At 39.3% G+C, this 144179-nt stretch overlaps 2 protein-coding genes across 5 annotated transcripts; one reads left to right on the forward strand and one right to left on the reverse strand.

Annotated features, from left to right (window-relative positions):
- Positions 1-29527: 29527 nt before the first annotated feature.
- On the forward strand, positions 29528-33691 carry ghrh (growth hormone releasing hormone). The gene is made up of 5 exons (XM_079858305.1): positions 29528-29618; positions 30129-30213; positions 32385-32489; positions 33006-33110; positions 33438-33691. The coding sequence occupies exons 1-5, from the start codon at positions 29612-29614 to the stop codon at positions 33565-33567; spliced, it is 432 nt and encodes a 143-aa protein (XP_079714431.1). The 5' UTR covers positions 29528-29611; the 3' UTR covers positions 33568-33691.
- Positions 33692-35864: 2173 nt separating this feature from the next.
- On the reverse strand, positions 35865-116935 carry rpn2 (ribophorin II). Of its 4 annotated transcripts, none has more exons than XM_079857514.1 (18): positions 116842-116935; positions 114453-114640; positions 114130-114225; positions 111901-112076; positions 111722-111797; positions 111071-111205; positions 100086-100262; positions 97501-97619; positions 95669-95774; positions 95073-95164; positions 94871-94985; positions 44427-44621; positions 44178-44264; positions 43101-43196; positions 42857-42932; positions 42292-42421; positions 37899-37995; positions 35865-35944 (listed from the first exon to the last, which is right to left on the reverse strand). In XM_079857514.1, the coding sequence occupies exons 1-17, from the start codon at positions 116852-116854 to the stop codon at positions 37944-37946; spliced, it is 1929 nt and encodes a 642-aa protein (XP_079713640.1). In that variant the 5' UTR covers positions 116855-116935; the 3' UTR covers positions 35865-35944; positions 37899-37943. The 4 variants fall into 4 exon arrangements, with proteins under 4 accessions (XP_079713640.1, XP_079713638.1, XP_079713641.1 ...); XM_079857512.1 differs by lacking the exon at positions 116842-116935 and adding an exon at positions 116672-116804; XM_079857515.1 differs by lacking the exon at positions 37899-37995.
- Between the last annotated feature and the right edge of the window lie 27244 nt (positions 116936-144179).

A 144179-nucleotide genomic window follows, 5' to 3' on the forward strand; every position in this document is an offset into this window, starting at 1 on the left:
TTACAGCAAATTCCTATTTAATTGCAGCAATAGCATGCTTTAGCACTTAGCTAAGTGTTTGCTAGCATGTTTTAGCATGTTTCTAGTATGTTGTTAGCATGTTTAGCACTTGCTGGCACTTTTTTTATATGTTTTTATATGTCCACAACAGTGTTTAACATGTCACTTCCTGTTGCCAGCAGGTGGCACTATGACTGTAACTGAATATGAGCATGGTCATGTGTTCAGGACAGAACGTTTATTAAAAGTGTGAAGTTTGGCGCATATTGGACATTGCCTTCTTGAGTAACAACAACATCCTGTTTCATTGAATTAGCATGCTTTAGCACTTAGCTAAGTATTGCTAGCATGTTTTAACATGTTTCTAGCATGTTTAGACCTCAATGGCATTTTTAACATGTTGCTAGAATGGCATCAACGTGTTAAACATGACACTTCCTGTTGCCAGTAGGTGGCGCTATTACTATAACTGAATATTATCATGTAGATGTGTTCAGGACAGAACGCTTATCAAAAGTGTGAAGTTTGGGGCAGATTGGACATTCCATGCCTGAGTTACAGCAAATTCCTATTTAATTGCAATAATAGCATGCTTTAGCACTTAGCTAAGAGTTTGCTAGCATGTTTTAGCATGCTTCTAGTATGTTGTTAGCATGTTTCGCACTTGCTGGCACTTTTTTATATGTTATTAGGAGTCCATAACAGTGTTAAACATGTCACTTCCTGTTGCCAGCAGGTGGCGCTATGACTATAACTGAATATGAGCATGGCCATGTGTTCAGGACAGAACTCTTATCAAACGTGTGAAGTTTGGGGGAGATTGGACATTCCATGCCTGAGTTACAGCAACTTCCTGTTTCATGGCGAAACATCGAAATTTGTAAGGCCGCCGAGGACCCGCCCTTCGACGAAAACTCAAGATCTTCGCAATTTAACGTCGCAAAGGCCTTAAGATTACACTCACCAAATTTGAAGATGATCAGATTAAAACTGTAGGAGGAGTTCGTTAAAGTACGAGGCCTGAAAATGGCAAAAACTGCACAAAAATCTGAGAGGAAGTTCAAAATGGCTGACTTCCTGTTGTGTTTAGGGCTATGCTCCAAGAGACTTTTTTGTAGGTATTAGGTCATTACATGTATGTACCGAATTTCGTGCACGTACGTGGAACGTTGCAGGAGGCGCACTCCGTTGAACTTTTATAGGTGGCGCTATCGAGCCATTTTGCCCCGTCCAATTCTGAAACCTATATCAGATGTAAATTTTCGCCAGTTCTGACGCGTGTGCAAAGTTTCGTGAGTTTTCGCGCATGTTTAGGCCCTCAAAAATGCAATTCAATGCGGAGAAGAATAATAATAATAATTAAAGCTGCAAGCAGCGATGAAAGGGCCCTCGCACCCGTGCCATCAACACTCGGTGGCTTTAGGAAGGCAGAGCATGGTTGGGAAATGTACATTTAAGGAGGTATATATAGTAAGAGTATGTCAAAGTCAGTTACAAAATGTTTTGTATAATGGTGATAATAGCATGCTTCATGACTCAGCTAAGTGTTGCTAGCATGTTCAGTCTGTTTCTAGCATGCTTAGTACACAATAATTATGTGGTTAGTACTGCATTACGGTGTTAACCATGTCAGTTTCTGTTGCCAGTAGGTGGCGTTATGACTATAACTGAATATGAGCATGGATGTGTGTTCAGGACAGAACTCTTATCAAACATGTGAAGTTTGGTGCAAATTGGACATTGCCTTCTTGAGTAACAACAAAGTCATGTTTCATTGAATTAGCATTCTTTAGAACTTAGCTAAGCATTGTTAGCATGTTTTAACATGTTGCTAGAACGGCATCAACGTGTTAAACATGTCACTTCCTGTTGCCAGTTGGTGGCGCTATTACTATAACTGAACATTCTCATGTAGATGTGTTCAGGCCATGACTCTTATCAAAAGTGTGAAGTTTGGGGCAGATTGGACATTCCATGCCTGAGTTACAGCAAATTCCTATTTAATTGCAATAATAGCATGCTTTAGCACTTGGCTAAGAGTTTGCTAGCATGTTTTAGCATGTTTCTAGTATGTTGTTAGCATGTTTAACACTTGCTGGCACTTTTTTATATGTTATTAGGAGTCCACAACAGTGTTAAACATGTCACTTCCTGTTGCCAGCAGGTGGCGCTATGACTGTAACTGAATATAAGCATGGTCATGTGTTCAGGACAGAACGCTTATCAAAAGTGTGAAGTTTGGGGCAGATTGGACATTCCATGCCTGAGTTACAGCAAATTCATATTTAATTGCAGTAATATCATTCTTTAGCACTTAGCTAAGTGTTTGCTATTATGTTTTAGCATGTCTCTAGTATGTTGGTAGGATGTTTAGCACCTACTGGCATTTTTTTATATGTTATTAGGAGTCAAGAACAGTGTTAAACGTCACTTCCTGTTGCCAGCAGGTGGCGCTATGACTATAACTAAATATGAGCATGGACATGTGTTCAAGAGATAACTCTTATCAAACGTGTGACGTTTGGGGTAGATTGTACATTGCCTTCTTGAGTAACAACAAAGTCCTTTTTCATTGAATTAGCATGCTTTAGCACTTAGCTAAGTATTGCTAGCATGTTTTAATATGTTTCTAGCATGTTTAGAACTCAATGGCATTTTTAACATGTTGCTAGAACGGCATCAACGTGTTAAACATGTCACTTCCTGTTGCCAGTAGGTGGCGCTATTACTATAACTGAATTTGAGCATAGGCATGCGTTCAGGCCATGATTCTTATCAAACATGTGAAGTTTGGGGCAGATTGGACGTTCCATGCCTGAGTTACAGCAAATTCCTATTTAATTGCAGTAATAGCATGCTTTATCACTTAGCTAAGTGTTTGCTAGCATGTTTCTAGTATGTTGCTAACCTGTTTAGCACTTGCTGGCTCTTTTATATATGTTATTAGGAGACCACAACAGTGTTAAACATGTCACTTCCTGTTGACAGCAGGTGGCGCTATTACTATAACTGAATATTCTCATGTAGATGTGTTCAGGCCATGACTCTTATCAAACGTGTGAAGTTTGGGGCAGATTGGACATTCCATGCCTGTGTTACAGCAAATTCCTATTTAATTGCAGCAATAGCATGCTTTAGCACTTAGCTAAGTGTTTGTTAGCATGTTTTAGCATGTTTCTAGTATGTTGTTAGCATGTTTAGCACTTGCTGGCACTTTTTTTATATGTTTTTATATGTCCACAACAGTGTTTAACATGTCACTTCCTGTTGCCAGCAGGTGGCACTATGACTGTAACTGAATATGAGCATGGTCATGTGTTCAGGACAGAACGTTTATTAAAAGTGTGAAGTTTGGCGCATATTGGACATTGCCTTCTTGAGTAACAACAACATCCTGTTTCATTGAATTAGCATGCTTTACCACTTAGCTAAGTATTGCTAGCATGTTTTAACATTAGCTAGCATGTTTTAACATGTTTCTAGCATGTTTAGACCTCAATGGCATTTTTAACATGTTGCTAGAATGGCATCAACGTGTTAAACATGACACTTCCTGTTGCCAGTAGGTGGCGCTATTACTATAACTGAATATTCTCATGTAGATGTGTTCAGGACAGAACGCTTATCAAAAGTGTGAAGTTTGGGGCAGATTGGACATTCCATGCCTGAGTTACAGCAAATTCCTATTTAATTGCAATAATAGCATGCTTTAGCACTTAGCTAAGAGTTTGCTAGCATGTTTTAGCATGCTTCTAGTATGTTGTTAGCATGTTTAGCACTTGCTGGCACTTTTTTATATGTTATTAGGAGTCCATAACAGTGTTAAACATGTCACTTCCTGTTGCCAGCAGGTGGCGCTATGACTATAACTGAATATGAGCATGGCCATGTGTTCAGGACAGAACTCTTATCAAACGTGTGAAGTTTGGGGCAGATTGGACATTCCATGCCTGAGTTACAGCAACTTCCTGTTTCATGGCGAAACATCGAAATTTGTAAGGCCGCCGAGGACCCGCCCTTCGACGAAAACTCAAGATCTTCGCAATTTAACGTCGCAAAGGCCTTAAGATTACACTCACCAAATTTGAAGATGATCAGATTAAAACTGTAGGAGGAGTTCGTTAAAGTACGAGGCCTGAAAATGGCAAAAACTGCACAAAAATCTGAGAGGAAGTTCAAAATGGCTGACTTCCTGTTGTGTTTAGGGCTATGCTCCAAGAGACTTTTTTGTAGGTATTAGGTCATTACACGTATGTACCGAATTTCGTGCACGTACGTTGAACGTTGCGGGAGGCGCACTCCGTTGAACTTTTATAGGTGGCGCTATCGAGCCATTTTGCCCCGTCCAATTCTGAAACCTATATCAGATGTAAATTTTCGCCAGTTCTGACGCGTGTGCAAAGTTTCGTGAGTTTTCGCGCATGTTTAGGCCCTCAAAAATGCAATTCAATGCGGAGAAGAATAATAATAATTAAAGCTGCAAGCAGCGATGAAAGGGCCCTCGCACCCGTGCCATCAACACTCGGTGGCTTTAGGAAGGCAGAGCATGGTTGGGAAATGTACATTTAAGGAGGTATATATAGTAAGAGTATGTCAAAGTCAGTTACAAAATGTTTTGTATAATGGTGATAATAGCATGCTTCATGACTCAGCTAAGTGTTGCTAGCATGTTCAGTCTGTTTCTAGCATGCTTAGTACACAATAATTATGTGGTTAGTACTGCATTACTGTGTTAACCATGTCAGTTTCTGTTGCCAGTAGGTGGCGTTATGACTATAACTGAATATGAGCATGGATGTGTGTTCAGGACAGAACTCTTATCAAACATGTGAAGTTTGGTGCAAATTGGACATTGCCTTCTTGAGTAACAACAAAGTCATGTTTCATTGAATTAGCATTCTTTAGAACTTAGCTAAGCATTGTTAGCATGTTTTAACATGTTGCTAGAACGGCATCAACGTGTTAAACATGTCACTTCCTGTTGCCAGTTGGTGGCGCTATTACTATAACTGAACATTCTCATGTAGATGTGTTCAGGCCATGACTCTTATCAAAAGTGTGAAGTTTGGGGCAGATTGGACATTCCATGCCTGAGTTACAGCAAATTCCTATTTAATTGCAATAATAGCATGCTTTAGCACTTGGCTAAGAGTTTGCTAGCATGTTTTAGCATGTTTCTAGTATGTTGTTAGCATGTTTAACACTTGCTGGCACTTTTTTATATGTTATTAGGAGTCCACAACAGTGTTAAACATGTCACTTCCTGTTGCCAGCAGGTGGCGCTATGACTGTAACTGAATATAAGCATGGTCATGTGTTCAGGACAGAACGCTTATCAAAAGTGTGAAGTTTGGGGCAGATTGGACATTCCATGCCTGAGTTACAGCAAATTCATATTTAATTGCAGTAATATCATTCTTTAGCACTTAGCTAAGTGTTTGCTATTATGTTTTAGCATGTCTCTAGTATGTTGGTAGGATGTTTAGCACCTACTGGCATTTTTTTATATGTTATTAGGAGTCAAGAACAGTGTTAAACGTCACTTCCTGTTGCCAGCAGGTGGCGCTATGACTATAACTAAATATGAGCATGGACATGTGTTCAAGAGATAACTCTTATCAAACGTGTGACGTTTGGGGTAGATTGTACATTGCCTTCTTGAGTAACAACAAAGTCCTGTTTCATTGAATTAGCATGCTTTAGCACTTAGCTAAGTATTGCTAGCATGTTTTAATATGTTTCTAGCATGTTTAGAACTCAATGGCATTTTTAACATGTTGCTAGAACGGCATCAACGTGTTAAACATGTCACTTCCTGTTGCCAGTAGGTGGCGCTATTACTATAACTGAATTTGAGCATAGGCATGCGTTCAGGCCATGATTCTTATCAAACATGTGAAGTTTGGGGCAGATTGGACGTTCCATGCCTGAGTTACAGCAAATTCCTATTTAATTGCAGTAATAGCATGCTTTATCACTTAGCTAAGTGTTTGCTAGCATGTTTCTAGTATGTTGCTAACCTGTTTAGCACTTGCTGGCTCTTTTATATATGTTATTAGGAGACCACAACAGTGTTAAACATGTCACTTCCTGTTGACAGCAGGTGGCGCTATTACTATAACTGAATATTCTCATGTAGATGTGTTCAGGCCATGACTCTTATCAAACGTGTGAAGTTTGGGGCAGATTGGACATTCCATGCCTGTGTTACAGCAAATTCCTATTTAATTGCAGCAATAGCATGCTTTAGCACTTAGCTAAGTGTTTGCTAGCATGTTTTAGCATGTTTCTAGTATGTTGTTAGCATGTTTAGCACTTGCTGGCACTTTTTTTATATGTTTTTATATGTCCACAACAGTGTTTAACATGTCACTTCCTGTTGCCAGCAGGTGGCACTATGACTGTAACTGAATATGAGCATGGTCATGTGTTCAGGACAGAACGTTTATTAAAAGTGTGAAGTTTGGCGCATATTGGACATTGCCTTCTTGAGTAACAACAACATCCTGTTTCATTGAATTAGCATGCTTTAGCACTTAGCTAAGTATTGCTAGCATGTTTTAACATGTTTCTAGCATGTTTAGACCTCAATGGCATTTTTAACATGTTGCTAGAATGGCATCAACGTGTTAAACATGACACTTCCTGTTGCCAGTAGGTGGCGCTATTACTATAACTGAATATTATCATGTAGATGTGTTCAGGACAGAACGCTTATCAAAAGTGTGAAGTTTGGGGCAGATTGGACATTCCATGCCTGAGTTACAGCAAATTCCTATTTAATTGCAATAATAGCATGCTTTAGCACTTAGCTAAGAGTTTGCTAGCATGTTTTAGCATGCTTCTAGTATGTTGTTAGCATGTTTCGCACTTGCTGGCACTTTTTTATATGTTATTAGGAGTCCATAACAGTGTTAAACATGTCACTTCCTGTTGCCAGCAGGTGGCGCTATGACTATAACTGAATATGAGCATGGCCATGTGTTCAGGACAGAACTCTTATCAAACGTGTGAAGTTTGGGGGAGATTGGACATTCCATGCCTGAGTTACAGCAACTTCCTGTTTCATGGCGAAACATCGAAATTTGTAAGGCCGCCGAGGACCCGCCCTTCGACGAAAACTCAAGATCTTCGCAATTTAACGTCGCAAAGGCCTTAAGATTACACTCACCAAATTTGAAGATGATCAGATTAAAACTGTAGGAGGAGTTCGTTAAAGTACGAGGCCTGAAAATGGCAAAAACTGCACAAAAATCTGAGAGGAAGTTCAAAATGGCTGACTTCCTGTTGTGTTTAGGGCTATGCTCCAAGAGACTTTTTTGTAGGTATTAGGTCATTACACGTATGTACCGAATTTCGTGCACGTACGTGGAACGTTGCAGGAGGCGCACTCCGTTGAACTTTTATAGGTGGCGCTATCGAGCCATTTTGCCCCGTCCAATTCTGAAACCTATATCAGATGTAAATTTTCGCCAGTTCTGACGCGTGTGCAAAGTTTCGTGAGTTTTCGCGCATGTTTAGGCCCTCAAAAATGCAATTCAATGCGGAGAAGAATAATAATAATAATAATAAACAGAGCAATTCCAAGAGGGTCCTCACACCATCGGTGCTCGGGCCCTAATAATTAAAGCTGCAAGCAGCGATGAAAGGGCCCTCGCACCCGTGCCATCAACACTCGGTGGCTTTAGGAAGGCAGAGCATGGTTGGGAAATGTACATTTAAGGAGGTATATATAGTAAGAGTATGTCAAAGTCAGTTACAAAATGTTTTGTATAATGGTGATAATAGCATGCTTCATGACTCAGCTAAGTGTTGCTAGCATGTTCAGTCTGTTTCTAGCATGCTTAGTACACAATAATTATGTGGTTAGTACTGCATTACTGTGTTAACCATGTCAGTTTCTGTTGCCAGTAGGTGGCGTTATGACTATAACTGAATATGAGCATGGATGTGTGTTCAGGACAGAACTCTTATCAAACATGTGAAGTTTGGTGCAAATTGGACATTGCCTTCTTGAGTAACAACAAAGTCATGTTTCATTGAATTAGCATTCTTTAGAACTTAGCTAAGCATTGTTAGCATGTTTTAACATGTTGCTAGAACGGCATCAACGTGTTAAACATGTCACTTCCTGTTGCCAGTTGGTGGCGCTATTACTATAACTGAACATTCTCATGTAGATGTGTTCAGGCCATGACTCTTATCAAAAGTGTGAAGTTTGGGGCAGATTGGACATTCCATGCCTGAGTTACAGCAAATTCCTATTTAATTGCAATAATAGCATGCTTTAGCACTTGGCTAAGAGTTTGCTAGCATGTTTTAGCATGTTTCTAGTATGTTGTTAGCATGTTTAACACTTGCTGGCACTTTTTTATATGTTATTAGGAGTCCACAACAGTGTTAAACATGTCACTTCCTGTTGCCAGCAGGTGGCGCTATGACTGTAACTGAATATAAGCATGGTCATGTGTTCAGGACAGAACGCTTATCAAAAGTGTGAAGTTTGGGGCAGATTGGACATTCCATGCCTGAGTTACAGCAAATTCATATTTAATTGCAGTAATATCATTCTTTAGCACTTAGCTAAGTGTTTGCTATTATGTTTTAGCATGTCTCTAGTATGTTGGTAGGATGTTTAGCACCTACTGGCATTTTTTTATATGTTATTAGGAGTCAAGAACAGTGTTAAACGTCACTTCCTGTTGCCAGCAGGTGGCGCTATGACTATAACTAAATATGAGCATGGACATGTGTTCAAGAGATAACTCTTATCAAACGTGTGACGTTTGGGGTAGATTGTACATTGCCTTCTTGAGTAACAACAAAGTCCTGTTTCATTGAATTAGCATGCTTTAGCACTTAGCTAAGTATTGCTAGCATGTTTTAATATGTTTCTAGCATGTTTAGAACTCAATGGCATTTTTAACATGTTGCTAGAACGGCATCAACGTGTTAAACATGTCACTTCCTGTTGCCAGTAGGTGGCGCTATTACTATAACTGAATTTGAGCATAGGCATGCGTTCAGGCCATGATTCTTATCAAACATGTGAAGTTTGGGGCAGATTGGACGTTCCATGCCTGAGTTACAGCAAATTCCTATTTAATTGCAGTAATAGCATGCTTTATCACTTAGCTAAGTGTTTGCTAGCATGTTTCTAGTATGTTGCTAACCTGTTTAGCACTTGCTGGCTCTTTTATATATGTTATTAGGAGACCACAACAGTGTTAAACATGTCACTTCCTGTTGACAGCAGGTGGCGCTATTACTATAACTGAATATTCTCATGTAGATGTGTTCAGGCCATGACTCTTATCAAACGTGTGAAGTTTGGGGCAGATTGGACATTCCATGCCTGTGTTACAGCAAATTCCTATTTAATTGCAGCAATAGCATGCTTTAGCACTTAGCTAAGTGTTTGCTAGCATGTTTTAGCATGTTTCTAGTATGTTGTTAGCATGTTTAGCACTTGCTGGCACTTTTTTTATATGTTTTTATATGTCCACAACAGTGTTTAACATGTCACTTCCTGTTGCCAGCAGGTGGCACTATGACTGTAACTGAATATGAGCATGGTCATGTGTTCAGGACAGAACGTTTATTAAAAGTGTGAAGTTTGGCGCATATTGGACATTGCCTTCTTGAGTAACAACAACATCCTGTTTCATTGAATTAGCATGCTTTAGCACTTAGCTAAGTATTGCTAGCATGTTTTAACATGTTTCTAGCATGTTTAGACCTCAATGGCATTTTTAACATGTTGCTAGAATGGCATCAACGTGTTAAACATGACACTTCCTGTTGCCAGTAGGTGGCGCTATTACTATAACTGAATATTATCATGTAGATGTGTTCAGGACAGAACGCTTATCAAAAGTGTGAAGTTTGGGGCAGATTGGACATTCCATGCCTGAGTTACAGCAAATTCCTATTTAATTGCAATAATAGCATGCTTTAGCACTTAGCTAAGAGTTTGCTAGCATGTTTTAGCATGCTTCTAGTATGTTGTTAGCATGTTTCGCACTTGCTGGCACTTTTTTATATGTTATTAGGAGTCCATAACAGTGTTAAACATGTCACTTCCTGTTGCCAGCAGGTGGCGCTATGACTATAACTGAATATGAGCATGGCCATGTGTTCAGGACAGAACTCTTATCAAACGTGTGAAGTTTGGGGGAGATTGGACATTCCATGCCTGAGTTACAGCAACTTCCTGTTTCATGGCGAAACATCGAAATTTGTAAGGCCGCCGAGGACCCGCCCTTCGACGAAAACTCAAGATCTTCGCAATTTGACGTCGCAAAGGCCTTAAGATTACACTCACCAAATTTGAAGATGATCAGATTAAAACTGTAGGAGGAGTTCGTTAAAGTACGAGGCCTGAAAATGGCAAAAACTGCACAAAAATCTGAGAGGAAGTTCAAAATGGCTGACTTCCTGTTGTGTTTAGGGCTATGCTCCAAGAGACTTTTTTGTAGGTATTAGGTCATTACACGTATGTACCGAATTTCGTGCACGTACGTGGAACGTTGCAGGAGGCGCACTCCGTTGAACTTTTATAGGTGGCGCTATCGAGCCATTTTGCCCCGTCCAATTCTGAAACCTATATCAGATGTAAATTTTCGCCAGTTCTGACGCGTGTGCAAAGTTTCGTGAGTTTTCGCGCATGTTTAGGCCCTCAAAAATGCAATTCAATGCGGAGAAGAATAATAATAATAATAATAAACAGAGCAATTCCAAGAGGGTCCTCACACCATCGGTGCTCGGGCCCTAATAATAAACAGAGCAATTCCAAGAGGGTCCTCACACCATCGGTGCTCGGGCCCTAATAATAAACAGAGCAATTCCAAGAGGGTCCTCACACCATCGGTGCTCGGGCCCTAATAAACAGAGCAATTCCAAGAGGGTCCTCACACCATCGGTGCTCGGGCCCTAATAAACAGAGCAATTCCAAGAGGGTCCTCACACCATCGGTGCTCGGGCCCTAATAATAAACAGAGCAATTCCAAGAGGGTCCTCACACCATCGGTGCTCGGGCCCTAATAAACAGAGCAATTCCAAGAGGGTCCTCACACCATCGGTGCTCGGGCCCTAATAAACAGAGCAATTCCAAGAGGGTCCTCACACCATCGGTGCTCGGGCCATAATAAACAGAGCAATTCCAAGAGGGTCCTCACACCATCGGTGCTCGGGCCCTAATAAACAGAGCAATTCCAAGAGGGTCCTCACACCATCGGTGCTCGGGCCCTAAATATAGCTGCGAGCAGCGATTACGGGCCCAAGCCGGTGGCACCGCAACCCCGGTGCCTTTAGGGTGGCGGTGCCGCCGGCTTTGGCCCTTCATCGCTGCTCGCAGCTATATATATATATACATATATATATATATATACATATATATATATATATATATATATTTATTTATTTATTCATTCATTCATTCTTTTTTTTTTTTTTTTTTTTTTTTTTTATTCAGATTTTATGATACACTCAAAATATTCCACAACAAATCCTTTAAATTTAATGTAAAAGTAAAAATGAAAGTAAGCAGTGTTGGGCTCACGTAACCCTCTCATCAGAATCAAAATGTTTCAACATTTGCGATGTATTTGGATGCTAAACTATTCTTTATTATAGGCTTTGTTCTTCACTCGTGTTCCAATATTGATGGAAAAAATCATCCTCTTCACATGCGCAAAAATTTGCTTGGAAACATCACAGTGGAGCGAGCGGTGCTTACTGTGAATGTACGAATTGTACTACTGACTATTTAGAGCAGTGTAATTTTTATATGTTAGGTTGACTATTTTATTATTATATTTTATTAAGGCTATAATGAACAGGCTGCGATGTCAAGATTGTAATGCTGGAGTGTGTGTGTGTGTGTGTGTGTGTGTGTGTGTGTGTGTGTGTGTGTGTGTGTGTGTGTTCATGTTTTTCTATCCCGGTGGGGACTTTAACCTGAATGCACACAGAATCATGGGGACTCGTGTCACAGTGGGGACCTAAATAGAGGTCCCCATGGGTAAACAAGATTATAAATCATACAGAATGAGTTTTTTTGGAAATGTAAAAATGCAGAAAGTTTTATGGGATAGGTAGGTTTAGGGGTAGGGTTAGTGTGAGGAGATAGAATATACAGTTTGTACAGTATAAAAACCATTAAGTCCATGGAGAGTACCCACAAAGATAGTAAACCGTGTGTGTGTGTGTGTGTGTGTGTGTGTGTGTGTGTGTGTGTGTGTGTGTGTGTGTGTGTGTGTGTGTGTGTGTGTGGCGTGGGCGCGATTGAATAGTAGACACATAAAAACATACTCCGTCATTATACAGGACGACATTCAAACTGCAAAGTGTTAACTTATATTAGTGTACAGTTGCAATAAAACACAAAATTGTGCTTTTGTAAAATAATTTCAAGCAATCCACCCCCCGAAAGGCGCTAATTTTAAAATGAAACTAAAATGCTCATGGCTGCACGGGCATTCATAACGGTGCGCGTCCACGGCGAGGAACGAGCAGAACAGAGTGAACGTTTTTCAGTTAATTCCTACTTCCATAGGAATTCATTTGAAACGCTCGCTCAACCAATATAAATGTCAGTGCGGACGAACATATTTTACTTTCGTTTTTAAGTTAGCGATTAAAAAGCCCCCAGCGGTGTCACACGTCAGTTAGCCGGTGGTAAAATATTCTCACCGTCACATACCTAGTATATTTTTATATAGATATAATAGGCCTACCTGATTTTGAACACAAGAGGGCAGTATAGCACTATGTTTGACCTTATTTATGTATTGTTTAGACTAAACAACCATTCTGGCAGTTTTTAAACTTAAAATTCATTCTTAAATTGAAAAAAAAGAATAAAATGTTTAGTTGTGATGTTTGTATACTTGTATATAGAAATAAATGGTATATAATTACATTTTTAGAAAATTTGAGGCTTTTAGTTTTTCCTTTTTGGACATTACTTTAATCCCTTGCCATAGCAAAACCGTTTGAGATATTTATTATCCGTTCACAATTTAGCATATTTAATGTATTTTCATCATGTTGAAAAAGTTTGGTGGGAATAAAATAAATAGTTTAAGAGGAGTGGCTAAAAATTCATAGGCTGATTTTGCAAAAAAATCCACATTCAGACCAAAATATCTGACTTCCTTTTGCTCTGAGCTAATGAATGTAAATTAGAAAGTTGTCCGGGTTGATGAGAACAATATAAAAACATTTTTTTTTTTACTGTATTTAAAACTACCCCCCCCCCCACTTTTGTCAAAAGCATGTTGAAAGTGACACACTTCCTGCTGCCAGTTGGTGGCGCTATAACTTTGACTCACAATAGTCACATCCATCTGATCGGCCTCTTACCACGAACACACTGCTGAAGTTTCATCAAGATCAGTTGATGTATGCAGAAGTTATAACACTTCGTGTCTCTCTTTTCTCGCCATAAATTCGTTTCCTCACCACGGCCAAACCGTTCAAGATATCAAAAATCCGTCCGCAATTTAGTATCCTCAATGTCTTTACTTCATGCTGACTGAGTTTGGAGGTGATTGAATGAATTCTCTAGGAGGAGTACATCACATTCCACAGCAAGCGTTTTCCAAACAACCCATAATAGCTGACTTCCTGTTGGGCTGGCGTGAAACTTGACAGAGGGAAAGTTGTTCGGCCCGACGAGATCTATATGTGTACCGAGTTTCATATTAATTCATGCAAGCGTGTTTGATAGATGGACCAAGTTTTCAGACCCTGTTCAAGAGGGCGCTGTTGAGCCCCCCTGCCACGCCCGTTTCTGAAACTTTTCACATGTCTACTGGCTAATAAGTGTTATGTGTCTGTCGAGTTTCATCCAATTTCAAGCATGTTAAGAGTCTCAAATGCATCCGAAAAGAATATTAAAACTTGATGCGTTGCCACGGCAACAGTATCTAAGATATCAATAATCCTTTCACAGGTCTACATCTGCCCTGTGTTTACATTATACACATAAAGTTTGAAGCAAATCGGGTAAAATTAAGAGGGTGACTTCAAAGCATTTTGAAAGTGACACACTTCCTGCTGCCAGTTGGTGGCGCTATAACTTTGACTCACAATAGTCACATCCATGTGATCGGCCTCTTACAACGAACACACTGCTGAAGTTTCATCAAGATCAGTTAATGTATGCAGAAGTTATAACACACTTCCTGTGTTCCATTATTCGCCATAAATTCGTTTCCTCGCCACGGCCAAACCGTTCGAGATATCAAAAATCCGTTCGCAAGAATTCATCCTCAATGTCTTGACTTTATTCTCACCGAGTTTGGTGGCGATCGGATGAAATCCCTAGGAGGAGTATTTCACATTCCATTGTATGCGTTTTCCAAACAACGTATAATAACCGACTTCCTGTTGGGCTTTTGTAAAACTTAGAGCACGAAAGTTGTTCGGCCCGATGAGATCTATATGTGTACTGAGTTTCATATTATTACATGCAAGCGTGTTTGATTTATGGACCAAGTTTTCGGACCCCATTCCAGGGGGCGCTGTCGAGCCCCCCTGCCACGCCCCAGTACCAGCTTCAGCCCGGCCCTGATGGCCGCAGGTTCTGACGTGTGTGCAAAATTTCAAGAGTTTTTGAGCATGTTAAGGGCCCCAAAAGTGGCAAAAAAAAAAAAAAAAAAAAAAAAAAAAAAAATCCTTACGGAAACAATAGGGCCTTCGCCCTTTCAGGGCTTGGGCCCTAATTAAAGCTGCAAGCAGCGATGAAAGGGCCCTCGCACCCGTGCCATCAACACTTTGTGGCTTTAGGAAGACAGAGCATGGTTGGGAAATGTACATTTAAGGAGGTATATATAGTAAGAGTATGTCAAAGTCAGTTACAAAATGTTTTGTATAATGGTGATAATAGCATTCTTCATGACTCAGCTAAGTGTTGCTAGCATGTTTAGTCTGTTTCTAGCATGCTTAGTACACAATAATTATGTGGTTAGTACTGCATTACTGTGTTAACCATGTCAGTTTCTGTTGCCAGTAGGTGGCGTTATGACTATAGCTGAATATGAGCATGGATGTGTGTTCAGGACAGAACTCTTATCAAACGTGTGAAGTTTGGTGCAAATTGGAAATTGCCTTCTTGAGTAACAAAAAAGTCATGTTTCATTGAATTAGCATTCTTTAGCACTTAGCTAAGCATTGTTAGCATGTTTTAACATGTTTCTAGCATGTTTAAGACTCAATGGCATTTTTAATATGTTGCTAGAACGGCATCAATGTGTTAAACATGTCACTTCCTGTTGCCAGTAGGTGGCGCTATTACTATAACTGAACATTCTCATGTAGATGTATTCAGGCCATGACTCTTATCAAAAGTGTGAAGTTTGGGGCAGATTGGACATTCCATGTCTGAGTTACAGCAAATTCCTATTTAATTGCAATAATAGCATGCTTTAGCACTTAGCTAAGAGTTTGCTAGCATGTTTTAGCATTTTTCTAGTATGTTGTTAGCATGTTTAACACTTGCTGGCACTTTTTTATATGTTATTAGGAGTCCATAACAGTGTTAAACATGTCACTTCCTGTTGCCAGCAGGTGGCGCTATGACTGTAACTGAATATGAGCATGGTCATGTGTTCAGGACAGAACGCTTATCAAAAGTGTGAAGTTTGGGGCAGATTGGACATTGCCTTCTTGAGTAACAACAACATCCTGTTTCATTGAATTAGCATGCTTTACCACTTAGCTAAGTATTGCTAGCATGTTTTAACATTAGCTAGCATGTTTTAACATGTTTCTAGCATGTTTAGACCTCAATGGCATTTTTAACATGTTGCTAGAATGGCATCAACGTGTTAAACATGACACTTCCTGTTGCCAGTAGGTGGCGCTGTTACTATAACTGAATATTCTCATGTAGATGTGTTCAGGACAGAACGCTTATCAAAAGTGTGAAGTTTGGGGCAGATTGGACATTCCATGCCTGAGTTACAGCAAATTCCTATTTAATTGCAATAATAGCATGCTTTAGCACTTAGCTAAGAGTTTGCTAGCATGTTTTAGCATGCTTCTAGTATGTTGTTTGCATGTTTAGCACTTGCTGGCACTTTTTTATATGTTATTAGGAGTCCATAACAGTGTTAAACATGTCACTTCCTGTTGCCAGCAGGTGGCGCTATGACTATAACTGAATATGAGCATGGCCATGTGTTCAGGACAGAACTCTTATCAAACGTGTGAAGTTTGGGGCAGATTGGACATTCCATGCCTGAGTTACAGCAACTTCCTGTTTCATGGCGAAACATCGAAATTTGTAAGGCCGCCGAGGACCCGCCCTTCGACGAAAACTCAAGATCTTCGCAATTTAACGTCGCAAAGGCCTTAAGATTACACTCACCAAATTTGAAGATGATCAGATTAAAACTGTAGGAGGAGTTCGTTAAAGTACGAGGCCTGAAAATGGCAAAAACTGCACAAAAATCTGAGAGGAAGTTCAAAATGGCTGACTTCCGGTTGTGTTTAGGGCTATGCTCCAAGAGACTTTTTTGTAGGTATTAGGTCATTACACGTATGTACCGAATTTCGTGCACGTACGTGGAACGTTGCGGGAGGCGCACTCTGTTGAACTTTTATAGGTGGCGCTATCGAGCCATTTTGCCCCGTCCAATTCTGAAACCTATATCAGATGTAAATTTTCGCCAGTTCTGACGCGTGTGCAAAGTTTCGTGAGTTTTCGCGCATGTTTAGGCCCTCAAAAATGCAATTCAATGCGGAGAATAATAATAATAATTAAAGCTGCAAGCAGCGATGAAAGGGCCCTCGCACCCGTGCCATCAACACTCGGTGGCTTTAGGAAGGCAGAGCATGGTTGGGAAATGTACATTTAAGGAGGTATATATAGTAAGAGTATGTCAAAGTCAGTTACAAAATGTTTTGTATAATGGTGATAATAGCATGCTTCATGACTCAGCTAAGTGTTGCTAGCATGTTCAGTCTGTTTCTAGCATGCTTAGTACACAATAATTATGTGGTTAGTACTGCATTACTGTGTTAACCATGTCAGTTTCTGTTGCCAGTAGGTGGCGTTATGACTATAACTGAATATGAGCATGGATGTGTGTTCAGGACAGAACTCTTATCAAACATGTGAAGTTTGGTGCAAATTGGACATTGCCTTCTTGAGTAACAACAAAGTCATGTTTCATTGAATTAGCATTCTTTAGAACTTAGCTAAGCATTGTTAGCATGTTTTAACATGTTGCTAGAACGGCATCAACGTGTTAAACATGTCACTTCCTGTTGCCAGTTGGTGGCGCTATTACTATAACTGAACATTCTCATGTAGATGTGTTCAGGCCATGACTCTTATCAAAAGTGTGAAGTTTGGGGCAGATTGGACATTCCATGCCTGAGTTACAGCAAATTCCTATTTAATTGCAATAATAGCATGCTTTAGCACTTGGCTAAGAGTTTGCTAGCATGTTTTAGCATGTTTCTAGTATGTTGTTAGCATGTTTAACACTTGCTGGCACTTTTTTATATGTTATTAGGAGTCCACAACAGTGTTAAACATGTCACTTCCTGTTGCCAGCAGGTGGCGCTATGACTGTAACTGAATATAAGCATGGTCATGTGTTCAGGACAGAACGCTTATCAAAAGTGTGAAGTTTGGGGCAGATTGGACATTCCATGCCTGAGTTACAGCAAATTCATATTTAATTGCAGTAATATCATTCTTTAGCACTTAGCTAAGTGTTTGCTATTATGTTTTAGCATGTCTCTAGTATGTTGGTAGGATGTTTAGCACCTACTGGCATTTTTTTATATGTTATTAGGAGTCAAGAACAGTGTTAAACGTCACTTCCTGTTGCCAGCAGGTGGCGCTATGACTATAACTAAATATGAGCATGGACATGTGTTCAAGAGATAACTCTTATCAAACGTGTGACGTTTGGGGTAGATTGTACATTGCCTTCTTGAGTAACAACAAAGTCCTGTTTCATTGAATTAGCATGCTTTAGCACTTAGCTAAGTATTGCTAGCATGTTTTAATATGTTTCTAGCATGTTTAGAACTCAATGGCATTTTTAACGTGTTGCTAGAACGGCATCAACGTGTTAAACATGTCACTTCCTGTTGCCAGTAGGTGGCGCTATTACTATAACTGAATTTGAGCATAGGCATGCGTTCAGGCCATGATTCTTATCAAACATGTGAAGTTTGGGGCAGATTGGACGTTCCATGCCTGAGTTACAGCAAATTCCTATTTAATTGCAGTAATAGCATGCTTTATCACTTAGCTAAGTGTTTGCTAGCATGTTTCTAGTATGTTGCTAACCTGTTTAGCACTTGCTGGCTCTTTTATATATGTTATTAGGAGACCACAACAGTGTTAAACATGTCACTTCCTGTTGACAGCAGGTGGCGCTATTACTATAACTGAATATTCTCATGTAGATGTGTTCAGGCCATGACTCTTATCAAACGTGTGAAGTTTGGGGCAGATTGGACATTCCATGCCTGTGTTACAGCAAATTCCTATTTAATTGCAGCAATAGCATGCTTTAGCACTTAGCTAAGTGTTTGCTAGCATGTTTTAGCATGTTTCTAGTATGTTGTTAGCATGTTTAGCACTTGCTGGCACTTTTTTTATATGTTTTTATATGTCCACAACAGTGTTTAACATGTCACTTCCTGTTGCCAGCAGGTGGCACTATGACTGTAACTGAATATGAGCATGGTCATGTGTTCAGGACAGAACGTTTATTAAAAGTGTGAAGTTTGGCGCATATTGGACTTTGCCTTCTTGAGTAACAACAACATCCTGTTTCATTGAATTAGCATGCTTTAGCACTTAGCTAAGTATTGCTAGCATGTTTTAACATGTTTCTAGCATGTTTAGACCTCAATGGCATTTTTAACATGTTGCTAGAATGGCATCAACGTGTTAAACATGACACTTCCTGTTGCCAGTAGGTGGCGCTATTACTATAACTGAATATTATCATGTAGATGTGTTCAGGACAGAACGCTTATCAAAAGTGTGAAGTTTGGGGCAGATTGGACATTCCATGCCTGAGTTACAGCAAATTCCTATTTAATTGCAATAATAGCATGCTTTAGCACTTAGCTAAGAGTTTGCTAGCATGTTTTAGCATGCTTCTAGTATGTTGTTAGCATGTTTCGCACTTGCTGGCACTTTTTTATATGTTATTAGGAGTCCATAACAGTGTTAAACATGTCACTTCCTGTTGCCAGCAGGTGGCGCTATGACTATAACTGAATATGAGCATGGCCATGTGTTCAGGACAGAACTCTTATCAAACGTGTGAAGTTTGGGGGAGATTGGACATTCCATGCCTGAGTTACAGCAACTTCCTGTTTCATGGCGAAACATCGAAATTTGTAAGGCCGCCGAGGACCCGCCCTTCGACGAAAACTCAAGATCTTCGCAATTTAACGTCGCAAAGGCCTTAAGATTACACTCACCAAATTTGAAGATGATCAGATTAAAACTGTAGGAGGAGTTCGTTAAAGTACGAGGCCTGAAAATGGCAAAAACTGCACAAAAATCTGAGAGGAAGTTCAAAATGGCTGACTTCCTGTTGTGTTTAGGGCTATGCTCCAAGAGACTTTTTTGTAGGTATTAGGTCATTACACGTATGTACCGAATTTCGTGCACGTACGTGGAACGTTGCAGGAGGCGCACTCCGTTGAACTTTTATAGGTGGCGCTATCGAGCCATTTTGCCCCGTCCAATTCTGAAACCTATATCAGATGTAAATTTTCGCCAGTTCTGACGCGTGTGCAAAGTTTCGTGAGTTTTCGCGCATGTTTAGGCCCTCAAAAATGCAATTCAATGCGGAGAAGAATAATAATAATAATAATAAACAGAGCAATTCCAAGAGGGTCCTCACACCATCGGTGCTCGGGCCCTAATAATAATAATAATCCTACCGAAAACAATAGGGCCTTCGCCCTTTCAGGGCTTGGGCCCTAATAATAAATAATCCTACCGGAAACAATAGGGCCTTCGCCCTTTCAGGGCTTGGGCCCTAAATATAGCTGCGAGCAGCGATTACGGGCCCAAGCCGGTGGCACCGCAATCCTGGTGCCAGGGTGGCGGTGCCGGTGGCTTTGGCCCTCCATCGCTGCTCGCAGCTATATTTATATTTATATATATATATATATATATATACACACACACACACACATATATATATATATATATATAAATAAATTTAAGGGACAAGACACAGATAATTTTACTTGCCTGACCTAATTAGAACAAAGAAAAAAATAAAATAAAATAATAAGTAGGGGATCACTAAATCGAGAGAATTATTCTGATTTTATGATACACTCAAAATATTCCACAACAAATCCTTTAAATGTAATGATATTCAGAACGGAACAAGAATAAAAAATTAAAAATAAACTATAAACAAAGCCAAAACGAAAAAATAAATATAATAAAAAAAATTAATTTCAAGCAATCCATGGCATGATTTATTTATTTTTTGGACTAAAACATTCTGGCTTTTTTTAAACTCAAACATAATTCTTAAATTGAATAATAATAATAAAAGAATAAAATGGGTTTAGTTCTGATTTCGTTGAAATCGCTCGCTCTCCGTACCTAACTTTTCCTGAATACAATCACTATTGAAACTGTGACATTGATTTCATACAACAGGTTATTAACAGTTAAAATGAAGTCATTTACATTTTAGATGCAATATTGACTGTTTTTGTTCTGTTTCAGCAGCGGAAATAGTTAAACAAAGATCACAGAAGAACGCATCTCACAGGAACGTGTTTTCTCATAACTGAATGATTCAGCATTTTGAACGAATTGGTTGACTCAAAGATTGAATGATCAATCCATAAACATCTGTTTATGTTTATGGATTGGATGTTTATGGATCCATGTTTATGGATCTGTTTGTTATGGATTACGAATCATTTGAACTAATGAATCAATGACTCGCTCATTAAGACGGTCACTTGGCGAAATCTAATGGCGGTTTAGTGTTGTTTAAAAGCATAATTCTTTCCAACGTGTGTGTGATTTGTGTGTGCACCATTATAAATGTCCGTGCGGACGTCCGTATTTTTCTTTCACTTTTATATTAGCGATACAAAAGCACCCGCTCGTGTCACACACGTCGATTAACCGGTGGGAAAATATCCTCAGACACATACCTAATAAATGTATATTTAAATACATTATTGGCCTAGCTGGTAAAAAGTTTTATATATTATTTTGATGTCCTTTTGGACACAAGAGGGCAGTATAGCCCTATGTATGACTTGAATTTTTTTTTTACTTTACTGTTTTAAAATTTAGAATAAAATTAGAATAAAATTCTTTTTAAAAACAGAATAAAATGGGTTTAGTTGTGATATTTGTATACTTTTATATAGAAATAAATGGTATAAAATTACATTTTTAGAAGATTTGAGGCTTTTAGTGCCTTTTGGAGGCTGATTTTGCAAAAAATCCACATTCAAACCAAAATATCTGACTTCCTGATGGTCGGAGCTAATGACTTTAAATTAGAAAGTTGTCCGGGTCGATGAGATCAACATACGTACTGAGTTGTGCTACTGTAGGTAAAACAACCCCCCCAACTTTTGTCAAAAGCATTTTGAAAGTGACACATTTCCTGCTGCCAGTTGGTGGCGCTATAACTTTGACACACAATAGTTACATCCATCTGATCGGCCTCTTACCATGAACAAACTGCTGAAGTTTCATCAAGATCAGTTAATGTATGCATTAGTTATAACACTTCGTTTTTCTCTTTTCTCGCCATTAATTCGTTTCCTCGCCACAGCCAAACCGTTCGAGATATCAAAAATCCGTCCGCAATTTAGCATCATCAATGTCTTGACTTCACGCTGACCGAGTTTGGAGGCGAATCGATTTATTTCCTAGGAGGAGTACATTAAATTCCACAGCAAGCGTTTCCAAACAACCCTAAATAGCCGACTTCCTGTTGGGCTGGCGTAAAACTTAGAGCACGAAAGTTGTTCGGCCCGATGAGATCTATATGTGTACTGAGTTTCAAATTAATTCATGCAAGCGTGTTTGATATATGGACCAAGTTTTAGAACCCCGTTCAAGGGGGCGCTGTTGAGCCCCCCTGCCACGCCCGGCTACCAGATTCAGCCCCGCCCTGATGGCCGCGGGTTCTGACCTGTGTGCAAAGTTTCAAGAGTTTTCGAGCACGTTTAGGGACCCAAAAGCCCCAGAAACCTTGAAAAACAAATGAAAAAGTAAATCTCACTCAACTGACAAATCACCCCCACCCCTCACACACTCAGAGACAGAGAGAGAGAGAAATTTCTCCAAAAAATCACATTCAAACCAAAATATCTGACTTTCTGTTGCTTTGAGCTAATAAGTGTAAATTAGAAAGTTGTCCGGCTCGATAAGAACAATATACATACCAAGTTTTGTGATTCTAGGTAAAACTAAGCCCCCATTTTTGACTAAAGGTGGCGCTACTGAGCCCCTCACCACGCCCGTTTCTGAAACTTTGCCCATGTCTACTGGATAATAAGTGTGATGTGTCTGTCGAGTTTCATGCAATTTCAAGTATGTTAAGAGTCTCAAAAGCATCAAAAAAGAATATTAAAGTTTGATGCGTTGCCATGGCAACAGTATCTAAGATATCAATAATCCTTTCACAGGTCTACATCTGCCGTGTGTCTACATCATACACATAAAGTTTGAAGCAAATCAGGTAAAAATAAGAGAGTGATTTCAAAGCATTTTGAAAGTGACACACTTCCTGCTGCCAGTTGGTGGCGCTATAACTTTGACTCACAATAATCACATCCTTGTGTTCGGCCTCTGAAAACGAACACACTGCTGAAGTTTCATCAAGATCAGATAATGTATGCTGAAGTTATAACACACTTCCTGTGTCCCTTATTCGCCATAAATTCGTTTCCTTGCCACGGCCAAACCGTTCGAGATATCAAAAATCCATCCGCAATTTAGCATCCTCAATGTCTTGACTTCATGCTGACCGAGTTTGGAGGCGATTGGATGAATTCTCTAGGAGGAGTACATTAAATTCCACAGCATGCGTTTCAAAACAACCCATAATAGCCGACTTCCTGTTGGGCTGGCGTAAAAAGTAAAAGTACAAAAGTTGTTCGGCCCGATGAGATCTATATGTGTACCGAGTTTCATATTATTACATGCAAGCGTGTCTGATTTATGGACCAAGTTTTCGGACCCCGTTCAAGGGGGCGCTGTCGAGCCACCCTGCCACGCCCGGGTACCAGCTTCAGCCCAGCCCTGATGGCCACGGGTTCTGACCCGTGTGCAAAGTTTCAAGAGTTTTCGAGCACGTTAAGGGTCTCAAAAGTGCCCGAAAGGTTGACAGAAAAATAATAATAATAATAATAATAATAATAATAATAAATAATCCTACCGAAAACAATAGGGCCTTCGCCCTTTCAGGGCTTGGGCCCTAATAATAATAATAATAATCCTACCGAAAACAATAGGGCCTTCGCCCTTTCAGGGCTTGGGCCCTAATAATAATCCTACCGAAAACAATAGGGCCTTCGCCCTTTCAGGGCTTGGGCCCTAAATATAGCTGCGAGCAGCGATTGCGGGCCCAAGCCGTTGGCACCGCCACCCTGGTGCCTTTAGTTACACTAAAGCCACCGGGGTGGCGTTGTCACCGGCTTGGGCCCTCCATCGCTGCTCGCAGCTATATTTATATATATATATATATATATATATATATATATATGCCAGTTGGTGGCGCTATAACTTTGACTCACAATAGTTACATCCATCTGATCGGCCTCTTACCACGAACACACTGCTGAAGTTTCATCAAGATCAGTTAACGTATGCAGAAGTTATATTTCTTTGTGTTTCTCTTTTCTCGCCATTGTTTCCTCGCCACGGCCAAACCGTTCGAGATATCAAAAATCCGTCCTGAATTTAGCATCCTCAATGTCCGGACTTCATGCTGACCGAGTTTGGAGGCGATTGGATGAATTCTCTAGGATGAGTACATTAAATTCCACAGCATGCGTTTTTCAAACAACCCATAATAGCCGACTTCCTTTTGGGCGGAGCTAATAACTTAGAGTGCGGAAGTTGTTCGGCCCGATGAGATCTATATGTGTACCGAGTTTCATATTAATTCATGCAAGCGTGTTTGATATATGGACCAAGTTTTCAGACCGTGTCCAAGGGGGCGCTGTTGAGCCCCCCTGCCACGCCCGGGTACCAGCTTCAGCCCGGCTCTGATGACCGTGGGTTCTGACCTGTGTGGAAAGTTTCAAGAGTTTTTGAGCACGTTAAGGGCCCCAAAAGCCCCTGAAACCTTGAAAAACAAAGATTAAATGGAATAGACAAATCCCCCTCCCCTCACACACACACAGACACACAGAGAGAGAGAGAAAATTCTCCAGAAAATCCACATTCAAACCAAAATATCTGACTTCCTGTGGGTCTGAGGTTATGACTGTAAATTAGAAAGGTGTCCTGCTTGATGAGAACAATACACCTACCAAGTTTTGTGATTCTAGGAAAAACTAAGCCCCCATTTTTGACTAAAGGTGACGCTACTGAGCCATTCCACCACGCCCGTTTCTAAAACTTTGCACATGTATACTGTATAATAAATGTGATGTGTCTGTCGAGTTTCATGCATTTTCAAGCATGTGAAGAGTCTCAAAAGCATCCGAAAAGAATATTAAAGTTTGATGCGTTGCCACGGCAACAGTATCTAAGATATCAATAATCCTTTCACAGGTCTACATCTGCCGTGTGTCTACATTATACACATAAAGTTTTAAGCAAATCGGGTAAAAATAAGAAAGTGATTTCAAAGCATTTTGAAAGTGACACACTTCCTGTTGCCAGTTGGTGGCACTATAACTTTGACTCACAAAGGTCACATCCATGTGATCGGCCTCTTACAACGAATACACTGCTGAAGTTTCAGCAAGATCAGATAATGTATGCAGAAGTTATAACACACTTCCTGTGTCCCATTATTCGCCATAAATTTGTTTCCTCGCCACGGCCAAACCGTTCGAGATATCAAAAATCTGTTCGCACGAATTCATCCTCAATGTCTTGACTTTATTCTCACCGAGTTTGGTGGCGATCGGATGAAATCCCTAGGAGGAGTATTTCACATTCCATTGTATGCGTTTTCCAAACAACGTATAATAACCGACTTCCTGTTGGGCTTTTGTAAAACTTAGAGCACGAAAGTTGTTCGGCCCGATGAGATCTATATGTGTACTGAGTTTCATATTATTACATGCAAGCGTGTTTGATTTATGGACCAAGTTTTCGGACCCCATTCCAGGGGGCGCTGTCGAGCCCCCCTGCCACGCCCCGGTACCAGCTTCAGCCCGGCCCTGATGGCCGCAGGTTCTGACGTGTGTGCAAAATTTCAAGAGTTTTTGAGCATGTTAAGGGCCCCAAAAGTGGCAAAAAGGCACAAAAAAAAAAATGAAAAAAAAAAAATCCTTACGGAAACAATAGGGCCTTCGCCCTTTCAGGGCTTGGGCCCTAATAATAATCCTACCGGAAACAATAGGGACCTTCGCCCTTTCAGGGCTTGGGCCCTAATAATCCTAACGAAAACAATAGGGCCTTCGCCCTTTCAGGGCTTGGGCCCTAATAATCCTAACGAAAACAATAGGGCCTTCGCCCTTTCAGGGCTTGGGCCCTAATAAATAATCCTACCGGAAACAATAGGGCCTTCGCCCTTTCAGGGCTTGGGCCCTAATAATCCTACCGGAAACAATAGGGCCTTCGCCCTTTCAGGGCTTGGGCCCTAATAATCCTACCGAAAACAATAGGGCCTTCGCCCTTTCAGGGCTTGGGCCCTAATAAAAAATAATCCTACCGGAAACAAAAGGGCCTTCGCCCTTTCAGGGCTTGGGCCCTAATAATAATCCTTACGAAAACAATAGGGCCTCCGCCCTTTCAGGGCTTGGGCCCTAATAATAAATAATCCTACCGAAAACAATAGGGCCTTCGCCCTTTCAGGGCTTGGGCCCTAATAAATAATCCTACCGAAAACAATAGGGCCTTCTCCCTTCCAGGGCTTGGGCCCTAATAAATAATCCTTACGAAAACAATAGGGCCTTCGCCCTTTCAGGGCTTGGGCCCTAATAAATAATCCTATCGAAAAAAATAGGGCCTTCGCCCTTTCAGGGCTTGGGCCCTAATAATCCTTACGAAAACAATAGGGCCTTCGCCCTTTCAGGGCTTGGGCCCTAATAATAATAATAATCCTACCGAAAACAATAGGGCCTTGGCCCTTTCAGGGCTTGGGCCCTAATAATCCTTACGAAAACAATAGGGCCTTTGCCCTTTCAGGGCTTGGGCCCTAAAAATAATAATAATCCTAACGAAAACAATAGGGCCTTCGCCCTTTCAGGGCTTGGGCCCTAATAATCCTTACGAAAACAATAGGGCCTTCGCCCTTTCAGGGCTTGGGCCCTAATAATCCTAACGAAAACAATAGGGCCTTCGCCCTTTCAGGGCTTGGGCCCTAAAAAAAAAAAATTCCTTCCGGAAACAATAGGGCCTTCGCCCCTTTCAGGGCTTGGGCCCTAAAAAAAAAAAAAAAAAAAAAAAAAAAAAATCCTTCCGGAAACAATAGGGCCTTCGCCCTTTCAGGGCTTGGGCCCTAATAATAAATAATCCTACCGAAAACAATAGGGCCTTCGCCCTTTCAGGGCTTGGGCCCTAATAATAATCCTTACGAAAACAATAGGGCCTTCGCCCTTTCAGGGCTTGGGCCCTAATAATCCTAACGAAAACAATAGGGCCTTCGCCCTTTCAGGGCTTGGGCCCTAATAATAATAATCCTAACGAAAACAATAAGGCCTTCACCCTGAAAGGGCTTGGGCCCTAATAATCCTAACGAAAACAATAGGGCCTTCGCCCTTTCAGGGCTTGGGCCCTAATAAATAATCCTACCGGAAACAATAGGGCCTTTGCCCTTTCAGGGCTTGGGCCCTAATAATAATAATAATAATCCTACCGAAAACAATAGGGCCTTCGCCCTTTCAGGGCTTGGGCCCTAATAATCCTTACGAAAACAATAGGGCCTTCGCCCTTTCAGGGCTTGGGCCCTAATAATAATCCTACCGAAAACAATAGGGCCTTCGCCCTTTCAGGGCCTGGGCCCTAATAAAAATAATCCTAACGAAAACAATAGGGCCTTCGCCCTTTCAAGCTACTTTATTTGAGAAAATACCTTTTTTGCAGTTCAGTCTTGATGGTTTAGAGCAGGGGTTCCCAAACTATTTACAAAAATATTTACTTGAAGTACTCCCCAAGGAAATAATTTCTCTTTTATTTTTCCACTGCATATATACAAAACTATTCTGGACTGATGTGGAACATTTAATTAAGATTAAATTGATCCATGCTTTTGACAATGATACTGTCACAGGGGGTTGCAAACAGAGATGAGGATATATTTTCAAAAAAGAAGGTTTAATGTAATTAAACACAGGACACCAGAACAGGTAGCAACACACACTAAATATAACCGAGATCGGACCAAGACTGACTGAACAGATGGAACTTAAATATAAACACAGATGACATTGATTAACGGAACACAGGTGATACAGATGACGATGATGACTAAACAGGTGATACAACTGAACTGATAATGACAGTAACCATGGAAACGAAGGAGTGGTGGTAAAAGAACAAAAGAAAACAGGAACAAATCAAAACACAAACTGAAAGTCCAATCATACACTGACACGTGACATTACCTCCACCTCCCAGAAGGCTTGACCTTGCGCAATAGATAGACCAACTGCGGAGGGAGGAAGACGAAGTGCAGGTGAAGGGCAGACAGAAGGCAGGACGGACCAGGGCAGAGCAGACGGTGCAGGCAACCAGGGCGGAGCAGGTTGTGCAAGGAGGCCAGGGCGAAGCAGGTGGAAGAGGATACCCAGATGGAGCCGGAGAGCCGACTAGCCAAGGTGATGCTGAGGATCCCAAGGGACATGGTGTAAGCTCACGCTCAATCGGCCCAATGGAGGCATCCGGTCAGTGGGGAAGGCCTCTGCGTGTTACTGTCTTTCCACGTGGCAAAGTAATTTTGATTAAATGCAATACATTTTCTCATATGTATTCTCTCGTTATTTCATCTGACTCCATAAATGAAAAGGTTTTAATGATATCTGTGCATCATTAAATGTGAGCAAATGTTTGACTATTCCTTTTAACTCTTTAATGAAAACAATGTTAGAGTCCATTAGAATAAAATCATGACGTGAAAAAGCTCTAGAAGGGTAGTCTCGGCAGGACGAGACTCTGGAAGGGCGGTCTCGGCGGCTGCTGGTGATGGTGGTTGTTTTCTGGATCAGGACGCGACGCTCACCAAACACCTGCCGATGGCTTCTCTCCAGTTCAGTCCATCAGTGTTTGGGAGGTCGGTGACCTGGTGGAAATTGGCCCCGATCCAGAAGAGCAGCTTGAGAGTTTCATCGTCGAGGGGGCCAGTGACGGCTCTACAAAGTTCTCCACGAATGAGAGAAAGACAGAGAACAGAGAAAAACAGAGAAAGAGCCTTAAAAACTTAGGTTGCCCAAGGCACAGCTGCACCATATCCAAAGCTCTTTCTAAGCACAGGATATTAAGTGTTGAATCTCTCATATGTTACCTTTAATGTATAATTTTATATAGCTGCCTTGAGAATTCACAAATCACAGGCAAAATATCATGTTTTAAATACTGTTTGACAAGTATCTCACAGACACTGTGCCTGTTCCCTGAATTACTTTTGAGAAATAGAAAAAAATATATTACACTAGAAAGTTTTTGAACTTAAGATTGCATTCATGCATTCATACCAAGCAATAATTGTACACATTGTGTCCAGATCCTTGGCAGACGCCTGGACAGACACAAGACACTAGAAAGACACTGTTGGTTTTAATTATTAATTATTTCTGGTCTGCTGGAACCTAAACAAATGATTACAGGTTAACTCTTTTTAACTCTTCAGAAACTATATCAGCTCTAGCAAGAGAAATCTTTATAATTAGACTGTTCTAGCACCACAGGATGATGAGACCCAACTTACAAAAAAAAAAAAAAAAGATTACCAGCCAGCAACAAAAGACCTTTCGTACATGACATTCGCATGGGAAAGTGGAAATTACAATAAAAAAAGAAAGAAAAGAAAATTAGAATGATAATGACAAATGCAGCTGCAGAGATAGAACCACTGAAGAAAATTTAGTATACATTTAAAAATTCAGAATTTGTATCTGTTCTTTCCTTCAGTATAATCTACAGAAAACGGTTCAAATTGTAGTGGACTATTCCTTAAGCATATAACGCATATCATTGTTGCGCATGCGTATGTTCCATAGCATACATTGTAAAAATAAAAAAGAGCATGCATCAGAGAGAGAGAGAGAGAGAGAGAAAGGGAGAGGGGGGGGGGGGGGGGGGTGTGATTCCTAACTGCTCTTTTTAAACCCTCTTTTTCACCTGATAAAAGAAGCTGAGAATGAAACCAAACCCTGAGTGAGAATAACCAACATTTCAACTCTGTCACATTCATTAAAGACCTTCAAGGAGCACATCACGACCATGCAAGGTAAATTTTTTTTTTTTTTTTTTAAATCTCCTTCTGTTGAAAGGCTATTCAACTTCGTAATTAAGAATTATTGTAAGAATTTATTTATTAAGAATTTTGAAAGTAAAAATAAAGGTACTTGCATGGTTGTTTGCAGCATAGATACAACATCAAGAACCTTTTTTGGCTCCATATAGTTCTTTGGAAATTAAAAGTTTCTTGATGTTAGATTACAGGTTTTCAAGATCTATCTGTTCATCAGTTTTTTGAGTTCTTTAGGTTTTAGTTCTCTATATGATATGAGGCAGTAAAAAACTTTTTGGTTCTACATAAATAAGAACGTTTTAATAATAATAATACAATTAATTAAAAAAAAAAAACTGTTGAAAATTAACAAAATAATTCATAATTTTAATGTAACAAAACAGAGTAACATAGGATATCAATTGCAGCGTCCAATTCAGTAAAATTAAATGTATTAATGAAATGTATTTTAGCGGATGTGAATCGTAATTTGAACTGTGTTTCTAGTGAGAATGATGCAGAAAACTGCTCTGCTAGCACTCTGCTGCCTGTTACTGTCAGTTACATCTTCCCCAGTCTATCCAGCACTGAGGTAAGACACACACCAACTGTTCCATCATGCGTGTATTTAATTAAAAAATATTTGGTGTCTTAATTGTTGTAATTAACCGTTTATTACATATTCTTACTCTTACACTAGCTCTGTTCAATAGTGTGACTTCATATTTCATTAATTTATTAATTGATTCATTTGGTAATGTGCAAGTTGGTTTAGTCGGATGCATTCTAGTTAGTTTAGAAAGCATTGCTATGGATTACATGGCTCAAATAGTTTAACTATTTTTAAATAAATTCATAAATTAATATTATACAAGTGTTGTATAGTTGTAATTTATAAAATATTAGTTTTAAAGAAAAATTATATTTGTAAATGTTTTTTGTAAAAGAAAATGTTTTAACATAAGTGAACATGATAAAAATATAAAACTGCTACACATTTAACAAATCTTTTACCTTTTATAACGTTTTAGAAAGAAAAAAAAAGCATGTTTGACATGGTTTTAATGACACTGTAGAGACGAGACTTTATGATTACAATTACAGTGTAATTTTATATCTGAAGCATGAGATTTTTTCCCAGTTTTTCAAATAACAGTTACATAATTTATAATTACAAATCCTTTTAAATGTAAGGCTACTTAAATCGTAAACAATATTATATAATAGCAAACCATTTTCATAGCGTTCAGATTTTCTCAGAACATGGCATTTGCAGTGCTTGTTGGGAGACAACTAATTAACAATGTGTGACTCATTTTTACACTGGACACACACCTCTATACAAATCCATGGACAGGGAATAGGGTGTGTGTGAATTATACTAACAAAGAATGAGAACAGTGAGTGAACTGGAAAGCCTGTGCGCTACTTTTGAGCGCATGTTCAGAATCTGTCACAGGTCACATTAATTGACAAAACCTGAACCCTGCTTTTGTTGTGTTAAGGGTCAGGGCTTCTCATTATAACCAATAGACACTGGACGTTTTTGCATCTTATTTAATTATTGGGGGGCTAGATAATAAGAAACTAGATAAAAACTAAGATAAAAAAGTTTGTCAAGACAAACTTTGAAGTTGGCTTTAGAAATCCAGACCAGAACGTTTGAAAAAGTTTGAACAACTTTGACAGACAGACAGATAAGCTAAGGTGTTGCTATACAGTTGCTAAGGTATTCTGTGTGGTTGCTAAGGTGTTGCTGTGCGGTTGCTAAGGTACTTGTGTGGTTGCTAGGGTGTTGCTATGCGGTTGCTAAGGTACTCAGGGTGGTTGCTATGGTATTCTGGGTGGTTGCTAGGGTGTTGCTATGCGGTTGCTAAGGTGCTCAGGGTGGTTGCTAGGGTGTTGCTATGCAGTTGCTAAGGTAGTCAGGGTGGTTACAATGCGGTTGTTAGGGTACTCAGGGTGGTTGGTAAGGTATTCTGGGTGGTTGCTAGGGTGTTGCAGATAGATAGATAGATAGATAGATAGATAGATAGATATATAGATAGATAGATAGATAGATAGATAGATAGATAGGAAAATGTCGGATCAGTTATAGATATAGCAACTCGAGACACAACACTCTGAAGGTCTAGTCTGTGTTTGGTGGTTCTAGCTTTAAAGCTCTAGGATTTAGAGTCATAATTTTTTATCTCAGAATAATAATAATATTAAGTTTAAATAGTATTTCAGTTTATTGCTGTATCAAGAATTGTTATTGAATCTCATCATGAGTTTTGTGATTTGTCAACTTAAATACATGTGGTGGATTATTTCTCTCCACTTTAAAAAGTATGCTGCCTATTTCATATATATATAAAAAAGTTATTCTTGTGTCTTTGTCAACAAACCACAGATTCCCATGGGGACGGTTTAACCCATTTAGTATAATATCATGCCTCATTGTATATTAGCGTGTATTAAAAGCTCTGTGTCTTTTTTGTCCTGGGAAATAACAGTGAACAAATGTTCAATAGCTTTTTTTGTAGCCAAGACTTTACAGAAATGGACAAAAATAACCTTTAAAAATAACCAAAATTATTCTATTACTGAAAATCTAAAACAGCTAAAACAGACTAAAACAGCTCCTGTCTGAAAAAGTCTCCAAAGCATCCTGCATTTTGATTGTATGTAGAAGAGCACTTGTTCTACCTAATATTATAGAGTATATTCACGTCTTATGAATGTAACAGGGATAAACACAGTGCTTTATGTGTTTGTTAGGTTTGGTCAGCGAGCGGCTGCGATCCTGATGACCTCCTCTATTGAGGATCCAATGCAGCTGACAGCAGACAGTTCACTGTTGCACACACCAGAAGCTGAGCTTAGGTTGCTCATTCATTCATTCATTCATTCATTCATTCATTCATTCATTCATTCATTCATTCATTCATTCATTCATTCATTCATTCATTCATTCATTCATTCATTCATTCATTCATTCATTCATTCATTCAGTCATTCATTCAGTCATTCATTCATACACCCATGGCTCAACAATAAAAAAGTTTTATTTTATTGTTTTATTTTATTTTCTAATAAAATATTTTTTTTTTGCTTGCCATTGGTTTAACACTTTCACTAGCCATACTAAAAAATACATAAATTAATAAATTAATTTAAAAAATCATGTATCTTTTTAGAAGCATGCAGCATTGGCCCAACAGTAAGTAAAGTTTTAGTAAGTTAAAGTTAACAGTAAGTTAAATTTAACCTGAAACTCTCTCACACTGCTGTGGGCTATTGGGCAATCCCAAGTGCTGAACCATAACGCCATCCAGAAATTGTCTAATCTGATTTGAAATATAGTTATCTTACTGTATGATGTTTAAACACTATTTTTAGGTTTGGAAGACATGCTGACGCAATCTTTACCAACAGCTACCGAAAAGTTCTTGGTCAAATATCTGCCAGAAAATTCCTTCAAACTGTTATGGGCAAAAGACTTGGGTATGTTTCTTTTTTGACATTTATTTGAACAAATACTTTTAAAACAGGGTAATTAAAATTTTTATTTATTTAAATAATTTAGTTTTAGGTACCTCTGCTGTGCTTTTAAGATTTGTGAACACCCAATATATTGGCATCATTAATGTTTAAATATGACCGATCATGTATTAAAATCTTGGGTTCCAAGGATCATTATAATTACTTAAACTTTTATTTTCAAAGATTAAAGAAAAAATGTATTTGTACTGATGTGATTTAACCCATGACTTACCAAATTAATAATGCTGTGTCCCTTGAGATTTCAATCATTTTTACCTTTGTCAACAGACCAGAAACTCAAAACTATGTAAAACGCCAATCCGGCATATATGGAGACACCTACAAGCAAGATGTGGATATGGATGTCATTGAGAGGGAACAAAGTTACAGAGAACCACAAAGACTTAAGTTCTCATAGCTACACACTGATGAAAACATTAAAAACAACAACAACAACAACTGTGAACTGTCTTTTTGCCAAATTTCACAATGGATTATTAAAACTCAGTTCACCACACGGAAATAAGGAGTCCCTAACTAAAACACACAAATGTTTAAATCACTGTATTTTACATTCACACCATAGTAAATATGGTTGTATAGTGGTATAATTGATTGTTTCCTAAGCCTCTCCTAAAACACTGATAAAACAAGGTATTAGGATCTCTTGCCAAATCTCTTGCAACTGACTCTGGTAGGTCACATGAGCGGTCATGAATTTACTTACCCAAAATAAGTATCTCCTCAGAGAGTATGCAATTTTGAATGCAGCATATATTGAAAATACAAGTAGAAACTCAATGCAACAAAAGTGAATACAGCTGTGATCATTGACGCAAGTTGGAAAACCTGTAATCATTGAAACGGAATTGTGTGCTGTGATTTCAATTTTTTTTTTTTTTTTGACATTAATTCGAGGACGTTTACAAGGCGTAGATATGAAACCTTTCATCTATGCACAATTTCAAGATCATTTGCGATTTATAAATTTCACTTCTAGGAGACGTAAGCACGTTTGTTTGTGAGTAAAACTTTCATCCTCTGAATCACATGTAGGCTAAACACATTTGAGAAATGATCATAAGATCAAATGTAGGATGGTTTCTAAGCAACATTTTATATATGATGCACCAGAACTTTCTAAATTTGGACTGTGCATGTCTGCATCATGGTTTTAAATGGGAAATAACTGCCAGATGAATTAAAAAAATTAGAACATTGTCCAGTTTACTCAATATTATTTATCTACACAACAAAATTGTTTCTCTCCAAACTTGGATTTCTTCACTTTCAATTAATGTGGTCCTTAAATGTGCAAGCTACAACTAGATTAAATTATGTTGGGTGAAAACCACATTAGAGAGGAGAGAATGTTGAAATTGAATATTATTTTATGTGATTTTGAGCAAGATGAGAAAAGAGGAAGACTTTAGGGAGAAATATTGTTACATGTTTATGTTGTGGTTTAAAACCATTTCAACTACGTTTTACTTGCTATTTTAGTGAAGAGTGGAGATTTTGTTTAGACTGTACTCAGTATTTAGCATGAAGAAAACAAGTTCTGTTGTTTGCCAACTTGTTAGCTAGCAAGTACAATAATATAATTCAGTGATGTGATGAAAATAGAAAAATTGTATGAATTAACGCTGTCAGGGAACTACCTAAATTAATTTTGAGACTACATAATTGGCTCACTTCAAAATAATTTAATTCCAAACCACACTCTTATAAAGGGTTATGTCAGTGTCATAGAACCTTTTAGGGGTTCCCATTTTATGGGCTTTATGGACATGTTTGAATTAATTTTAATTTAAATAAATTTTATGAATTAAACAGCTTGTAAACTTTATCACTGTAAAAAATTTAAATAACATTTCTCTCCAATTTGGCATAAAATGTTATTTAAAATTGAGTCAAGAACACTATGGTTATATATACAACCCCACTGAACCCATTTTCTAAGAGTGCATGATGTTAAAGTTACATGAACAAATTTGTGTAACTTGATTAATAAATCAAATTCAACACACTTTTTTCCATCGAAACACTGTTGCATCATTAATCAGAAGATCGAGAACGTGACGTGTGCCCTACAGAATATAATTATTTTGTTTTGTTTAGGCTATTTCCATGTTAAGCTTTTGACTTGACACGTGCGTGACATGAAACTTTTGACTGGTAGCAGATATCAGCATTATATCCATCACACTGCTCTCTAAAAAAACAGCATTGGCTCCAGAAAAACCCCCACTAAATAAAGCACATGTGTTTTCATGGTTTTATTTATTTTAAAAAACACTTAACTCAAACACGTTAGCCATCTGTGTGGTGATTACTGGGAGAATGGTTCAACAATTCAGTTGCTTGATGACAAAGAAAACCTCTTGCTCCCAACAGGAACATGCTTCACTATTCATTACAAAAATCTGAGGACAGGAATTTGTCAAAAACAAACAAATAAACCCAAAATAAAGAGAGAAAACAACAACAGAACATCACAAGTTTCATTTGCATTAACACCAAACAAGACTCAATGTACAAGCAACAATCATCATATATCCTCAGTATCATTCATCTTACAGTGCTTTGTTTTCAGGAAAAAAAACAAAAACAAACATGTTTCTCATTTTTGTCAATTTCAGAACATTTCGGCCTACACGTTTGTTTCTCTTTTAAACCACCACCAATTATTCTGTTCCCAAATTTCTTAAAGTAAAAAAAAAAAAAAAAAAAATGATTATGAAGCATCCACCGTCGTCTTCTCTTGATTTTGCCAGCATCATTTTCTTTCAAGTCTGAAAGAGAGAATATTAAGTTCTGATTAAAACTAGATTTGTACTTCTTGAAGGAATAGTAGTGCTTGCAAGGCAACAAAACATTGTTGAAGATAAGGTGAGCTTAGGTTTTAAACTTTGGTTCTTCATATTCTGCAATGCCATCAAATCTTCCTGCTGTCAATCACACCGCCTTGAATAAGGTTAAACAGATGCAGGAAAAGACCACCACGCTGTATGCAAATATCAAGATGACACCATCTGTTGGTTTGTATTTCGAATGCTAAATTCAAATTTTCAAACTCTAAGAAAGTTAAAATGTCAATATAGTGCTGCATTGCAAGCACTGTAAAAGAAAATTATTTTAAATGGAGCAATATTGCACAACTTTTATCGTGGTCATGAAATCATGACCAATCTACTCAGTATTCAAAACAACTTTAGGAGGGGGAGAATAAATTTCATGCATTGACATTTGTTTATTAGCAAGCATCTCGTCTATAATGCCGGCACCTGATTAAATGGCAACCTATGCCAATCAGGTATTGGTGCAAACACTAAACAGAACTATAATTTTTGCAATGCAATTTCTCTTTTTGCAGACCAGTTCAGTGTAAGGTTGAGAATGATGCAGCAGGCTATTCCGATCTAGCATACTTTACTGAAAGTGTACAGCATCACATGCTAAATACTAATAATAAACGCATCCAAGCATTTAATAGTGCTAAATAAACAGACTTAAGAACTTTTAAAAAGATGGAGAAAAACTTCCATATATATTTTGTTGTTGATGTTAAAGGTTGATACTTAGTGCAAATTCATTATTTTAAATTTAATTTCAAACAGATTGTTACTTCTGTATGATAAAGTAATGTTTGTGCTGTCATGTTCAAAGTAACAACAGTTGAGAACCCTTGCACTAATGTTGCTGCCATTTGTGAATCCAGAACATTCTATGATGCCCCTTATTTCCATACACTGTAAAACTCAACCAGTCTAAGAACTCAAACCATTTGAGGAAAACGATTACCTTCAACCATTTAAATTTAAAAACTAATGTTTACGAGTACTGTGAATTTGCTCCATTTGAGTCCACATAATAATAATAAACTATAAATAAATAAATAATTATAAATAAACTATAATTCCACTTAAATACTTTGTGTAGCTAAAACTTAATTAAATTGCATTTTACGGTTAAATGTTAGTTAGCGATAGCACAAGCACACTTGCATGTACTACAGTAACTAGCAAAGAGACTATCACTGTGCGTGTGCACAGCCATTGCGATGTAAATAAAGCAAAATATGGTCTTCATTGCAAAATATGGCCAATCATTGATTAATTTCTCTGAAAATCTTTACTTTTCATGGGAATGGTAACCCCTAAAACAGAAACCCTTTAAACTTTCAACATTAGAGAACATTAAATACTAAAAGATCACCCAAAAACACATAACTAAGTAATATTTTAAGCAAATCAACTTGTTTCATTTGGTATTTTTGACTGATAGGTTTTACAGTGTAGAACGATTCATGTTTGCACTGAAAACAATAGTTTAATGAATTCGCTCCTTGGAGTTTCCAGAGTAATTGCTCAAGCAGAACTTTAATCAGGCAATTCCGCAGCCGAGTAACTTTCACAGCGACAAAAAGACTTTGGGACTAAATAAATATCAACTCTCAGACCAAGCAATTTATCATACAGGGCCTGAACCGTAGTTTAGCAGTCCGTCACTGCACACACTAATGGAGTGAAACAAGCGTACACAAAAACAAGTGATCACAACAATCTGATCAATAAATAGCATGACATGAAAAATATGGCTTGACAGTCACAAATGGCGATTATGTTTCAGAGGAGGTTGTGAGCTTCACTTCACAAACACACTGACATAGCCATGCAGTAGGTGTTGGCATGGAAATTATGTTGATGCAATATTATGGGATGCACAGGTGGCAACAGCAAGCCTTACTTCAGCCTGAAGACTGGCATTTCGTTTTGCATAATATACAGGCATTTACCGCAGACTCCTATACTTTGCCAATCTACTACTTTGTTCTGCAGCGATCCTAAAGGAAGGGTAAAGAAAGAGAAGGAATGGAAAAACGCAGAAGGGTTAAATAAACAAACACAGACACTTAAAAGTCTGTTCACACCAAGAACAATAACTATATTAGAATCCATACCAACAAATGATAACGTTATCATAAATGTACAGTGCTGTTATGTCACCTGCTGCTTTAAATGCTCGAGCTATTTAAAGCTGGGTGGATTCTGATTAACTGTCAAAGTTTTTATGGTTCAACAGCTGAAAAGAAAAAGTACTCTGAAAGTGATTCCAACGACATTGTTCCTGTTTCTTTATCGTTATAGCTGTGGTGTGGATTTCCCTATTCTCAAATAATTGGAACGATTATTAAAACTTTATGGTTATTGTGCTTGGTGTGCTTAATGCCCCATCACAAATACAGTGCCTTTAAAGTGCCCCTATTATGCTATTTTAAAGTTTCCTAATGTTGTTTTGGAGACTCCTACAGGTTAACATGCATCAAAGGAAAAAAAACTGTTTAATTTTTAAATAAAAATTCACCACATTTTCAATGATTCTCAAAGGACTCGTCAGATGAATCAGTCTCTCTAAATCCCTCCTTTCCGCAAGCTACTCTGCTCTGATTGGCCAGACAGCTCAGTCTGTTGTGATTGGTATAGAGCTGGTAAGTCCCGCCCATCCATAAAACCCCAAGTGGACCTCTAGGTTGAAAAATCGTCAATGCAAGTGTATGTGAGAAAATAATTATTTTCTGGTCCCTTTTGATTTGTGCCATGAATGTGAACATATGTTGTCTGTGAATTTTTTATATAATTTTTCATGTTAGGAGTTTGACAGTATATTGTATGATTCTTTGGCTAGCAGTTGTGGAAAAGACATAACGAGAAAGACACTTGTCAAATCACGGTGCTAATGCTGCGATAATCTATGGAGACAGATCGAGATGCCTGTGTTTTGTACCCAAATGTCACTATTCAAACCAAATGGGCTGTTCTTTCTTCAGATTCCCGTCGAAAGCAGCGAAGAGTTGTAGTCCACAAAGTGCTCTCACACAAAGTTTAACCGTATCAAACTTCTACCTGCTAAATTGTAGCATTCTTCACATGAAAAATTATATTAAAAATTCACAGAAAACATGTGTTCACATTCATGGCAAAATTCAAACGGGACCAGAAAATAATTATTTTCTCACATTCACTTGCATTGACGATTTTTCAACCTAGAGGTCCAGTGGGGTTAGCGGAAGGGGCGGGACTTACCAGCTCTATACCGCGTACTGCGTGTGTGTCGAAAACAAGAACGCCCATTGCCATAACAGCGTCAGCTCTGCATGTCCTGAGGCTTCCTACACCGTAAACTAAACACAGTAACGAACAATGACGTTGATTTTACCATATCAATCCGAGCGCGAGTCCGATGATGAAACATTGGAAGAATTCATTCAACCCGAACCTCCATCGCAAGGACGACTCGAGCAGGACGTTTCTCAGTGATACACTACTCGGTTTGAGGTACATTATGAGATGTTGCAACTGTAATTCCTCACCATCAGCATTAACAAGTGCATCTCCATCTCTTGATTATTTTACTTATAGGCCTACTTATTTATTTACAGAGTATTTTTCTAATTTATTGCAGTGAACATGTGGAAACTGTATCAATAACAGTGCATACATTAGCCGAGCTCTAGCGTGAATGACTGATGTAACAAACGTGGGTAAAACAAATCTTGCTCCATGCTTAATCTTTACTCAAAGTAGTAAGAACGACAGACAATCGGCATTAATATACACAGTTTTAGATAATAGTGTGGCCCACAACTGATCAGCAGAAGTATTTCAGTAAGACAGCAATAATGTGAGTTAACCAGTTAGCAAGAGACCTACACAATATAAAACTCAAAACTAAGTATTTTGAACACCATCTTTCAAGTGCTCCCTCTGCGCGCGTGAACGCGGACAACGACGCAGAAGTATAAATGAAAACCAACGCGTTGCCTAGAGCATAGAGGCTCCGGCGTAGGTCCGACGCAGAAGTATAAATCAGCCTTTACACTGCTGTGGTATCGTGGTAAAGATTAATTTTAACCTCTGATTCTTCACATGCTCCTCCTTGGGCAGTGAAAAAAACTGGTTTTACCTTCACATTGTAGAGCACAGCTTCTCCTCAACATGATCCAGTCTCGACAGGAATCAGCTGCAGGTTTGAGGTTCAAGTTTTCCCTGGTGTCTGCGCGTGCAATATGCTAATGTTTCGTCTTGACGTCCCAACGAAACAGCTTATGACTCGTTTGAAAAAACGATTCATTTAATCGACTCAGAGTCGACTAAATACACTATAAAACAATAAACTATATACGGTGCACTTTCACTTTACATGAAAGGTAATTTTCTAAAATCCATAATAGGGGCCCTTTAACACTGAATTACCAGGTCACTGTACTGCTAGTTGCTCTTAGATGTTGCTCTTAGGGGCTGTGTGACTGGCCATAACTTTTGAAAACCTGCCATGACATGTATTGGCAATAAACATAAGACACCTAAACTTGACTACAGATGGATGAGCTTCCCTGACATCAGTAGAACTTTTCTCAACTCTGTTGCATCAACTGTCTCCTAATGCCATCAGATATCACAGACTCTCATTGATAGTTAATGAATTTAGGACTCTTTGCCCTTAATTGCTGCATGTATGAATGTCCCTTTGGGAAAGAGATGAAACTCTAGACAAGCAGAAGTCAAACCCTTCTTAAAAGGCATTCCCACTGTACAGAATTGTGCCTAGAAAATAATAAAACACTAAACCCTTAAAACTAATCTCTGAATGGGCACTTACGTTCTCCCTATGGTCTCTCTGAAGGCACTACAGATAAATTGAAAGTGAACGACTGTTAATTAGTAGGTCATACTCATGGAGGTAGATTCTAAATTTGTGAAATTAATCTAGTCCCAAAAGACAGAAAATGAGGAGAGGAAACTTCTGAGTGAACCAAGCACACACTACAGAGACAGTGACACATCCACAAGTTCAGCAAAATGTTCAGAGTGAAGGCACCCAAGGTCAGTCTGAACATTTTGCTGAACTGAATCAAAGCCTCTCAATTGTCAAGTTTTACAGCCTTTCACTGCGTCAGAAATAGGGCTGTGCCCTATATCAAATATTTTAGATATATTCATAATGATATTGATCACGAATCACAATGTATAATTAATGAACACTGTTAATATCACACTGACTTTAATGTAAATTCAATTTGGCCTTTAAAGTTCCTAAAGACCAGCTTGATAAGACTAGCTTCATGTTCCTAAACGGTTCATTTGTTCACAGAAGTCTCTATAACACTTTACAATAAGGTCTCTTTGTTTACATTAGTTAATGTAACTAACATGAACTAACAATGAGCAATACTTTTGTTGCAGTATTTATTAAACTTTGTTAATGTTAGTTAATAAAAATCCAGTTGTTCATTGTTTGTTCATGTTAGTTCACAGTACATGAACTAATGTTAACAAACACAACTTTTGGTTTTAATAATGTATTAGATGTTAAAATTAACATTAAGATTAATAAATGCTGTAGAAATATTGTTCATGCTTAGTTCATGTAAACTTAAGTAATTAATTAATGTTAACAAACCTTATTGCAAAGTGTTACCAAAGTCACTTGTTATATTTTTGATGCAATTAAATATTTTTGTGAAAAATGCATGTAGGTAAATATTTCTTCATTTTATGCTGCGTTTACATACACTTGTCGCCATGCAAGTGTAAATGCAATATTGAGAGAAAGAAGTTTCTGACTGACAGAGTCAGCACATAAAACAACACACATCAACAGCCTTTGCATTATTAACAGCACTGACAAGTAGAAGAGATAACACCGGTGCCATGCACCAAAATAAACGACAAGCTTTACAAATGAAACAACATCAGTATTACTAAAAATAATCATTGTTTTGCTGTAGTAACAAATAATATAACTCTTTAAGACTTAAATTGTATTATTTTTAAGCTGTCAAATGAGGATTTGCCAGGCTGTAAACAAAACGGTATTAGCTTTTTTTTTCTTTTTTTTTTTTTAAATAAAGGGGAATAAGCCACTCAATTTGTCCCAACCTGACTTCTTGTTTGAGAGCGCAAAAAAATGTCTACACATTGAATAACGCTGTGCATTTCAAGGCAGTGGGACTTTAAGAATCCGCAAAACTTTACTATAATGGTGCTGACAAAAGGACAGTTTGAAAGAAAAACTTCACATTTCTCATAATGGACAAATGTGTTTTTGAAAAGGTTTAAAATATGAATGGATACTGTACCTTTTCACAGCTTTCTGTGCCAGCATGCGGTTCCCAGCCAGGAATGTGAGGCTGCCTATAATAGCCAGATACTTCAGAGTCTGGAACATGTCCAAGTGGGTCCAGTACACATACATCAGACCCAACATAGCTGCAAGTGAAGAGAATTTTTTTTTTAACCAGAATATTAAATTTTCTCTCAGAAGCATGTCACATTACATGCATTATAAATTCACTTAGAGATTTAATGTGTAAATATGATTAATCACTGAAAACTGTTAAATTAGTTATTTTTAAATCAATTAATTGCCCCAATTACAATGTTTGATTCTGAGGAAATTTTCTTTATATTTGTATGCTAAACTGCTTTTGCATGGTGCTAGATCTTGACCTCATGTCCAATGTAAAATTTGGGTCCTGAAGGAAAAAACAAACATTAACCTATGTCAATGTAAAAAGAAAATGATATTTCTCTATGAAGAAAATGAGATTTGTACTTTCTGAACCCTAATGCTGCACTCTATTGACTCTATTGATCACACTTATGTACTGCCGAGTGCTATGTAGTAAAAGTCAGCCAATTTACCTGCATGGCCTATGTGGAAGAGAATAGTGCTGGGTGACAGAGTGAAGTTTGAGATATTGGCTCCAAGTTTAAACCACTGAATAGGAGACAGAGAGAGAAAAAAATTAACATGACAGACAGAGTGGAAGAATAATATACTGAATACATGGAAATGTGACACATCACAACATTAATTTACATAGATTTATTTTAATGGCAAGTCCATTTTAGATGTACTCATAATAATGGGTCAGAAGGTCCTTACCAGTATGAGCAGGAGCAGAAATGGAGAGAGGACCAGGGCAGTAAATGCGTTGGATACAACTGTGGGTGGCTTCTTCTCTGGCTCTCTGAACAGATGCTGTAAAAATTAAATTAATAAAATAAAATTAATGAAAAAAAAAACAAGATTGAGGTGACAGACAGGACTGAGTGATAGTTTAAAAAAAAAAATACACTTTTTTTTTTTTAACCTTTCGATATACATCTCAATATTTATTTATAGCCTATGTGCTCTAATATTCTTTGAGGAACCATCATTTCAACCAAACATTATGATCAATTAAATTCAAAATATTTAATTTAGGAAAAAAGTGCAATGTAATGTATGGTCATCGCAATTTTGGATTTAATCCCACATCTTTACAGTGTGTACTTGGGCAGCATGAAGAAAAATATTCAACTCAAAATGTTAATGGGTTATATATACAGAAAGTGATTGCTCTGCTTATAAATCACTGAAGCTGTCAATCATTTCAGTTCAGAGTGAACTCACTAACTGAACACTCTTGTGAGTCCTGTTATAATAAAAACAAAAGCTGTCTATGCTGCATAATGAATCTCTTGTTAAAACGTGTTGGTTATAATGAGAGTTTGCAAGCGTGTAGAACAGTGAGCTTGCACTGACACGTCTGATTGGCCATAGCACTCATCCACTCAACAGACATGTCTGTGATTGGCTACAAATCTCAAAGCTTCAAAAATGCATTGTAAATATAATCCTTGCTCTTCACAAAGCGCAGGTGAAACAGCCACCTATCAAGCAGGTACCGAAATGAATTAGTACAGCAGAAAGGCTGGTATCTTAGCATTTTTTCAGTATCGAAGCACTTTTTACAACATTAATATTAACACTCATATTTGGGAGCCATTTGACAAACATTGCAAAACTCATGACACACAGAAATATAGTGAAATGGAATCATTATAAAAACCAAGCTACATCATGGATATATTACATAACCAGAAAAAAACTATTCAAAATCATAGACATCCAATATATCGCCAAGCCCTAGAGGCACAACATTTATTGTGATGGTGTTCCAGTCACTGGAGAGCTTACCTGGATTTCCGGTTTGGGTGTGTACAAAGTTTTAGCCTGAATTGCTGAAGGTGCCTCTTCATCCAAAAACTTCAGCACGACATCAGCCTTTGAAAAGAATTTAAAGTCATTTCAAAGACCGATTTCATGTCTTTTGTAACAGTTCAACAGCTTAATTTCCAAACATGTCAGAAAAAAAGACGAACATAAGAAACCTACAAAAGTTTACTTCAAGATCCCAGCATTCTCCAGTAAAAATAACTGCCTTACCACATTCCACAAAATGGGGTTGTCCAGCGTAGCATCTCCCACCATCAGGTAAAGAGCGTAGGTGCCAGAGATGGAGTCAAACTCTGTTTTTCTCTCAGCTGTGTCCAGCTCAAACTTATACAAGTTCTTACTGTCAGGTTCAGCCACAAACACAACCTCCTGACCTGTCTTCTGGTTGTGTAACCTAACAAAGGTCTGAGAACAATGACTTGAATCAGTTTTATCAAATATTTTTGAAAGGTGAATTTAACCAGGGTTGCCAACTTTGCTTGCCTGGCTGAGTGAGATTTTGATAACATGGACTGAATCAATGACTCCTATTTTGAGGTTACAGATCCAACAATTAATTTTACAAATACTTCAACCTAATGTTGTGCTAGATGCACTAGATGACAATCATTAACTAGCTTAACTATTGTATTTATTTTTGTATGGAGAGACAGAAAGTTCTTTAAAAACACATTCAGTCCTCTGAAGAAAGTAACATGCCATTTATTGTTTTTATAGGGACTAAATGTAAAGGATTCTCATTAGAGTTACTGTTATAAAATATAATTTCTTGCATAAATGTTATGATGCATGAAAATACTGTACATATTTTACTAAAAATTATTGCACTCATTTCTCTGTCGAGCTCCATCAGTTTGACACGCATACTAGGGGTGGGAATCACAGGGTACCTCACGATACAATTTTAACATTTTAGGTAAACTAAACATTTTTAAAAGCTTAAAAACTTTTCTTTGTGTGCAAACTGACACATTTAACCGCTTATTGACTTGTTTTATATAAACCTGGTACATTTCTAAATTTACCAACCTCTTATTTAAACCTGGGAAGATCTCTGTGTTTACCAGCTTCCTTAAAATAAACCTGGGAATAGTGAAAGTGAAAGTGAAAGTGACACGTGACGGCCAAGTATGGTAACCCATACTTGGAATTTGACCTCTGCATTTAACCCATCCAAGTTAATGCACACACATTAGGAGCAGAGTAGTGAGTAGTTAACACACACTGCAAACGTGGATACACACCCAGAGCAGCGGGCAGCCTTTGTGTGGCGCCCGGGGAGCGATTAGGGGTTAGGTGCCTTGCTCAAGGGCACCTCAGTCATTTCCCACCAGTTCTGGAATCGAACCAGCAACCTTTGGGTTACCAGTCCAACTCCCTAACCACTAGGCCATGACTGCCCCGTAGTGTTGTCAAAGGTACCGACTTGGGTATTTTCACATTTAAAAAATGTGACGATACCAGCATTTCCCCCTAGCATTTTGAGCGGTTTCTTAAACACCTCTGGTTGGCCATTGTGTTCACGCGCTAATGGCTACAATGATCAATGCTTCCAAAACATGTTGTAAATGGACATCTTTGACGCTCTTCACCGTAGTGAACTCTTCGTCCAGTTATTGAACTCTGGGGCATCTACACTGCTCAAAAAAATAAAGGGAACACTTTTTAATCAGAGAATAGCATCAAGTCAGTTAAACCCCTGGGATATTGATCTGGTCAGTTAAGTAACAGAGGGGGTTGGTAATCAGTTTCAGCTGCTTTAGTGTTAATGAAATTAACAGCAGGTGCACTAGATGGGCAACAGTGAGACAACCCTCAAAACAGGAATGGTTTTACAGGTGGAGGCCACTGACATTTTTTCCCTACTCATCTTTTTGGACTGTTTTTCACCAGTTTTGCATTTGGCTAGGGTCAGTGTCACTACTGGTAGCATGAGGCGATACCTGGACCCTACAGAGGTTGCGCAGGCAGTCCAGCTCCTTCAGGATGGCTCATCAATACGTGCCATTGCCAGAAGGTTTGCTGTGTCTCCCAGCACAGTCTCAAGAGCATGGAGGAGATTCCAGGAAGACAGACAGCTACTCTAGGAGAGCTGGACAGGGCCGTAGAAGGTCCTCAACCCATCAGCAGGACCGGTATCTGCTCCTTTGCCCAGCACCAGGGAGTTCGATTGGCATTTCCCATTGAACACCAGAATTGGCAGGTCCGCCACTGGTGCCCTGTGGTTTTCACAAATGAGAGCAGGTTCACCCTGAGCACGTGACAGACAGGAAAGGGTCTGGAGAAGCCGTGGAGAATGTTATGCTGCCTGTAACATCGTTCAGCATGACCGGTTTGGTGGTGGGTCAGTGATGGTCTGGGGAGGCATATCCATGGAGGGACGCACAGACCTCTGCAGGCTAGACAATGGCACCCTGACTGCCATTAGGTATCGGGATGAAATCCTTGGATCCATTGTCAGACCCTATGCTGGTGCAGTGGGTCCTGGGTTCCTCCTGGTGCACAACAATGCCCGGCCTCATGTGGTGAGAGCATGCAGGCAGTTCCTGGAGGATGAAGGAATGATACCATTGAAGGGCCACCACGCTCACCTGACCTACATCCAATAGAACACCACTGGGACATTGTGTTTCGGTCCATCTGACATCACCTGGTTGCACCTCAGACTGTCCAGGAGCTCAGTGATGCGCTGGTCCAGATCTGGGAGGAAATACCCCAGGACACCATCCGTCGTCTCATTAGGAGCATGCCCCGACGTTGTCAGGCATGCATACAAGCACGTGGGGGCCATACAAACTACTGAGTACCATTTTGAGTTGCTGCAGCCTGCTGCATCATTTTTTCACTTAGATTTCCGGGGTGTCTTTGAATTCAATCCTCTCTAGGTTGATCATTTTCATTTCCATCAAACGATGTGGCATCCTTTTGTTCATAACACATTACCCAGTCCATATTAGTATAGATATCCAGCATGATATTTTTCCCCATTGAGATCTGATGTGTTTTCAAAGTGTTCCTTTAATTTTTTTGAGCAGTGTATTATTTTACTCACACTGCTGGCCGACATCCGATTAAAATTCTTAAGCTTCTTATGTTCACGTTTCCCTCATTCCCTCAGTCATGCGTAGAGTGCCATCTCAAAGAGCCATGAAGGACAACGATATATCAACCTATCGATATTTTGTCCCACCCCTAATGCTTACATGTACATTTTGAAAGTTATGCTTATACTTTGTTCATTTACAGGGTTATGGCAAACTTGCGAAATGTAAATATGCACATAATCAGGGGTGCACATTAGGGCTGCACGATATTGGAAAAAAATTACATTGCGATATTTTTTTTGGCAATGATATATATCGCGATATTGCGAGCCATCAATCCAGGCTAAAGTCAATAATTACCATTCCATGTTATTAATAATTTCACTATAAGCAAGCTTCATTACAAGTAACAAAAAGGCCACTTAATATTTTATTCCAGAAACATATTTCTCTCAGAATTCGGTGAACGTTCTACACAGGACCTAACGTTCTTGGACCCGAAAAATTGTTTTCTGTGCTGATTCAGTGACGCGTTCATGTAAACGGCACCTAGAACCAGCAAAAGTAATGATTAATAATATGTAAAATATTACAATGAGACATTATTAATAAACATAAATAAACAAGTGTTTTCTGTTGACAATACTGACTCGCGATCTTCGCAGCAGTGATCGGGAGAAATGCACTTTTCATACAGATTTTTTTTTTTTTAATGGTTCTGATTAAAAGTAGAGATTTCTGTACATAATAGTTATATTTCTTTCTTTTTTTTACTATTATTATTATTATTTTTAGGTGTGTGAGGCGAGTAGGCTACCTTTTATGCTTAGTTTTGGTTCATGGATGATAGCTTAATCTCCAGTTCAGGCGCTGGCTGCTATATTTAATTTTTATTTATTAGGCTAAATCCAGGAAATTGTATAATGAAATACTGATTAAAATTAAGATACAATTAATACAAAACGAAATTCGTTTTAAAGAAAGGCTTTGTGATTTCTGTTTGAGGTCTCTGTTAAAGTTTTAAAGCAGTCTTTTAGTGCGGTTTTCATAACGGTCGCGTCCGTAATGTCACGTAACATTGTTTTTTCCTCATAAATGCGAACACGAAAAATAAACAACTTTTTTTAAAAAAGACAACCATCCACAACTTTATAATACTTCAGCAAAGTAGCCTACCTCTTTTTGGTCAACATCCTCCTTTTTGTAGACGAAATAGGCTAGTAGTAGTCCTAAATAGCTGATTTAGACTTTTTTGCGGCGGATCCTCTTCGTCGCGCATTTTTAGCTAGGCCTATAGGATTGCCAGTGAATGTTGGCTGTGAGCGGTGAGCGCGGCACAGCGAACCAATCACTGTGCAGGCACGCGGAACGCGTATGTCACCCCAGCAAAAAGCCATACAACAAACTCGTGTTTACTGTGTGCTACCGTTCTATGGTACTAACGTTACCCTTCACATCGCATGTTCCGGCGATGTGACTATCGCTCATTCGCACATCGCGATGTCGATGTTAAAACAGAATATCGTTCAGCCCTAGTGCACATAACTTTTTTGGTCTGGTTCTCAAGTGAACACTTTACGCAGCACACTTATCCTACACTTAGCTAACAGCGCACGAGTCCCGATTTTTCCCTCTTCTTTCACGTTTAAAAAATCATTTGAAAGTGTAAATTGGCAAAACAAAACATCCAAATGATAAAATTTCACTCTATGATGGTTAATTTTAGCAGTTAATCCACGAATCACATGCATGCCGAACCATGGGGCCTGGTCCATATGGATCCACACTTGCACCCCTAATAATTAATGAATACACTTATCATGATTGCTATCTTACCAGAGATGGAGAAAAATCCTACTCCAGTAAATAAATGTGTCCCTGTCCTCAAAAATGACAAAAATGTTGGTACTCAAAAGAGCTTCTCTCCACGTTATCAGCTGCGCACCATTTATTTTTACCACGCATGCGCACCAGTTATGTACACACCTGCACAGAATTGTAATATATTATACGCTGGGGCAAGCGATTCCATTAAACGGTAAAGCACTCTGTCAGCATCTGATGCGATAAGCAGCTCAAATTCAGTTCTATGAATGAACTCTACATGAGTCGGTTCCGGCTGAAGTAGAGCCTGTGCAGCCGGGCAAATGGGTGACAGTGAGGGATCGCTCTAGTCGCGGATCAAAAAACCACTCTTCCGTTCCGATTACCATAACAAATCGATTTGCCCCGCTCAGTGAAACACCCACTGAGAATGATTGTGCCCTAGTTATTGGCGATTCTATTACACGGAACGTGAAAATAGAGACCAACCACCATAGTCACATGTTTGCCGGGAGCCAGAGCGCCTGACATCAAAGCAAATTTAAAAGTGCTGGCTAATGCTAATCGTAAATTCTCTAAGATCATTATTCATGTCGGCACTAATGATGTTCGACTCCGCCAGTCGGAGATCACCAAAATTAATATTAAAGAGGTGTGTGAACTTGCAAATACGATGTCAAGGACTGTAATTTGCTCTGGCCCCCTTCCTGTTCGCAGGAGTGATGAGATAGTTAGTAGATTGTGTTCGCTTAATGGTTGGCTGTCTAGGTGGTGTCCGCTTAATAATATAGAATTCATAGACAATTGGAAAAGTTTTTGGGGCAAACCTGACCTGTTGAAAAGAGATGGTATTCATCCCTCCTGGGATGGTGCTGCTCTTCTCTCTAGTAATATGGCTCATAGTCTTAGAGCTCAAACATGACAATCTGGGGCTCAGGTCAGGAAGCAGACAGACTGGCTTAACCGACTGTCTGCTAGCGGCCTCGCGTCACCAAGGTCAGATAAATCCTATCACATAGAGCCTCTTTCACCTAGCTATCATCATATAGAGACTGTGTCTGTTCCCCGAATTTGGAAATCCAAAAAACGTTTAAACCCATCTAAGGTTAAAAATTTAATTGATGTTCAACAAATAAAAAACAGCTATATTACAGATGAGCAAATGCTAAAGCTTGGGTTGCTGAATATTCGATCGCTTACTTCGAAAGCACTCGTTGTTAACGATATGATTTCAGATAATAACCTAGATGTGCTGTGTTTGACAGAAACGTGGCTAAAACCAAACGATTACATTACTTTAAATGAATCAACCCCGCAAGATTACTGTTATAAACATGAGCCTCGTCTGAAACGCAAAGGGGGTGGTGTTGCTGTAATTTATAGTAATAGTTTCAAAACCACTAAGAAATCAAGTTTTAAATATAATTCTTTTGAAGCATTGGTGCTTAATGTAAAAATATATAGTGTACACGATAAATCACGTTTGAGATTTATGCTGGCTACTGTATACAGGCCACCAGGGCACCATACAGACTTTATCAAAGAATTTGCGGACTTTCTATCAGAATTAATATTGACTGCAGATAAAGTACTAATTGTTGGTGATTTTAATATACACATCGATAATGAAAAAGATGCATTGGGATTGGCATTTAAAGACATTGTAAATTCAATTGGAGTAAGACAACACGTGTCAGGACCTACTCATCGTCGTAATCATACTCTAGATCTAATATTATCACACGGAATAGATGTTGATGCCGTTGAAATTCTGCAGCAGAGCGATGACATCTCAGATCATTACCTAGTCTCGTGTAATTTGCATTTAGCCAAGGCTGCAAAGCCGACTCCGTGTTACAAATATGTTAGACCTATCACTTCTGCCACTAAAGATTGCTTTATTAATAATCTTCCTGATCAGTTTCATCATCTCAGCATCCCAGATAGCGTAGAAGAACTAGATATTGCAACAGAAACTTTTAACTCTCTCTTTTCCAGCACTTTAGACACAGTTGCTCCGTTGCGCTTAAAGAAGATTAAAGAAAATAGTCCAACGCCGTGGTACAACGAGCACACTCGGGCCCTTAAGAGAGCAGCCAGAAAAATGGAGCGCAACTGGAAGAAAACAAAACTAGAGGTATTTCGCATTTCATGGAAGGAGAGCTCAATTACTTACAGAGAGGCTTTAAAAGCTGCTAGATCTGCTTATTTTTCAACCCTATTAGAAGAAAATAAACATAATCCTAGGTATTTATTTGAAACGGTGGCTAAACTAATGAAAAAATATAGCTGCGAGCAGCGATTACGGGCCCAAGCCGGTGGCACCGCAACCCCAGTGCCTTTAGTTACTTAAAGGCACTGGGGTGGCGGTGCCGCCGGCTTTGGCCCTTCATTGCTGCTCGCAGCTATATTTATATATATATGTATATTTATATATATATATATATATATATATATATATATATATATATATATATATATATATACACAGTATATATAAAAGACAGAAAATATTACTTGACTTACCTTATTCTGATTTTATGATACACTCAAAATATTCCACAACAAATCCTTTAAATTTAATGTAAAAATAAAAACGAAGGTCAGCAGTGTTGCGCTCATGTAATCCTCTCATTAAAATCAAAATGTTTCAACATTTGCGATGTATTTGGATGCTAAACTATTCTTTATTATAGGATTTGTACTTTACTCGTGTTCCTTAGGAGGAGTAGGTAAAAACTCAGAGTCTGAAATATCCAAAAAATCAACATTCAGACCTAAATATCTGACTTCCTGTTGGTCGGAGCTAATGACTGTAAATTAGAAAGTTGTCCGGCTTGATGAGAACAATATAGGTACTGATTTTTGTAACTGTTGGTAAAAGTAACCCCCCCACTTTTGTCAAAAACATTTTGAAAGTGACACACTTCCTGCTGCCAGTTGGTGGCGCTATAACTTTGACTCACAATAGTTACATCCATCTGATCAGGCTCTTACCACGAACACACTGCTGAAGTTTCATCAAGATCAGTTAATGTGTGCAGAAGTTATACCACTTTGTGTTTCTCTTTTCTCGCCATAAATTCGTGTCCTCGCCACGGCCAAACCGTTTGAGATATCAAAAATCCGTCCTCAATTTAGCATCCTCAATGTCTTGACTTCATGCACACCGAGTTTGGAGGTGATTGGATGAATTCTCTAGGAGGAGTACATCAAATTCCACAGCATGCGTTTTTCAAACAACCCATAATAGCCGACTTCCTGTTGGGCGGAGCTAATAACTTAGAGTGCGGAAGTTGTTCGGCCTGATGAGATCTATATGTGTACCGAGTTTCATATTAATTCAGGCAAGTGTGTTTGATATATGGACCAAGTTTTCAGACCCCATTCAAGGGGGCGCTGTTGAGCCCCCCTGCCACGCCCAGGTACCAGCTTCAGCCCGGCCCTGATGGCCGCAGGTTCTGACCTGTGTGCAAAGTTTCAAGAGTTTTCGAGCACGTTAAGGGCCCCAAAAGACCCTGAAAAACAATTATAAAAGCAACTTTCTCCTAACAGACAAATCCCCCACACCCCCCACACACACACAGAGACACAGATACAGAGAGAGAGAGAGAGAATTCTCCAAAAAATCACATTCAAACCAAAATATCTGACTTCCTTTTGGTCGGAGCTAATAACTCTAAATTAGAAAGTTGTCCGGCTCGATGAGAACAATATACATACCGATTTTTGTGATTCTAGGAAAAACTAAGCCCCCATTTTTGACTAAAGGTGGCGCTACTGAGCCATTCCACCACGCCCGTTTCTAAAACTTTGCACATGTCTACTGTATAATAAATGTGATGTGTCTGTCGAGTTTCATGCATTTTCAAGCATGTGAAGAGTCTCAAAAGCATCCGAAAAGAATATTAAAGTTTGATGCGTTGCCACGGCAACAGTATCTAAGATATCAATAATCCTTTCACAGGTCTACATCTGCCGTGCGTTTACATTATACACAAAGTTTTAAGCAAATCGGGTAAAAATAAGAAAGTGATTTCAAAGCATTTTGAAAGTGACACACTTCCTGCTGCCAGTTGGTGGCGCTATAACTTTGACTCACAAAGGTCACATCCATGTGATCGGCCTCTTACAACGAATACACTGCTGAAGTTTCAGCAAGATCAGATAATGTATGCAGAAGTTATAACACACTTCCTGTGTCCCATTATTCGCCATAAATTCGTTTCCTCGCCACGGCCAAACCGTTCGAGATATCAAAAATCTGTTCGCAACAATTCATCCTCAATGTCTTGACTTCATTCACAACGAGTTTGGCCGCGATCGGATGAATTCCCTAGGAGGAGTATTTCACATTCCATTGTATGCGTTTTCCAAACAACGTATAATAACCGACTTCCTGTTGGGCTTTTGTAAAACTTAGAGCACGAAAGTTGTGCGGCCCGATGAGATCTATATGTGTACTGAGTTTCATATTATTACATGCAAGCATGTTTGATATATGGACCAAGATTTCGGACCCCATTCCAGGGGGCGCTGTCGAGCCCCCCTGCCACGCCCGGATACCAGCTTCAGTCCGGCCCTGATGGCCGCGGGTTCTGACCTGTGTGCAAAGTTTCAAGAGTTTTTGAGCATGTTAAGGGCCCCAAAAGTGGCAAAAAGGCAAAAAAAAAAATAATGAAGAAAAAGAAAAAGAAAAAGAAAATATATAAATATAGCTGCGAGCAGCGATGGAGGGCCCAAGCCGGTGGCACCGCAACCCCAGTGCCTTTAGTAACCTAAAGGCACCGGGGATGGCGGTGCCGCCGGCTTTGGCCCTCCATCGCTGCTCGCAGCTATATTTATATATATATATATATATATATATATATATATATATATATATATATATATATATATATATTATATATATATATATCTTTCTATTTATCTATGTCTATATATATATATATATATATATATATATATATATATATATTATATATATATATATATCTTTCTATTTATCTATGTCTATATATATATATATATATATATATATATATATATGTATATTTACACACACACACATATATATATATAAGACAGAAAATATTACTTGTCTTACCTTATTCTGATTTTGTGATACACTCAAAATATTCCACAACAAATCCTTTAAATTTAATGTAAAAATAAAAACGAAAGTAAGCAGTGTTGGTCTCACGTAACTCTCTCATTAGAATAAAAAATTTCAATATTTGCGATGCATTTGGATGCTAAACTGTTCTTTATTATAGGCTTTGTACTTCACTCATGTTCCAATATCGATAGAAAAAATCATCCTCTTCACGCGCAAAAATGTGCTTGGAAACATCACAGTGGAGCTCTGCTTACTGTGAATGGTACAAATTGTACTACTGACTATTTAAACAGAGCAGTGTAATTCGTATATGTTAGGTTGACTATTTTTATTATTATATTGTATTAGGGCTATAATGAACAGGCTGCGATGTCAAGATTGCAATTCTGGAATGTGTGTGTGTGTGACGCGGTTGCGGTTGAACAGTGGACACATAAAAACATAAATAAAATGTTTAAGTTCATTCCTACTTCCATAGGCAAACATTGAAAATGCTCGCTCTACTCCGCACCATTATCAATGTCTGTGCGGACGTCTGTATTTTACTTTCGCTTTTAAGTTAGCGATTTAAAAGCCCTCAGCGGTGTCACACGTTGATTAACTGGTGGGAAAATTTTATCACAGTCACATCCCTAATATATTTATATATAAATACAATAGGCCTACCTGAAAGAGAATTTTACTTGCCCGACCAGAGTATAGCCTGATTAGAACGTCAATAACAAAAAAATAACTTGGGAATCACTAAAACGAGAGATTATTCTAATTTCATTACATTCATTTTAAGTTGCAATCAGCAGTTAAAAATAAATGTATTACTGATCAATGGTAACAAGGTTGCCCTGCTGAGGCTCATGCAGCTTCTCCAGGAGAATTGTAAACAAATGAGCGCAGCACACAAAAAAGCAAACCAGTTAACAACATACTGACTATAAAAATTACAAATATGGAGTTTTTATATATTTTATAACATATGATAGAGTTAAGCAACCTCACTTGACGAGTAGGCAACTATTTCCTGAATACAATCACGATTGAAACTGTGACATTGATTTCATACAACAGGTTAATAAACAGTTACAATTAAGTCACTTACATTTTAGATGCAATATTGACTGTTTTTGTTCTGTTTCAGCAGCAAAAATAGTTAAACAAAGATCACAGCAGAACCATTCCGCATCTCACAGCAACTTGTTTTCTCATTACTGAATGATTCAGCATTTTGAAACGAATCGGTTGACTTAAAGATTCAATGGTCAATCCATAAACATCTGTCTCAATCATGAATGACTCGGTCATTGGAACGAATCGTTTGAACGAATGAATCAATGACTCGCTCATTAAGATGGTCGCTTGGCGACACCTAATGGCGGTTTAGTGTTATGTTTAAAAGTATCATTTTTTCCAACGTGCACCATTATCAATGTCCGTGCGGACGTCCGTTTTTTACTTTCACTTTTATATTAGCGATTTAAAAGCACCCGCTCGTGTCACACGTCGATTAACCGATGGGAAAATATCCTCACAGTCATATACCTAATAAATTTATATTTAAATACAATAGGCCTACCTAGTAAAACGTTTTATATACTATTTTGATATCCTTTTGGACACAAGAGGGCAGTATAGCCCTATGTTTGCTTTTTTGTTGAACCAAATAGCACTAAATAGCCTGTTTTTAACTTTTTCATACTTCTTGAATTGCAAAAACAGAATAAAATAGGTTTAGTTCTAATATTTGTATAATTTTATATAAAAATAAATGGTGTATAATTACATTTTTAGAAGTTATGAGATGTTTCCTGCTTCCTTTTTGACATTAATTTAATCCCTCGCCATAGCAAAACCGTTTGAGATATTCAATATCCGTTTTCAATTTAGCATCATTAATATATTTTTATCATGTTGAAAAAGTTTGGTGGGAATAAAATAAACCTTTTAGGAGGAGTAACTAAAAACTCAGAGGCTGATTTAACAAAAAATCCATATTCAGACCAAAATATCTGACACCCTGTTGGTCGTAGCTAATAACTGTCAATTAGAAAGTTGTCCGGCTCGATGAGACCAATATACGTACTGATTTTTGTAATTGTGGGTAAAACTAACCCCCCCACTTTTGTCAAAAACATTTTGAAAGTGACACACTTCCTGCTGCCAGTTGGTGGCGCTATAACTTTGACTCACAATAGTCACATCCATCTGATCGGCCTCTTACCACGAACACACTGCTGAAGTTTCATCAAGATCAGTTAATGTGTGCAGAAGTTATAACACTTCGTGTTTCTCTTTTCTCGCCATAAATTCGTGTCCTCGCCACGGCCAAACCGTTTGAGATATCAAAAATCCGTCCGCAATTTAGCATCCTCAATGTCTTGACTTCATGCACACCGAGTTTGGTGGCGATTTAATTAATTCTCTAGGAGAAGTGTTTCAAATTCCACAGCAAGCGTTCTCCAAACAACCCATAATTGCCGACTTCCTGTTGGGCTGGCATAAAATTTTGAGCACGAAAGTTGTTCGGCCCGATGAGATCTATATGTGTACCGAGTTTCATATCATTACATGCAAGTGTGTTTGATTTATGGACAAGTGTTCGGATCCCGTTCCAGGGGGCGCTGTTGAGCCCCCCTGCCACGCCCGGGTACCAGCTTCAGCCCGGCCCTGATGGCCGCGGGTTCTGACCTGTGTGCAAAGTTTCAAGAGTTTTCGAGCACGTTAAAGGCCCCAAAAGCCCCTGAAACCTTGAAAAACAGGAATTTTAAACAAATCTCACTCAAAAGACAAATCCCCCCACCCCTCACACACACAGAGACGCAGAGGCAGAGAGAGAGAGGGAGAGAATTCTCCAAAAAATCACATTCAAACCAAAATATCTCACTTCCTTTTGGTCACAGCTTATGACTATAAATTAGAAAGTTGTCCGGCTTGATGAGAACAATATACATAACGATTTTTGTGACTCTACTTAAAACTAAGCTCCCATTTTTGACTAAAGGTGGCGCTACTGAGCCCCTCACCACGCCCGTTTCTGAAACTTTGCACATGTCTACTGGATAATAAATGTGATGTGTCTGTCGAATTTCATCCAATTTCAAGTATGTTAAGAGACTCAAAAGCATCTGAAAAGAATATTAAAGTTTGATGCGTTGCCACGGCAACAGTATTTAAGATATCAATAAACCTTTCACAGGTCTACATCTGCCGTGTGTCTACATTATACACATAAAGTTTGAAGCAAATCGGGTAAAAATAAGAGGGTGATTTCAAAGCATTTTGAAAGTGACACACTTCCTGCTGCCAGTTGGTGGCGCTATAACTTTGACTCACAATAGTCACATCCATGTGATCGGCCTCTTACAACGAACACACTGCTGAAGTTTAATCAAGATCAGTTAATGTATGCAGAAGTTATAACACACTTCCTGTTTCCATTATTCGCCATAAATTCGTGTCCTCGCCACGGCCAAACCGTTCGAGATATCAAAAATCCGTCCGCAATTTAGCATCCTCAATGTCTTGACTTCATGCTGACTGAGTTTGGAGGCGAATGGATGAGTTCCCTAGGAGGAGTACATTAAATTCCACAGCATGCGTTTTCAAACAACCCATAATAGCCGACTTCCTGTTGGGCTGGCGTAAAAAGTAAAAGTACGAAAGTTGTTTGGCCCGATGAGATCTATATGTGTATTGAGTTTCATATTATTACATGCAAGCGTGTCTGATTTATGGACCAAGTTTCCGGACCCCGTTCAAGGGGGCGCTGTTGAGCCCCCCTGCCACGCCCGGGTACCAGCTTCAGCCCGGCCCTGATGGCCGCAGGTTCTGACCTGTGTGCAAAATTTCAAGAGTTTTCGAGCATGTTAAAGGCCCCAAAAGTGCCCGAAAGGTTGACAGAAAAATAAGAATAATAATAATAATTAAAGCTGCAAGCAGCGATGAAAGGGCCCTCGCACCCGTGCCATCAACACTCTGTGGCTTTAGGAAGACAGAGCATGGTTGGGAAATGTACATTTAAGGAGGTATATATAGTAAGAGTATGTCAAAGTCAGTTACAAAATGTTTTGTATAATGGTGATAATAGCATGCTTCATGACTCAGCTAAGTGTTGCTAGCATGTTTAGTCTGTTTCTAGCATGCTTAGTACACAATAATTATGTGGTTAGTACTGCATTACTGTGTTAACCATGTCAGTTTCTGTTGCCAGTAGGTTGCGTTATGACTATAACTGAATATGAGCATGGATGTGTGTTCAGGACAGAACTCTTATCAAACGTGTGAAGTTTGGTGCAAATTGGACATTGCCTTCTTGAGTAACAACAAAGTCATGTTTCATTGAATTAGCGTTCTTTAGCACTTAGCTAAGCATTGTTAGCATGTTTTAACATGTTTCTAGCATGTTTAGAACTCAATGGCATTTTTAACATGTTGCTAGAACGGCATCAACGTGTTAAACATGTCACTTCCTGTTGCCAGTAGGTGGCGCTATTACTATAACTGAACATTCTCATGTAGATGTGTTCAGGCCATGACTCTTATCAAAAGTGTGAAGTTTGGGGCAGATTGGACATTCCATGCCTGAGTTACAGCAAATTCCTATTTAATTGCAATAATAGCATGCTTTAGCACTTGGCTAAGAGTTTGCTAGCATGTTTTAGCATGTTTCTAGTATGTTGTTAGCATGTTTAACACTTGCTGGCACTTTTTTATATGTTATTAGGAGTCCACAACAGTGTTAAACATGTCACTTCCTGTTGCCAGCAGGTGGCGCTATGACTGTAACTGAATATAAGCATGGTCATGTGTTCAGGACAGAACGCTTATCAAAAGTGTGAAGTTTGGGGCAGATTGGACATTCCATGCCTGAGTTACAGCAAATTCATATTTAATTGCAGTAATATCATTCTTTAGCACTTAGCTAAGTGTTTGCTATTATGTTTTAGCATGTCTCTAGTATGTTGGTAGGATGTTTAGCACCTACTGGCATTTTTTTATATGTTATTAGGAGTCAAGAACAGTGTTAAACGTCACTTCCTGTTGCCAGCAGGTGGCGCTATGACTATAACTAAATATGAGCATGGACATGTGTTCAAGAGATAACTCTTATCAAACGTGTGACGTTTGGGGTAGATTGTACATTGCCTTCTTGAGTAACAACAAAGTCCTGTTTCATTGAATTAGCATGCTTTAGCACTTAGCTAAGTATTGCTAGCATGTTTTAATATGTTTCTAGCATGTTTAGAACTCAATGGCATTTTTAACATGTTGCTAGAACGGCATCAACGTGTTAAACATGTCACTTCCTGTTGCCAGTAGGTGGCGCTATTACTATAACTGAATTTGAGCATAGGCATGCGTTCAGGCCATGATTCTTATCAAACATGTGAAGTTTGGGGCAGATTGGACGTTCCATGCCTGAGTTACAGCAAATTCCTATTTAATTGCAGTAATAGCATGCTTTATCACTTAGCTAAGTGTTTGCTAGCATGTTTCTAGTATGTTGCTAACCTGTTTAGCACTTGCTGGCTCTTTTATATATGTTATTAGGAGACCACAACAGTGTTAAACATGTCACTTCCTGTTGACAGCAGGTGGCGCTATTACTATAACTGAATATTCTCATGTAGATGTGTTCAGGCCATGACTCTTATCAAACGTGTGAAGTTTGGGGCAGATTGGACATTCCATGCCTGTGTTACAGCAAATTCCTATTTAATTGCAGCAATAGCATGCTTTAGCACTTAGCTAAGTGTTTGCTAGCATGTTTTAGCATGTTTCTAGTATGTTGTTAGCATGTTTAGCACTTGCTGGCACTTTTTTTATATGTTTTTATATGTCCACAACAGTGTTTAACATGTCACTTCCTGTTGCCAGCAGGTGGCACTATGACTGTAACTGAATATGAGCATGGTCATGTGTTCAGGACAGAACGTTTATTAAAAGTGTGAAGTTTGGCGCATATTGGACATTGCCTTCTTGAGTAACAACAACATCCTGTTTCATTGAATTAGCATGCTTTAGCACTTAGCTAAGTATTGCTAGCATGTTTTAACATGTTTCTAGCATGTTTAGACCTCAATGGCATTTTTAACATGTTGCTAGAATGGCATCAACGTGTTAAACATGACACTTCCTGTTGCCAGTAGGTGGCGCTATTACTATAACTGAATATTATCATGTAGATGTGTTCAGGACAGAACGCTTATCAAAAGTGTGAAGTTTGGGGCAGATTGGACATTCCATGCCTGAGTTACAGCAAATTCCTATTTAATTGCAATAATAGCATGCTTTAGCACTTAGCTAAGAGTTTGCTAGCATGTTTTAGCATGCTTCTAGTATGTTGTTAGCATGTTTCGCACTTGCTGGCACTTTTTTATATGTTATTAGGAGTCCATAACAGTGTTAAACATGTCACTTCCTGTTGCCAGCAGGTGGCGCTATGACTATAACTGAATATGAGCATGGCCATGTGTTCAGGACAGAACTCTTATCAAACGTGTGAAGTTTGGGGGAGATTGGACATTCCATGCCTGAGTTACAGCAACTTCCTGTTTCATGGCGAAACATCGAAATTTGTAAGGCCGCCGAGGACCCGCCCTTCGACGAAAACTCAAGATCTTCGCAATTTAACGTCGCAAAGGCCTTAAGATTACACTCACCAAATTTGAAGATGATCAGATTAAAACTGTAGGAGGAGTTCGTTAAAGTACGAGGCCTGAAAATGGCAAAAACTGCACAAAAATCTGAGAGGAAGTTCAAAATGGCTGACTTCCTGTTGTGTTTAGGGCTATGCTCCAAGAGACTTTTTTGTAGGTATTAGGTCATTACATGTATGTACCGAATTTCGTGCACGTACGTGGAACGTTGCAGGAGGCGCACTCCGTTGAACTTTTATAGGTGGCGCTATCGAGCCATTTTGCCCCGTCCAATTCTGAAACCTATATCAGATGTAAATTTTCGCCAGTTCTGACGCGTGTGCAAAGTTTCGTGAGTTTTCGCGCATGTTTAGGCCCTCAAAAATGCAATTCAATGCGGAGAAGAATAATAATAATAATTAAAGCTGCAAGCAGCGATGAAAGGGCCCTCGCACCCGTGCCATCAACACTCGGTGGCTTTAGGAAGGCAGAGCATGGTTGGGAAATGTACATTTAAGGAGGTATATATAGTAAGAGTATGTCAAAGTCAGTTACAAAATGTTTTGTATAATGGTGATAATAGCATGCTTCATGACTCAGCTAAGTGTTGCTAGCATGTTCAGTCTGTTTCTAGCATGCTTAGTACACAATAATTATGTGGTTAGTACTGCATTACGGTGTTAACCATGTCAGTTTCTGTTGCCAGTAGGTGGCGTTATGACTATAACTGAATATGAGCATGGATGTGTGTTCAGGACAGAACTCTTATCAAACATGTGAAGTTTGGTGCAAATTGGACATTGCCTTCTTGAGTAACAACAAAGTCATGTTTCATTGAATTAGCATTCTTTAGAACTTAGCTAAGCATTGTTAGCATGTTTTAACATGTTGCTAGAACGGCATCAACGTGTTAAACATGTCACTTCCTGTTGCCAGTTGGTGGCGCTATTACTATAACTGAACATTCTCATGTAGATGTGTTCAGGCCATGACTCTTATCAAAAGTGTGAAGTTTGGGGCAGATTGGACATTCCATGCCTGAGTTACAGCAAATTCCTATTTAATTGCAATAATAGCATGCTTTAGCACTTGGCTAAGAGTTTGCTAGCATGTTTTAGCATGTTTCTAGTATGTTGTTAGCATGTTTAACACTTGCTGGCACTTTTTTATATGTTATTAGGAGTCCACAACAGTGTTAAACATGTCACTTCCTGTTGCCAGCAGGTGGCGCTATGACTGTAACTGAATATAAGCATGGTCATGTGTTCAGGACAGAACGCTTATCAAAAGTGTGAAGTTTGGGGCAGATTGGACATTCCATGCCTGAGTTACAGCAAATTCATATTTAATTGCAGTAATATCATTCTTTAGCACTTAGCTAAGTGTTTGCTATTATGTTTTAGCATGTCTCTAGTATGTTGGTAGGATGTTTAGCACCTACTGGCATTTTTTTATATGTTATTAGGAGTCAAGAACAGTGTTAAACGTCACTTCCTGTTGCCAGCAGGTGGCGCTATGACTATAACTAAATATGAGCATGGACATGTGTTCAAGAGATAACTCTTATCAAACGTGTGACGTTTGGGGTAGATTGTACATTGCCTTCTTGAGTAACAACAAAGTCCTGTTTCATTGAATTAGCATGCTTTAGCACTTAGCTAAGTATTGCTAGCATGTTTTAATATGTTTCTAGCATGTTTAGAACTCAATGGCATTTTTAACATGTTGCTAGAACGGCATCAACGTGTTAAACATGTCACTTCCTGTTGCCAGTAGGTGGCGCTATTACTATAACTGAATTTGAGCATAGGCATGCGTTCAGGCCATGATTCTTATCAAACATGTGAAGTTTGGGGCAGATTGGACGTTCCATGCCTGAGTTACAGCAAATTCCTATTTAATTGCAGTAATAGCATGCTTTATCACTTAGCTAAGTGTTTGCTAGCATGTTTCTAGTATGTTGCTAACCTGTTTAGCACTTGCTGGCTCTTTTATATATGTTATTAGGAGACCACAACAGTGTTAAACATGTCACTTCCTGTTGACAGCAGGTGGCGCTATTACTATAACTGAATATTCTCATGTAGATGTGTTCAGGCCATGACTCTTATCAAACGTGTGAAGTTTGGGGCAGATTGGACATTCCATGCCTGTGTTACAGCAAATTCCTATTTAATTGCAGCAATAGCATGCTTTAGCACTTAGCTAAGTGTTTGCTAGCATGTTTTAGCATGTTTCTAGTATGTTGTTAGCATGTTTAGCACTTGCTGGCACTTTTTTTATATGTTTTTATATGTCCACAACAGTGTTTAACATGTCACTTCCTGTTGCCAGCAGGTGGCACTATGACTGTAACTGAATATGAGCATGGTCATGTGTTCAGGACAGAACGTTTATTAAAAGTGTGAAGTTTGGCGCATATTGGACATTGCCTTCTTGAGTAACAACAACATCCTGTTTCATTGAATTAGCATGCTTTAGCACTTAGCTAAGTATTGCTAGCATGTTTTAACATGTTTCTAGCATGTTTAGACCTCAATGGCATTTTTAACATGTTGCTAGAATGGCATCAACGTGTTAAACATGACACTTCCTGTTGCCAGTAGGTGGCGCTATTACTATAACTGAATATTATCATGTAGATGTGTTCAGGACAGAACGCTTATCAAAAGTGTGAAGTTTGGGGCAGATTGGACATTCCATGCCTGAGTTACAGCAAATTCCTATTTAATTGCAATAATAGCATGCTTTAGCACTTAGCTAAGAGTTTGCTAGCATGTTTTAGCATGCTTCTAGTATGTTGTTAGCATGTTTCGCACTTGCTGGCACTTTTTTATATGTTATTAGGAGTCCATAACAGTGTTAAACATGTCACTTCCTGTTGCCAGCAGGTGGCGCTATGACTATAACTGAATATGAGCATGGCCATGTGTTCAGGACAGAACTCTTATCAAACGTGTGAAGTTTGGGGGAGATTGGACATTCCATGCCTGAGTTACAGCAACTTCCTGTTTCATGGCGAAACATCGAAATTTGTAAGGCCGCCGAGGACCCGCCCTTCGACGAAAACTCAAGATCTTCGCAATTTAACGTCGCAAAGGCCTTAAGATTACACTCACCAAATTTGAAGATGATCAGATTAAAACTGTAGGAGGAGTTCGTTAAAGTACGAGGCCTGAAAATGGCAAAAACTGCACAAAAATCTGAGAGGAAGTTCAAAATGGCTGACTTCCTGTTGTGTTTAGGGCTATGCTCCAAGAGACTTTTTTGTAGGTATTAGGTCATTACACGTATGTACCGAATTTCGTGCACGTACGTGGAACGTTGCAGGAGGCGCACTCCGTTGAACTTTTATAGGTGGCGCTATCGAGCCATTTTGCCCCGTCCAATTCTGAAACCTATATCAGATGTAAATTTTCGCCAGTTCTGACGCGTGTGCAAAGTTTCGTGAGTTTTCGCGCATGTTTAGGCCCTCAAAAATGCAATTCAATGCGGAGAAGAATAATAATAATAATAATTAAAGCTGCAAGCAGCGATGAAAGGGCCCTCGCACCCGTGCCATCAACACTCGGTGGCTTTAGGAAGACAGAGCATGGTTGGGCAATGTACATTTAAGGAGGTATATATAGTAAGAGTATGTCAAAGTCAGTTACAAAATGTTTTGTATAATGGTGATAATAGCATGCTTCATGACTCAGCTAAGTGTTGCTAGCATGTTTATTGTGTTTCTAGCATGCTTAGTACACAATAATTATGTTGTTAGTACTGCATAACTGTGTTAACCATGTCAGTTTCTGTTGCCAGTAGTTGGGGCTATGTCTATATCTGAATATTGCTATGTAGATGTGTTCAGTGCAGGACTTTTATCAAACATGTGAAGTTTGGGGCAGATTGGACATTGTATGCTTGAGTTACAACAACTTCCTTTAGCATTTCTAGCATGTTTTATGATGTTTCTAGCATTTTACATATTAATTTTGGGGTAGATTGGACATTGCATTCCTGAGTTACAGCAAATTCATATTTAATTGCAGTAATATCATGCTTTAGCACTTAGCTAAGTGTTTGCTAGTATGTTTTAGCATGTCTCTAGTATGTTGGTAGGATATTTAGCACCTACTGGCATTTTTTTATATGTTATTAGGAGTCCAGAACAGTGTTAAACGTCACTTCCTTTTGCCAGCAGGCGGCGCTATGACTATAACTGAATATGAGCATGGACATGTGTTCAAAAGATAACTCTTATCAAATGTGTGAAGTTTGGGGTAGATTGGACATTTTATGCTTAAGTTACAACAACTTCCTTGAGCTTTTATAGCATGCTTTAGAACTTAGCTAAGTGTTGCTAGCATGTTTCTTGCATGTTACATATTAAGTTTGGGGTAGATTGAACATCCCATGCCTGTGTTACAACAAATTCCCATTTAATTGCAGTAATATCATGATTTAGCACTTATCTAAGTGATTGATAGCATGTTTTAGCATGTTTCTAGTATGTTGTTAGCATGTTTAGCACATGCTGGCACTTTTTTATATGTTATTAGGAGTCCACAACAGTGTTTAACATGTCACTTCCTGTTGCCAGCAGGTGGCGCTATGACTGTAACTGAATATGAGCATGGTCATGTGTTCAGGACAGAACGCTTATCAAAAGTGTGAAGTTTGGGGCAGATTGGACATTGCCTTCTTGAGTAACAACAACATCCTGTTTCATTGAATTAGCATGCTTTAGCACTCAGCTAAGTTTTGCTAGCATGTTTTAACATGTTTCTAGCATGTTTAGAAGTCAATGGCATTTTTAACATCTTGCTAGAACGGCATCAACGTGTTAAACATGACACTTCCTGTTACCAGTAGGTGGCGCTATTACTATAACTGAATATTCTCATGTAGATGTGTTCAGGCCATGACTCTTATCAAACGTGTGACGTTTGGGGCAGATTGGACATTCCATGCCTGTGTTACAGCAAATTCCTATTTAATTGCAGCAATAGCATGCTTTAGCACTTAGCTAAGTGTTTGCTAGCATGTCTTAGCATGTTTCTAGTATGTTGTTAGCATGTTTAGCACTTGATGGCACTTTTTTTATATGTTTTTATATGTCCACAACAGTGTTTAACATGTCACTTCCTGTTGCCAGCAGGTGGCACTATGACTGTAACTGAATATGAGCATGGTCATGTGTTCAGGACAGAACGTTTATTAAAAGTGTGAAGTTTGGTGCAGAATGGACATTGCCTTCTTGCGTAACAACAACATCCTGTTTCATTGAATTAGCATGCTTTAGCACTTAGCTAAGTATTGCTAGCATGTTTTAACATGTTTCTAGCATGTTTAGAAGTCAATGGCATTTTTAACATGTTGCTAGAATGGCATCAACGTGTTAAACATGACACTTCCTGTTACCAGTAGGTGGCGCTATTACTATAACTGAATATTCTCATGTAGATGTGTTCAGGACAGAACGCTTATCAAAAGTGTGAATTTTTTCGGCAGATTGGACATTCCATGCCTGAGTTACAGCAAATTCCTATTTAATTGCAATAATAGCATGCTTTAGCACTTAGCTAAGAGTTTGCTAGCATGTTTTAGCATGCTTCTAGTATGTTGTTAGCATGTTTAGCACTTGCTGGCACTTTTTTATATGTTATTAGGAGTCCATAACAGTGTTAAACATGTCACTTCCTGTTGCCAGCAGGTGGCGCTATGACTATAACTGAATATGAGCATGGTCATGTGTTCAGGACATAACTCTTATCAAACGTGTGAAGTTTGGGGCAGATTGGACATTCCATGCCTGAGTTACAGCAACTTCCTGTTTCATGGCGAAACATCGAAATTTGTCAGGCCGCCGAGGACCCGCCCTTCGACGAAAACTCAAGATCTTCGCAATTTAACGTCGCAAAGGCCTTAAGATTACACTCACCAAATTTGAAGATGATCAGATTAAAACTGTAGGAGGAGTTCGTTAAAGTACGAGGCCTGAAAATGGCAAAAACTGCACAAAAATCTGAGAGGAAGTTCAAAATGGCTGACTTCCTGTTGTGTTTAGGGCTATGCTCCAAGAGACTTTTTTGTAGGTATTAGGTCATTACACGTATGTACCGAATTTCGTGCACGTACGTTGAACGTTGCGGGAGGCGCACTCCGTTGAACTTTTATAGGTGGCGCTATCGAGCCATTTTGCCCCGTCCAATTCTGAAACCTATATCAGATGTAAATTTTCGCCAGTTCTGACGCGTGTGCAAAGTTTCGTGAGTTTTCGCGCATGTTTAGGCCCTCAAAAATGCAATTCAATGCGGAGAAGAATAATAATAATAATTAAAGCTGCAAGCAGCGATGAAAGGGCCCTCGCACCCGTGCCATCAACACTCGGTGGCTTTAGGAAGACAGAGCATGGTTGGGAAATGTACATTTAAGGAGGTATATATAGTAAGAGTATGTCAAAGTCAGTTACAAAATGTTTTGTATAATGGTGATAATAGCATGCTTCATGACTCAGCTAAGTGTTGCTAGCATGTTTAGTCTGTTTCTAGCATGCTTAGTACACAATAATTATGTGGTTAGTACTGCATTACTGTGTTAACCATGTCAGTTTCTGTTGCCAGTAGGTGGCGTTATGACTATAACTGAATATGAGCATGGATGTGTGTTCAGGACAGAACTCTTATCAAACTTGTGAAGTTTGGTGCAAATTGGACATTGCCTTCTTGAGTAACAACAAAGTCATGTTTCATTGAATTAGCATTCTTTAGCACTTAGCTAAGCATTACTAGCATGTTTTAATATGTTTCTAGCATGTTTAGAACTCAATGGCATTTTTAACATGTTGCTAGAACGGCATCAACGTGTTAAACATGTCACTTCCTGTTGCCAGTAGGTGGCGCTATTACTATAACTGAACATTCTCATGTAGATGTGTTCAGGCCATGACTCTTATCAAAAGTGTGAAGTTTGGGGCAGATTGGACATTCCATGCCTGAGTTACAGCAAATTCCTATTTAATTGCAATAATAGCATGCTTTAGCACTTAGCTAAGAGTTTGCTAGCATGTTTTAGCATGTTTCTAGTATGTTGTTAGCATGTTTAACACTTGCTGGCACTTTTTTATATGTTATTAGGAGTCCATAACAGTGTTAAACATGTCACTTCCTGTTGCCAGCAGGTGGCGCTATTACTGTAACTGAATATAAGCATGGTCATGTGTTCAGGACAGAACGCTTATCAAAAGTGTGAAGTTTGGGGCAGATTGGACATTCCATGCCTGAGTTACAGCAAATTCATATTTAATTGCAGTAATATCATTCTTTAGCACTTAGCTAAGTGTTTGCTAGTATGTTTTATTATGTCTCTAGTATGTTGGTAGGATGTTTAGCATCTACTGGCATTTTTTTATATGTTATTAGGAGTCAAGAACAGTGTTAAACGTCACTTCCTGTTGCCAGCAGGTGGCGCTATGACTATAACTAAATATGAGCATGGACATGTGTTCAAGAGATAACTCTTATCAAACATGTGAAGTTTGGGGTAGATTGTACATTGCCTTCTTGAGTAACAACAAAGTCCTGTTTCATTGAATTAGCATGCTTTAGCACTTAGCTAAGTATTGCTAGCATGTTTTAATATGTTTCTAGCATGTTTAGAACTCAATGGCATTTTTAACATGTTGCTAGAACGGCATCAACGTGTTAAACATGTCACTTCCTGTTGCCAGTAGGTGGCGCTATTACTATAACTGAACATTCTCATGTAGATGTGTTCAGGCCATGACTCTTATCAAAAGTGTGAAGTTTGGGGCAGATTGGACATTCCATGCCTGAGTTACAGCAAATTCCTATTTAATTGCAATAATAGCATGCTTTAGCACTTAGCTAAGAGTTTGCTAGCATGTTTTAGCATGTTTCTAGTATGTTGTTAGCATGTTTAACACTTGCTGGCACTTTTTTATATGTTATTAGGAGTCCATAACAGTGTTAAACATGTCACTTCCTGTTGCCAGCAGGTGGCGCTATTACTGTAACTGAATATAAGCATGGTCATGTGTTCAGGACAGAACGCTTATCAAAAGTGTGAAGTTTGGGGCAGATTGGACATTCCATGCCTGAGTTACAGCAAATTCATATTTAATTGCAGTAATATCATTCTTTAGCACTTAGCTAAGTGTTTGCTAGTATGTTTTATTATGTCTCTAGTATGTTGGTAGGATGTTTAGCACCTACTGGCATTTTTTTATATGTTATTAGGAGTCAAGAACAGTGTTAAACGTCACTTCCTGTTGCCAGCAGGTGGCGCTATGACTATAACTAAATATGAGCATGGACATGTGTTCAAGAGATAACTCTTATCAAACATGTGAAGTTTGGGGTAGATTGTACATTGCCTTCTTGAGTAACAACAAAGTCCTGTTTCATTGAATTAGCATGCTTTAGCACTTAGCTAAGTATTGCTAGCATGTTTTAATATGTTTCTAGCATGTTTAGAACTCAATGGCATTTTTAACATGTTGCTAGAACGGCATCAACGTGTTAAACATGTCACTTCCTGTTGCCAGTAGGTGGCGCTATTACTATAACTGAATTTGAGAATAGACATGTGTTCAGGCCATGATTCTTATCAAACGTGTGAAGTTTAGGGCAGATTGGACATTCCATGCCTGAGTTACAGCAAATTCCTATTTAATTGCAGTAATAGCATGCTTTAGCACTTAACTAAGTGTTTGCTAGCATGTTTCTAGTATGTTGCTAACCTGTTTAGCACTTGCTGGCTCTTTTTTATATGTTATTAGGAGACCACAACAGTATTAAACATGTCACTTCCTGTTGACAGCAGGTGGCGCTATTACTATAACTGAATATTCTCATGTAGATGTGTTCAGGCCATGACTCTTATCAAACGTGTGAAATTTGGGGCAGATTGGACATTCCATGCCTGTGTTACAGCAAATTCCTATTTAATTGCAGCATTTGCATGCTTTAGCACTTAGCTAAGTGTTTGCTAGCATGTTTTAGCATGTTTCTAGTATGTTGTTAGCATGTTTAGCACTTGCTGGCACTTTTTTATATGTTTTTATATGTCCACAACAGTGTTTAACATGTCACTTCCTGTTGCCAGCAGGTGGCACTATGACTGTAACTGAATATGAGCATGGTCATGTGTTCAGGATAGAACGTTTATTAAAAGTGTGAAGTTTGGCGCAGATTGGACATTGCCTTCTTGAGTAACAACAACATCCTGTTTCATTGAATTAGCATGCTTTAGCACTTAGCTAAGTATTGCTAGCATGTTTTAACATGTTTCTAGCATGTTTAGAAGTCAATGGCATTTTTAACATGTTGCTAGAATGGCATCAACGTGTTAAACATGACACTTCCTGTTACCAGTAGGTGGCGCTATTACTATAACTGAATATTCTCATGTAGATGTGTTCAGTACAGAACGCTTATCAAAAGTGTGAAGTTTGGGGCAGATTGGACATTCCATACCTGAGTTACAGCAAATTCCTATTTAATTGCAATAATAGCATGCTTTAGCACTTAGCTAAGAGTTTGCTAGCATGTTTTAGCATGCTTCTAGTATGTTGTTAGCATGTTTAGCACTTGCTGGCACTTTTTTATATGTTATTAGGAGTCCATAACAGTGTTAAACATGTCACTTCCTGTTGCCAGCAGGTGGCGCTATGACTATAACTGAATATGAGCATGGTCATGTGTTCAGGACAGAACTCTTATCAAACGTGTGAAGTTTGGGGCAGATTGGACATTCCATGCCTGAGTTACAACAACTTCCTGTTTCATGGCGAAACATCGAAATTTATCAGGCCGCCGAGGACCCGCCCTTTGACGAAAACTCAAGATCTTCGCAATTTAACGTCGCAAAGGCCTTAAGATTACACTCACCAAATTTGAAGATGATCAGATTAAAACTGTAGGAGGAGTTCGTTAAAGTACGAGGCCTGAAAATGGCAAAAACTGCACAAAAATCTGAGAGGAAGTTCAAAATGGCTGACTTCCTGTTGTGTTTAGGGCTATGCTCCAAGAGACTTTTTTGTAGGTATTAGGTCATTACATGTATGTACCGAATTTCGTGCACGTACGTGGAACGTTGCGGGAGGCGCACTCCGTTGAAATTTTATAGGTGGCGCTATCGAGCCATTTTGCCCCGTCCAATTCTGAAACCTATATCAGATGTAAATTTTCGCCAGTTCTGATGCGTGTGCAAAGTTTTGTGAGTTTTCGAGCATGTTTAGGCCCTCAAAAATGCAATTAAATGCGGAGAAGAATAATAATAATAATAATAAACAGAGCAATTCCAAGAGGGTCCTCACACCATCGGTGCTCGGGCCCTAATTAAAGCTGCAAGCAGCGATGAAAGGGCCCTCGCACCCGTGCCATCAACACTCGGTGGCTTTAGGAAGACAGAGCATGGTTGGGAAATGTACATTTAAGGAGGTATATATAGTAAGAGTATGTCAAAGTTAGTAACAAAATGTTTTGTATAATGGTGATAATAGCATGCTTCATGACTCAGCTAAGTGTTGCTAGCATGTTTAGTCTGTTTCTAGCATGCTTAGTACACAATAATTATGTGGTTAGTACTGTATTACTGTGTTAACCATGTCAGTTTCTGTTGCCAGTAGGTGGCGTTATGACTATTGCTGAATATGAGCATGGATGTGTGTTCAGGACAGAACTCTTATCAAACGTGTGAAGTTTGGTGCAAATTGGAAATTGCCTTCTTGAGTAACAAAAAAGTCATGTTTCATTGAATTAGCATTCTTTAGCACTTAGCTAAGCATTGTTAGCATGTTTTAACATGTTTCTAGCATGTTTAGAACTCAATGGCATTTTTAACATGTTGCTAGAACGGCATCAACGTGTTAAACATGTCACTTCCTGTTGCCAGTAGGTGGCGCTATTACTATAAATGAACATTCTCATGTAGATGTATTCAGGCCATGACTCTTATCAAAAGTGTGAAGTTTGGGGCAGATTGGACATTCCATGCCAGAGTTACAGCAAATTCCTATTTAATTGCAATAATAGCATGCTTTAGCACTTAGCTAAGAGTTTGCTAGCATGTTTTAGCATGTTTATAATATGTTGTTAGCATGTTTAACACTTGCTGGCACTTTTTTATATGTTATTAGGAGTCCATAACAGTGTTAAACATGTCACTTCCTGTTGCCAGCAGGTGGCGCTATGTCTGTAACTGAATATAAGCATGGTCATGTGTTCAGGACAGAACGCTTATCAAAAGTGTGAAGTTTGGGGCAGATTGGACATTCCATGCCTGAGTTACAGCAAATTCATATTTAATTGCAGTAATATCATTCTTTAGCACTTAGCTAAGTGTTTGCTAGTATGTTTTAGCATGTCTCTAGTATGTTGGTAGGATGTTTAGCACCTACTGGCATTTTTTTTATATGTTATTAGGAGTCAAGAACAGTGTTAAACATCACTTCCTGTTGCCAGCAGGTGGCGCTATGACTATAACTAAATATGAGCATGGACATGTGTTCAAGAGATAACTCTTATCAAACGTGTGAAGTTTGGGGTAGATTGTACATTGCCTTCTTGAGTAACAACAAAGTCCTGTTTCATTGAATTAGCATGCTTTAGCACTTAGCTAAGTATTGCTAGCATGTTTTAATATGTTTCTAACATGTTTAGAACTCAATGGCATTTTTAACATGTTGCTAGAACGGCATCAACGTGTTAAACATGTCACTTCCTGTTGCCAGTAGGTGGCGCTATTACTATAACTGAATTTGAGCATAGACATGTGTTCAGGCCATGATTCTTATCAAACGTGTGAAGTTTGGGGCAGATTGGACATTCCATGCCTGGGTTACAGCAAATTCCTATTTAATTGCAGTGATAGCATGCTTTAGCACTTAGCTAAGTGTTTGCTAGCATGTTTCTAGTATGTTGCTAACCTGTTTAGCACTTGCTGGCTCTTTTTTATATGTTATTAGGAGACCACAACAGTGTTAAACATGTCACTTCCTGTTGACAGCAGGTGGCGCTATTACTATAACTGAATATTCTCATGTAGATGTGTTCAGGCCATGACTCTTATCAAACGTGTGAAGTTTGAGGCAGATTGGACATTCCATGCCTGTGTTACAGCAAATTCCTATTTAATTGCAGCAATAGCATGCTTTAGCACTTAGCTAAGTGTTTGCTAGCATGTTTTAGCATTTTTCTAGTATGTTGTTAGCATGTTTAGCACTTGCTGGCACTTTTTTATATGTTTTTATGTCCACAACAGTGTTTAACATGTCACTTCCTGTTGCCAGCAGGTGGCACTATGACTGTAACTGAATATGAGCATGGTCATGTGTTCAGGACAGAACGTTTATTAAAAGTGTGAAGTTTGGCGCAGATTGGACATTGCCTTCTTGAGTAACAACAACATCCTGTTTCATTGAATTAGCATGCTTTAGCACTTAGCTAAGTATTGCTAGCATGTTTTAACATGTTTCTAGCATGTTTAGAAGTCAATGGCATTTTTAACATGTTGCTAGAATGGCATCAACGTGTTAAACATGACACTTCCTGTTACCAGTAGGTGGCGCTATTACTATAACTGAATGTTCTCATGTAGATGTGTTCAGGACAGAACGCTTATCAAAAGTGTGAAGTTTGGGGCAGATTGGACATTCCATGCCTGAGTTACAGCAAATTCCTATTTAATTGCAATAATAGCATGCTTTAGCACTTAGCTAAGAGTTTGCTAGCATGTTTTAGCATGCTTCTAGTATGTTGTTAGCATGTTTAGCACTTGCTGGCACTTTTTTATATGTTATTAGGAGTCCATAACAGTGTTAAACATGTCACTTCCTGTTGCCAGCAGGTGGCGCTATGACTGTAACTGAATATGAGCATGGTCATGTGTTCAGGACAGAACGCTTATCAAAAGTGTGAAGTTTGGGGCAGATTGGACATTCCATGCCTGAGTTACAGCAAATTCATATTTAATTGCAGTAATATAATTCTTTAGCACTTAGCTAAGTGTTTGCTAGTATGTTTTAGCATGTCTCTAGTATGTTGGTAGGATGTTTAGCACCTACTGGCCTTTTTTTTATATGTTATTAGGAGTCAAGAACAGTGTTAAACGTCACTTCCTGTTGCCAGCAGGTGGCGCTATGACTATAACTAAATATGAGCATGGACATGTGTTCAAGAGATAACTCTTATCAAACGTGTGAAGTTTGGGGTAGATTGTACATTGCCTTCTTGAGTAACAACAAAGTCCTGTTTCATTGAATTAGCATGCTTTAGCACTTAGCTAAGTATTGCTAGCATGTTTTAACATGTTTCTAGCATGTTTAGAAGTCAATGGCATTTTTAACATGTTGCTAGAACGGCATCAACGTGTTAAACATGTCACTTCCTGTTGCCAGTAGGTGGTGCTATTACTATAACTGAATTTGAGCATAGACATGTGTTCAGGCCATGATTCTTATCAAACGTGTGAAGTTTGGGGCAGATTGGACATTCCATGCCTGGGTTACAGCAAATTCCTATTTAATTGCAGTGATAGCATGCTTTAGCACTTAGCTAAGTGTTTGCTAGCATGTTTCTAGTATGTTGCTAACCTGTTTAGCACTTGCTGGCTCTTTTTTATATGTTATTAGGAGACCACAACAGTGTTAAACATGTCACTTCCTGTTGACAGCAGGTGGCGCTATTACTATAACTGAATATTCTCATGTAGATGTGTTCAGGCCATGACTCTTATCAAACGTGTGAAGTTTGAGGCAGATTGGACATTCCATGCCTGTGTTACAGCAAATTCCTATTTAATTGCAGCAATAGCATGCTTTAGCACTTAGCTAAGTGTTTGCTAGCATGTTTTAGCATGTTTCTAGTATGTTGTTAGCATGTTTAACACTTGCTGGCACTTTTTTTATATGTTATTAGGAGTCCATAACAGTGTTAAACGTCACTTCCTGTTGCCAGCAGGTGGCGCTATGACTATAACTAAATATGAGCATGGACATGTGTTCAAGAGATAACTCTTATCAAATGTGTGAAGTTTGGCGCAGATTGGACATTGCCTTCTTGAGTAACAACAACATCCTGTTTCATTGAATTAGCATGCTTTAGCACTTAGCTAAGTATTGCTAGCATGTTTTAACATGTTTCTAGCATGTTTAGAAGTCAATGGCATTTTTAACATGTTGCTAGAATGGCATCAACGTGTTAAACATGACACTTCCTGTTACCAGTAGGTGGCGCTATTACTATACCTGAATTTTCTCATGTAGATGTGTTCAGGACAGAACGCTTATCAAAAGTGTGAAGTTTGGGGCAGATTGGACATTCCATGCCTGAGTTACAGCAAATTCCTATTTAATTGCAATAATAGCATGCTTTAGCACTTAGCTAAGAGTTTGCTAGCATGTTTTAGCATGCTTCTATTATGTTGTTAGCATGTTTAGCACTTGCTGGCACTTTTTTATATGTTATTAGGAGTCCATAACAGTGTTAAACATGTCACTTCCTGTTGCCAGCAGGTGGCGCTATGACTGTAACTGAATATGAGCATGGTCATGTGTTCAGGACAGAACGCTTATCAAAAGTGTGAAGTTTGGGGCAGATTGGACATTCCATGCCTGAGTTACAGCAACTTCCTGTTTCATGGCGAAACATCGAAATTTGTCAGGCCGCCGAGGACCCGCCCTTTGACGAAAACTCAAGATCTTCGCAATTTAACGTCGCAAAGGCCTTAAGATTACACTCACCAAATTTGAAGATGATCAGATTAAAACTGTAGGAGGAGTTCGTTAAAGTACGAGGCCTGAAAATGGCAAAAACTGCACAAAAATCTGAGAGGAAGTTCAAAATGGCTGACTTCCTGTTGTGTTTAGGGCTATGCTCCAAGAGACTTTTTTGTAGGTATTAGGTCATTACATGTATGTACCGAATTTCGTGCACGTACGTGGAACGTTGCGGGAGGCGCACTCCGTTGAACTTTTATAGGTGGCGCTATCGAGCCATTTTGCCCCGTCCAATTCTGAAACCTATATCAGATGTAAATTTTCGCCAGTTCTGACGCGTGTGCAAAGTTTCGTGAGTTTTCGAGCATGTTTAGGCCCTCAAAAATGCAATTAAATGCGGAGAATAATAATAATAATAATAATTAAAGCTGCAAGCAGCATTTATCGGGGTTCAAGCAATTAAGGCCTTTAAGGCCTTAAAGCACAAAAGCATCAAAAGCTATTAAGTTTTATTTAGCAAGCATCTAACCACTGACATAATAGATGGAAAAGACCATTTTCAGCCAATACAGGCAATGTACCATAGGAAATACAGGGTTTTCAAAGCTTTTTAACAGTTATAGCGCCACCTATCTTCCGATCTACATGAAATTTTGCATGCTTCTTTAGAATGTTATGGTACATATGCTCACCAATTTTCGTGAAGTTCTGAGTTTTCGTTTAGGATTTATAGGCTTTTGAGTGCATTTTGCCACGCCCATTTTCTTTATGACCCAATATACCCATGCGAAAAATGCAAAAGTTCAACTTTTTTTTGATAATTATTGATTTTGAGATTCCATAGAATTGTCCTAGACTCGTTTGGTTCCGATCGGGCGAAAAACCTAGGACTAGTTCGCAAAAGTAGGTTTTTAACATAATTACAAATATTTAATGAACGGTTTGATTGACAGCAATGGTTCTTGAGGCAAAGTTGTTCAGCATGAGCAGATCTATCAAATGATATGCATTTTGTGACAATAAGTGTAAAACCACGTGATTACAGAGTCATAAAACTCGTTAGCGCCAACTAGTGGCCGTTTTCTTTCAAAATTCTTACAGACCTCTAGGGCCATGAGTCGAACATGCCCACCGAGTTTCGTTCCGATCGGCTTCCGTTAACCTTGTCTAATAGGTGCTCAAACTTCATTGGCCGATGGCGGCCATGTTTTTTGAGATACACCAATGTCCTCATACACATACATGACACCTTGGACCAAGACACTGCATACCAATTTTCAAGTCAATTGGACTAATGGTCAGGTGGTTATAGCCAGTTTTATGTTTTTTTCATGTTATAGCGCCACCATGTGGCCAATCGCCGCAATTTTTTTACTCTGACCTCAGATTGACCTCATAAATAATTGTACCGAGTTTGGTGAAGATACCTCATTTACTTCTGGAGTTATGGCCGTTTTAGTGAAATAGGCTCCTCCCACAACATACAATTTGGCGCCCCTTAGCGACCGTGAATCGAAATTTCAACTTTTTTTCGATAATTATTGATATTCAGACTCCAGAGAACATTTCTGCACTGGTTTGGTTCCGATCGGTCGAAAAACCTAGGACTAGTTCGCAAAAGTAGGTTTTTGACAAAATTCAAAATGGCGGAAAAATTTGCATACCGGAAATAAAATCGGAGATATACGTTTTGTTTGCCATGAGGTCTTGATTACATTGATATAAGACACTTGAGTCTACAACATACAGTCTAGGAGTTATGAGCAGTTTCGCGCTTTTGGTCGCTGTAGCGCCACCTATGGGCCGATTTGGCTAAGTCCGTGTATCTGAGTAGCGAGCAATACTACTACCATTTGACCAAGTATCACATCTCTAGGCCTTACGGTTTTGGCTGCACGATGCGTTTTAGGGAAGAATAATAATAATAATAAAAATCAGGGCAATTACAATAGGGTTTCAGCACTTCGTGCTTGAACCCCTAATTAAAGCTGCAAGCAGCGATGAAAGGGCCCTCGCACCCGTGCCATCAACACTCGGTGGCTTTAGGAAGGCAGAGCATGGTTGGGAAATGTACATTTAAGGAGGTATATATAGTAAGAGTATGTCAAAGTCAGTTACAAAATGTTTTGTATAATGGTGATAATAGCATGCTTCATGACTCAGCTAAGTGTTGCTAGCATGTTCAGTCTGTTTCTAGCATGCTTAGTACACAATAATTATGTGGTTAGTACTGCATTACTGTGTTAACCATGTCAGTTTCTGTTGCCAGTAGGTGGCGTTATGACTATAACTGAATATGAGCATGGATGTGTGTTCAGGACAGAACTCTTATCAAACATGTGAAGTTTGGTGCAAATTGGACATTGCCTTCTTGAGTAACAACAAAGTCATGTTTCATTGAATTAGCATTCTTTAGAACTTAGCTAAGCATTGTTAGCATGTTTTAACATGTTGCTAGAACGGCATCAACGTGTTAAACATGTCACTTCCTGTTGCCAGTTGGTGGCGCTATTACTATAACTGAACATTCTCATGTAGATGTGTTCAGGCCATGACTCTTATCAAAAGTGTGAAGTTTGGGGCAGATTGGACATTCCATGCCTGAGTTACAGCAAATTCCTATTTAATTGCAATAATAGCATGCTTTAGCACTTGGCTAAGAGTTTGCTAGCATGTTTTAGCATGTTTCTAGTATGTTGTTAGCATGTTTAACACTTGCTGGCACTTTTTTATATGTTATTAGGAGTCCACAACAGTGTTAAACATGTCACTTCCTGTTGCCAGCAGGTGGCGCTATGACTGTAACTGAATATAAGCATGGTCATGTGTTCAGGACAGAACGCTTATCAAAAGTGTGAAGTTTGGGGCAGATTGGACATTCCATGCCTGAGTTACAGCAAATTCATATTTAATTGCAGTAATATCATTCTTTAGCACTTAGCTAAGTGTTTGCTATTATGTTTTAGCATGTCTCTAGTATGTTGGTAGGATGTTTAGCACCTACTGGCATTTTTTTATATGTTATTAGGAGTCAAGAACAGTGTTAAACGTCACTTCCTGTTGCCAGCAGGTGGCGCTATGACTATAACTAAATATGAGCATGGACATGTGTTCAAGAGATAACTCTTATCAAACGTGTGACGTTTGGGGTAGATTGTACATTGCCTTCTTGAGTAACAACAAAGTCCTGTTTCATTGAATTAGCATGCTTTAGCACTTAGCTAAGTATTGCTAGCATGTTTTAATATGTTTCTAGCATGTTTAGAACTCAATGGCATTTTTAACGTGTTGCTAGAACGGCATCAACGTGTTAAACATGTCACTTCCTGTTGCCAGTAGGTGGCGCTATTACTATAACTGAATTTGAGCATAGGCATGCGTTCAGGCCATGATTCTTATCAAACATGTGAAGTTTGGGGCAGATTGGACGTTCCATGCCTGAGTTACAGCAAATTCCTATTTAATTGCAGTAATAGCATGCTTTATCACTTAGCTAAGTGTTTGCTAGCATGTTTCTAGTATGTTGCTAACCTGTTTAGCACTTGCTGGCTCTTTTATATATGTTATTAGGAGACCACAACAGTGTTAAACATGTCACTTCCTGTTGACAGCAGGTGGCGCTATTACTATAACTGAATATTCTCATGTAGATGTGTTCAGGCCATGACTCTTATCAAACGTGTGAAGTTTGGGGCAGATTGGACATTCCATGCCTGTGTTACAGCAAATTCCTATTTAATTGCAGCAATAGCATGCTTTAGCACTTAGCTAAGTGTTTGCTAGCATGTTTTAGCATGTTTCTAGTATGTTGTTAGCATGTTTAGCACTTGCTGGCACTTTTTTTATATGTTTTTATATGTCCACAACAGTGTTTAACATGTCACTTCCTGTTGCCAGCAGGTGGCACTATGACTGTAACTGAATATGAGCATGGTCATGTGTTCAGGACAGAACGTTTATTAAAAGTGTGAAGTTTGGCGCATATTGGACATTGCCTTCTTGAGTAACAACAACATCCTGTTTCATTGAATTAGCATGCTTTAGCACTTAGCTAAGTATTGCTAGCATGTTTTAACATGTTTCTAGCATGTTTAGACCTCAATGGCATTTTTAACATGTTGCTAGAATGGCATCAACGTGTTAAACATGACACTTCCTGTTGCCAGTAGGTGGCGCTATTACTATAACTGAATATTATCATGTAGATGTGTTCAGGACAGAACGCTTATCAAAAGTGTGAAGTTTGGGGCAGATTGGACATTCCATGCCTGAGTTACAGCAAATTCCTATTTAATTGCAATAATAGCATGCTTTAGCACTTAGCTAAGAGTTTGCTAGCATGTTTTAGCATGCTTCTAGTATGTTGTTAGCATGTTTCGCACTTGCTGGCACTTTTTTATATGTTATTAGGAGTCCATAACAGTGTTAAACATGTCACTTCCTGTTGCCAGCAGGTGGCGCTATGACTATAACTGAATATGAGCATGGCCATGTGTTCAGGACAGAACTCTTATCAAACGTGTGAAGTTTGGGGGAGATTGGACATTCCATGCCTGAGTTACAGCAACTTCCTGTTTCATGGCGAAACATCGAAATTTGTAAGGCCGCCGAGGACCCGCCCTTCGACGAAAACTCAAGATCTTCGCAATTTAACGTCGCAAAGGCCTTAAGATTACACTCACCAAATTTGAAGATGATCAGATTAAAACTGTAGGAGGAGTTCGTTAAAGTACGAGGCCTGAAAATGGCAAAAACTGCACAAAAATCTGAGAGGAAGTTCAAAATGGCTGACTTCCTGTTGTGTTTAGGGCTATGCTCCAAGAGACTTTTTTGTAGGTATTAGGTCATTACACGTATGTACCGAATTTCGTGCACGTACGTGGAACGTTGCAGGAGGCGCACTCCGTTGAACTTTTATAGGTGGCGCTATCGAGCCATTTTGCCCCGTCCAATTCTGAAACCTATATCAGATGTAAATTTTCGCCAGTTCTGACGCGTGTGCAAAGTTTCGTGAGTTTTCGCGCATGTTTAGGCCCTCAAAAATGCAATTCAATGCGGAGAAGAATAATAATAATAATAATAAACAGAGCAATTCCAAGAGGGTCCTCACACCATCGGTGCTCGGGCCCTAATAAACAGAGCAATTCCAAGAGGGTCCTCACACCATCGGTGCTCGGGCCCTAATAAATATAGCTGCGAGCAGCGATTACGGGCCCAAGCCGGTGGCACCGCAACCCCGGTGCCTTTAGTTACCTAAAGGCACCGGGGTGGCGGTACCGCCGGCTTTGGCCCTCCATCGCTGCTCGCAGCTATATTTATATATATATATATATATATATATATATATATTATTGTTCAAAAGTTTGGGGTCAGTAAGATTTTTAATGTTTTTAGGAGAAGTCTCTTCTGCTCACCAAGGCTGCATTTATTGATTAAAAATACAAACAAAAACAGTAATATTGTGAAATATTATTCCAATTTAAAACAGCTGTTTTCAATTTTTAAATATTTTACATAGTAATTCATTTCTGTGATCAAAGTTGAGTTTTCAGCATCATTACTCCAGTCTTCAGTGTCACATGATCCTTCAGAAATCATACTAATATGATGATTGATGCTCAATAAATATTCATTATTATTTTCAATGTTGAAAACAGTTGTGTACAGATTTTTTTTTTTTCAAAATGCTTTGATGAATGTAAAGTTCAAAAGAACAGCATATATTTCAAATATATATATATTTTTAACATTATAAATGTCTTTACTGTAACTGTTGATCAGTTTAACTCATCCTTCATAAATAAAAGTACTGATTTATTTTATTTATTTCCCCAAAAAATAAAATTTTAATTATTACTAACCCAAAACTTTTGAGCGGTAGTGTTTAACGTTACAAAAGCTTTAGATTTCAGATAAATGCTGTTCTTTTGAACTTTCTATTCATCAAAGACTGTACACAACTGTTTTCGACATTTAAAATAATAATGAATGTTTCTTGAGTATCAATCATCATATTAGAATAATTTCTGAAGGATCATGTGACAGTGACGACTGGAGTAATGATGCTGAAAACTCAGCTTTGATCACAGGAATAAATAACAGTTTAAAATATATTAAAATAGAAAGCAGCTGTTTTAAATTAGAATAATATTTTACAATATTACTGTTTTTGTTTGTATTTTTAATCAAATAAATGCAGCCTTGGTGAGCAGAAGAAACTTCTCTGTTATGTGCGCGCCACAGACTGCACGCACGTCCGCTTAGAGTTCCGCCTTTTGCCTTCCGTCAATATTACGTTATTAGAAAAATATTTTTTTAGAGAATCGATTTTTTGACATTTGTGAATCGATTCAGAATCGTCCACGTCCGCATCGCGATGCATCTAAGAATAATTTTTTTCTCCCACCCCTAGATTTCATACAACAGGTTAATAAATAGTTACAATTAAGTCACTTACATTTTAGATGCAATGTTGACTGTTTTTGTTCTGTTTCAGCAGCGAAAATAGTTAAACAAAGATCACGGCAGAACCATCACGCATCACATGTTTTCTCATAACTGAACGATTCAGCATTTTTAACGAATCGGTTGACTCAAAGATTGAATGATCAATCCATAAACATCTGTCTTAATCATGATCGACTCATTCGAACGAATCGTTTGAACGAATGAATCAATGACTCGCTTATTAAGATGGATGCCTGGCGACACCTAATGGCGGTTTAGTGTTGTTTAAAAGCATCATTCTTTCCCACATGTGTGTGATTTGTGTGTGCAACATTATCATTATTTTTCTTTCACTATTATATTAGCGATTTAAAAGCACCCACTCGTGTCACACGTCGATTAACCGGTGGGAAAATATCCTCAGACACATACCTAATAAATGTATATTTAAATACAATATTGGCCTACCTGGTAAAAAGTTTTATATACTATTTTGATGTCCTTTTGGACACAAGAGGGCAGTATAGCCCTATGTTTGCTTTTTTGTTGAACCAAATAGCACTAAATAGCCTGTTTTAACTTTTTCATTCTTCTTGAATTGCAAAAACAGAATAAAATGGGTTTAGTTGTGATATTTGTATTCTTTTATATAGAAATAAATGGTATATAATTACATTTTTAGAAGATTTTTAGTGTTTCCTTTTTGGACATTACTTTAATCCCTCGCCATAGCAAAACCGTTTGAGATATTTATTATCCATTCACAATTTAGCATATTTAATGTAGTTTCATCATGTTGAAAAAGTTTGGTACGAATAAAATAAATAGTTTAAGAGGAGTGGCTAAAAATTCAGAGGCTGATTTTGCAAAAAAATTCACATTCAGACCAAAATATCTGACTTCCTGATGGCCAGAGCTATTGAATGTAAATTAGAAAGTTGTCCGGCTTGATGAGAACAATATACAAACTGTTTTTTCTTTACTGTAGTTAAAACTAACCCCCCCACTTTTGTCAAAAGCATGTTGAAAGTGACACACTTCCTGCTGCCAGTTGGTGGCGCTATAACTTTGACTCACAATAGCTACATCCATCTGATCGGCCTCTTACCACGAACACACTGCTGAAGTTTCATCAAGATCAGTTAATGTATGCAGAAGTTATTCCACTTCCGTGTTTCTCTTTTCTCGCCATAAATTCGATTCCTCGCCACAGCCAAACCGTTCGAGATATCAAAAATCCGTCCGCAATTTAGCATCCTCAATGTCTTGACTACATGCACACCGAGTTTGAAGGGGACACGGTGAATTTTCTAGGAGGAGTATTTCACATTCCACAGCAAGCGTTTTCCAAACAACCCATAATAGCCGACTTCCTGTTGGGCTGGCGTAAAACTTGACCGGGGTAAAGTTGTTCGGCCCGATGAGATCTATATGTGTACCGAGTTTCATATTAATTCATGCGAGCGTGTTTGATATATGGATCAAGTTTTAGAACCCCGTTCAAGGGGGCGCTGTTGAGCCCCCCAGCCACGCCCGGGTACCAGCTTCAGCCCGGCCCTGATGGCCGTGGGTTCTGACCTGTGTGCAAAGTTTCAAGAGTTTTTGAGCACGTTAAGGACCCCAAAAGCCCCTGAAACCTTGATTAACAATATAAAAGCAATAGTCAAATCCCCCCCTCCCCTCACACACACACAGACACAGAGAGAGGGAGAGAAAATTCTTCAGAAAATCCACATTCAAACCAAAATATCTCTCTTCCTGTTGGTCGGAGATGGTTCATGTAAATTAGAAAGTTGTCCGTCTTGATGAGAACAATACACATACCAAGTTTTGTGATTCTAGGAAAAACTAAGCCCCCATTTTTGACTAAAGGTGGCGCTACTGAGCCATTCCACCACGCCCGTTTCTGAAACTTTGCACATGTCTACGGGCTAATAAATGTGATGTGTCTGTTGAGTTTCATGCAATTTCAAGTATGTTAAGAGTCTCAAAAGCATCAAAAAAGAATATTAAAGTTTGATGTGTTGCCACGGCAACAGTATCTAAGATATCAATAATCCTTTCACAGGTTTACATCTGCCGTGTGTCTACATTGTACACATAAAGTTTGAAGCAAATCGGGTAAAAATAAGACACTGATTTCAAAGCATTTTGAAAGTGATGTACTTCCTGCTGCCTGTTGGTGGCGCTATAACTTTGACTCACAATAGTCACATCCATGTGATCGGCCTCTTACAACGAACACACTGCTGAAGTTTCATCAAGATCAGTTAATGTATGCAGAAGTTATAACACACTTCCTGTTTCATTTTTTCGCCATAAATTTGTTTCCTCGCCACGGCCAAACCGTTCGAGATATCAAAAATCCGTCCGCAATTTAGCATCCTCAATGTCTTGACTTCATGCACACCGAGTTTGGAGGCGAATCGATGAATTCCCTAGGAGGAGTACATTAAATTCCACAGCATGCGTTTCCAAACAACGCTAAATAGCCAACTTCCTGTTTGGCTGGCGTAAAACTTAGAGCACGAAAGTTGTTCGGCCCGATGAGATCTATATGTGTACCGAGTTTCATATTATTACATGCAAGCGTGTTTGATTTATGGACATGTGTTTGGATCACGTTCCAGGGGGCGCTGTCGAGCCCCCCTGCCACGCCCGGGTACCAGCTTCAGTCCGGCCCTGATGGCCGCGGGTTCTGACGTGTGTGCAAAATTTCAAGAGTTTTCGAGCATGTTAAGGGCCCCAAAAGTGCCCGAAAGGTTGACAAAATAATAATAATAAATATAGCTGCGAGCAGCGATTGCGGGCCCAAGCCGGTGGCACCGCCAACCTGGTGCCTTTAGTTACACTAAAGGCACCGGGGTGGCGGTGTCACCGGCTTGGGCCCTCCATCGCTGCTCGCAGCTATATTTATATATATATATATATATATATATATATATATATATATATATATATATATATATATATATATATCAGACAAGTAATATTCTTTGTCTTGTCACTTAAAAAAAAAAAAAAAAAAATATATATATATATATAATGACCTTTTTTTGGATGCTAAACTATTGTTTATTATATGCTTTGTACTTCACTCACGTTCCAATATCGAAGGGAAAAATGATCCTCTTCACATGCGCAAAAATGTCCTTGGAAAATTCACAGTGGAGCGGTGCTTACTGTGATTGTACGAATTGTACTACTGACTATTTAGAGCAGTGTAATCTTTATATGTTAGGTTGACCATTTTATTATTATATTTTATTAAGTCTATAATGAACAGGCTGCAATGTCAAGATTGCAATGCTAGTGTGTGTGTGTGTGTGTGTGTGTGTGTGTGTGTGTGTGTGTGTGTGTGTGTGTGTGTGTGTGTGTGTGTTCATGTTTTTCTGTCCCGGTGGGGACTTTAACCTGAATGCACACAGACTCATGGGGACTCGTATCACAGTGGGGACCTAAATAGAGGTCCCCATGGGTAAACAAGCTTCATACAGAATGAGTTTTTTTGGAAATGTAAAAATGCAGAAAGTTTTCAGTGATGGGTAGGTTTAGGGGTAGGGTTAGTGTAAGGATATAAAATATACAGTTTGTACAGTATAAAAATCATTAAATCTATGGAGAGTCCCCAAAAAGATAGTAAACCGTGTGTGTGTGGGTGTGTGTGTGTGGCGTGGGCGCGTTTGAACAGTGGACACATAAAAACATACTCCGTCATTATACAGGACGACATTCAAACTGCAAAGTGTTAACTTATATTTGTGTACAGTCGCAATAAAACACAACATTGTGCTTTTGTAAAATAATTTCAAGCAATCAACCCCCGAAAGGCTCTAATTTTAAAATTAAACTAAAATGCTCATGGCTGCACGGGCATTCATAACGGTGCACATCCACGGCGAGGAACGAGCAGAACAGAGTGAACTTTTTCAGTTAATTCCTACTTCCATAGGAATTAATTTGAAACGCTCGCTCAACCACTATCAATGTCAGTGTGGACGAACATATTTTACTTTCGTTTTTAAGTTGGCGATTCAAAAGCCCCCAGCGGTGTCACACGTCGATTAACCGGTGGTAAAATATTCTCACCGTCACATACCTAGTATATTTTTAAGTAGATACAATAGGCCTACCTGATTTTTAACACAAGAGGGCAGTATAGCCCTATGTATGACTTGACTTTTATGGGACTAAATAGTACAATTACTATTTTTAAACTTATAAATATTTATTAAATTGAAAAAAAAAGAATAAAACGGGTTTAGTTGTGATATTTTTATACTTTTATATAGAAATAAATGGTGTTTAATTACATTTTTAGAAGATGAGGCTTTAAGTGTTACTTTACTTTAGTCCCTCACTATAGCAAAACCGTTTGAGATGTTTAATATCCGTTCACAATTTAGCATCTTTAATGTATCTTTATCATTTTGAAAAAGTTTGGTGTGAATAAAATAAACCAGTTAGGAAGAGTAGCTAAAAACTCAGAGTCTGAAATATCCAAAAAATCCACATTCAAACCAAAATATCTGACTTCCTTTTGCTCTGAGCTAATAACTGTAAATTAGAAAGTTGTCCGGCTCGGTGAGACCAATATATGTACTGATTTTTGTAACTGTTGGTAAAACTAACCCACCCACTTTTGTCAAACGCATGTTGAAAGTGACACACTTCCTGCTGCCAGTTGGTGGCGCTATAACTTTGACTCACGATAGTTACATCCATCTGATCTGCCTCTTACCACGAACACACTGCTAAAGTTTCATCAAGATCAGTTAATGTATGCAGAAGTTATAACACTTCGTCTCCTCTCTTTTCTCGCCATAAATTTGTTTCCTCGCCACGGCCAAACCGTTCGAGATATCAAAAATCCGTCCGCAATTTAGCATTCTCAATGTCTTGACTTCATGCTGACTGAGTTTGGAGGTGATTGAATGAATTCTCTAGGAGGAGTACATCACATTCCACAGCAAGCGTTTTCCAAACAACCCATAATAGCCGACTTCCTGTTGGGCTGGCGTGAAACTTGACAGAGGGAAAGTTGTTCAGCCCGATGAAATCTATATGTGTACCGAGTTTCATATTAATTCATGCAAGCGTGTTTGATATATGGACCAAGTTTTCAGACCCTGTTCAAGAGGGCGCTGTTGAGCCCCCCTGCCACGCCCGTTTCTGAAACTTTTCACATGTCTACTGGCTAATAAGTGTTATGTGTCTGTCGAGTTTCATCCAATTTCAAGCATGCTAAGAGTTTCAAACGCATCCGAAAAGAATATTAAAATTTGATGCGTTGCCACGGCAACAGTATCTAAGATATCAATAATCCTTTCACAGGTCTACATCTGCCGTGTGTTTACATTATACACATAAAGTTTGAAGCAAATCGGGTAAAAGTAAGAGGGTGACTTCAAAGCATTTTGAAAGTGACACACTTCCTGCTGCCAGTTGGTGGCGCTATAACTTTGACTCACAATAGTCACATCCATGTGATCGGCCTCTTACAACGAATACACTGCTGAAGTTTCATCAAGATCAGTCAATGTATGCAGAAGTTATAACACACTTCCTGTGTCCCATTATTCGCCATAAATTAGTTTCCTCGCCACGGCCAAACCGTTCGAGATATCAAAAATCTGTTCGCAAGAATTCATCCTCAATGTCTTGACTTTATTCTCACCGAGTTTGGTGGCGATCGGATGAAATCCCTAGGAGGAGTATTTCACATTCCATTGTATGCGTTTTCCAAACAACGTATAATAACCGACTTCCTGTTGGGCTTTTGTAAAACTTAGAGCACGAAAGTTGTTCGGCCCGATGAGATCTATATGTGTACTGAGTTTCATATTATTACATGCAAGCGTGTTTGATTTATGGACCAAGTTTTCGGACCCCATTCCAGGGGGCGCCGTCGAGCCCCCCTGCCACGCCACGGTACCAGCTTCAGCCCGGCCCTGATGGCCGCGGGTTCTGACGTGTGTGCAAAATTTCAAGAGTTTTTGAGCATGTTAAGGGCCCCAAAAGTGTCAAAAAGGCAAAAAAAAAAATAATGAAGAAAAAAAAAAAAAATAATCCTTACGGAAACAATAGGGCCTTCGCCCTTTCAGGGCTTGGGCCCTAATAATAATAATAATAATCCTACCGGAAACAATAGGGCCTTCGCCCTTTCAGGGCTTGGGCCCTAATAAACAGAGCAATTCCAAGAGGGTCCTCACACCATCGGTGCTCGGGCCCTAATTAAAGCTGCAAGCAGCGATGAAAGGGCCCTCACACCCGTGCCATCAACACTCGGTGGCTTTAGGAAGACAGAGCATGGTTGGGAAATGTACATTTAAGGAGGTATATATAGTAAGAGTATGTCAAAGTTAGTAACAAAATGTTTTGTATAATGGTGATAATAGCATGCTTCATGACTCAGCTAAGTGTTGCTAGCATGTTTAGTCTGTTTCTAGCATGCTTAGTACACAATAATTATGTGGTTAGTACTGTATTACTGTGTTAACCATGTCAGTTTCTGTTGCCAGTAGGTGGCGTTATGACTATTGCTGAATATGAGCATGGATGTGTGTTCAGGACAGAACTCTTATCAAACGTGTGAAGTTTGGTGCAAATTGGAAATTGCCTTCTTGAGTAACAAAAAAGTCATGTTTCATTGAATTAGCATTCTTTAGCACTTAGCTAAGCATTGTTAGCATGTTTTAACATGTTTCTAGCATGTTTAGAACTCAATGGCATTTTTAACATGTTGCTAGAACGGCATCAACGTGTTAAACATGTCACTTCCTGTTGCCAGTAGGTGGCGCTATTACTATAAATGAACATTCTCATGTAGATGTATTCAGGCCATGACTCTTATCAAAAGTGTGAAGTTTGGGGCAGATTGGACATTCCATGCCAGAGTTACAGCAAATTCCTATTTAATTGCAATAATAGCATGCTTTAGCACTTAGCTAAGAGTTTGCTAGCATGTTTTAGCATGTTTATAATATGTTGTTAGCATGTTTAACACTTGCTGGCACTTTTTTATATGTTATTAGGAGTCCATAACAGTGTTAAACATGTCACTTCCTGTTGCCAGCAGGTGGCGCTATGTCTGTTACTGAATATAAGCATGGTCATGTGTTCAGGACAGAACGCTTATCAAAAGTGTGAAGTTTGGGGCAGATTGGACATTCCATGCCTGAGTTACAGCAAATTCATATTTAATTGCAGTAATATAATTCTTTAGCACTTAGCTAAGTGTTTGCTAGTATGTTTTAGCATGTCTCTAGTATGTTGGTAGGATGTTTAGCACCTACTGGCCTTTTTTTTATATGTTATTAGGAGTCAAGAACAGTGTTAAACGTCACTTCCTGTTGCCAGCAGGTGGCGCTATGACTATAACTAAATATGAGCATGGACATGTGTTCAAGAGATAACTCTTATCAAACGTGTGAAGTTTGGGGTAGATTGTACATTGCCTTCTTGAGTAACAACAAAGTCCTGTTTCATTGAATTAGCATGCTTTAGCACTTAGCTAAGTATTGCTAGCATGTTTTAACATGTTTCTAGCATGTTTAGAAGTCAATGGCATTTTTAACATGTTGCTAGAACGGCATCAACGTGTTAAACATGTCACTTCCTGTTGCCAGTAGGTGGTGCTATTACTATAACTGAATTTGAGCATAGACATGTGTTCAGGCCATGATTCTTATCAAACGTGTGAAGTTTGGGGCAGATTGGACATTCCATGCCTGGGTTACAGCAAATTCCTATTTAATTGCAGTGATAGCATGCTTTAGCACTTAGCTAAGTGTTTGCTAGCATGTTTCTAGTATGTTGCTAACCTGTTTAGCACTTGCTGGCTCTTTTTTATATGTTATTAGGAGACCACAACAGTGTTAAACATGTCACTTCCTGTTGACAGCAGGTGGCGCTATTACTATAACTGAATATTCTCATGTAGATGTGTTCAGGCCATGACTCTTATCAAACGTGTGAAGTTTGAGGCAGATTGGACATTCCATGCCTGTGTTACAGCAAATTCCTATTTAATTGCAGCAATAGCATGCTTTAGCACTTAGCTAAGTGTTTGCTAGCATGTTTTAGCATGTTTCTAGTATGTTGTTAGCATGTTTAACACTTGCTGGCACTTTTTTATATGTTATTAGGAGTCCATAACAGTGTTAAACGTCACTTCCTGTTGCCAGCAGGTGGCGCTATGACTATAACTAAATATGAGCATGGACATGTGTTCAAGAGATAACTCTTATCAAATGTGTGAAGTTTGGCGCAGATTGGACATTGCCTTCTTGAGTAACAACAACATCCTGTTTCATTGAATTAGCATGCTTTAGCACTTAGCTAAGTATTGCTAGCATGTTTTAACATGTTTCTAGCATGTTTAGAAGTCAATGGCATTTTTAACATGTTGCTAGAATGGCATCAACGTGTTAAACATGACACTTCCTGTTACCAGTAGGTGGCGCTATTACTATACCTGAATTTTCTCATGTAGATGTGTTCAGGACAGAACGCTTATCAAAAGTGTGAAGTTTGGGGCAGATTGGACATTCCATGCCTGAGTTACAGCAAATTCCTATTTAATTGCAATAATAGCATGCTTTAGCACTTAGCTAAGAGTTTGCTAGCATGTTTTAGCATGCTTCTATTATGTTGTTAGCATGTTTAGCACTTGCTGGCACTTTTTTATATGTTATTAGGAGTCCATAACAGTGTTAAACATGTCACTTCCTGTTGCCAGCAGGTGGCGCTATGACTGTAACTGAATATGAGCATGGTCATGTGTTCAGGACAGAACGCTTATCAAAAGTGTGAAGTTTGGGGCAGATTGGACATTCCATGCCTGAGTTACAGCAACTTCCTGTTTCATGGCGAAACATCGAAATTTGTCAGGCCGCCGAGGACCCGCCCTTTGACGAAAACTCAAGATCTTCGCAATTTAACGTCGCAAAGGCCTTAAGATTACACTCACCAAATTTGAAGATGATCAGATTAAAACTGTAGGAGGAGTTCGTTAAAGTACGAGGCCTGAAAATGGCAAAAACTGCACAAAAATCTGAGAGGAAGTTCAAAATGGCTGACTTCCTGTTGTGTTTAGGGCTATGCTCCAAGAGACTTTTTTGTAGGTATTAGGTCATTACATGTATGTACCGAATTTCGTGCACGTACGTGGAACGTTGCGGGAGGCGCACTCCGTTGAACTTTTATAGGTGGCGCTGTCGAGCCATTTTGCCCCGCCCAATTCTGAAACCTATATCAGATGTAAATTTTCGCCAGTTCTGACGCGTGTGCAAAGTTTCGTGAGTTTTCGAGCATGTTTAGGCCCTCAAAAATGCAATTCAATGCGGAGAAGAATAATAATAATAATAATAATAATAAACAGAGCAATTCCAAGAGGGTCCTCACACCATCGGTGCTCGGGCCCTAATAATAATAATAATAAACAGAGCAATTCCAAGAGGGTCCTCACACCATCGGTGCTCGGGCCCTAATAAACAGAGCAATTCCAAGAGGGTCCTCACACCATCGGTGCTCGGGCCCTAATAATAATAAATAATCCTACCGGAAACAATAGGGCCTTCGCCCTTTCAGGGCTTGGGCCCTAATAATAATAATAATCCTACCGAAAACAATAGGGCCTTCGCCCTTTCAGGGCTTGGGCCCTAAAAAATAATCCTTACGAAAACAATAGGGCCTTCGCCCTTTCAGGGCTTGGGCCCTAATAAAGCTTCAAGCACCGAAGTTTCCAAGCAACACAGCAGTAATGATTTTATGAATTTCTTCACTTATAAGATTGATAATATCAGGGACAAAATTATAACTTTGCAACCGTCTACTACAGTATCGCATCAGGCAGTGCATTGTAGTCTCCCTGAGGAAAAATTTGATTCATTCGTTGCTATAGGAGAGGAAGAATTTACTAAACTCATTAAATCATCTAAATCTACAACATGTATGTTAGACCCTATACCAACTAAGCTACTGAAAGAGATGCTTCCAGAGGTCCTAGATCCTCTTCCTAATATCATTAATTCATCTTTGTCTCTAGGATACGTACCAAAAACCTTTAAGCTGGCTATGATTAAACCGCTTGTTAAAAAAACGCAACTTGATCCTACAGAATTAGTCAATTACAGGCCGATCTCGAATCTACCTTTTCTGTCAAAGATACTAGAAAAGGCAGTATCTTCACAACTGTGTTCCTTTCTTGAAAGAAATGATATCTGCGAGGATTTCCAGTCCGGATTTAGACCGTACCATAGTACTGAGACAGCTCTCATTAGAGTCACAAATGATTTGCTCTTATCATCCGATCGTGGTTGTGTCTCGCTATTAGTGTTACTCGATCTTAGTGCTGCATTTGACACCATTGACCACAACGTTCTTTTAAATAGATTAGAACATTATGTTGGCATTACGGGAAATGCACTAGCATGGTTTAAATCATGCTTATCTGACCGTTATCAGTTTGTAGCAGTAAATGATGAGATGTCTCATCGATCACAAGTTCAGTATGGCGTACCACAAGGCTCAGTACTAGGACCGCTGCTGTTCACTCTGTACATGCTACCATTAGGAGATATCATTAGGAAACATGGCATTAGCTTTCACTGTTATGCCGATGATACTCAGCTCTATATTTCTTCAAAACCTAACGAAACTTATCAATTCACAAAATTAACGGAATGCATAGCGGATATAAAAAATTGGATGACTCGTAATTTCCTACTTCTAAATTCTGAAAAAACAGAGTTTCTAATTATTGGACAAAAAACTTCCTCACGTAATAACCTAGAATACTGTCTAACACTTGATGGCTGCTCTGTTAAGTCTTCGTCGTCGGTTAGGAACCTGGGTGTGCTCTTTGATACCAATCTTTCATTTGAAAGTCACGTGTCTAGTATCTGTAAAACTGCATTTTTCCATCTTAAAAATATATCTAAATTACGCCATATGCTCTCATTGACAAATGCGGAACAATTAGTTCATGCGTTCATGACCTCAAGGCTAGATTATTGTAATGCCCTACTGGGTGGTTGCCCTGCACGCTTAATAAACAAACTACAGCTGGTCCAAAACGCAGCAGCTCGAGTTCTTACCAGAACCAGGAAGTATGACCATATTAGCCCAGTTCTGTCAAAACTGCATTGGCTCCCTATTAAACATCGCATAAATTTTAAAATATTGCTGATCACTTACAAAGCACTAAATGGTTTAGCTCCGCAGTACTTGAGCGAGCTCTTAACGCATTATAGTCCGTCACGTCTATTGCGATCTCAAAATTCTGGCCAGTTACTAATACCTAGAATATCAAAATCGACTGCTGGTGGTAGATCCTTTTCCTATTTAGCACCAAAACTCTGGAACAGTCTTCCTACCATTGTCCGGGAAGCAGACACACTCTGTCAGTTCAAAGCCAGATTAAAGACACATATCTTTGACCTAGCTTTCACATAATACATTATAGACTTCTATAATTTAATGTTATGCTGCATATATTAGGTCAGCCGGAACCGGGAACACTTCCCAAAAATCCTGATGTACTCGTTACATCATGAGAAGAATGGCATCTACGCTAATTTTAGTGTTGTGTTTATCCCGAGGTTTTCCTGCAGCCTGCCGGATCCAGGCCGTATCCAGATCTGACGAAGGACCTTCACCTGGACCGATGACAACGCAGTGCTGAAGTGCCAACTAGTCTCTCCCTATGGAGGATCGCACTACCACTATACAGATAAGGCGTTGTCGGGAAAATTAGTTTCGCGTTCCTACCCCAAAGCAACAAAATAAAATAAAATTCTTTATCAAAATTTATAAGGAAAGACAAGTACTTTGTTTAGGCTTGGCTTGTAGGGAATTCCAAACCTGCGTATATTCAAACGCACATAACTATAGAACCCATTCTAAATGCGCATGTGAACGCCATCAGCGTTTCTCACAGGTTCGCGTTTAAAGTCTGTGTAGAGGGAATGGTGTCGTCTTAGCGGCCCCTAATTTAATAACAAATGATCGTTGCGACGGAAGCAAATCAATCAAAACTAACTTTAGATGGAAATAACTTAACTCTGCTATAAAGCCAAAACAATCTCTGTTACCTTAAATTATACGCTTATCTCTGTAAAGCTGCTTTGAAGCAATCTACATTGTTAAAAGCCCTATATAAATGAAGATGACTTGACTTGACTTGAATACAAGTTCCATTGAGGTTCAAGAGAAATTGGGCTGTGCCCTTTTATTTTGTGTTGTCTTGAGACAGAGCTTGAAAAGCTGGCAACCCTGATTTAACATTACTGGTTTTCTCTGAAAACATGAACATATTTATGTCATTTCTCACATTGCAAGAAATTATACTTTGCATTTAAAAAATTATTTTGAAGGAATGTTAAGATATTTTGCACTGTGACTTTTCATGACAAATAAGCATATTTTCCTCCAAATTACTATAACACATCAGGAGGACATTTTTCTTTAAAGTAATTCTAAATAGATTCTAAGTTAAAACAAATACCCTGATAAATACTATAAAATTTAAACCGTAAATTTCTCAGAATTAGTTGGGAGAATGTGCCTAATTAATCAGGAAAATATTCAAATAGGAATTCAAATAAAACAAATTGGCATAAAATATAATTTCTCATTTCATTCTTTGAATTATGAACCAGACATATTCTTTTTAAGACTGTCCTTGGTATGTGCACTCTAAAATTGACATGCAAAGGACAAAAATGCTTGTGCCGCAATTATCATTATAATGAAGGCAAAAAAAAATAGAAAGACTACAAAATAGGGCACAATTTATACTTTATGATGTAAATACAAGCAAAAAATAAAATAAATAAAATCATTTTGGTTATAATAATCACCTGGTGAGGGGTGAGTTCCACTCCTGTGGTCTCATCAACCAACTGGAACATCATGACAAAGTTTTGATGGCTGTCCGCCATAAAAGACGCTTTGGCTTTAGTTGAATATTCCACTCTGAAGCACAGAATTTGGCATATGTTGGCACAGTTTTACAATAAAATTAAAATAAAAGAAATGGAGCTTGATAAATACTAATCTTGCCTTGTGGTTTTGGGGCCAATGCTCTGGTCCTTGTCCACCACAGACAAATCCATGTTGTTGATCGCAACTCGGGTAGAGACCTTCACTTTGAGCTGAGAAAGTAAAATCAAACAAGTTTCAATCTTAGGCTTTAAAATTACTAAGAAATTATTGTAATACATTAAAACGGACATTCATAAATGCGAATGTGCTGGGAGAAAGGAAAAATACAGCAATTACAGTAATTGTGTCTTTTTTGTATTTTTTTTTTTTTTTTACTTTGTTCAGTGAAAGAGGCCTATGAATTCTGAAAATCTCCACAGGAAATGTGACATGCTCTTGACCTTATAATTGTACACTGAACAGTCAGAGCAATTATTCTTTGGATAGCTACAATGTGAATGAATGCTTGCTTGACCAATTAAATGTGAATGTTGAGTGAATAATGAAATGAATCACAGTTCATTGCAACAATTAAGACTTGAACGCTGAGGTCAACTCTTTGACCGAATGTGTGAATTATGAGTAGTCATGACAAGACACGACACATAAGCTAAACAGATACAAACAACTCAACTTTTTCCCCCCTAGTACGTGTCAAAGATTCAGTTAAGTACCTCAACATGGTTGGCAACAAATCGGCTGTCACCATCAATGACAACAGAGAACTGATAGTAGCCACTTGCTGGTTGGCTGGCCATGAAATTCAGCTCAAAACCCCCACTGTGAAACAGAGAAAAGACTTTTAAAACATTCAATATTTAAAAAAAATTATAGGCGTCTGGCAAATTATTGCATTACTTATCCACAATTGTGAAATATTTTAGAAAAAAATTATACTGGTATTTTGTAACCACACTAATACTAAAATATAAAACGAAATAAGAATAGCAGTCCTTCTACACTAGTACCAAATCAATATATTGTTTACTTTTCACCCCCATTCCAAATGTTCTTGTTTTTCAGGTAACTTACTCAGCAAATCTAAAAGATTCAAGCACTGTGCACACTATATATATAAATAGATAGTTTAAAATATAATAAACACAAAGCCCAACCGTGCTTGCTTGACGCACAAGAACAAACCTCATTGGTTCTTGCAGGTCAACCACGCACGTCTGAGCTGTCATTCACCATGTTTTATGAGCTCTATGTATCAGACCTGCAAACTCCTCAGAGTAAAAAAGGTGACAAAAGGGGGGGGGGGGGGGGGGAATATAATATACAAATATATTCACATTTGTATTCAATATAACACAATACAAATGTGTTATATTCTGTTATTAAACAGAAATTTCATGTTTAACCCCATGCAACAAGAGATTAACACGTTTGCCAAATTGCTTTATGTTACACTTACTCTCGCATCAGCTGTTGTGTAAACAGTAGGGGTGTAACTGTTCACAAAATTCACGGTTCGATATGATACACTTGTGTCACGGTTCGGTTTGTTACATTTTTGATACAGCAAAAAGAAAGAAATACCAGAGAAATTTCCTGGATTTAATTTTTTTTTTATCTTTTTTTTAAATTAAAACTAACATCATAAAGTATGACATTTTTTTTACTTTGAGCAATTCTGGAGCTATAATTGACTCTTCTTAGGAGCATATAAAACAAAACAGCTCCTTGGAAAAAATATTGTAGTAGTTATAAACAAAGGTTTATTTTAGTTCAGAATGATTAACATTTGAGGGCAGCAATTGTATTCATAACATTGTCAAAATAAAACCGACGTAATGTTACTTGAAGGCATTGTAGCCTACTATTGTACAATGTTGTGGTCGCGCCGGCGGATTATGAGCGCGCCCACCACGCGCAACGCGCCTACATTTGAAATAACGTAATTTCAAATGTATTTTGAAATTTCAAAATACACCCCCCCCCCCCCCAAACAAAAACTCTCCGGTTCTACGCGATTCACGTAAATGACCCAATTGACCAAGAAAACGGCGATTGTCGCCGAAAAGCGACAAGTTTGCAGGTATGATGTATGTGCGTTGATCACTGTTTATATGTGAATAAAATCCAAAATTACATCTGTTCATCATATAAAGTGATCGTGTCTCTTCATAAGAATTTGATTAAACCTCTTGATTCATATCGATTACTTTACAATGTATTTATGTACTTTTCAAAGCTTACCTGCACAGACTTTCGATAAATGGGCAAAAATGATGAGAGAATATAAAAAAATATCTTGATTAAGTTCTGAAGATGAACTTAAGTCTTATTGATTTGGAACGGCACGATGGTGAGTAAATTATGACAATTTTTATTTTTGAGTATACCAAGTACTTTCAATGCATATAAGTTTTTGCTGTGGTTTCAAAATTGTATGGCCAATCACTGGTATTGGTATCAATACCAGACATTTCACTGGTATCAACTACTACATATATTGGTATGCTCTAGAACAAGCAATATCCATGATCTACAATGCACATACTCTCTGAGGGTGAATTGTGCCTGACTCAGGATGGCAGATTTTGAGGACACAGCACTGGCGGACTCCACTAGCACCCTGGCTGAACTGAGCGGCTGGCACAAGACATCCGTCACCTGAAGCTGCATTGACAAACACAGACAGTACAGATTATCTCAGGGCAAAAAAAGTTACTTGGGAATTGGGAAAAACAAACCTCAGTCTTATCATCAAGACTTATCACAAGACCAGACAACTGAAAGATGTCCGAGTTTGGTAAATACCCTTTAAAGAGTAAGGGTGTGATCACACTTGTAGTTCGGTTCTTTTGGTCCAGACCAAAAAAGAAAACTATACATTTACGGCCCCAAGCGAAATTGAAGAATGAACTGATGTGATGTCATTTCGACCAAAACGAACTTTGTTTAATGTTTGTTTTGGGAGTTCGAAACAGCTTCCCAAAACGAACTTTCCAGAAGAGTTCACTACGGCTGCTAAACACCTTTGTACTACCATTGGTCCGCAGCGATTACGTAATGGGTAGGTGTGTGATGAGGCTCCGCCTTTTTTCATACAGAAATCTTTTCCAGTTAATTTCTCTTCATGAGTCGGTTGAGGTCAGACATCCGCGAGTAAAAACATGTAGAGCCACTTTATAGTAGAAAATTAAGTTTTACTTTTGATGAAACAAGACACTGACACTGTTTTTCATGTTTAATATAGTAAAGCTGCTTAATTAAGCAATCTATTGTATCAAGTGCTATATAAATAAACATGAACACGGAACTTACCGAACATCCAAAACAATGCTGTGTGCTGGGCTAAAAGCGCTCATTGAATTGGTGTACATATGATGGCATTTTTTTACCATTCATGAAGAGCTTAGAAAATGTGTAAAGCAGTCAACAGCACCAGGAATTCCTCCGTTACACACACAAACAAAGATCAGCTGCAAGTAGACAGTTGCGATTTTGCCCATTACAATTTAGTACAGGGGTCGGAACTATGACAAGAAAAAGCAGGTATGCCTAAGCATTCTGTCCACAACACGTTTGTTTAGATGTCTATGTTGCGTTCATATTTCAGTCGAACCGCATCTAGAAGCGTTCATCTAGAAGCTGACCGAGACCCACCTTTCCAGTGTTTCGCACCAGTGTTTATTATGATGAAACCAAACCTGCCAAGTGTGAACACACCAAGTCTTTCTACTGGCAGCAGAGCTTTTGCACAACATGCTAGTGAGTCGTTTTCACACTCCATCTTAAACATCCAATATTTGTAAAAATGATAATTTTCCTTCCTCATTTTCACTCTGTGAAGAATACTCAATTTCTGACGTAGGACCCGGAAGCGCTATACTGCGTTTACTAAGCGAAAAGCGTAGGAGATCTGACACAGAAGAGACATTTTTGAATAAAGTCATTATTTAAAATTTTTTGCGCACAAAAAGTATTCTCGTCGCTTCATAACATTACATTTGAACCACTGTAGTCACATGGACTATTTTAACGATGATTTACTACATTTCTGGGCCTCGAAAGTTGCAATGATGTTGCTGTCCATGGAGGAATCAGAAAGCTCTCGCATTTCATCAAAAATATCTTAATTTGTGTTCCAAAGATGAACGAAGGTCTAGCGGGTTTGGAAACAACGTTTTAATTTTTGGGTGAACTAACACTTTAATAGCATTAAGCACTGGTTTCACATTTATTAAAAACTCATAGTAACACAGTATCTACACCGGACGCAATAAAAAACAATCTGTGTTGTATATCACACGCATCACACACATGACCAGCGTCGGCCAATAGTGAGCCTACGTGCTGACGTACAACACAGAAGCGCTGCGCTGTTACACTACGTGAACTCAACAGAGGCCCACATAGAAGAAAATTAATAGTTGAATAAAGTCGTTATTTTGGGGGGGTTTTTGTGCACAAAAAGTATTCTCATCGCTTGATAAACTTATGGTTGAGTCACTGTAGTCACTTGGACTATTTTAAACATTGTCTTTACTAACTTTTCTGGGACGGCAAGTTTCAATAACATATGCCTATGGAGGAGTGAGACAGCTCTCAGATTTAATAAAAAAAATCTTAATTTGTGTTCCGAAGATGAACGAAAGTCTTACGGGGTTGGAACAACATGAGGGTGAGTAATTAGTTTAGGAGGTAAATTAGGAGGGTGAGAATTTTCATTTTTGGGTGAACTAACCCTTTAATTTCAACTTCAGCCTGGCATTTGTAATGCTTGGATCTTTAGAAAGGCTATTTGACGATCTTATCCATCAACAGTATTGCTCTTGTGATTGATGGACAGACATGAGCTGTTCACAAGACACCTTGATATATTTATGGCAATGTTAAAGGGCATGTGGTGGAGAATTATAACATCACAATTCTCACAATTTCAAATCCGGACATTTGAGAAAGGTAGAAAAGAACAATTAATATTTTAAATTGGGAAGTTAACTTTGAGCTTTGAAACTTGCAGTATGTTTTTATTGCAGAGTAACATCTTATGTGTAAATATCAAGTACATTTTGATTCTTCATTTCATGACTCCTTTTATAGATATTTACAGAGTACACAATTAAAATTGAGGCCTACCTGGAGGAAGGGCTGGCTGTGGGATACGGCAGCAGGGCCCTGGGCACTGACAATAACAGGCACATGGAAGTGATTGTTGGAAAGAGCTGCAGCCGCACTGGCCACACTGAATGCCTCTGAGAGAGAGTCCCAAGACTTCTTACTGAAGATGGAATTCACCAGCTGGATTACCTGATCCTGTGATGGACAAGTGTGTTTTTACTCCAATTTGTTGTTAAAACATAAACATTTAAACAATAGTAAACTGTAATAACTTGTTCAAAAAAATAAGACATCACTAAAAGGGTAAGTAAAAAAACTAATGGTTTTATGGGTAATTGACTAGTTTTCAATATACAAGTATACAAGCTGTTAAAATTGTTGATTTTTTTCCCCATGATTCAAGTAGTACTGTTTATTTTAACATACCTTCTGATGTTCATTCATGTTTATTTCATGCTGTAAATAGTAGTAAGAAGGAAGTGATGATCAGTTCATGTGTGCTTGATTCATGTTGCCACTTGAACTGAGGGGCTACAGCGATCTGTCACGCCATATTAAAGAGCGCCAAAACATCATTTATTGTTTGAATTTCATGAAAAAACTGACAGGATTTGAAAGTTGAGACTTTGTTTCATATTAAAAGTAACAAAGACTATTGCAATTATTGAATGCCAGGAGCGCTACAAATGTTTTGTTGTCCTCACAACGATGTTCCTTTTTAGAAAGAAATTTTTCTAGTCAGGATTTAGACCACACCATAGTACTGAGACAGCTCTCAGAGTTACAAATGATTTGCTCTTAGCATCCGACCATGGTTGTATCTCTCTATTAGTGTTACTGGATCTTAGTACTGCATTTGATACCATTGACCACAGCATTCTTTTGAATAGACTCAAATTGTGTTGGCATTAGTGGAATTGCAATAGCATGGTTCAAATCATACTTATCTGACCGTTATCAGTGTGTAGCAGTAAATGAAGAGATGTCATGTCGATCAAAAGTTCAGTATGGAGTACCACAAGGCTCAGTACTAGGACCGTTGCTGTTCACTCTGTACATGCTACCCTTGGGAGATATCATTAGGAAGCATGGCATTAGTTTTCACTGTTATGCCGATGATACTCAGCTCTATATTTCTTTCTTCGCGCCCTGACGAAACGCACCAATTCACAAAATTAACGGAACGCATAGCTGATACATTTTTTTGGATGACTAGTAATTTCCTACAACTTAACTCTTAAAAAACAGAGATTCTATTTATTGGACAAAACTTCCACACTACACCTAGAATACTGTCAAACAATTGATGGCTGCTCTGTCAAGTCTTCGTCATCGGTTAGGAACCTGGGTGTGCTCTTTGATACCAATCTTTCATTTGAAAGTCACGTTTCTAGCATCTGTAAAACCGCGTTCTTCCATCTTAAAAATATATCTAAATTACGACATATGCTTTCAATGAAATGCGGAACAATTAGTTCATGCGTTCATGACCTCAAGCCCTGCACGCTTAATAAACAAAGTCCAGTTGGTCCAAAACGCAGCAGCTAGAGTTCTCACTAGAACCAGGAAGTATGACCATATTAGCCCGGATCTGTCAACACTGCATTGGCTCCCTATTAAACATTGTATACATTTTTAAATATCACTGACTACTTACAAAGCACTAAATGGTTTAACTCCCCAGTACTTGAGCGAGCTCTTAACGCATTATAGTCCTTCACGTCTATTGTGATCTCAAAATTCTGGCCAGTTGATAATACCAAGAATATCAAAATCAACTGGCGGTAGATCATTTTCCTATTCAGCACCTAAACTTTGGAACAGTCTCCCTAACATTGTCCGGGAAGCAGACACACTCTTGTCAGTTTAAATCTAGACTAAAAAAGCATCTCTTTTACCTGGCATTCACACAGAACATTATACATTTCTGTTATTCAAATCAGTTAAATGATTATTAGGCAGCATAGATTAGGTCAGCCGGAACCAGGGACACTTCCTATAACACCCGATGTACTCATTACATCATAAGAAGAATGGCATCTACGCTAATGTTAGTCTTTCCGCTTATTACGAGGTTTACTGAAGTCAGCCAGATCCAGGCCGTATCCAGCTCAGACGGTGAACCTGTGCCTGGATACGACCACAACGCATCCCTGAAGTGCCAGCCTCATCAGCCCTGTGAAGGCCTCAAGGACACCTCAACAAACCCGTCTCCATACCAGCGTGATGACTCCGACCTCCAACCAGATGCAACTGGATAAATATTGTGAATGTTCTGATCCAATTAGAGGTCTGCATTCCCGCGGCGTTCCCGCGGGGCCTGACCAGATATTTTGTGCCGCGCGGCCGCGGGATTAAGTTTTCGACTAAAACACGGTAGCGGTCGGTAACTCTGGTGTAATTTGAACGGGAGCGGTCGGTCATTCAATATCACGTTCCCAACGTCCTTTCAGAACAGCATATCTTCGCTTTACTTAATCTTAATCTTATCGACCACCCGGTATAGGCTACAGCCTGCCCTGCACTCAGGACCGTTATGCACGCTCTGCACACATGGACCAGTTCTTTCTGCGTCATGCATTGTATTTGCGGGGTCTGTGCGCGCAGCATGTGCATAACGGTCCTCAGGGCAGACTGTACCGGTGGTAAATATACGGCCCTCAAAAAGGATGGCAGAGCAAAGTGTGGATGCGCGGTCCTTGAAGGACGTTCAACTTGGACTGGAAAATGGTCAGTTTACTGCTAAGAAACCCACGTCAGGCAAGTCTGATGTATGGGAGTCTTTTTCATGTATCAGACGCAGATGGAAAAAAAAATACCCTTTGCGCAATGTGATAAATGCCTAAAAGTGTTCCCGTTCAGCAGTCACAAGACTGGAGGCGGCACTTATGCATCATCACAAAGGGTCAAACTAAACTGACATTTACAAAGTCTAGGCCGGTGCCAGAGCAGTTTAAAAAAAAGAGACCACAGAAAAATGTGTTGAATTTGTTTGCCAAGACATTCGACCGTATGATACTGTGTCCGGAAAAGGTTTTAATCAGCTGGCCCAACATTTGGTCGACACAGCAGCAAAAATCGGAAAGTTTAATGTCAGTGAGATACTTCCACATCCAACAACAGTATCAAGAAATATTGAAAAGAGGGCTCAGAGTCTGCGTAGACATGTTGTTGACGAAATCACTGCAGTAATACACAAATTCGGATGTGCAATTACAACAGACATATGGACAGAAACTTATCGCAAAACGTCTTTTTTGTCGGCAACCATCCATTAGGTTAATGAGCAATCTGAGCTACATTCAAGAGTGCTTTTTGCTGTCCCTTTTGACCCAAGCACCTCAAAGACGGGTGAAAATATTCGAATGCACCTGCTGCAGAATCTCAGAATATTTAGCATTGATGCGACAGAAATGGGCAGAAAGATAGTTTTTGTCACAGATCGTGGAGCCAACATGATCAGTGCCTTACGAGGATACACGAGACTAAACTGCACAGCGCACATACTAAACGTGACTCTGTCCAGTGCGTTTGGTCCTGCCAAAATGGAAATGTCTCCAGAGATTGCTGGGCTTCTAACTGATGTTAAAAAGTTGGTCACATATTTCAAACACTCAGGACAGCAGGCCAAGCTAAAAAGGTCACTGAAACAATCCGTAGAGACACGGTGGAACTCAAATTTTGACATGCTGAATTCTGTTTTGGAACAGTACGAAGACATCGCATCTGTGCTGACTGAGCGCAAAAATCATGACAAGATCATACGCATCAACGCCAGCACGCTCAAGTTACTAGTATCATTCCTAAAACCTTCAAAGAGGCAACTGACGACTTGGAAACCGACAACACAACTCCAAGTGCCTCACTAGTTCTTCCGTGGTCTGTGCGATTAATTGAGCACTGTACATCAGCCACAAAAGACCCTCTGCTCTCTGAAATCGCAACAGTCTGTGTGAAAGAACTACTGTCAACAGACAGCACTTTGCCAAATTCGGTTCACATGCACTATAGAATAGCAACCTTTCTTACGTCAAATCTGCGAAGTTTGAAAATGTTGGATGAAAGAGTGCATCAGGAGGTGATACAGGGTAGGGATGTCCCGATCCGATCGCGTGATCGGAAATCGGGCCCGATCACGTGGTTTCAGACTCGATCGGAATCGGACGTTACCTCCCGATCAGGACTCGGATATATATATATTCTCATTTTTTAACACATCTATAGTTATGCGGTGGCACAGAGTTACGCCGGTTTCACACTGCACGCATTAGCAGAGCGTATGGTGAGCAGGAGCAGGACGCGCGTTTTGCTTTCACACTGGCAGCGTTTGTCAGGCGCGGCTGAACTGCGGGTTGTGTACAGACAGAGTAGGCTACTCATAATGGATAAGTTGGCATTGCTTTATTTCGTTTTCAAATACATTTAAGAGAAAAGACTTGTCAAAAAGCTTATTTTATTAATAATTTCATTTATATAACTTTTGGTTCATCTTTGTTTTTATTGTTCTGGCAACAAGTTTGTTTTTGGACATTTGTTTTCTTTTTAAATTGCTGTTGGTCATTTGATCGACTGTTTAAAACACAATAGATATCATCAATGCACTTTTTGGATAAAACTGCGGTGTATTTTGGCCATGATCAATGCATTGTCACTTTAATTCAGCGTAAGCGGCGCAGCAAAAAGAGACTCGGCGCCGAAACCCCCGCTGCACTGCTGTTCACGCGACGCTCCTGCTGGACGCTCACGCGCTGCTCCTGCTCCCGGTGTGAATGCACTCATTGATTAACATGGACGCCGAAAAAAAATACGCGCTGCTCACGCGCCGCTGACGCTTGCGGTGTGAAACCGGCGTGAAACCGGCGAGTGCAGTACCTAAAAGCACATTACTGGCTTTGCAAACACTGTGGCACTTTTATTTTTTTATTTGTTTACATGCCTGCTGGGTATTTTAAGTTGAGGTGCTATTTGTTTATATATTAGACTTTTTTTTATATATTTACTGTTGCACTAAGTCCAAAAGTGAAGAATTTATGTTATTTATTACTTGATTGTTAAGCTACCTCACAGAAGTGCTGTTTGTTTACAGAGTTGTTGAATGTTAAAATAAGGTGAATTAAATAAGAAAATAAGGAACATCCTGGATCTGTTTTTCGCTCTTCTTTATTCTTTTTTTATGTATTATAGAAGTATCGGATCGGGACTCGGTATAGATACTCAAAATCAAATGACTCGGACTCGAGGGCAAAAAAACCTGATCGGGACATCCCTAATACAGGGTGTCAAGGAGATAATAGAAGATTTAAAGTTTGATACCCATGGTGAGGATGTTGAGCCAACACCTGCCAAAAGGCCTACTGTTCTCTCTAAATTTTCAGATTGGGAGGACAATGAAGAATCAGTTGGATCGAAATCACTAGATATTCAGATTCAGGAGTACATGACCATGAAACTTGAACTATCAAGTCAACAAAAAGTTTTGCAATGGTGGAATTCACATCAGTCCCAGTTTCCTGCTCTGAGCAACCTTGCAAGATATGTCCTCTGCATCCCGGCCACGAGTGCACCTTCCGAGAGAGCATTCAGGCTTTGCGGTCGGATTTTGGAGGAAAGACGTTCGGTATTGAAACCGTCATCAGTCAGTGACATTCTTTTCTTGCATGGATATTTAAAATAGTTTGGAAAAAGCTGATTTTACCAAGTAAGTAAACGGTTTTCGTTCATTTCATATAGCCTATTGCCTACAATTATTAGTTATTGTTGAATTTATATATTTTCTTTTGTAGGAGAGACGTTGAAATCGACGTCGGCACATTCTTCTCAGGGATGTTAAATTGTTCGGTTAAAAAGTGATTTCATTTCGCAATGGAAGGCCTACATATTTTGCTTGTAATGAATGACATGTCGTATTTTTTTCTTTCTCTGACACTTTTCCTGTGTTGACAGCAAAATGTTACGAGTTTTGTATTTTGACAATACGAATAAAAATAACAAATAGGCTTCAATTTTTGTACATTTTTATTTACTTTTTCTCTGCGACATTTTTTCCCCTACTGTGTTGGCAGCAAGGTCCGTGTACTTTTTCGTTCATTCATTATTCTATTTCGGAATGAAAGATGAAATTTAAAAAAGGGTGCAGCTTTGTTTTTTGTTTAAAAGAAAAAAAGCAGAAATGGCTGTATTTTGTTTTCCAAATGTATTGTTGTCATCAAATAATAGTATTAGAAAATTGGACGACATTTCCGATCGTTTTTTAATTTGTAATATTTATTTGTACGTTTATTGTATTTCATTTGACTGATCCTATCTTTACCCGGAAGTAAATTACACCGTCGTGCGAAGTCATAGATATAATACACTAGATGTCGGACATGTAACCTATTTATGTCCGACACGGTCAGACATGTATTTATCATTGAGTCCAGAGAAAATTTAAGGTTTTGATATTAAGATAATCTACTTCTTTTTCAAAATATAATGCATAGTGTTAGTAGGCCTAAGTTTATTAGTCACATTCTTCCACTTGAGTAAACTTAGCGGGGAAAATCCCATGAATGAGGATAGGATTATTTATAAATCGAATTGTTATTGTTGTTCTTATTATCATTTAGGGGGGCTTAGGAACATTTTGGGGTAGCTTCAGCCCCCCTAAAATAGGCCTAACGACGTCCCTTCTGGCCCATCCAAAACTGGAATCCTGGCGCCGTGCCTAGGCTAAAGCAAAGGTTTTTTGATTGCTCACTCACTCTTGAGCGTCTGGCGCGAGTGATTTCGATGTCAATGTAAAGACGCGTTTACACGCGTCTAGAGGTCCTGAATGAGGCGTTGAATGAGGTGTTTAGCGCGGAGCGGTAGACGCGAATGAGGCGAATTGACTAACACAGATTTATAATGCATCTGTCTTTTCTATCATTTCACTGTATCTCAGCATCGCGATGTAAAGTTAACGTTATTACTTTAACAGCAGCAGTAAAACTGTTTCTACTGTGATGGTTTAACTTTGCAATCAATCCGTGGTTAAGCAGAGGCTGATATAAGACAATAGATGACATTGCGGCTAATTTATCTGATCCTGTCCATTAGCTTTGATCCATGTAGCCTACGGCTTTTCAGAATGTCACCAAGTACAAATATTTATGTAATATTTCAGCACGAAAACTCTAGCTAGCTGGGAACAATGAAAAGGGTCCAGAGCAGCATATCATCATATTTTACAGGACAGTCACAAAAAAAAAAAAAAAAAAAAAAAACTAAAACTGCAAATGAGAATGTTACTACAGGTACGATGGACGGCAACTCCCAGCTTCAGTAGAACTCACAGTCCCAGGTTGACTCAAATGAACAAGGACCACAGTGTTGGGAAAGATAAGCTATTAGAGTAAAAATATTGCGTTAGGCTACTTCATGAGTTAATAAGAAAAAATATTTTATAATTCCTGCAAATGCAGTGATGAAGTTCATGTTCTCATGATTTATTTTTATGAATAAAAATGTTTCAAAATATCCCCCCCGCTGTTTTTTTCTCAAATCGCACCCTGTATATATATATATATATATATATATATATATATATATATATACATACATATATACATATATATATATAGGCTAGCCTATATACAGGTGCTGGTCATAAAATTAGAATATCATCAAAAAGTTTATTTATTTCAAGAATTCAACTTAACAGGTGAAACTAATATATTATATAGACTCATTACATGCAAAGTGAGATATTTCAAGCCTTTATTTGTTATAATTTTGATGATTATGGTTTACAGCTTATGAAACCCACAAAATCAAAATCCCAGAAAATTAGAATATTACATGAAATCACACAGTAATTACAAAGTGATACCATGGTCATTGAACCAGGTTTTGGTTCTTTTGGCAGTGTGGGCAGGTGCAAATCCTGCTGGAAAATGAAGTCAGCATCTCCATAAAGCTTGTCTGCTGAAGGAAGCATAAAGTGCTCTGGAAATGTCCTGTTAGACGGCTGCGTTGAGTGGACAGCACAGTGGACCAACACCAGCCGATGACATGGCTCCCCAAACCAACACAGACTGTGGAAACTTCACACTGGACTTCAAGCATCTTGGATTGTGTGCCTCTCCATTCTTCCTCCAGACTCTGGGACCTTGGTTTCCAAATGAGATGCAAAATTTGCTCTCATCAGAAAAGAGGACTTTGGTCCACTGTGCTTTATTAAATCCAGAGTCAAAACAGCCGTCTACCAGGACATTTTCAGAGCACTTCATGCTTCCTTCATTTTCCAGCAGGATTTGCACCTGCCCACACTGCCAAAAGAACCAAAACCTGGTTCAATGACCATGGTATCACTGTGTAAATACTGTGTGATTTCATGTAATATTCTAATTTTCTGGGATTTTGATTTCGTGGGTTTCATAAGCTGTAAGCCATAATCATCAAAATTATGACAAATAAAGGCTTGAAATATCTCACTTTGCATGTAATGAGTCTATATAATATATTAGTTTCACCTGTTAAGTTGAATTCTTGAAATAAATTAACTTTTTGATGATATTCTAATTTTATGACCAGCACCTGTATTTAAGTAGCGATAGTTCATTCTAAGTTTACTCACGTGGAAGAATGTGACTAATAAATTTAGGCCTACTAACACTATGCATTATATTTTGAAAAAGAAGTAGATTATCTTAATATCAAAACCTTACATTTTCTCTGGACTCAATGATAAATACATGTCTGACCGTGTCGGACATAAATAGGTTACATGTCCGACATCTAGTGTATATAGGCTATCTATGACTTCGCACGACGGTGTAATTTACTTCCGGGTAAAGATAGGATCAGTCAAATGAAATACAATAAACGTACAAATAAATATTACAAATTAAAAAACGATCGGAAATGTCGTCCAATTTTCTAATACTATTATTTGATGACAACAATACATTTGGAAAACAAAATACAGCCATTTCTGCTTTTTTTCTTTTAAACAAAAAACAAAGCTGCACCCTTTTTTAAATTTCATCTTTCATTCCGAAATAGAATAATGAATGAACGAAAAAGTACACGGACCCAGCAAAATGTTCAATTTTGTATCTTGACAAGGCGAATAATATAATAAATACAATTTTTGTGCAGACTACATTTTTATTTTCTCCGTAGAAATGTAAATGTGAAATTCTGGAAACGAGATCTAAATTTAGCGGGATGGTCGGGTCGGGAAGAAAATTATTCTAAGCAGACAGCGGGTGAACAAAGAGTGTATATATATATCGGGAACGGGTGGGTGCGGATATAACCCCAGCGGGAGCTGGCGGGAGCGGGACTTAAAAAACAGTCCCGCGCAGACCTCTAGATCCAATCTAACTTCTGACCTGTAATGTTGCCCGAATCATAATCATACACTGTTCGTTCGTTGGCCAGAGGAGAACTGGCCCCCGACTGAGCCTGGTTTCTCCCAAGGTTTTTTTCTCCATTCTGTCACCTGATGGACTTTTGGTTCCTTGCCACTGTTGCCTTTGCTTTTGGCTTGCTTAGTTGGAGACATTTAATATTCAACAATATTATTGATCTGCCTTACTTCAGGTGGACGATGACACAATTTTCTTCTAGAAACAAACTTTGTTGTATTATTTTCATGTTATCACTGTGAAGCTGCTTTGATACAATCTGTATTTTAAAAAGCGCTATATAAATAAAAGTGACTTGACCACAAATTAATAGAAAACAGCTAAAAAAATTTATCTTGAGATTTTAGAGTGCATATCAGTATCAATTAAAATCAAGAAATCAGTAGTTAATCCAGCACTAGTGTCACACTGGCATGTTTACTTGTTGTAGTTTATGTTCGTTGTGTGCATGAAATAGATGTAGACACAGTCAAAACACACCATTAGAATAGCACTAATTAAACATCAGTGTTTCAGTCAATGATTTCGGCACCACTAAAACAATTCTGGCTGTCCAAAATTGCTTTCGGACAAAATTTTTGGTGCATCACTGATAAAGCTCACTCCATCTCTACTAGGAAAATGTTCTACATACACTACCAGTCAAAAGTTTTGGATCAGTAGTTTTTATGTTTTTAAAAGAAGTCTCTTCTGCTCACCAAGGCTGCATTTAAAAACAAACAAACAAACAAAAAACTAATATTGTTAAATATTATGACAATTTAAAATAACTTTTCTATTTTAATACATATTAAAATGTAATTTATTCCTGTGATCAAAGCAAAATTTTCAGCACTCCAGTCTTCAGTGTCACATGATCCTTCAGAAATCATTCTAATATGCGGATTTGATCATTATTATTATCAATGTTGAAAACAGTTGTGTACAATTTTTTTCAGGATTCTTTGATGAATAGAAAGTTCAAAAGAATAGCATTTATTTGAAATAGAATCTTTTGTAACATTATAAATATTTTTACTGTACTTTTGATCAATTTAATTCATCCTTGATGAATAAAAGTGTTGATTTCTTTTTTCTTTTCCCCAAAAAATAAAATAAAAATTCTTACTGACCCCAAGCTTTTGAACGGTAGTGTTTAATTTTACAAAAGCTTTCGATTTCAGATAAATGCTGTTCTTTTGAACTTTCTATTCATCAAAGAATCCTGAAATAAAAATGTAAATAACTGTTTTCAACATTGATAATAATGAGAAATGTTTCTTGAGCATCAAATCATCATATTAGAATGATTTCTGAAGAATCATGTGACACTGAAGACTGGAGTAATGATGCTGAAAATTCAGCATTGATCACAGGAATAAATTACACTTTACTATATATATATAGTAAATATATATATATATATAGTATATATATATATATATACACTCACATAGAAAACAGCTGTTTTAAATTGTAATAATATTTCACAATATTACTGTTTTTTAATCAAATAAATGCAGCCTTGGTGAGTAGAAGAGACTTTTTTTTTAAAAAAATATAAAAAATCTTACCGATCCAAAACTTTTGACTGGCAGTGTAGTTCTATATTTATTTTGAACTCCAAACCTCTTTCAGGGGGGGCTCCATGTCCACATGATCAGACAGGGCGTACGCAGCAGAAACAAACAGTGCTGTGGCCTCCAACCCCTCCTCAAACTGAAGATACTCTCCTCCTAGATCATCTAAACGGGCAGCCAGATCCTACAATAAAGAAAAGAGTTTGTGGAACAAAGCATGAGACAAAACATAAAAGTTTGAAAAACAGTGCAACAAATTAGATTGGTCTTTGGTTGACTGTTAAAAACATTTCAGTTATATTTAATCCCAAAATGTATAAATTCTTAAAAAAAATTAAGCCTAGTATTCAAGGACCACTAAGATTTATTATATTTTGCACTTATATTTGTACTAATAAAGCATATTTAATTTCTAATTTATTTATTTTTTAGAGTTTTGTATGAAATGTGACCCTGGACAATTTTTTTGGAGATTCACCCATAGAAACAATCATAACATTAATTGTTATTAATGTAATTACTTAATTTCTCTAAATTAACTTATGCAAAGTCACCTTTTTATACTAACTGAATTACATTATAAATAAAGGCAGTTCCAGTGTTACTCGTGTTATTTTAGTATTTCTAATGTTTATTCTCCAGCTTACAGGTGATTGTTCCATAGCTAATACATCAGAAAGGATGTGCTAAACTCTCACACCTCAATCTCCTCCAGGATATCTCCAAGTTCAGCTTGCTGAGAGAGACGAGATGCAGTCTGCAGTGCCAGAATGATTCTGTAAGGAAAAGAGAAAATCAGAGATATGTCTCAAAAGTTAATGAATAAAGATTCCACAAAGAAAGACTTAAGAAAAAAGAAATGTTAAGAAGTGTACTTACGCTAAGACATTGTCCTCTTTGGAGACGCGAGCTTTTAGGGCACTGACCACTTCCTGTGAGGCCAGAGGTAACCCAAGGGAGCTGAGAGCACTCACAGACTGATGGATCTGAGATGCAGTGGAATCCTCACTAACTGTAGCCAACAGCAAATCACGCGTTTCATTGGACAAAGAAATCTGTCAGGATCAAAATACAGCAATAGTTATTACAGAACTGTACAGTAAGAGCATTTCACTTGTATTCACAAACGTGCATGCGTGACACAAAAACAAACCTCAATTGATTCTTGTGTATTAAGCAAACACAGTAGGGCATTGTGTTTACCATATTTAATAAGCTTTATGTAGACAGCTTTCACAGTTACATCACTGCAGTTGTGTGTTGGGGTGGCAGAAAAACAGTGGTAACAAACGGAGAAAACGGGCGAGATCCACAGAATAAGAGAATAAATTATTGTGCCTTTGGATGTCAGAATTGAAAGACAAAATAAATAAAAAATTCTATGGTTGCAAACTATTAATTGGACAGACCAGACTTCGATCACCCTACTATTAAAGCATGAATTTGATGTAAACAATAGATCTACATAATATTTACATAGGCAGTTCATAGGGGGCATAATGTGTTAGCCATACAATCTGACTAATAAAATTTTGGTCGACTAAGCCTCTTCTAGTCGACTAACATTTAGTCGACACTCGACAGCCCTAAAAATGTAAAATTAATATTTAGCGTTCAATTCAATTATTTACTTATGTGGCAAGTAGCAGCATAATAAGCAGAATAATTTCACAGTGAGGTCTTGTATCACCCTGAAGAGGTTTCTTTTGCAGAACAGTCTGCTGACTATACACCATCTTCACAACTATGTTCCTTTTTAGAAACAAATTATATCTGCGAGGATTTTCAATCAGGATTTAGACCGTACCATAGTACTGAGACTGCTCTCATTAGAGTCACAATTGATTTGCTCTTATCATTCGATCGTGGTTGTATCTCTCTATTAGTGTTACTCGATCTTAGTGCTGCATTTGACATTATCGACCACAACATTCTTTTAAATAGACTCGAAAATTACGTTGGCATAAGTGGAATTGCATTAGCATGGTTTAAATCATACATATCTGAACGTTATCAGTTTGTAGCAGTAAACAAAGAGATGTTATACCGATCAAAAGTTGTAAAAAAGCAGTATGACGAACCACAAGGCTCAGTACTAGGACCGTTGCTGTTCACTCTGTACATGCTACCTTTGGGAGATATCATTAAGAAGCATGGCATTAGTTTTCACTGTTATGGTGATGATACTCAGCTCTATATTTCTTCACGCCCTGACGAAACTTACCAATTCATAAAATTAACGGAATGCATAGCTGATATAAAAAACTGGATGACTAGCAACTTCCTACAACTTAATTCTGAAAAAACAGAGATTCTAATTATTGGACAAAAAAAACTCCCACACGTAATAACCTAGAATACTGTCTAACATTTGATGGCTGCTCTGAAAAGTCTTTGTCGTCGGTTAGGATCCTGGGTGTGCTCTTTGATACCAATTTTTCATTTGAAAGTCACGTGTCTTGCATCTGTAAAACCGCATTTTTTCATCTTAAAAATATATCTAAATTACGTCATATGCTCTCAATGAAAAATGCAGAACAATTAGTTTATGCCTTCATGACATCAAGGCTAGATTATTGTAATGTTATTATGGGTGGTTGCCCTGCACGCTTAATAAACAAACTACAGCTGGTCCAAAATGCAGCAGCTCGAGTTCTTACCAGAACCAGGAAGTATGACCATATTAGCCCGGTTCTGTCAACACTGCATTGGCTCCCTATTAAACATTGTATAAATTTTAAAATATTGCTGATCACTTACAAAGCACTAAATGGTTCAGCTCCCCAGTACTTAACGCATTATAGTCCTATAGTCCTAGCGAGAAAAATTAAAAAGACTATTTTTTTTTGTTTAAAGACTACATATAAAATAGCTACCAAAATTAATGTTGGTAACTGTAGTTTGACAAAGTAATGACTAAAAATTTACAAAAATGCAATTACTTTTCATCTACTAAAACTAATGAAGACAAAAATGACTCAAATGTGACTAAGACTAATAAGCATTTTTGTCTGAAGACTAAATCAAAAATGGCTGTCAAAATTAATTGCTAGGGAGCTGGAGCTAAACTGTGATTAAGACAAAAAGGAGAGACACTATGTATGTTACCTCACATCCAGAGAGAGCTTGGCTGGCTTCTGCCGCATAAAAGAGTGACTCGACACTAGAGGGGTCTAAGTTTGACTTGATAAACCGGCAAGTCTCCTGAGGTAGAGAGGAAAGACAAAATTAGAGACAGTGATAAAGACTTACTAACATTAACCCCCGTTTTCACATACAAGGCTTAAGCTAGTCCCAGACTAAATTGCATGTCTGAGCTGTTTTAACTGAAAACAACCATTGTTTTGTCTCAAGATGCACACCAGTAATGTTTTTTGCATATGTGTAAGAAAAATGTACATTTCACCAATATGAAAAATGTTTTTTCTTACATCTGCATCCGCAACAAAGATTCCCAACTTGTGAAGTCCAACAACAGAGTAATAAGCAGATTTGAGGTCAGTGAGGGGTTGGCTCAATACAGCCTGGAGTCTGGCCACATCGGTGGGGGTCAGATGATGGGACGGCGTCAGGGTCTGGGTCTCAAAAACCAGGGACAGGACCAGCAAGCTGAAGAAACCTTCAAATGGGTACATGTACAAATGGAACACAGTTCATTTGATGATGACACATCAGCATTTTAGGGAGACAAGCAAGGAAAGTGTTTGGATGCTAGGAAAGCATAAGGTGCATGTTGTGGGTGTGGAAAGATCTGGGTTGTTTAAAGTGGAAATTATGTAAATTGGATGTCTGAAAGCACAACCTCTAAAAAAAAAATACTTTTAAAGAGATTGCCCTCAAAAAGAGCAATTTCTAGCCGATTAAATATTTTACAGCTGAGCCTAACTTGAAAAGTGTATATTCACTAAAGAAATGTCCATGCACTTTCCAGGCCTAGAAATCACAATATTAAAATCCATCCATCCAGTGCCATCCAGAAACTTGTGCTCTGCAAGTGAACCCTGTCTTGTGGTGCCATCTCAAAGAGGCACAAAATCTCTTTCTCTGACTTTTTGTCTGGTCTGTTCCATGCTGGTGGAATGACCTGCCTATTTCATAGCTTAAGTTTCATAGCTTAAGTTTCTATGAAACTTAAACTGGGAAGTTTCATAGAACTTGCATTTTGCTGTCCTATTGTTCGTTTTTCTGCTTCTATTGTTCTCATTCTCAAGTCACTTTGGATAAAAGCGTCTGCTAAATGAATAAATGTAAATGTAAAATTCCCAGCTAGAACCTAAGAATAAGTGCCCTTATTTAGCTTTTTATTACCCAACAACAAAAGTGAATACTTTAGAACTTTAAGGGGCGTTTTCCCAGACAGGGTTTAAATTAAGCCAGGAGTAGGCCATAATCTAGAATAGTTAATCATGGCTTAAAAAATGGCTTTCTGAAACACAGATTTAAGTACAGATTACTAACAGCTGGATTATGGAGTCCTGAACTGAAATAAACCAGATTCATTTAAAACCAACTGTGCTAATCTGAATTAGCATGATAGAGGTTGCCTATAAAATATGGAATGGACAAAGAAAATCTTAAAATTGGATGAAACTGAGAAAGCCAATCAAAGGAAAACAATGACAGCAAAAAAAAAAAAAAAAAGAAAAAAAAAAAAAAAGACTGCAATCAAAAACAAAACAAAAAACTTTACTGAACATGAGAAAACTCTTTTAAAGCAAATAGCAAAGAAAAATTGCACACCTCCTCTGTGGAATCTACGAAGCCCCTAAAGGGACATGGTGAAAGAAAAATAATATAAGATAGGAGAAAAAAATATTCGTCAATGCTTTTGTGTTCTCTCACGAATGTTTTGCGCTCCCCCGAGAAAATTTGCATTCGCTAGTAAAATATTTTGCGTTCCCCCAAAAAACGTTTATAAAAATAATTTGAGCAAACAGCTTCCTACTCTACCCACTCCAACCAAACCAGTGTCTCCAGCATGGACGGCAGACATGCTAACAAGGACACTACTCTCTAGCATCAGTTGCTAATGCACCTCTTGAGGCCAGGGAAGTGAGGTTTACAGGCAAAGCTCTAACTTTCTTGCCTCTGTTGACACACATATGCATACATACATATATACATATATGTGTGTATGCATCTATGTATGTGTGTATATTGATTTTCACTGACATAGTACAAGTAATACATGTGTCTTCTTTGAAACACAACATTAATCTAAAGTTAAACCTGCCTCCTGGTAGGTTTAAATTCAGCCTCAATTTAGTCCTGGAGTAGCTCTAGTCTTCCTCCAGGAAATTAGCTTATTGAACTGAGGACTAGACCAAGTGAGAACTATTTAAAACCATGACAGACAAAATATTTCTGTTAATCTGGTTTAAAAAGCCATCTTATTCCAGGACTACACTTAATCTCTGTCCGGGAAGCCGCCCCTAAATATTAAACATCAGAAATGACATGTGTCCACTAATGCTGCTATATTAAGAAGCTATAGTACTATGTTTTTGCTACTGTTAACGAGACTATACATTTCTAATCAAACGTATACAGACTCTGGATAAATACTACGCACAACAGTATTTAAAACATGTATCTCTAATATCATATGTATTATGTATTAATATCAGAATAAATGAAAGTGCTGATTGACCTGGTGGCGAAAGCTGCCTGCAAGAACAACTATTCGAATACATTTTGATAAAATGCATTCATAAAACTGCCTAAACATATCAATAACGCATGACTGTTTACTCATAATGTGTTTTAATAAACACAAATATTAAATATAGCGTAAAACGTGCAAAAAAAATTGACACTTACAGAGATGAGCCATGTCGCCTAATGCAGCGTCACCAAAAGCTCAGAGAACTTCCGGGACACTCGGATGAAATCTATTTTACCGGTGTAGGGTGAACTATGCGTTCATGTGATCTGATAAAAATATAAAATATAAAAAATAAATAAATAAGCCAATATTATATGCTATATATACGATATAAAACATATATTTTATAAAAGATAAACTTCGCTTATATTTAAAATGTATGAAACGGGTATTACATTGAGGCGTAAACACCCCTACAGACTAGATATGGTGTAAGCCAAGTCATGCAAAAATGAATGAAACGTGTGAGATGAGATGTTAATACATGTACTTCTAAAGGTCTTTTTAATAATAGTGTACGTTAAAATTAACATATTTTAGAAATGATCACGATGATACCGTTTCTGTGAAAATTAAAAGAGACTCTCGCGCACTGAAGGACCGAAGGTGTGCTGTGCTTTGTGTCTGTTTGTGATTGGTCACTCCAGTACTAGTTCTCATTCCAGCCAGCCAACCAGATCCCTTGTGGCGGGTTCCTGCCGATTAAAAACAATATTACAAACTTTCCGTAATATTCCTGTTAAAGAGCGTTACGTATTACGAACATCTGTTATATTAAGTTCCTACAATAAAGGCGACTTAAATTTGATTAATTTTGACTCTTGAAATGAATTGGATCATTGATGCCCATGAATCTTCTATTTGGTGTAATCACACGATAGGCTATGTCTTTTCTCAATTAGGAGGTACACTTTTCTTTTTAATGTGCGATTATTCTATTAGTAATTTTCCTATAAAACTCTTGGCTCCATACAAATAAGCTTTGGGACTTATTTACAGGCGGAAATTTATGGAAGTAAAATAATGTCAAATGTTTTTGAAATAAAAAAGCCTGTTGAATTGTACTTGAAAAAAATAGGCATTGCATTAACCATGCTTGCATTTTTATGGGCTGAAATTCAACATGGTTGAATATTTAAGCTGTGAATATTTCAGTTAAAAACATTTCAAACACATTTTCATTATTAAAAATTCAATAATCCATATTCACCTTTCATATTTCACTTCTTCCCCTCCTTGAACTGCCACCTTAACGTGGTGGAGGGGTTTGAGTACCCGAATGACCCTAGGAGCTATGTTGTCCGGGGCTATATGCCCCTGGTAGGGTCTCCCAAGGCAAACAGGTCCTAGGCGACGGGTCAGACTAATGCCTGGCTCACACTACAGGAGTTTTAGGCCGATTTATGCCCGATTTACCCCTCCCGAGAATCTGAGAAAAAATCTTGTCGAGGACCTTGATCGGTTCCGATGTTCGGCGCAGATTATCTGGTAATGTGAGGCGTTCACAGGTCGAATCTTGCACCTCCCGATCTGCTCTCACACAAATCGGGCTCGCCCCGATCACATCAAACATGTTTGATATTTAAGATTTTAAATTGGGATGAGCAAGACTGTGATTACGTCAGTGCTGTCAAAATTGCCAAGAAACAAGTAAGGCTTTTGTGGTGAAGGAATTTCCCTTGAGGTAATTTTGAGTGACTTTTAATTTTATATTATCATCAGTTGCTAATTTTGTGTTGCATTAATGTTGTATTCTTTATCATTAAAACATTAAAAATATAAAGGATCCATTTGCAATCCATTCCATTCTGAAGAAACAAACAACGCAGTTTACATGCTTCGTCGTTGTTGCATTATTCATTAAGATAATAATTAATAAATGCACGCACAATTATACGTGAACTTGATAAATGTTGATAAATGTTTTACTATGAACAAACAAATGCCTTTCAACTTATGTGTGCAAAATTCAGAATTAAATTAATGTGCAGCAATTTGTACAAATAGAGAGTCTGTAGGCCTACTATACGTGTTGTAGCCATTAAATAAGCGTATTTAGTTTCATATTTGTTAAAATATTATAATGTTTTTTTTTTCCATCTATGTTGATGTTGATTATGAAAAGTGAACAGCACGAGTAAGATAGGATGTGCAATGTATCGGGAGACATAGAGTGGGTCAGACATGATTTTGACCACTTCATTAAGTTTTGTTTTGTAGAAAGGCTTTCTTTAAAGTGAATTTCGTTTTGTATAAATTGTTTCTTAATTTATATCATTTTTTTAATCAACCAATTGCCTGGATTTAATAAATAAGAAGCAAATGCGCTGGCGCGGTCACTTGCATTGCACGTGAACTGGAGCGCATCTCATCATAAATTAACCGAAACTCAGTGTATGCCTCACAGATATGAGAAATACATCTAAAGAAAGCTTGAAATGTCTTTAAACAAAACAATTCAAACGTGCACAGGCTCGGGTAGGGTCGGGCTTGATTTTTTGGGCCCGATCTAAGCTCTACCTCAAAGTACCGGTAGGTTCAAAGTCTCTGTGCGTGTGTAGCCTATGTGTGTGCGTGTGTGTCTCATGGCAATCCCATGTTGACTGCTTTAAAATGCAATGTTTGAGAGATGCTTGGTGTTAAATCTAATATGTTGTATAGTCAAGTGTTTTATGGATATTCATAACATTGCTTCTATGTAATGTGGTGTAGGCTATATGCTACCTGGTCATATTGCTGTTGTTGGTTATGTTTAACGTGATGATTACATGCTGCGCGAATAGAGTATACGATTAATATAAATATATGTTCTGTAGGCTAATAATTGTGCCCTCCCATGCATTTCATATACGACTGAGGTCTGGCGACGGCACTGTATGAAGGACAGATATTGTGTTTACGCTTTTCCGCTTCAGATCTGCTGCGTGAGATCACGTGAGGCGCTTTCTCTGGCACAATAATCTTAATAACATTTTGTAGTGTGTGGTGCGCCGCGATTTTCAAATCTTGTTGTGTGAGCATGTTTAAGATTTGAGGGAAGAAAATCTGCAAAGATTCTCCTTAAGTGTGTGTTGCAACCAGATTTCAAAATCGGATAGGATTTTAAAACTCCATGCGAGCGCCTGGTGTCCGGGCCTTCCCTCACGGGGTCCGGCCGGGCTCAGCCCGAAGGAGCGACGTGGGGCCGCCTTCCCGTGGGCTCACCACCTGCAGGAGGGACCGTAAGGGGCCGGTGCTGAGAGGATCGGGCGGCAGTCGAAGGCGGGGGCCTCGACAACCCGATCCCTGGACATGGAAGCTAGCTCTAGGGACGTGGAACGTCACCTCGCTGGTGGGGAAGGAGCCTGAGATTGTGTGTGAGGTTGAGAGGTTCCGACTAGAGATAGTCGGGATCACCTCTACGCACAGCTTGGGCTTTGGAACCACACTGGAACCAACCGAGAGAGAGGATGGACTCTTCACCACTCTGCAGTTGCCCATGGTGAGAGGCGGCGGGCTGGTGTGGGTTTGCTTATAGCCCCCCAGCTCAGCCGCCATGTGTTGGAGTTCACCCCGGTGAATGAGAGGGTCGTTTCCCTGCACCTACGGGTCGGGGATAGGTCTCTCACTGTCGTGTGTGCCTACGGGCCAAACGGCAGTGCAGAGTACTCGGCCTTCTTGGGGTCTCTGGGAGGGGTGCTGGAAAGTGCTCCAACTGGGGACTCCGTCGTTCTACTGGGGGACTTCAATGCCCACGTGGGCAGCGACAGTGACACCTGGAGGGGCGTGATTGGGAGGAACGGCCCCCCTAATCTGAACCCGAGCGGTGTTCAGTTATTGGATTTCTGTGCTAGTTACAGTTTGGAGCTGTCAACTGATCACCACCTGGTGGTGAGTTGGATCTGATGGCGGGGGAGGAAGCTGGACAGACTCGGCAGACCCAAGCGTACTGTGAGGGTCTGCTGGGAACGTTTGGCCGAGTCTCCTGTCAGAGAGATCTTCAACTCCCACCTCCGGCGGAGCTTCGACCGGATCCCGAGGGAGGCTGGAGATATTGAGTCCGAGTGGACCATGTTCTCCACCTCCATTGTCGAAGCGGCCGCTCGGAGCTGTGGCCGTAAGGTCTCCAGTGCCTGTCGAGGTGGCAATCCCCGAACCCGGTGGTGGACACCGGAAGTAAGGGATGCCGTCAAGCTGAAGAAGGAGTCCTATCGGGCCTGGTTGGCTTGCGGGACTCCTGAGGCAGCTGACGGGTACCGGCAGGCCAAGCGAACTGCAGCCCAGGTGGTTGTGGAGGCAAAAACTCGGGCCTGGGAGGAGTTCAGTGAGGCCATGGAGAAGGGCTATCGGCTGGCCTCGAAGAGATTCTGGCAAACCGTCCGGCGCCTCAGGAGAGGGAAGCAGTGCCCTACCAACGCTGTCTACAGTAGAGGTGGGGAGCTGTTGACCTCAACTGGGGATGTCGTTGGACGGTGGAAGGAATACTTCGAGGATCTCCTCAATCCCGCCGTCACGTCTTCCACTGAGGAAGCAGAGGCTGAGGGCTCAGAGGTGGACTCGTCATAAGTCAAGAAACTCCTCGGTGGCAAGGCACCGGGGGTGGATGAGATCCGCCCTGAGTACCTCAAGTCTCTGGATGTTGTGGGGCTGTCTTGGCTGACACGCCTCTGCAGTAGTGCTGGGCGGTATGACCAAAAATCCACATCACGGTATTTTTCTAAATTACACCGGTTTCACGGTTTATGACGTTTTTTTTTTTTTTTCAAGCATGACTGGGTGTAAAACACATTTTTCACTGAGTGAGAGAGGAATATGGAAGTAAAATAATGTCAAATGTTTTTGAAATAAAAAAGCCTGTTGAATTGCACTACTTGAAAAAAAATAGGCATTGCATTAACCATGCTTGCATTTTAATGCATTGTATTTTTAGGGTTTGCATTTTTATGGGCTGAAATTCAACATGGTTGAATATTTAAGCTGTGAATATTTCAATTAAAAACATTTCAAACACATTTTCATTATTAAAAATTCAATAATCCATATTCACCTTTCATATTTCACTTCCAAAATATTCAAACTGTTTAAAAATACAACCTATAATATTCAACAGGCAATTTTCGGTCCATTTTATTTCGCTTTGCAAATTCGCTTCCACAAATTCAGTGGTTCAAATTCGACAGTAAATTCAACATTGACATCCAGGAACTGCAGGAAAAGCAGTAGATTGCCGAGCATACTCTCCATCTGCTGTTAGTCGACCTCACCAGCAGATGGTGCAAGAGCGCGTGTTGTTGACGAAGACCAGCAACAGTTAGTACAAGCCATTCATTCATAAAATGAAAATGATTATCTGTGTCAGTATATAGGCGGAAAAGATGATAAATACACAACTTCAATAGCAAACTTAAATTTATTTGAATAAATATAAAAAATCCAAAGGGTGCGCAGTATGTCTGACACTACATGAACACTTTACAGTTGGTTTTATGACTGTAAGTCGTTCTATTCAAATGCTATCGAAGTTAGAAACGTGTATACCAAAGTCGTGTACACTTTAGAGACGGTCCCTAAATGTGCGAATGTCCAACTTCAAGCTTTAGACTTTTCCCAGTCTATCACTGGGAAACGCTCAGCATTAAAGGGGGGGTACAATGGTGTTTCATGTATTCAGAGTTGTTTACAGTGTTAAAGAGATAGATTCTCATGCTAAACATGGGCAAAGTTTTAAAAAAATATTTTGGACGAATAACGGAGAATTTCTATGCTGAAAATCTTACTTCCGGGTTGGTACAAGTTTCGGCTGGTTTTTTTTAGATCGTGGATCTAATGACGTAGATCAGAGTGCAACTCCTTATATGAGCATTTCTCTCGGAAAAGCTCGCCCGCGAGCACGTCGACTAGAGGAGAGCGAGACCGCGCACATCAACGCGCTTCAACAGGAAATCATCGGCAGCGCTGCATAGGATTTGTTCAAGAATGTCTCCAAAAAAGTGTGTATTTGGATGTGAGGGAAAGCTTACCGTGTTCAGTTTTCCAAAGAACCCAGTGTTACAGGAACAGTGGATGCAGTTTGTTTTTCCGGGGCAGCAACGGAGTGTAGGAAGTGCGGTTGTGTGTTCTGGCCATTTCAGTGACGAATGTTTTATTAACGAGGCTCAGGTCGACGCTGGATTTGCAAATCGTTTGCTATTAAAACGTGGAGCGGTCCCAGTGATAAAAGACCCCATTCATGTAAGTACAACTGGATCAGATTTCTGTCTTTTGCTGGAAATCAAGAACTACCGCTTGACTCTATAGCTCCGCCTCCAGGACCTCGGCTTTTCCCGGAGAGAATCGGAAAGCTGTATTTTTCTTTTCTAAATATAATAAAACTAAACACTTTTTTGAGATATTAAGGATGCACTACTACTCTATAGGTACTCAAGATTAACATGAGATTAGGTGAAACTGTGCATGTTATGTACCCTTTAAGCTTTGCGCGTTATTCTGAGTCCATCGGCTTGCCTGCGAGTTTGGTCTTTTATATCACTGAAATTAGTCCATTAAGCTACGTTAAGCGTTGTATATGTCCAGCAGGAGAATCCTTAAAGGAGTCATAACCTGCAATTTTCACTTTTCCACGAGAATCAATGTATGTTATGATTGCCTAACGATTATACACTGGCCGGGAAGCCGATATTTAAAAGTGAAGCGTTTGTTTACCTCAGGATAAATAAACCAGCGCGCGTGCACGCGCACTCAAATACGAGATTTTGATTTCAGCCCCGTCTTGACGTCATGACGGGCCAGGATATACCATATATGGACACCGCAAACCTATGCCGCGGGAAGCCCTGCCCCTCTCTCCCCCTCATATTCAGTTCAGTCGAGAAAGATGGAGAAACGAGTACACACCTGAGTTGCTCTGTGGTTGACTGCCACAAACAACATGTAAATGTGTTTTCTCTACCAAAAACGGACCAAACTATCAGGGACCAGTGGATGAAATTCATTTTTAATGACGCTGTCCCAACAACCCTTTCAACTGGCTTATCGTTAGGAGTCTGCGCTAAACAGTTCACACAGGAATCATACACAAATTTGGGGCAATATCAGGCGAAGTTGGCCTCGAAGCTCTGTTTGGAAAAAGGTGCAATTCCAACCATCAGAGACTTGCCTGAAATTGAAACGGTAAGATTTATTGCTCTACTGTGTGTAACAAACAGCAGCTAACTGCTAATGCGGCTATTGTATGCTAGCGGGAGTATTAGCTTCGAGGTAAACATGGGGAATGGCTGCTAACGTTACTTTGCAAACAACAAATGACTGAGATCATCATGAATTCGGCTATTGTATATTGATTGCCTAACGCTTATATATGAGGCGCCGTCTAGTTTGTGTGTGTGTGTGCTCGCGTCTTATATGAGTATGTGCGCGAGTTTGTGTGTGTGTGCTCGCGTCTCATATGAGTATGTGCGTGGAGAGTTCATATACATGTATGTGTGACTACTTAGTATGTATGCAAGCGTGTTTCATATGTGTGCGTGAATGAAGTTTGATTTAAGCCCTAAACGGCGCCTCATACTTATACACTGGCCGGGAAGCCGGTCGCGGCCAGGTCGGGTAAATTCATAACTTGCGCCATGATGTCATTTTGGAATGATATGCTAAAGCGTTACCTGCGGTGTCAACCCCCCTCCTTCCTGCCACCAATCAACGCGCCCCTCATTTGCATTATTAAAATGACCGTCCACGACAGCCAAAATATCGCATCAGATCTCGCGAGACAATAATGCCTTCAGAAATAAGGGTCTGAGGAGCTCTGTGTTTATTTTTTTTTCCACTTTTCTTTTTTAGAAGGGCCTGAAAGACTATAATACAGCAGTAGGTATCCAAGGTAATACTAGGTTATGACTCCTTTAAGTATTGAGGGAAACCCTTATAGTCTGCATGCAGCACATCGCCACAATATAAAGTTAAGGTAACTAAACAACCAAGAGAAATATATGTCACCCTCAAAAATGTAACATTGGATCTGTACATCCGCATCGGGGATAACATAATCTCGTTCACGGTAGAGAAAGATGCATGTAGGCTACACAGGAAAAGTAACCGTGAAGACACTGAATCTAACATAATACCGCGTCATAATAATCACAAATACACATTGCTGTAAATGAGTTTTATGAATGGCTTGTACTAACTGTTGCTGGTCTTCGTCAACAACACGCGCTTTTGCACCATCTGCTGGTGTGGTCGACTAACAGCAGATGGAGAGTATGCTCGGTAATCTACTGCTTTTCCTGCAGTTCCTGGATGTCAATGTTGAATTTACTGTCGAATTTGAACCACTGAATTTGTGGAAGCGAATTTGCAAAGCGAAATAAAATGGACCGAAAATTACCTGTTGAATAGGTTGTATTTTTAAACAGTTTGAATATTTTGGAAGTGAAATATGAAAGGTGAATATGGATTATTGAATTTTTAATAATGAAAATTTGAAATGTTTTTAATTGAAATATTCACAGTTTAAATATTCAACCATGTTGAATTTAAGCCCATAAAAATGCAAGCCCTAAAAATACAATGCATTAAAATGCAAGCATGGTTAATGCAATGCCTATTTTTTTCACGTAGTGCAATTCAACAGGCTTTTTTATTTCAAAAACATTTGACATTATTTTACTTCCATAGAGGAAATACTGCAGTAGATTGACTTAGAATGCCCTATTTTACTGTCATGAGTGAATATTGTAGAAAAAAAATCCACACTAGTATTAATACAGGTTTGTAAGGCTACAAAGAGGTGCCAGCAGGAGGCGCTTTAGGAGCGGCAGAAATAGCGGTTTCCCCGGTAACGACTGTACACAAAGCAGCAACGCTCATAAACGCTGCTTTATCAGGAAAGATTCAATCGTAATAACAAAGAAACTTTTCTAAAGACCGTCAGTTCACTTCAGATACATTCATATAAAAACACCCGCGTCGTGTTTTGATTTTGAAACGTGCATTGCTCCTTGTTTATTAAACGATGTCAATGCCAACCACAAATAGATTTTCCAAAAGGCTGTGTTGATATTGTGAACCAATGTATGGGAAACACTGTAATATAATTTGACAGCTATCAATTATAGTTTAACCTATCCACCTTCAAAGTCACGCTTAGTAATACGTGCATCACCACAGTGCAACAGTGAAAAAGGACCCTCTCAAACAGTGTCGCGCCGTGTTCCGGGGCCGGTTTCACAAAGATAGACTTTGACTATGGCTTAGATATAGTAGATAGTCAGACTTCAGATAGACATCTAAATCAGACCGTTGCACAAAGCACTTAAGACTCTGACTATCTTAAGTAGGACTACACTGCAATGCATTCTGGGTAAAATAAGACACTTTTCAAAACAAAAAACATGGCGGATCGAGTAAGCGCATTCAACCGCTCAGTGCAGTTTACCCCAGCGGTAAATATGTGTTTGTTGGAGGAGTATAAATGACGGAGTATGTTTTTATGTTTCCACTGTTCGATCGCGCCCGTGCCTCTCTCTCTCTGAAACACACACACACACATTCCAGCATTGCAATCTTGACATCGCAGCCTGTTATTATGCGTTCACACCAAACGCAAATAGAGCGTCAAATTCGCGTCTAGTTCGACTCTTGAACATTTTGAATCCATTCGCGCGTCCAAGGCGAATAGGACGCGCGTATAAAGCGAGCGTTTGAAGCGAAATAGACGGGCATTCAGACCTATGACTCTACTACGACTCTACTACCCCCTGTTTGAGCAGTCACGGTGTATTGCATTTCACGCATCGCCCGTGACGCTTGCGTATGAAAGGGAGCGCGTCGATCGTTGCTCGCGTTGACTATGTAACGGCCCTAACAGTTACAAGGACATTTTACTTGGGAATGTAGTAACAAGAAGAAATGTTTAAATTATGAGCCATTTTCCCTTTTCTTTTGGCAGTTTGTAATGTAACTGATTGTTACTGCTGGTTGCCAAGGTAACATAGAGTCTTAGACCTAAGTTGGCCTGGGGGTAAGGTGTCAAATTTTTTTGGTCTAAATTAAGTCAGTCTTTATTTTTGTGAAACAGTCTAACTTGCATTAGACTAGTCTATGAGCAAATTTTAGACTTGTCTAACACTATAGACCGGTCTAAAATAGCTTTGTGAAACCGGCCCCCGATCGTTATTAAAGCGACATACACCGGTACTGCGGTATTTTAAAAATTCATATCATAACAAAAATAAACACCGGTATTCGGTATGAACCGGTACACCGCCCAGCACTACTCTGCAGCATCGCGTGGCGGTCGGGGAAAGTGCCTTTGGGATGGCAGACCGGGGTGGTGGTCCCTCTTTTTAAGAAGGGGGACCGGAGGGTGTGTTCCAACTACAGGGGGATCACACTTCTCAGCCTCCCTGTGAAAGTCTATGCCAGGGTACTGGAGAGGAGAATATGTCCGATAGTAGAACCTCGGATTCAGGAGGAACAGTGTGGTTTTCGTCCAGGCCGTGGAACACTGGACCAGCTCTATACACTCTACAGGGTGCTGGAGGGTTCATGGGAGTTTGCCCAACCAGTCCACATGTGCTTTGTGGATTTGGAGAAGGCATTCGACTGTGTCCCTCGCGGCGGCCTGTGGAGGGTGCTCCGGGAGTATGGGGTCTGGGGTCCTTTACTAAGGGCTGTCCGGTCCCTGTACGACCGAAGCAGGAGCTTGGTTCGCATTGCCGGCAGTAAGTCAGACTTGTTCCCGGTGCATGTTGGACTCCGGCAGGGCTGCCCTTTGTCGCCGGTTCTGTTCATAATTTTTATGGACAGAATTTCTAGGCGCAGCCAGGGGCCGGAGGGTGTCAGGTTTGGTGACAACACGATTTCGTCTCTGCTCTTTGCAGATGATGTTGTCGTGTTGGCCTCATCAAGCCAGGACCTTCTGCATGCACTGGGACGGTTTGCAGCCGAGTGTGAAGCAGCTAGGATGAGAATCAGCACCTCCAAATCTGAGGCCATGGTCCTCAGTCGGAAAAGGGTGGCTTGCCCACTTCAGGTTGGTGGAGAGTTCCTGCCTCAAGTGGAGGAGTTTAAGTATCTTGGGGTTTTGTTCACGAGTGAGGGAAGGATGGAACGGGAGATTGACAGACGGATCGTTGTAGCTTCTGCAGTAATGCGGTCGATGTACCGGTCTGTTGTGGTGAAGAAAGAGCTGAGCCGTAAGGCGAATCTCTCGATTTACCGGTCAATCTACGTTCCTACTCTCACCTATGGTCATGAGCTTTGGGTCATGACCGAAAGGACAAGATCCCGGATACAGGCGGCCGAAATGAGCTTTCTCCGCAGGGTGGCTGGGCGATCCCTTAGAGATAGGGTGAGAAGCTCGGTCACTCGGGAGGAGCTCAGAGTAGAGCCGCTGCTCCTCCACATCGAGAGGGGTCAGCTGAGGTGGCTCGGGCATCTGTTCCGGATGCCTCCTGGACGCCTTCCCGAGAAGGTGTTCCAGGCGCGTCCCACTGGGAGGAGACCCCGGGGAAGACCTAGGACACGCTGGAGAGACTATGTCTCCCGGCTGGCCTGGTAATGCCTTGGTGTCCCCCCGGAAGAGCTGGAGGAAGTGTCTAGGGAGAGGGAAGTCTGGGCATCTCTGCTTAGACTGCTGCCCCCGCAACCCGGCCCCGGATAAGCGGAAGAAGATGGATGGATGGATGGATGGATATTTCAACTTCCAAAATATTCAAACTGTTTAAAAATACAACCTATAATATTCAACAGGCAATTTTCGGTCCATTTTATTTTGCTTTGCAAATTCGCTTCCACAAATTCAGTGGTTCAAATTCGACAGTAAATTCAACATTGACATCCAGGAACTGCAGGAAAAGCAGTAGATTGCCGAACATACTCTCCATCTGCTGTTAGTCAACCTCACCAGCAGGTGGTGCAAAAGCATGTGTTGTTGACGAAGACCAGCAACAGTTAGAACAAGCCATTCATTCATAAAATGAAAATGATTATCTGTGTCAGTATATATGCGGAAAAGATGATAAACACACAAAAGCTGTGTTAATGTTTCATTCAATAACTTCATTGTTACTTTCCCTGTGTAGCCTACATGTTATCAGCTTTCTCTATGAACGGGATTATAATCGGTTTCCCTCAATACCTCATACTGAAGGATTCCTCTTCCGTCAGGACAAAACACTTAATGTAGCTTAATGGACTAATACAGTGATATGAAAGACCAAACTCACACTTTATTAGGGATGTAGGCTGTAGGCTACTATATAGGCTACAGGCAAGCAGATGGACTCAGAATATGAACTTAACGCGCAAAGTTTCATGCTGAGCGTTTCGTGATATACTGGCATAAAATCAACACTTGATCAATACTAACACTTTCTCTTCTCTTTTCTTCTCTTCTATTCTATTCTATTCTATTCTATTCTATTCTATTCTATTCTACTCTCTCTCTCTCTCTCTCTCTCTCTCTCTCTACTATATATATATATATATATATATATATATATATATATATATATATACATATCCACGCGCACCCCCCGGCTTTTTTTATGCCACCTGATTTTTTCAAATCTTTAAAGTGTCTATTTTCAGAATCTGCCAGGTGCCAAGCTGAAATAATGTCCCAAAGGCTTCATTTTTAACCCTTTGCTGCACCCGACCGGAACCCGAAAAATCCCAAAATTATATAGAAAGTGGCATAACATTTGAAGTAAACAACATACAGAGACAAATTAACATATTTTCCCATACAATTCTGACCCCAGGAATTGAATGGAATGGTTATTTTTGACATTTGAAAACATATTGACCCTATTTCTGGACAAAAATAGCAAAAAATGGCCAAAAATGTGTAGAGGATCAACTATATTTTCGTTTTCTCAAGCGCATAGGGTGATTTTTTCAACTGTTATTTCTTTATCATTCAGGTGTCTATTTTAAAATTAAATTGGGTACCAAGCTGAAATAATGTCCAAAATGCTTTATTTTTAATCCTTTGCACCAAACCCGAAAAATCTAATGTGATATAAAGTGCCATAACTTTTGATGTAAACAACTCACAGAGACAAATGGACACATTTTTCCATACAATTCTGACCCGGGGAAATTGTTATTTGTTATATTTTACAACATCTTGACCATCTATGGTCAAAAACAGCAAAAAAAAGCTAATTTGACACCATTTTTATTATACTAATAGCAGCCTGAAATGGGGTTTATTTTAACCTTTTACTGCACCTATCCTGAACCTGAAGAAACTGAAAATAGCTTTACTTTTGAAGTAAACAAAACAAAGCAAATTAACTTAAAAAGTTTGGGAATGTTGGGGCTTTGCAGTTGATTTTGAACAGATTCCATTAACATTAGAGGACTTACCTTTGAATACAATTGGCTATCACCAATACTGCTATAAAAGCTTTACAGGGAAAATAGATTATAGTCTTACCGTATCCGGTCGGCAAAACAGCAAAAACGTCCTTCTTGCAAAGGAACGATTCAAGCGCCGTCTTCTGTTCCTCTTTTAGATAAAAAGCCAAGTCTAACTCGTTCATTGTAGCGGCCAAAGCTGTTTCAAACAACTGGTATTCATCCATAGCCATCTTGCAATGTTTACTAATGACTTCGACGTCACAGCGCTGTCGTCATCTGTTTAGCTTGCCTCTGGCCCGCCTATATCAGATAACCCGATGTGATTGGTGCAGCTCCGATCGAGGGGCATATTTAATGAGCATCATTACTCAACACCAGAGTATCTCGCTGAGCAAATTCAACTTGTGCTCTCGTGAGAACTCTGGATTACCAGGGTATCTGAAGGAGCTCCAAGAAGGTGTTCCTTCTTGTTTCCCAATCATTGCATTTTCTGTGACAAAGCAAAATCCAAGTTCAAGGGCAAGACTGAAGAGCTTACAAAGTTTCAGAGTTGGAAACACAAGGAACCAGCCTGGAAAGTTATTGAACCTAGGGCACAGGAATTAAAGAAATAGGCTCTTTATCGCAAGGTGTAGGACAAGGACCTTTTTGCAATGGAAGCTAAGTATCATCTATCATGCAGAAACAACTTCAACACAGAGTTCCAAATCCATGAGCATGGAAGGGAGAGGGGAGAAAAGACAGCAGACAACATTGACAGCCTGCAGGCCTAGAAGATAGCAGCACATAAGTCGTATTGTGTGGTAAAGGATTACATTCTTAGGAATGTGATTGAATGCAAAGAGGTTGTCCAGCTAAGACCCAACTTGTACATGAAGACATTGGAAAATCAAGGTTCCCTTTCGAGAACGTTCACTTCATATTGCATAGCTAATACGCAGTGGCAAACTCCTTTCCTCGAGAATATTAAAGCTAATAATTTAAAACGCAGTGCAGCTGCACAGCGAACACAGCAGAGCGTCTAGCTCGCCCATTGGCTGTGCTGCAGCAGCTGCACAACCTATGGCCAAGCGCCTCTGATGTGATGGGCGCCAAGTCATCTGATTGGGTCGCACGTCAGAGCGCGCCTAAATGGGCGTGGCCTTAGTTAAGTCAAGTCAAGTATATTTGTATAGTGCTTTTCACAATACAGATTGTATCAAAGCAGCTTCACAGTATTAAATTAAAATAATACAACAAGGTTTGTTTCTAGTGGAATTTATTCATTGCTAAAATAAAATTAAATATCCCCAAAATATCCCCTTAGTCTATAAAGGAATCCCATTCTGGCCAAATAGCAGGTTTAAATCGACTGAAGTGACAAATCCCGACAGATTGTAATAGTGCGGCAGGCTACGCAATACTCGTTCCCTTACTCTCAGGGAACCGAGGTTACATTAGTAACCGAGTACGTTCCCTTTCGAGAACGGTCACTTCGTATTACGTAGCTAATACGCAGTGGGGACGCAATGTAAAATGCCGCACTATTAGCAAGTGGCTGCATACAACTGGATCCTAGGGAAGCACCCCGAGGTTCACAGAAACAAGCCATAACAAACCCCAACATAGTGACAGTAACCAGACGTGAGTCGGGTTTCATGAATAAGGGGCTGGAGTATAAGGGTCGCTCCGAACATAAGTCCCAGGGCAATTGTGCTAATGGACAGTAATAGGTAGACTAATAAGATTGGACCCTAGCTGGAGTACTGACGATGCAGTGGCCATGAGACCGAGAAGCCTCTGAAACTTCCTGAGGGGCATGCACACACCTACCCTGAAGGACCCCTTATAGAGAGAGCGTACTCTGGTGTGAGCCGCTCTCTCTCATCATTGTAGAGTCGATAACTGTGCCCATAAAGATTATGTTCTGGCTGGGTAACAGTTTGCTCTTGGAAAAATTGACCCTGAGCCCCAGGCATTCCAAATAGCTGAGGAGCATAGATCTGTCTGTCAATAATTCGGTCTTCGACTGACACATAATGAGCCAATCGTGGAGATAGTTCAGCATGCGCACTCCGTTGCCTCAGGGGAGAAAGTGCTGAGTCCATGCACTTTGTCAAAGTACGGGCTGCTAGAGACAGACCGAACGGTATGACCGTGTATTGATAAGCCTACCCCTCGAAGGCGAATCTCAAGAATGGTCAGATCCACCGTAAAAAAACAATCCCCCGGGCGAACCTGCGCGAGGATTTGTTTGGTAGTTATCATTCTGAACGGCCATCTCATGAGAGCTTTGTTCAGATGTCTCAGATCTAGAATGGGGCGAGTGCCACCGTCCTTTTTTGGTACAAGGAAGTAACGGCTGTAAAAGCCTGACCGGCTCAGCGCGGGGGGACTAATTCTATCGCCCTTTTTTCTAGCAGATTTTGCACTTAGGTGAGAAGCACGTGAGCCACGCCGCTTCTCACCGAGGTCTCGATGACCGCCTGAAACCATGGGGGTCTGCGAGGGAATTGGAGCGAGTAACCTCTCTTTATAATGTACAAAACCCATTTCGACACTCCAGGGATGTCTTGTGAACCGCTCTGGATCTCCAGCCAACAGCAGTGGGCGGGCATAGATGGACGGCAATTGCTTCTTCGAGCAGAGGCAGCTTCTCATAACCTTTTTCTGCTGCGCCGTCAACAGAGGAGAGCGTGGCGGAAGTAAAAACGCTCGTGCGTGCTGAGTACGGTGCACGCCATGATTTCATGAGTTTGTCGTGGACCTCAGGGAAAAAAGGCGCTGGCTTGTGACGGGGGCCTGCTGGCGCCCAGGCAGAAACCATCCATCCAGCCTGCTTCTAGGTGGCTCCTCAGGACGAGGCCCATTCGAGACCGAGGTCTAAAACGGCCGCAGTGAGGATACGCAGGATCTCAGTGTCCGAATTAGCCTAGTTCCGGTAGCAGCAGGGCTAGCACCAGACTGTGAGAAGGCGGGGTCAGCTGGGCCTGTCCACTCTTCCTCAAGCACAGCGATGGAGAGGCTGTCGTCGTGTTTTTCGTGCGATCTGCCGAAGGAGACGAGACCTGTCGTTTGAAGGGAGAGGGGGCATTGGTCTGCCTGAGTGAACAGGACCGGCGAAGTAGAAAGTGAGTGAGAAAGTGAGAAAGCGACAGTGTCGCCGTCTCGAAAGAGAGCTAGCCGTGTCCGCAGTGTTGAGATGGGCAGGCTCTTGCAGTGAGAGCAACCTGCGGCAGAGAGTGCAGCTTCAGTGTGGGTGGGTCCCAGGCACGTGGCGTACTCTGAGTGCCCATCTTCCTTAGTGTGGGGAATTGTGTTATTTTAGGAACGGTTCATATAGATTTTTGCAACTGGTGTTTTTTTTACTTGCTAGGACCCCACTGAATACAAAACAACCTGTTTCCAATTTTTTTCTTCATTTTTAGTGCCAAAATTCAAGATGGCAGACAATATATGCAGAAAAATCACAGAAAATAAAATATATAATCTTTTCACTTCTATGAAGGCTTTAAAATGGTAAACTTTTTGATGAATGTATTCCTAATAAGGCAGACAAGTGAGACACAGACTATTTTAAAAATATTTATTGGATCATTTGCCAAAAAATTGGGCAAAAAAAATAAATTTGAAAAAATTGAAAAAATGAAAAAAAAAAAAAATCTGCATTTTGTTTCATTATTGAAGAGTTCAACAAAACAGTCAGTCATTGTCACTCAAGTATTTATCCTCATCACTCTCACTGTCACTGTCACTGTCTGACTTTTCAGTATTGGTGCATGTCTCCTCAGAGCCCTCACACCTGCAAAGTTGCGTGCATGGTAAGTTGTTGCTCTTGCAAGAACACCTTTAGTCCAGGCGTTTTAAGCCAAAATGGGGGTCAACCGTGAACAAATTGCAACAGAAGCAAACTCAACTGATTTTGTATCCTCAATATGTCCTGAGTAAGGAAAAAAAAGCCCCGAAGAATCCCATTAGGGGAAAGTTTCGAAAATGACCCAAATATATCCTATTCATACGCCTATTCATTATTTTTCTCACGTGAATAGGGTAAAAAATTTAACCTTTAGATATCACCATGAAAATGACTGAGTTGATTACTTATATCAAGACAAACAAAAAATGTATTACAAGTTTTTTTTAATTGTTTGTTAACATGGACAAACGGTGCATAATCTAATTACAGATGTGCTAATTTGCATAAATACCACAACAGATCTAAACATTGGGTATAGCCAGGAAAAAATGTCTTGTTGAATCTTGTTGACATATAACAGTAAAAGACTAAATGTTAACGTCTGAATGGAACCCATTTAGGCTACCCATGAGCATTAATACATAGAGGCAGGAAGAAGTACTTTAAACCAGCCTTTATTAATTATTATTGCAGAGATGGGGTTTGGGGCTGGGTCTGTACACTGTAAAAAATTTCTAACCCTCCCAAATCAAAAATTTCAAGTGACCGATAATATCTAAATTTTTCAATTGGCCCAAGTGAAATTCTGTATTTAGATGTTAAATTTTTTACAGTGTAGGACTGTTTCTGGGGGATGAGTCTGAGGGAAGAACAGGAGACAAGGGTGAGTAGACAAAAAGGTAGGTACAGTGAGGAAAATAAGTATTTGAACACCCTGCTATTTTGCAAGTTCTCCCACTTAGAAATCATGGAGGGGTCTGAAATTGTCATCGTAGGTGCATGTCCACTGTGAGAGACATAATCTAAAAAAAAAAAAATCCAGAAATCACAATGTATGATTTTTTTTAACTATTTATTTGTATGATACAGCTGCAAATAAGTATTTAAACACCTGAGAAAATCAATGTTAATATTTGGTACAGTAGCCTTTGTTTGCAATTACAGAGGTCAAACGTTTCCTGTAGTTTTTCACCAGGTTTGCACACACTGCAGGAGGGATTTTGGCCCACTCCTCCACACAGATCTTTTCTAGATCAGTCAGGTTTCTGGGCTGTCGCTGAGAAACACGGAGTTTGAGCTCCCTCCAAAGATTCTCTATTGGGTTTAGGTCTGGAGACTGGCTAGGCCACGCCAGAACCTTGATATGCTTCTTACAGAGCCACTCCTTGGTTATCCTGGCTGTGTGCTTCGGGTCATTGTCATGTTGGAAGACCCAGCCTCGACCCATCTTCAATGCTCTAACTGAGGGAAGGAGGTTGTTCCCCAAAATCTCGCAATACATGGCCCCGGTCATCCTCTCCTTAATACAGTGCAGTCGCCCTGTCCCATGTGCAGAAAAACACCCCCAAAGCATGATGCTACCACCCCCATGCTTCACAGTAGGGATGGTGTTCTTGGGATGGTACTCATCATTCTTCTTCCTCCAAACACGTTTAGTGGAATTATGACCAAAAAGTTCTATTTTGGTCTCATCTGACCACATGACTTTCTCCCATGACTCCTCTGGATCATCCAAATGGTCATTGGCAAACTTAAGACGGGCCTTGACATGTGCTGGTTTAAGCAGGGGAACCTTCCGTGCCATGCATGATTTCAAACCATGACGTCTTAGTGTATTACCAACAGTAACCTTGGAAACGGTGGTCCCAGCTCTTTTCAGGTCATTGACCAGCTCCTCCCGTGTAGTTCTGGGCTGATTTCTTACCTTTCTTAGGATCATTGAGACCCCACGAGGTGAGATCTTGCATGGAGCCCCAGTCCGAGGGAGATTGACAGTCATGTTTAGCTTCTTCCATTTTCTAATGATTGCTCCAACAGTGGACCTTTTTTCACCAAGCTGCTTGCCAATTTCCCCGTAGCCCTTTCCAGCCTTGTGGAGGTGTACAATTTTGTCTCTAGTGTCTTTGGACAGCTCTTTGGTCTTGGCCATGTTAGTAGTTGGATTCTTACTGATTGTATGGGGTGGACAGGTGTCTTTATGCAGCTAACGACCTCAAACAGGTGCATCTAATTTAGGATAATAAATGGAGTGGAGGTGGACATTTTAAAGGCAGACTAACAGGTCTTTATGGGGGCAGAATTCTAGCTGATAGATAGGTGTTCAAATACTTATTTGCAGCTGTATCATACAAATAAATAGTTAAAGGAGAACTCCGGTCAATTTTAACATTGAGCTCATTTTTTTGTACATTTGGAGTGCTGTCAATACAGAGAACAACGACAAAAATCGGTGTTGCCTACACCGAGTTATTCTATTTTTAAAATTTGCACCCTGTTGACTTCAATAGGGCAAGTAGTAAGCCTGCTTTTTAGCCTCTTAACATCCTTTAAAAGTGTCATTACAAGTGCACAGAAAATGTGAGTGATTCCTTCCGAGTAAACACGGGTGGATCTGACTGCAGTAGATGTTAGAGATATTAATAAAAACGAAGTTAATTCAGCCAGCGCTCATACCTTTGTTTACATCCTGTTTTCGGTGGAAGGCCATAGTAATCGATTGTCGAGTTCACGCGCATAGGTTTAGTTACCAATGATCACGCGCGTGAACTCGACAATCGATTACTATGGCGTTCCACCGAAAACAGGATGTAAACAAAGGTATGAGCGCTGGCTGAATTAACTTCATTTTTATTAATATCTCTAACATCTACTGCAGTCAGATCCACCCGTGTTCACTCGGAAGGAATCACTCACATTTTCTGTGCACTTGTAATGACACTTAAAGGATGTTAAGAGGCTGAAAAGCAGGCTTACTACTTGCCCTATTGAAGTCAACAGGGTGCAAATTTTAAAAATAGAATAACTCGGTGTAGGCAACACCGATTTTTGTCGTTGTTCTCTGTATTGACAGCACTCCAAATGTACAAAAAAATGAGCTCAATGTTAAAATTGACCGGAGTTCTCCTTTAAAAAATCATATATTGTGATTTCTGTTTTTTTTTTTTCATATTATGTCTCTCACAGTGGACATGCACCTACGATGACAATTTCAGACCCCTCCATGATTTCCAAGTGGGAGAACTTGCAAAATAGCAGGGTGTTCAAATACTTATTTTCCTCACTGTATAATAAAAAGTGTCTCACAGGTTGCGATACCACAGGCCATATCCGTGGGAAAGGAAAGGTTTCTTGTTTCAAGTCATTCATGGAGACAGATGATGATGTCATTAATCAGCTCTTCAAACCTGGTTATGAAACAGCTAAAGCCCTTCGGTGGAACATGTTTAAAACTCTAAAACCCAACCATGGAGTGGAAAAACTATGTCCCACTTCAGGAGCAGTTACAGAGCACATTCTGAGAGCACACTGGCAAGCAAATGTTTGGGCACAAGATACAGTGCCTGCTCCAAAGATTCTTGACGCACTATCACTGGGATGGAGGCAAATTGATGATGGGCAATGGGCTCCTGTCCTGTCAAAACTTCCACCAGCACCAGAGGCTGTTGTGGAGCTTGTGAAGTGCTCTTGTCTTGCCAGCCAATGCAGTAGAAGGTGTTCTTGCAAGAGCAACAACTTACCATGCACGCAACTTTGCAGGTGTGAGGGCTCTGAGGAGACATGCACCAATACTGAAAAGTCAGCCAGTGACAGTGACAGTGAGAGTGATGAGGATAAATACTTGAGTGACAATGACTGACTGTTTTGTTGAACTCTTCAATAATGAAACAAAATGCAGATTTTTTTCCATTTTTTCTATTTTTTTTCACCCAATTTTTTGGCAAATGATCCAATAAATATTTTGAAAATAGTCTGTGAGGAAAATAATTTCCCTCTTCCTGCAAAAGCTCAAAAGTTTCATTTTGTTTATCGTTTCCTAGTAACCAGGGCTGGCTATCTTTCCCATTGGCTTCATGTAATCCATTCTCCCCAATAATTTTCCATGTCATCTGATTGTTAACAGAATTATTGTGGTGAGCGCAGAACATTATTTTAATTAAAATGATTATTAGGTTATATGAAGGAAACTTTTAATCAGTCAATGCGTTTTTCCGGGAATGCCAATAAATAGCATAATGGTGGTTACACCCATCATTGGTTGATAATCATGATAATACATGTTACCCATGGTCATATTTATTACCCAAGTCAATCAATTAATTAGAAAATGTATGTATATAATGATATACCTAACATATATCCATTTGAAATGTTTAAAAAGACGATTATTTGCAATTTTTGGTGATATATCCGCCATCTTGGATTTTGGGCCTGTGCAGCGCGGGAAAAAATCGGAAACAGGTAGTTTTGCAAACTATAGGGTCTGAAGAATTCAAAAAACATCATTTGCAAAAATCTATATGAAATGTTCCAAACACTTTATTTTGCTACATATGGCCCTGCACTACCTTGTGTATGCGTGCTCCGCATGAGGTGCACGAGGGGCGAGGCATTTGAAACAACGTTCGCTAAATTTTACTCTTTTAGAACTGAGTGTCGCAGCAGCGAACACAACAGTAGCAGTAAAAGGATATAGCATTTTTCTCGCCGGATGGCCTCAGGAGAGCAGCGACAGAAGAGAAGCGGCTTTGAGGTGAGCTGAAGGCGCTGTCTGCTGTATGCAAGGCTTGCTCTAGCTGTTATTGCTTGTTTCGACGGCGAAAGCTTCAGAGGAGGTCAGAGTCGTGAAGAGTCGCTGAAGGAGATAAAATCTGCTATTTGGCCAGAATTCGCTTCCTTTATTAGACTAAGGCCACGCCCATTTAGGCGCGCTCTGACGTGCGACCCAATCAGATGACTTGGCACCCATCACGTCAGAGGCGCTTGGCCATAGTTTGTGCAGTTGCTGCAGCACAGCCAATGGGCGAGCTAGACGCTCTGCTGTGTTCGCTGTGCAGTTGCACTGCGTTTTAAATTATTAGAAATAAATTATCAAAAGAGAAAGTGTTGTAGCAAATTCTAAGTCCTCAAATCGGGTCTCGAAGAAATCTCTCAAGAGTCGAATTTCCAGGTGTCAGAAGAAGTAACTTTATTGACAAGCAACAAAGTGAGATGCAGCTGTTCATCTGATCTGCAATGGTCAGAACCTCAGGTTTTATACCTTTTCTTATCACTAGGTAGCCAATCAGCTATCGAAATCTCGCTACTGTTAGCGTCATCTTTCCGGAGACATTATTCTATTGGTGGAAAAATCTTTGGTCATACCCATTTTCTAGAACATCTTTGGTCACATGATTCAATGCACCTGCAGTGTTGTCATACCATCCATCATTTTTAATTAACGTTTTTAGTACCATATTATCAGCTACCTATACACATCTTCTCTCTGAGCTTGTTAGGTACTCTTTCATCCTCACAGACCACTTGACCTAATTCAACCTGATGTATCCTGATTTAACCTGGGTTTTGACTGAGACACAGAAATACAAACTTTTACATGAGGCAAAGGAAAATCTCCAACACATCCCCCCTTTGGGACTTATTCAAGTCCCACCTTCATGTTTATCCCAGAATGTATCTTCATGCGCAAGTCTCCTTCCGTTATCTATCAATCATGGCCAAAAATAGACCATCCGTCTTTCTAATTAATAGGCTTTTGTCACAAAGGTACACTCTGGAGGAATAGTGAGACCAAACATCTCCGCCCCCCTTTGACTAGAGCGGAGTAAAAGATCTCACCTTCCTTTTCTATTATCATTCTTGAGGGAGAGATGAACATCTGTTATCCAGTTTTAATCAACATTTCTTAGTGTACAGACTTGAGAGTAGAGTTGTCCTACGGTGCCAGAGGAACTGCACAGGCGCTTCCGGTGGCCTGGAGTGCTATCTGGGTTGCTCCATCGTTGCCAGAGGTGCCCTGGTCCTGCCTAGGGCGCTATCTGGTGTTGGAGCAGACAGCGGGTTTTTAAACCACCAGTTGAGTCTGCCCTTGCTGGTCCGGCAATCGGTGACCGCGCCTGTAATTAATTCCTCTTTTGCCCCGTAAAAACATTTTCCAGTTGCCTAAGGCATTTACTTCACATTTATTTCATAAAGAAAACTTTCAAATATTAAAAATAACTCTTTTTATAGCGAGTAAAGTGATTAAAAAGTGATAAAAAGTAATAAAAACATTCTTATCTTTTCCCTTTATTTCTGGTTGCATTACCTCGTACCACGGGCAATGACCTGCTTTAAACCTTATATCGTCCCCTCTCATTCACATATTCATATTTTGTGAACAATTAGTGTGATTATATAAAATATACTCAGTAGGATTATATGTAAAAATATATGTAGGATTATATGTAAGAATATACTCTGGTAGGAGCCCTTGATTCAAAAAATAAAAACAAAACAAAACAAAAATAACCCCTCTAACTAACTCCCTACTCTACCCATTTTCTAATGATCTACCTAATTTTACCCCAAAAATAAAATACACAGTGGGGCTACCTCCCTCTCTATCAAAAACAGTGTCAAATTGTGAAAATCAATAGTCAGAAAATAAAAATAACAAGGCACTCTCTTCTTTACTCCTTCATCAGTACTGTTCACAGGAAGTCATCCAACTCGTCCAGACCTGGCCCAATAGGGTACACTCCCGAGTTTGTGCACCCGATGTCAATTCCCGAACGTTTGACTGACACATTAATCATCTGTTTGGCAGCTGCGTTGGCTAGCATAGATCTGAGGAAAGGCACAACACAACAGAACAGAAAAAAGAAAACAACAACAACAACACTGCCCTACAAAGGCAAAAGACCTTAAGTCGCTAGAGTGTGGAACTGAGAAAAATGACTTTAAAGATTTTTAGTTGTCCCGCCAAATTAATTATAGGTAGGACACTGGAAATCTGGCAAATAGATGTTTTAGTAATGGAAATTATATACATATAAAAATTTTGAGCTCAAACTTGACTTTTGACCACTATTTCAAAGTTACTGTACTCTGCCTTTGTATTGTCAGCAAAAAGTGAGAAGTCATGCCAAGGCAAAAGGCAGTAACTTCCACATTATCCATATTTGGTTGCTGATCACCATTAACAAAATCATTATAGTAACACCTGTATAAAATCTAGTGATCATGGCATTTATTTTGTATGATTTACAATTATTTATAGCCATCTACTTATTGCTGTCCTGTGCTTTGGTTGCATTCTGATGGCATTATTAATACATTTGACATGACAAAATACCTCCATAGCCTATATTAGTCCAGCGTTGACTCGACCGCGTATGTGTTGCTTAGGGCGGGGCTGAAGGCGAAGTTTTGGCACTCTGCCAGCTAGTTTGCCCAACTTTAATTCTTGGTTGTATTCATCTGATACGGCAATGTGTAACGTTTTTCTGTCAACTCTGCATAATCCTTCGCGATCGATATCGCACGTTTGTCGTTTGTCATACTAAACGTTCTGACCGCTCTGAGGACATCAGAAGTTAGAGCGACTGATGGCAGCTGTACAAAGTACACAGGCTACACCGTAATTTTAATTTTAATGGACATTAAAACAAAGGCAGATAACCGTACAATCTGGTAGGTAGCATTATTTGATAGAACACCGGCACAGTAACTTCATATTGACGCGCGGCTAAACAAAGGCAGAGCACCGTAACTCGTAATTTGAGCGTTCCAAAACAAAGCCAAAGAGCGGTAACTGATGTTACGGTGTTCTGCCTTGGTTTCTCATGGGCTTTTGGAAGTTACTGTTAAGACAAATCATTATTTTCTCGAAAAAAAACCGGAATTGATTCAAGATACTTATCCACATGATAAAGAAGGTCTTGAATGTGCCAAAAATGTAAATAACTCATTTTCGACCAAAAACGAAGTTACGGTCTTTTGCCTTTGCACGGCAGAACAGCTATTATTATTCCCACCTTAATAAACCATTCTTTCCAAGAACCAAACACAGAGTCAAACCAGTATCCAATGTTTCTGTCTCTTCCCGCATTTTCAGTAACCTCTTGTCTTAGTCCCTTCAGCTTCTTCATGGCTCTAGTAAAAGCTCCATCAGGGGCTGTATTATTTGGAATAAAGGTACAACAATCAGTTCCAAACATCACACATACTCCTCCTTTTTCTGCCAGTAACCAATCCAAAGCTTGCCTGTTTTGCCATGTCATTTTGCTGGTATATTTTAGTTGATAGCCTAAGGCATCAAGTGCATCATCTGTATAATTAATGAATCTCTGTTGGTTATAATAAATGTAATTAATCCATTCTTGATTCTTATTTGGTAATATCCACACAAATATGGAATCAAAACCTGCTGCTATCTCATTTCTGGCTTTAAATTCATGGGGTATCCCTCTTGGTTGTCCTATGGAATCTATCGTTACTTTAGGGTCTGGGGTATACGCTCTTTTAACTCTACGTTTTTGTTTGTTGATGCTCTCCAGGTCTTTTGTTTCATTGAGATCCCAGTCTATAATTCCAACTTCCTGAGCCAGTCTTACTCTGACACAGAGTCCTTTCCAATCAACTAAGGTGGCTCTCAGTCTCCTGCCTCCACACAACCAAAAGTAGTCAGCTATTGCTTCATTTTGATTTTCAAAGGGTTCTATTAAAGGAAAAGTCAATGTTGCATTCTTACAATTGTCTTTAACAGTCGTTATCGTAATGTTGTTGTTTACCGTTGCCGTGGCATATATTATGCTGAAAGATTTATACACATCTGGGTTATAATACATCTCTTGATCTAGATGCCATATTATTGAACATTTGCCTTGGAATGTCCCCATATCTTGCCTTCCCTTAGTCTTATTAAAACATTCATATTCAAATGATGTATCTAGTACATAGTTTTTTGGAGTTTCTCGTTTGGCTGGGTCTATTCTTACATCAAGTTTTTTGCATTCACTTCCCCACCCTTTCTGATTATAAAATTTATGGTAATATTGGCTCCCCAACATGGCTAGACATTCCGCTGGGCAATATGGAGTTATTTTACCAGTTTGGTTGTCACAAAACTGCGAATAGAATCTGGCACAGTGTACGTTGTCATATTGGTTTGGCACGATTGTTAACTTTTTCAAAGGCGAGGGTGAACACAACACACAAGTACTCTTTGTCGTCTGTTTTACCGTGTATTCTGCCCACCTGTACCATTCATTGTGATAAGCTGTATCCAATAGTTTCTCCTTTCTTAGTTCTGATTCAAAGTCATATTCAATTTTAGTATAGTTCTCATCAGTGGCCCAAATCCATTTCAAATCTCTTTTTACATTGTGTCTGCTTCTCTTATTACCTTGAGTTGGTTCAGTCATGTTATGGTAACTCTTCCCATTCAACATTTGAGAAATCGATGTCGGGGAGATTGATGTCGGGGAAATCAATGTTGGGGAGATCAATGTCCTGAAGGCTGAGTGTAGCAAGCTCCTGCTGCTGGTGTGATTCTCTGGTGGAGGGCCCGGATTCAGGTGACTGTTCCTCTGGAGGCCTTGAGCTTGAGGCAACTGCTGCAGCAGATGTATCAATACTAGGATCAGTGTTAAGAGCTCTCTCACCTTCATGCTCTGGATCCTCTGGAAGGAGTGCATCATTCTGTATTGGCATTTCATCTCTTGGTCCAGTGTGCTCAGTTTCCCTAGAATGAGGTTCAGCAGCATTATTACCTTCTCCTTCAGCTCTTTGATCTTCTTGGGCATTCTGCTCTGTTTCCTCACTGCTTCCCTCTGAGCTATCTAGTTCCTCCCCCTGCCTTCTAGGCCTCAGTCTTGGGACCCTGGTGCAGTGGTTCAAGTGGTACCACGTTGTGCTGCCCTCTACCTGCACTGCTGTTGGAGTTGCTCTTACTACAGTATAAGGTCCTTCTCTCCTGGGCTCATTCCACTTCCTCCTATAAAGACTCTTAAATATACTTGGTCCCCAGGGACTACTGGACATGGAGCTTCCTCTTCTTCCCTGGGCCCACTGTTTTGTTCCTGTGAATGAATAGCTTCATGTATAGCAGTCAATTGTCTCATATATGTCCTTAATTCCATCTGCAATTGTTCTAACGGCGGCCCTTCATACGGACCTCTCAGGTGGGGGACAGGCATGGGCCTGCCAGTTAACATTTCATGTGGTGTCAAGTTGGTGATTCTATTAGTTTGCATACGGTAGCTCATCAGGGCAAGAGGTAACGCATCTACCCAGTTGAGTTTAGTGTCTGCACAGATTTTGTTGATTTTAGCCTTAAGCGTCCCATTAACCCTCTAAACCATCCCTTGTGCTTGCGGCCTGTAAATGCAGCCGAGTCTTTGTTTTATTCTTAACTGTTGTATTACTGCTTTCACTGTCTTTTGGATAAATGCAGATCCATTGTCAGAACTAATCTGGGATGGGATACCA

This window comes from Squalius cephalus, assembly GCF_949319135.1.
Source record: "Squalius cephalus genome assembly, chromosome: 22".
Taxonomy (NCBI): Eukaryota; Metazoa; Chordata; class Actinopteri; order Cypriniformes; family Leuciscidae; genus Squalius; species Squalius cephalus.

Bases quoted from the DNA above. Each gene is read 5' to 3' on its own strand.
- ghrh (XM_079858305.1), top strand. The intron at 30,214-32,384 runs GTAAGACACACA...TGTGTTTGTTAG, and splicing joins CCAGTCTATCCAGCACTGAG to GTTTGGTCAGCGAGCGGCTG. The intron at 32,490-33,005 runs GTTGCTCATTCA...CACTATTTTTAG, and splicing joins ACACCAGAAGCTGAGCTTAG to GTTTGGAAGACATGCTGACG.
- rpn2 (XM_079857512.1), bottom strand. From the start codon at position 116,729: ATGCATTTTATCAAAATGTATTCGAATAGTTGTTCTTGCAGGCAGCTT. The intron at 111,798-111,900 runs GTAAGTACACTT...TTTTCCTTACAG, and splicing joins AAAGAGGACAATGTCTTAGC to AATCATTCTGGCACTGCAGA. The intron at 42,422-42,856 runs GTAAATTGGCTG...CTTCACTTGCAG, and splicing joins CTTCCACATAGGCCATGCAG to CTATGTTGGGTCTGATGTAT.